At 46.3% G+C, this 144179-nt stretch overlaps 1 protein-coding gene and 1 long non-coding RNA gene across 3 annotated transcripts; both read left to right on the top strand.

Annotated features, from left to right (window-relative positions):
• The first annotated feature begins 46130 nt into the window (after nucleotides 1-46130).
• On the top strand, nucleotides 46131-66549 carry LOC144157993 (uncharacterized). Its single transcript, XR_013319928.1, has 4 exons — nucleotides 46131-46230; nucleotides 55693-55799; nucleotides 59368-59453; nucleotides 66270-66549. It is a non-coding gene; the product is annotated as an uncharacterized LOC144157993 (long non-coding RNA).
• A 5530-nt stretch (nucleotides 66550-72079) lies between these two features.
• Nucleotides 72080-143039, top strand: LOC144159595 (glycine receptor subunit alpha-2-like). 2 transcript variants are annotated; one of them, XM_077691182.1, is made up of 9 exons: nucleotides 72080-72390; nucleotides 109613-109791; nucleotides 110513-110598; nucleotides 119877-119944; nucleotides 135095-135321; nucleotides 136406-136488; nucleotides 137335-137469; nucleotides 138072-138421; nucleotides 140863-143039. In XM_077691182.1, the coding sequence occupies exons 2-9, from the start codon at nucleotides 109775-109777 to the stop codon at nucleotides 141007-141009; spliced, it is 1113 nt and encodes a 370-aa protein (XP_077547308.1). In that variant the 5' UTR covers nucleotides 72080-72390; nucleotides 109613-109774; the 3' UTR covers nucleotides 141010-143039. The 2 variants fall into 2 exon arrangements, with proteins under 2 accessions (XP_077547308.1, XP_077547307.1); XM_077691181.1 differs by having other exon boundaries at nucleotides 137335-137478.
• Nucleotides 143040-144179: the final 1140 nt, after the last annotated feature.

Here is a 144179-nt window from a genome sequence, read left to right as displayed (position 1 = left end):
AAATCCCGCCTTCTCGCACGCGCCACAGCATAGACACAGGAACCGCCCGCCCTCTCCGGCAAAAACCGTATCGGGTTTCTCCTGGCGAGAGGAAGGTCACCGCATACCACGGCAACGAGATGCTACAGAAGGGAGTGGTACAGGAATCAGCTAGACCTTGGGCAGCCCCGGTAATCCTGGTGAAGAAGAAGGATGGTTCCTTGTAATTCTGTGTTGACTACCGACGTCTGAACTCAATTACAAAGAAGGACGTGTACCCTCTTCCTCGCATAGACGATGTTATTGACTGTCTTCACTCCGCCTCCTACTTTTTGTCAGTTGACTTAAGATCCGGTTACTGGCAAATTCCGATGGCTTTTGTGACTCCTGACGGGCTATTTGAATTTCACGTCATGCCGTTTGGCCTTTGTAACGCCCCAGCTACATTTGAAAGGTTCCTGGATACAATTTTGCGCAGTTTAAAGTGGGAGATTTGTCTGTGCTACCTAGACGACGTAGTAATTTTTGGACGCTTTTTCGAAGAGCACAACACCCGCCTTGACATGGTCCTGAACTGCCTGGAAAAAGCCGGCCTGGTGCTAAATTTAAAAAAAATGCCGCTTCGGTGAGCGCCAGACCTTAGTGTTGGGGCATGTAGTCGACAAAGATGGCTTTACACCTGATCCACAACAGATTGAAGCCATGAGTCAGTTTAAGCAGCCAAAGTCTGTGCGCGACCTACGAGGTTTCCTGGGGCTATGCTCCTACTTTAGTCGGTTTATACCAAACTTTGCAAACCTCACTTCTCCTCTCTTCTGTGTTACGCAAAATTGTACGTTTTCACTGGACATCTGAGTGCGAAGGCTCTTTTTCTCATCTGAAATTTCTTCTCACGTCTGGGCCAATACTATGCCATTTCGACCCGGCTGCTCCTACAGAAATGCATACGCACGCCAGCGGCGTCGGAATTGGACCAGTCCTTGTGCAGAGACTTCACGGAACTGAAGTCTCTCCGGAACTGAAGTCTCCGAATTGCCTACGCCTGCCGCACGCTCAGCAAACCTGAAAGAAATTATACAGTGACTGAGCAAGAACGTTTGGCTGTTATCTTTTCTGTGCATAAGTTTCGCCCTTATATCTATGGACGGTCTTTCACAATTGTTACGGACCACCACTCCTTATGTGGGCCTGTTGGGCTTCGTGATCCATCTGGACGGCTCGCCCGCTGTTATTTCCGGAAGAGTTCGATTCCCGCTTCCGGAAAAAATGGCGGATTTTTCTCGACTTATGTTTTCGCTTATTTATCACTGTATCAAAGAAACATGAAAAACACACGTCATTCGGCACTAATAAATATTTCGAAAAAAGCCAAATAGCACTGGTAATAATGACTGCAACCTTATATATATATATATATATATATATATATATATATATATATATATATATATATATATATATATATATATATATATATGTGTATATATATATATATATAAATTAATTGATTGATTGATTGTGGGGTTTAACGCGCCGACGCAACGCAGGCGATGAGGCGCGCCGTAGTGGAGGGCTCCGGATTAATTTTGACCACCTGGGGATCTTTATCGTGAGCCGAAATCTCGTACACACGGGCGTTTTTGCTTTTCGCCTCCATCAGAAAAGCGGCCGCCGCGGCCGGAAATCGAACCCGCGACCTTGTGCTCAGCATATATATAAATACACACGCACACATATATATATATATATATATTTATATATATATACAGTCGAGTCCACTTATAACACTATTGAGGTGCCATGAAAATATCATTGTTATAACCGATTATTGTTATAAGCGGGTTATGCCGAAAAATAACAAAGAAAACGTGAGAAACAAGACCATTTAATCAGCGAAGAAATAGGGGAGGTTGGCACAGTGCACACATCGCTGCTGCTGCGGCGGCTTAGGCGCCCCGGTGCTTTTTCTACAGGCGGCGCACCCTCAGAATGGACTGCCCCACTGCCCGTAGAGGCGCCCATCCGGTCCTCCTCCACCTCCTCCGTGTCGCCGCGGCAGGCGAAAGCAGCGGTGGCATGCGAGCCTCTTCAGCGCGCACTCGCCGCGTGCGAGGCCAAGTGCGCTATCGCCTGGCCGCAGCGCGTGTGCTCTCATGCCCTTTTGCGTAATAGGCGGGGTTGGGGTGGCATTGTCGCAGCGTTTTTGCATTTTTGTTTCGTTCAGGGTTGGTTCCAGTGCCAACATTTAATTGTTATAACCGATATTGCATCATGACAGCATTGTTAGAAGCGGTTTATTTTGCCATAGAATACAATGAAAAGCTGACGGTGCCGCGGCTGTACATTGTTATTTCCGATAAATTGTTAAAACCGGTATTTTTATAAGTGGACTAGACCGTATATATATATACAGTCGAACACGGATATATCGAACTCCAAGGGGATGGCGAAATAGTTCGATATATAAAAAATTCTATATAAAAAATATGGGCTCTGAGACCTCACCTGTGGTGGACGATCATTTACCGATCTGCGCATTGAAGAATGACAACTAATTCCAAACTCACGACGCAACAGGGTGCTTTATTCGTGTGAAAAAAAAAATCGCTGATCTTGGCCACCTTCTTCGTCCAGGAAATAAAATTCAAGACGCTGGTCTCGATCTTCTCGAGACTATCCAGGTGCGACAGCCCAGTTCCTTCCATGTCGCCGCAACAACGGCGAATCAAGCTGAACGCAGCCGCCACTTCACTGGCGGAGTACGATGGCGCAGCCGCCTCCTCGTCCTGACGATCTGCGCCACTCAAGCTTATCAGCCTGGGTTACTGCGGCCTCAGCTACGATATTCTCGTCACCGACGCTCGAAACAACCTGAACATTGCTGTCAGCGTTCACTAAGTCGTCGGCAGACACTCCGTCGACTTTTTCTCCCGCCTCGACCCGCTGAATGGCTTTCAGCTTTGTCGCAAATTCCAGGTTCTTGCGCTTCTCTACGCTGGACGGAGTTGTAGCGGCCGTTGCTTCCGCGTCGGTTCACCCTCACCCAGTCACACGTGTCGTGAGACACGTACACGACGCCTGCACAACTCCAAAATTCCAGCCGTTCGCTGCGCCTTCGCACACCATGCACAAATAACACGCACGCAAAAGAAGAACAACGCGCACTCAACACAAGAACTTTGATGATAACGATTCCAAGGCGCTCTGAACGTTCTCCAAAAAGCGCTCGCGATGGTAACCTCCAAGAGAAACAGCAATCTACGGAAGGTGCGGGACAACCCTCGAAAGAGCAACAACAGCAAAATGCAAAAGGAGGAGGAGGCCGCCTGCGCATTCGTTCCTTCTCTTCCCTTTTCCGAGGCGACATCGGGGGAAGACAGACCCAGAGAGAGAGAAAAAATATTTTCGGCAAGCCTGGGAACGTAGCTAGCCGAAAAAAAGAGGTGTTCCTCATTTCGGAGAACGTGTGCAGTCGGAGCGCAGTCGGGGCATCCCTACCTCGCACTGTGACATTTTCCTGGCATTTTGGACTTCTGTCCCTGTCGGGTTCCGGCGAAGGCGCGATGTCGCCCGCTAAGCGACTGCCAAAGACCACCTTCGAGCTCACGTGGCGTTCGATATAGCCAATGACGGGAAAAATACCGTTGGATATAAACGTACGAATTTCTATTTTTTTACACGGAATTTTCGAGGGGATAATTTTTGTGTTCGATATAGACAATAATTCGGTATACCCGTGTTCGACTGTATATATATATATATATATATATATATATATATATATATATATATATATATATATATATATATATATATATATATATATATATATATATATATATATATATATATATATATATATAACACAGAAATAAGGATTGGCAGTCAAGAAGACCTCGGAAAGCAAAGGGGAGGTTGTGGTAGGCCATTGAAAAAAGATCAAGAATTTGGAAAGAAAGAAAGAAAGCGAAGAAAAAATGCCCGCCAGGTGGGATCCGAACCCACGACCTCCGGAATACCGGTCTGGTGCGATAACCACTACGCTACTGGCGGGGCGATTTTCTCCCCCGCTTTCTGGGGTATTTATGTTGAACCCTCTTAAGCTCCATAGGGAGCTTAAGAGGGTTCAACGCTGGTTGACCACTCTCGACATGTCGTAGACACTCGAGTCACGGCGCGGGGATTAAAAAGAAGGTCCCCTTCACCCCGAGAAGTCAGAGTGGCGCTGGCTACCACCCCCAAGCACAGGAACAAAATTACATTGACATAAATACCCCAGAAAGCGGGGGAGAAAATCGCCCCGCCAGTAGCGTAGTGGTTATCGCACCAGACCGGTATTCTGGAGGTCGTGGGTTCGGATCCCACCTGGCGGGCATTTTTTCTTCGCTTTCTTTCTTTCTTTCCAAATTCTTGATCTTTTTTCAATGGCCTACCACAACCTCCCCTTTCCTTTCCGAGGTCTTCTTGACTGCCAATCCTTATTTCTGTGTTATTTCTACGAGTCCCTCATTTCCTATTCTGATTCGCTATATATATGTATATATATATATATATATATATATATATATATATATATATATATATATATACCTATATATATATATATATATATATATATATATATAGATATAAGACAGAAATAAGCTTTGGCAGTCAAGAAGACCTCGGAAAGCAAAGGGGAGGATGTAGTAGCTCAAGATAAAGAATTTGGAAAATAAGAAAGTGGAGAAAAAATGCCCGCCAGGTGGGATCCGAACCCACGACCTCCATAATACCGGTCTGGTGCGATAACCACTACGCTACCGGCCGGGCTACTTTAGCCTCCACTTTCTGGGGTATTTATGTTCAGGTGTTTTTGTTTCCTGCGCTTGGGGGTCAAATCGAAAATACCCAGAGCAGGTGATCGATGACGCGATTACAAGAGCTAACCAGTGGAAACACACCGACATTCTCCGAAAAAAAGCTCCAAAACCCAATCAACAAACCTCGTTTGACCCATTCAGCCTCTTCTCCGAAACTTGCATCCATACAAAGGAAACATCACAATATCCTCGCTCAAAGTGAACGCCTAAAGAGAATATTCCCCAGCCGCCACGTGTTGTTTATAGACGCAGCAAAATTTGGGCGACGTTCTCACTAAATCCAGCATCAGCCGACCACAGACTACTGGTTGCATGCCCTGTAACAAACCACGGTGTAAGGTATGCCCACAAATGACTACCACACAGCGCGCTGCCAGCACAGCTTCAAACTATTATGTTAATATAAAAGGGAACTTTAACTGTGATTCCGCCAACGTAGTATACCTGCTCGAATGCACCCTCTGCGGCAAACAATACATCGGCCAGACTGGAACACCCTTCGTTTGAGGTTTAACAATCACCGCTCTCATGCAAAAACCTGCCCTTCTTTGCCTCTATGAAAGCATGTTAATACTCCTGGTCATTCTTTTGAACAACTAAAAGTCACAATTCTCGAATCTAGTTTTAAAACGCATCACGATCGCGAGGTTCGTGAGTCCTACCTTATCTATAAGTTTAAATCAGCGTCGTTTGGCATAAATGAAAGTTATGGGAAATTAACATGTCTTTCCTCCGATTAAAATTCCGGCTGCATTTCTCAGGCTAGTGTTATGCCTGTTCATTTCTTTCCCTCAATAACATTCTCCCATGAGTTGGCGAGCTCCCGTAGTTGGGTAAAGTTTCATGCTAGCACGACGTTTTTTAGCACAATTGCTTCACTGAACCAAATTTGACGAACAAGTCTGGACATTGTGTTCTGGGTAGAAGGCTGCAGTACCATTGTTAGCTTTGGTATTCTCACCTTGTAATTAATTGGTGAACGCGAGCGTGTGTGATTGCTTTCATGTCCTCTTTCTTTCTTTTTGTATTGTTGTTTTCTAATATTCGTTGCTGACCGCCTCGGCATTCCCTGGACTGGCACCACGCGCCGGCCAGATGAATACCACCTGCTGCCGCGTCATACGCGTGCACCTGCCTGTTTTCTTTCTTTTCATGACTTTTTTTTTGCATACCAATGTACACTCATTTCGTGTCGAAACTGCCTGTCCTACTGTTTTTGGGCGCGACCCTTGCCTCCCACCGACAGAAGCCACGTGTCTCTTGTTTCAATGACCTTACCCGGATTCTTAGAACGGGTGTGTATTGGCAGATGTTCGCCCTTTGTGTGCATATCTTCTTTGGAACTTCTTCGTTCCGCGCGACTAATCTTTTTGTCCATGTCAAACACGTGCGTGGGCATATCTTGTTTTGACCAGTCTTTCACCCCCGTTGCCACAGGGGAGGGGAAAATTACCTTGTTATTTATTTTTTATTTAATTATTTATTTTTTTCTCTGTGTCTGGTTCTTTTCTCTCTCTTTTTTCCTCATGTTCGTACGACGTGACTGTGTGTTCTTATTATCCTTTTTATAATTTCTTTTCCCGCTGTCTCTTCATTCTTTTGCTACCCACCAACCATGATCCATTTGTACAAACTCTCCCTCCTCTTACCTTGCCTTCGCCCTTGCTACATTTTCTGTATATATAGAACTCTGAAACGAAGTTATTTTGTACTTTGAAGAAAGGGAGTCCACTCCCTGAAACGTCAGTAAACTTATTTCTATTGTCTACGTCTTTCTCGTTTGTCTCTGTCTCTACTAACCTTATATGTATATATATATATATATATATATATATATATATATATATATATATATATATATATATATATATATATATATATATATATATATATATAGCGAATCAGAAAAGGAAATGAGGGGGGCTCGTTGAAAACTAGACAGATATAAGGGTTGGCCATCAAAAAGCCCTCGGAAAGCAAAGGGGAGGAGGTCATTGAAGCAGATAAAGAATTTGAAAAGACAGAAAGAAAGTGGAGGAAAAAAATGTCCGCCAGGTGGGATCCGAACCCACGACACCTGGTCGTCGGTTCGGAAGAAGCTACTGCACGCCATGATAGACATGGCACCGATCCAGTGACCTCGCATAAAAAACTCTGCTCTACGAATATTATGGTTCCAATCCAGGAGATATGGCAGGGTCAAGTTCATTCGGAGAAAGTTCTATTGTCATGAGACCACAGTATACACCGATTCCAGAGTGTACAAAAGCCCGAGGCCCCAATTGTGGTAATTGACTGCTCTCGCAATCATTGTGACTGCATGGCCCTCCAAAGCACAAGAACAAAGAAGTCGAAGTTGGAGCCATCCTGATGACCATCCGAATAGAGGAAGTATCAAATACAAGCGCAACATCATTACAAACTCTCAAATGACATTATACTGTTTTCTGCACGCAGAATACCTAAGCTCTTCCGTGCATTATTCCCATTACCAACAGAAAAAGTTAAAACGTCACCTGGACACCCCGTACCCAATGGTTTCGAAGAGAACCACGCACTGACCAAATCGCACATGAACTCACATACCGTGCTCTTTGGGACCATGACTACCACACTGCCCTCCTCAAAAAACGTTAAGAACGAATCATCAACCTATGCCTAGGAACGCGATATTTCTCCTTGCTACAACTAGGTCTCAACTCCGAAGAATCACGAACTCTGTGGACGAAAAACAAACACAAGTGCCTGAAAATCTATGCGCATTAAGGTGTTCTGTGGGAACATCAGACATTACCTTAAAACTGTACTAAATTAGGAGACACATCCACACTCTTGCACGCAACCTAACCATGTTTAAGAGTATGGTTAGTGGGGAACAAATGAAGAAAATAACATATTCCAGTTCTTCGAGACATGGGAGGCAGATTTGACCAGCTTGTTACCTCAAGATCAGCGCGAGCTGATTTAAAGAACAAGGTAAAGTCGATCGGGTCGATGCCCTCTTAGAAGGGGTAATTCCACGAACCATGTTTTGGGTTTGTTTATGTTTTGTTTTGCTGACCGACTGCGCCAGACTATGACATCTGTTTTATCCATAGTTCAAGTGAAGCGCATGTTCCATTCTTTATGCTGCACGTGTTATCTTCTTTGATAGTCTCGAGTGTTTCGAACTATACTCGGTCACAACTCAAGAACGGCACCACCTCATGTAGTGTATCACTCCGCCAAAACGCCGGACCCGTGACATCAGTGAGCGCGCGTTTTGAAAGGGGTTTGCTATGAATGCGTGATATCGTCTGACTTGTCTCACGCAGTTTGTTTGTCGTCTCTGGAGTCGTTTATAAGCGTATTAAGTCCTAAAAATCACAGGAATGGCTCACGCCATGTTCAAAATATTCCCAGTAACGCCCTACTTGCGCCGCGCGGAGAAACATCCGGCTACGGTGATAAGGCACAGCGGCAACTTCTGGTGCCGTTCTTAAGTTGTTACCGAGTATAACGTCACCTACCTACAATAATTTTCGTTGATCTACAGTGTTCTGGATGCAATTCGGCTGCTCGAGAAACCCTCGCGCCGAAATATAAAAAGCCCGCACAGCAGACGCCGCGGCATTGCACTCGTCGACGTTCGCTTGCGCACGTCACCTTTTTGACTGCTGCATCGCCGCCTGCGTATTCCTTGAGTTGTCAGGCGAGCACAAGTTCGCTCCAATAAGCTTGTTTTCTTTGAAGACAACTGTGTCGTCTTTGGCTTCGTCACAATATGAGATATAAAGACGTAAACACTAAAATCAGTCAGAAAGAACAAAATAAAAATCAGTCAAAGACAAAGAGGATGCCGGTTGGTGATTATGCGTGGTAGAAAATTAGGTGTAAAAATTTCACTTCTGATAAATATTTAAAAACGCGCTTCAGAGACAATGCGATCATAAGACAGGAAAAACGATGGGTGCACTGGGATGCGTCGTCTGTGGTGTTGGGCGAAGTGCTGGTGTAGTGCTGTGTTGAGTGGTTAGCATTGCAGTAGTACATGGATTACTGATAAACCCTCTCCACACCTGCTACACCGTTTTCTTGGAGATCCCATGGGCGAGTGGTACTCTTTTACACAGGTGCGGCCAATTGTTTTAAGGGACTCCGTGTTAGTGTCACCCTTGCCTCGGTTTTACACTCTAGTGGCTGCTACCAGAAATACAGCATTTACGTAGTACTTACGTTTTTTCTGGTGCATAATAGAAAGCGCGCACAGTGAGACCGAGGTATAAAGGAGTAGGTAAATTGAACCCCCAGAAATCATGTACATCCGGTGGTGGGAAAGCAATACCATACTGCGAAGACGAGACAAAAAAGCCAAGTGTACACATTAGAGCTAATGAAGAAACAGCAGAACGTGATTCGCACTTGCCGAATATTTCTTCCTGCCTGCATGAAGGCGGAGACCCTACAGTGTCAAGCCCATGTTTAAATTCGTCATGGGCTTCAGCCGGGCGAGTGACATTTTGGGGGTTTGATGTGAAAAAAAATGTATTTCAACCGGTGTGGCGTTCTCACGCTACCCACCACACTGAGTTGGAAGAGCGGAAGGATGTAGACTTTGCTGGTGGCCGTGCGTGCACTGTGGGGAGAGTTTAAATGTATGTAAAGCGATCATCGCAGAAGGCGACAGTGATAAGCCAGTTAAGTGGCCCTCATGCAGAGGCATTAAGAGGCAGTTTAGGGAGTGTGTTGAGGACAAGGGAGCGCCTAAAGGGTTCCTTTTATCTCCCCGCAACTTCACTCAATACATTGCAGTGATCTAGTATGCTATTATTTCTGTTCCCAGGTGGCTACAGCGGGGTTATTTCCTATTTCTCACACATTTATATCCCTCGTTGCATGCCAAGGTGACCAACTGCATGTTTTTTCTCTTAAATGTATTGCCTTCAGCCAACTGCGATCATTAAATTTTGCAGGATTAGTTTTACTTCAGCCTATAATCACCCATATCTCTCTGCAAGCGTGATAGCAAACAATGAGTGCTCCACTCTGCCCCATTTTGCTAGGCATCACTCCTCGTTGAACTTAACTTCCCTGATATTCCCCAAGAATTTTGCTCACATAAAACGCAGTAAAAGCTGTTTTTGTTAATTGTTTTACTTTCAGCGCCGCACACTTTTATCAGGTAGCCTACTTTGTTATGTCATTTGTTTCGTGAGATACATGACTTCAGCAGACTTTGGCGCGAAGTAGCAGAAGCGGAGTTTCGTCTGCTGGTTGAGCTAACTTCTAAAACAAACCACGTATGGGTATAGTTTCATATATTTAATATGTGCGAGAAGAAGAGCTCCGGATGTTTAAGGTGTCTGAAGCCCGATACAATCTATAGCGGGAAACGCCAGCAACCAAACATTGTGGTGGGTGTGACCTTTGCCCTCTATCTCGACCTTTCTCACTCGTCGTTGAGTAAATGATTTGGACCTTCAGCGTAAACGAGCCGTTATTTGAATATGCATCTTCAATGGATGAGTAGATCTATCATCATCATCATCATCATCACCAGCCTATCTACGCCCACTGCAGGGCAAAGGCCTCTCCCAGTATTCTGCAATTACCTCGGTCCTGTGCCAACCGTGACCAATTTATCCCCGCAAACTTCTTGATCTCATCTGCCCATCTAACTTTCTGCCGCCCCCTGCAGCGCTTGCCTTCTTTAGGGATCCACTGTGTTACCCTTAATGACCAGCGGGTATCTTGCCTTCGCATTACATGCCCTGCCCACGTCCATTTCTTCTTCTTAATTTCTACTAATATGTCTTTAACACCAGTTTGCTCCCTGACCCACTCCGCTCTCTTCTTGTCCCTTAATGTTACACCTAGCATTTTCCGCTCCATTGCCCGCTGAGTCGTTCTCAATTTAAGTTGAACCCTCTTAGTGAGCCTCCAAGTTTCTGCCCCGTAGGTGAGTACCGGTAAGATGCAGCTGTCATACACTTTCTTCTTCAGCGACAATGGTAGGCTGCTATTCATTATCTGGGAATGTCTGCCATATGCACCCCACCCCATTCTGATTCTTCTAATTATCTCTGCCTCATGGTTGGGATCTGGAGTCACAACTTGGCCTAAGTAGATATATTTGCTTACCACTTTCACTGCCTCGCCACCAATCTCAAATTGCTGTGTTGTCCCGAGGTTATTGTTCATTACTTTAGTTTTGTGCATATAATTTTCAGGCCCATGGTTCTACTCTGTTCGCCCAGTGCGGAAAGCATGCTTTGCAATTCGTCCCCCGAGTTACTTAGCAACGCAACGTCATCAGCAAATCTGAGGTTACTGAGGTATTCTCCATTAACCCTTACTCCCACCTGTTCCCAATCCAGCGTTCTGAATACTTCTTGTAAGCATGCTGTGAATAAAATTGGAGAGATTGCGTCTCCTTGTCTGACACCCTTCCTTATAGGTATTTTACTGCTCTCCCTATAGAGGATGATGGTAGCTGTAGACCCATTGTAGATATCCTCTAGTATTCTTACGTATTGCTCATCTACTCCCTGGTTCCGTAATGCCTGAATGACTGCTAGGGTTTCGATCGAGTCAAATGCTTTCTCATAATCTATGAAGGCTAAATATAGGGTTTCATTTACTCAGCGCACTTCTCTATCACCTGATTGATCGTCTGAATATGGTCCATTGTTGAATAACCTTTACGGAACCTTGCTTGTTCTTTAGGTTGACTGAAATCTAAGGTTGCAGAGATTCGGTTAGCGATTACCTTGGTAAATACCTTGTAGATGACTGACAGTAAGCTGATTGGCCTGTAATTTTTCAAGTCCATCATGTCGCCTTTCTTTTGGATTAGGATGATGTTCGCGTTCTTCCAAGATTCCGGTACCATTGCGGTCATTAGGCATTGCGTATACAGGTTTGCCAGTTTTTCAAGTACAATTTCTCCGCCATCCTTCAAGAGGTCTGCTGTTATCTGATCATCACCAGGTGCTTTGCCCCCGTTCATTTATTTCAAAGCCTTCCTTACTTCTTCGGTCGTTACTGGTGGGATGTCTATCTCCTGTGAACTACTACTCTGAAATAGGTAACTGTAGTGCGTCATAAAAATAAAGAATGGAACAAGCGCTTCACTTGGCACACAGATAACACAGACCGGCGCAGCCCGGCGCAGACCTCCTAACCGAGACAGAGACCGATCTGCTCGAAGGCCTAAAAGATCAAGGCGTGACAGCAGTAAGGCGCATCGTCATAAGGAGAGATAACAAAGAAATACCCACCAAACATCTAATTCTCACTTTCGACCGCTGCACACTGCCCGAGCATGTCAGCGCAGGTTTCATCCGTTGTTCTGTCCGGCCATACATCCCGAACCCGCGGCGCTGTTTCAAGTGCCAGAGGTTCGGGCATGGTACCAACTCCTGTCGTGGCAGAACAACATGTGCCAAATGTGGCCAGCATGATCATCTTTCCGACAACTGCACTGCAACCAACCTTACCTGCCCGAATTGCCAGGGTCCACATGCAGCATACTCTCGCGCTTGTGAAAAGTTTCAACTAGAGAAAAAAATCATTACCATAAAGGTAACAGAAAACATCACCTTCTCCGAGGCGCGAAAGAGGTTCGCCTCTTTTCCCCTGGAGAGGTACGCCGACGCAGCTCGCTGGGGGGCGGGGCGGCGTCTGGTTTCCACAGGGACCCAGTTCAGCGAGTCTGACCTGGTCGCTCCCTGGGTTGCCTCTGGCAGCCCAACCCGCCACCACGCCGCTTGCTGAGGCAGCAGTGGTTGTGGTGGCAACACCTTCCGTCGGGACCGGTGCTGCTCCCGCCTCTGTCTCCCCATCCGCCAGTGCGTTGGAGGGTACCGAGGTGATGGACACCACGGGACCCGCACCGGTTCCCACCGCCACCGCACCGCCTGTGCCACCTCTGGCGCCCCGGACGCCCTCGGCGGTGGCGGCTCAAACGAAGGGCTCCCGAGGGGGGGGCCAAATGCGGGGGGCCCGGTCCGTCGGGCACCCTTCGGACATCCGACGACGAGATGGATGTCGGGGCGTTCTTGCCGGCGGTGCACCGCAAGGAACGCGTCCTGACACCAAAGCCTCCCGACAAGCCAAAAAAGGCGAGAGTCACAGCCCCGAAAGACGACACATAAACACACACACTCCAGTAGCTCTCACACTAAATAATGGGAAGAGAAAACATAACTCAATGGAACTGTAGAGGCCTTCTTAAAAATCTTGACGATGTATACGAAATACTGCATGCTAATCAGCCAAGTGTAATGTGTGTTCAGGAAACACATTTGAATTCCAAGCACACAAATTTCTTGAATAGTTACATGGTCTTCAGAAAGGACAGGGATGGCTGCACACACTCTTCTGGTGGTGTGGCCATAATTGCCCGGAAATCCATAGCCTGCCACCCTGTCACTCTGAACACTGTCCTTGAGGCTGTAGCAATACGCACAATAATTTTTAATAGGTTGATAACGGTATGTTCCATATATATTCCTCCTGATCTTGCACTTTCGAGCTCTAACTTCGAGGCGCTGGTTGACCAGCTGCCCGAACCATACATTCTAACAGGCGACCTTAATGCTCACAATTCTCTTTGGGGCTCTTCTCGTACGGATGCCCGGGGTCGCCTGATAGAGAGGTTTCTTACATCCTCTGGAGCATGCCTTTTCAACAATAAACAGCCTACATATCATAACAAAGGACACAACACATACGCATGTCTTGACTTAGCTATTGGCTCCGCAGTTCTCTTTCCTCTTCTCGAGTGGGGTGTGGGAACTGACCCATATGGCAGTGACCACTTCCCCACCTCACTTACATATATAGGTAAAGGCCCAAGCAGTTCATCTTCCCATAATAGGTTCAATGAAGCTCGAGCTAACTGGAACACATTTACAGAGACATCGAAACTACACTACACAACTATAAGACACCTACGCGTAGAAGAAGCCGCACAACTCCTCACGGCACACATCCTCGACGCCGCCGAAAAGTCCATTCCCCACGCCTCTGGTGCCCCGCGCAACCAGCGGAGGCCGTGGTGGAATGAGGACTGTAGGCGGGCGCGAGAGGCCCAGAACAAGGCGTGGGGAAACCTCCTCTTGTTCAAACGGGCCAAGGCATTAGGAAAACGTGTGCGTCGTGAGGCAAAACGAGAGAGTTGGCGCACATTCGTAACATCAATAAACTCCTACACAGACACACGGAAAGTATGGACAAGATTACGCAAACTCAAGGGTCAACAAACACACAGCCTGCCTCTGGTCAGCACAACTGGGGACTCACTTGAAGACCAGGCTGACACCCTCTCACAACACTTCCAACACGTGTCCAGTTCAGCACACTACACAAACACTTTCATGAAACACAAACAAACGGCCGAAAAGAAGCCTATACTGAATAACAATAGGTCAACATCTTCTTATAACTCAGAGTTTTCACTGCATGAGCTGAGGGCTGCTTTGAGCACGTGTAAACCCTCAGCTCCAGGCTCAGACAACATCACATACACAATGATACAACACCTGCACGCAGACACTCTTCTAACACTCTTACACCTCTATAACAAGATATGGCTTTCGGGGCACATTCCAAACTCTTGGAAGGAGGCTATAGTTGTAGCTTTCCTGAAGGAGGGAAAGGACCCGTCGTCCCCCTCAAGTTACCGTCCTATTGCCCTGACGAGCTGCCTGTGCAAGCTCTTCGAGAAGATGGTAAATCGCAGGCTCGTGTACTTCCTTGAGTACAACGGTCTTCTCGAGAGCAGCCAGGCAGGCTTCAGGGTGGGGCGATCGACGAACGATCAACTGGTAGCTCTTGACTCGTACATCAAGGATGCCTTCGCGCATAAGCAGTATTGTTTAACTGTCTTTTTCGACCTTGAAAAGGCATACGACACCGCTTGGCGTTATGGGATCCTTAGGGACCTCAAGTCATTCAGTGTTTCGGGTAACATGTTGAACGCTCTTGTTAGTTACCTGTCAGACCGAACGTTTCGAGTAAGAGTCGGTGGTGCACTCTCAAAGATTCACGTGCAAGAAAATGGCGTGCCACAAGGTGGTGTGTTGAGCTGCACTCTCTTCATAGTAAAAATGAACTCTCTTGGTAAGGCACTGCCACCCACAATCTCTTATTCCATGTATGTAGATGACGTCCAGATATCCTATAAATCATGCAATATGTCTATCTGCGAACGTCAAGTCCAGCTTGGTGTAAAGAAACTTGCCGGCTGGGCAGACAAGAATGTTTTTAAATTGAATCCTGTAAAAAGCTCCTGCGTTGTGTTCTCCAGGAAGCGCGGGGTCCATCCGGACCCAGACATTCATCTTAATGGAGTGTCGCTTCCTGTGCACAAGGAGCACAAGTTCTTAGGTGTTGTGTTTGACCACAAACTCACATTCATTCCCCACATCAAGGAACTTAAAAATAAATGTCTCAAAACAATGAATATACTTAAGGTTCTCTCGCACCAATCGTATGGTTCTGACAAAGAACTCCTACTACGGCTCTATACTGCTTTGGTTGGGTCTCGTTTAGACTATGGCAGTGTGGTATATGGGTCGGCGACTAAAACAGCGTGGCGAATGCTTGACCCAGTGCTACACTTGGGGCTACGGCTTGCGTCGGGTGCTTTTCGTACTAGCCCTGTTGAGAGTCTGTATGCCGAGTGTAATACGTGGAGCCTTGAGAACCAACGGACGTACATGGACTTACTTTATGCTTTTAAAATTTCATCGCTGAATAACCATCCTTTTTATCCTGTCTTTAACGACACATCCACATCTGTACTTTTTGTAAATCGCCCATCCGTTCCTCTGCCCTTTTCACTTCGAGTGAGAGAGCGAGCCTCGGATCTGAGCGCTTCGTTTTTAGACGTGTACAGATCATCCTTTTCAGACATTTTACCTCCTTGGAAAGTTCGTCCTGTTTCCTCCGACCTTTCTTTTATGAAACTTGACAAAAATCGGGTACCGCTAGCTGCTATACTGCAGCACTTTCTGTCTCTGCAGTTTAAATACCCACTTGCAGAATTTTACTATGGTCTCCTGCGCTGCTCATGGTCCGAATTTCAGTGCAGCCAGAACCATGAGCGTCCACACGATAATTTTTTCACCAGAAGCTCATGGGATTTTGCTGATTGTACAACACATACATGAAAATCAAATTCCGAAGTCTATCATCTACACAGATTCCTTGAGTGTTGTTCGCGCACTGTCATCGCATACACCTCCCAAAAACCACATAGTTAATCTTGTATTTAACATTATCATGTCTGTGTATGCAAAGAAGCATCAGCTGCTCCTCTGCTGGGTTCCAAGACACGCTGGGATCGCTGGGAATGAGTTGACAGACGAGAGGGCAGCTGCTGCTGCACTCAGGAACACTGTAGACATAACAACCGTACCGTACACAGACCTCAAGCCACACATAAGACAACACCTGCGCAGAACATGGCAAACACACTGGGACGAACAGACAGACAACAAACTACATGTAATAAAGCCACACTTGGGACGGTACACAGCTGACTCACGCAACAGACACACGGAAGTTGCCTTGGGTAGGCTACGGATAGGGCACACGCATGCAACTCACTCGTATCTGCTGACGGGATCTCCTAGACCCCAGTGCAGCAGGTGCGGAGAGGCCCTATCCGTAGTACACATACTAATCACATGCAAGGCACTTCACACAACACGACACAAACACTTCAGAGAACTCTACAGACAACATATTCCCCTACATCCATCGTTTTTCCTAGGTGATGATGCCATTGTTTCCGTGAAACGTGTGTTTGAGTATTTGTCCGACGTCAAGTTTTTAAACCTCATTTCCTATCACGCATAATGAAATCTGGCCCTATACACCAGCCATGCTCATTGTCGTGTTGTGATTTTACTTTTGTTTTTGCTGATTTTAGTTAGTGTTTAAGGTTTCACCCCTATCATCGACTATTGTTTTGGCGCTCTTTGCCCCAGTTGGCCTTGCGCCATAAATATCCAACGATCATCTTCCCCACGCCAAGACGTCTCTTCACTGCTTTCAGGCTACCTCCGTTTTTCACAGCGCATTCGATCTTCTCCATATTATACTTCCGTATGTCAGCTGTCTTCCGCTTATTGATTAACTTCGAGAGCTCGGCTAGTTCTATTCTGTCAGCTGCGGTAGAGATTCTCATGGTTTGCTGTTTCCTGATTAGATCTTTCGTCTCCTGTGAAAGTTTACCAGTATCCTGTCTAGCCATAGTGCCCCCGACTTCTACTGCACACTCCGTGATAATGCGTGTAAGGTTGTCGCTGGCATCCTGTGTCGTAAGCAAGGCTTCCATGTTAAGGGCGGAATATCGGTTCTGCAGCGCGATCCTGAATTCTTCTACTTTACGTCTTACTGTTAGCTCATTTATTGGCTTCTTTCGTACTAGCTTGTTGCGGTCCCTCCTCAAATCTAGCCTAATTCGAGATCTTACCATACGGTGGTCACTACACCTTACCCTTCCGAGCACTTCCTCATCCTGCACAACGCCAGGATAATCGCATAATATGAAGTCTATTTCATTTTTGTGCTCCCCATTCGGGCTCCTCCAGGTCCACTTCCGACTCTCCCGTTTACAGAAGAAGGTATTCATTATGCGTAGATTATTCCGTTCTGCAAACTCAACTAGTAGGTCCCCCCTGCTATTTCTACAGCCCAGACCATAGTTCCCAACTGCCTTGTCTCCAGCCTGATTCTTGCCTACTTTAGCATTGAAGTCCCCCATAACTACGGTATACTGTGTTTTTACTTTAGCCATTGCCGATTCCACAGCTTCATAGAAGCGTTCCACTACTTGGTCGTCGTGGCTGGATGTGGGCGCGTAGCCCTGCACCACCTTGAGCTTGTACCTCTTATTGAGCCTAATTACAAGACCTGCGGCCCTTTCGTTAATGCTATAGCATTCGTCTATGTTGCCAGCTATGCTTTTATTGACTAGAAATCCCACTCCCAGTTCTCTTCTATCCTCTAGACCACAGTAACATAGGACGTGTCCATTTTTCAACACTGTAAAGGCTTCACCCGTCCTCCTAACCTCGCTAAGCCCTATTAAATCCCATTTAATGCCCTCTAATTCCTCGAACAACACCTCGAGTCTTGCTTCGCTAGATAAAGTTCGCGCGTTAAACGTTGCCAGGTTCCGATTCCATTGGCGGCCTGTCCGGGTCCAGGGATTCTGAGCACCCTCTGCTATGTCACAGGTCTGACCGCCGCCGTGGTCAGTTGCTTCGCAGCCGCTGGGGACTGAGGGCCGAGGGTTAATTGGCGTGTTCATGGGAGGTTGTGGCCGTTACTACATCAGGGTGGCCAATCCTGCTCTGGTGAGGGAGTACGTTGCCGGCAATGATCGCCGTGATCAGGCCGCACCCCAAGCCCCAATGTGCAATTCCAGAACTGCGTAGTTTGCTTTCTTTTTTTTTTAACGCGAGTGGCTTATTCTGTTTTCGGAGCTGGCTTTTAACTACTGGGCGAGGGCCAACGCGATTCTGCATGCTTCGCAGTTAACATTTCGACACGGCGGGGGCATTCCTCTCGCTAAAGAAAATGAAAAAATAGAAAGCATCCCGAGCAACATACCAGAGCTCTTTGCTTCCAACACGTAGCATTTCCTTCTCAAAACGACCCTGAGATCGGCAGGGGAAACTTCGAGAACGCGACTGGCTTATTCTGTTTTCGGAGCTGGCTTTTAACTACTGGGCGCGGGCCCACGCGGTTCTGCATGCTTCACAGTTAACATTTCGACACGGCGGGGGCCTCCCTTTCGCTAAAGAAAACGAAAAAATAGAAAGCAGCCCGCGCAACATACCAGAGCTCTTTGCTTCCAACACGTAGCATTTCCTTCTCAAAACGAGCCTGAGATCGGCAGGGGAAACTTCGAGAACGCGACTGGCTTATTCTGTTTTCGGAGCTGGCTTTTAACTACTGGGCGCGGGCCCACGCGGTTCTGCATGCTTCACAGTTAACATTTCGACACGGCGGGGGCCTCCCTTTTGCTAAAGAAAACGAAAAAATAGAAAGCAGCCCGCGCAACATACCAGAGCTCTTTGCTTCCAACACGTAGCATTTCCTTCTCAAAACGAGCCTGAGACCGGCAGGGGAAGCTTCGAGAACGCGACTGGCTTGTTCTGTTTTCGGAGCTGGCTTTTAACTACTGGGCGCGGGCCCACGCGGTTCTGCATGCTTCACAGTTAACATTTCGACACGGCGGGGGCCTCCCTTTCGCTAAAGAAAACGAAAAAATAGAAAGCAGTCCGCGCAACATACCAGAGCTCTTTGCTTCCAACACGTAGCATTTCCTTCTCAAAACGAGCCTGAGATCGGCAGGGGAAACTTCGAGAACGCGACTGGCTTATTCTGTTTTCGGAGCTGGCTTTTAACTACTGGGCGCGGGCCCACGCGGTTCTGCATGCTTCACAGTTAACATTTCGACACGGCGGGGGCCTCCCTTTCGCTAAAGAAAACGAAAAAATAGAAAGCAGCCCGCGCAACATACCAGAGCTCTTTGCTTCCAACACGTAGCATTTCCTTCTCAAAACGAGCCTGAGACCGGCAGGGGAAACTTCGAGAACGCGACTGGCTTATTCTGTTTTCAGAGCTGGCTTTTAACTACTGGGCGCGGGCCCACGCGGTTCTGCATGCTTCACAGTTAACATTTCGACACGGCGGGGGCCTCCCTTTCGCTAAAGAAAACGAAAAAATAGAAAGCAGCCCGCGCAACATACCAGAGCTCTTTGCTTCCAACACGTAGCATTTCCTTCTCAAAACGAGCCTGAGATCGGCAGGGAAACTTCGAGAACGCGACTGCCTTATTCTGTTTTCGGAGCTGGCTTTTAACTACTGGGCGCGGGCCCACGCGGTTCTGCATGCTTCACAGTTAACATTTCGACACGGCGGGGGCCTCCCTTTCGCTAAAGAAAACGAAAAAATAGAAAGCAGCCCGCGCAACATACCAGAGCTCTTTGCTTCCAACACGTAGCATTAATTGGCACCTCAATCTTGAAAGTTTCATTCGTTTGATATTTTTAGTACTTGTATTTTCAATAAGCAGCAATTTTGAGATCAGTAGTATCTAAATGAAATTTTTTGTTCATATAGATGTCGTTTTCTGGCTCCAGCACCTTCAAAGCGCAACTAAAATAAATATTTCGGACACCTATTATCTAAATTTTGTGTGACCTTTACGTTGAGTTCTAAACGGCTTCGCCTGGCGCCCACCTCCAAACATCGTAACTGGCCGTGATTTTTAGCCAGTTAATACGAACATCACTAATCTCTGCTACTTTTTTTATGGCGCGCAGAGCGGTTTGGGCAATGTTGATAAACCGTATTGTTTGAAATGCCGATAAAAAACTTATGATTTTAAAGCAGGAGTTCGCTGTTTATTAAGCGCTCTTTTTTTATGCTTCATCACAACCCTACCTATCAAAATGTACGTGGCACTACTTATATCGTGAGAGTAAGTGGAGCCACGGCTGCTCCGCCGATCAGTAGTCACGCTCGCTTACCGGAAAATTCACGTGCAAGCCTCGGTTTTTTTCTATTTGATTTTTGTACGCCAACAAATCCAAGGGCATCGGCATTTGGGGATTGAACGTCGACATCGCCGGAATGCACTGCTGCAAGAGAAAATGCCCAGAAGCGATCCGTGCGCCTGGCTATTTCCTAGCACAGAAGGTTAGTGGAGTCTCGAGGGTGTTCCGAGATGCTGATAGATGGTGGTAAAGAGGACTTCTGGAAACGGCGCCCTGGAGCAGGCTGGCCTTAGACAGCAGAGAAACAATCAACCGCGCAATGCAACCAGCTGCCACCAATGATGTTCATTGCCACTGTGCACAATAAAACGTTCTGGCGCCGACGTAACCTCGGGAAACAAAATGATTCCTCCTAACATAAATCGACGTTGGCCATAAACCATACGAGAACAAAGTGAGGCAAAAAAAAAAGACTGGCCCAAGCGGCCCCTTGGCGTCGCTCCTCAGTGGTACCTCTGTAATTTATACAAGGATGGGTTCTATGAAGTTATCTATACGCCTCAGTTATCCACAATTGAAGGCCAATGCTAAATCATCTTTTTATGACCTTTTACTCCCGTGCTAGCTTTGCCCAGCTTCGTGCCACTTGTAGTTTCTGGCAATGTATAAAAAAAACGAGTGCTGAAAATTGCAATTCTGCAGCACTTCTTTTTTTTGCGTGAGAAACACAAGGCTGCAGAATTTTTTAGCGACGCATCTAAAACAACCCTTACTCTGTCACGTGCTGTTCACGGACCCTATTTGAGGATCTCTAAGTCCCTAAACATGGAGAAAAGCATACTTACGCATGATGCTCGTGTAATTTCTCTGTTTTAGATCACATAGTCCTAGATGAAGTGCCCAAGCCTACCACTTTCACAGATCGAGGAGTGTTCTACATGCATTATCATTTAAGAACTGCTGTAAAAACCACGAATTTCATGAAGTATAAATATCGTATCCGTTAAATCTCGAGGTTGCCGTGTGCTGGGTTCCAGGAAACACTGGTATCGCCGCAAATGAGACCGTGGATAAGATTGCCGCTGCTGCTGCACTTACAAGTACACTGAGCATAGCAATGGTACCCTACACTGACCTCAAGCCACTCATCTGACTGCACATTAGCAACAGACGGCACGCACACGAGAAAACAGACAGACAACAAACTACACCCTACAAAGCCCCTCTTTAGGCCATACACCACTAATAGTCACACCAGACACACTCAACTTACCCTAGCTAGGCTACGTATAGGACACACCTGTGTAAAAGAGTCCCACTTGATCTCGGAATGTCGAAAATACCTGTGTAGCATGTGTGAACAGGGCCTATGCGTAATCCATGTACTACTTCAGTGCAAAGCACTCGACACAGCACTACACAAATACTTCACCCAACTCTACAGACGACACACCCCACTGCACGCATCGTCTTTCCAGTCTTACGATCCTGTTTCCAGTGAAGCGTGTTTTTATATATTTATTAAAAGGAAATTTTTTAGACCTAATTTTCTACCACGTGTAATGGTAAACTGGCATCCTCAGTGCCTTTGACTGATTCTTCTTTTGTTCTTGCTGACCGATTTCAGTGTTTACCTCTAAATCTTTCATATAAGACCACTACTTTGGTGATCGTTGGCCCAGGTGGCCGTGCGCCATTCACCTCGCAACCTGGAGTGTACATAAGTTTTGCCCAAGTGGACAAATGGCGCCGGCGGAGAAAACGCTGGTACATTTGCGCGAAACTTCAGCACATTCGCATTATTATGACCTAGTGTTTAGGACATGCTCTCCGCTAAATGCATTGAAATATTCTGCGGAAGTTGCAATCAGCTTACAAAAGCGAAAGTAAAGTACGCAACTATTACGTGGCATTTGCATCGGAAACTCGGTCTCATGCACTGTACACTAACAAAAACTAAAGCTACACTACAAACGATTTCCCTGCTAGCTCCTCCAGTGAGAATAAATTGGGGCACTGTTGTGGTCAGCCGAACCAATATTTTAAGGATTGGTTGATAAAAGCACACATCCAAGCACTGCACCGGCTAGGGCTTACCCGAAACATTGGTTCCGTCCTCGACCGCATTCCGGGCCGGGCCAGGATGGGTAGAGCATTTTTTTGTTTGAGAGCCTTAGCCGTGCTTGGTCTTCCTGTCAGCCCGCCCGATCGGCTTGGTCTTTGTAGTGCTGTGTTGGCGGTCGGCGAGCGGTTGTCTTCAGGCATTCGAGAAATCTGTTGACGCCTGGCCAGATCTGAAAATAACAACGCAACTTCAGAGCAGTTTTCTCCGGCGACTTTTTCCCACTTTATTAGCCTGCAACATGCTAGTTCTCAAGTTTTTAGCTTCAAATATATTGCTGGTCGCGCATATGCCAGCTTACGTGGTTAGAAGGCGAGAGCATCAGGCCGATTAAATTGGTAGATCGGGCATCAGGATCCGGCGGCAGGTGTGATGCTCACTGTCCAAGTCTGTTTAGTGTCGTGAGGTGGGAATTGAGGGGGATGGGCTTCTATAGCAGGTAAATGAGTGCTGGTGAATGGAGGCAGCTATCATTGGCTAATCGCCTTATGTGACTTTATCCCAAGACCACCGACAACACCATGCTGAGTTGTTACAAATTTGTTTTGAGGTAGCTTTGGAAATCAGCATTACACAAAAAGGTAGTAGGAGTAATGTATCGCTTCGAGAGGCAACGCAATTTTGCATTAAAGCATTGCAGTATAGCATGCCGTAGCTTCAAAGCGAGGGGGTGTGTGTGTGTAGGCGCTGCGTAGTTATCCGGTCAATGGCCGGTCACCACGCATTTCAATTGATTTTAATACCAACCTTCCCATGTGTTTTGATTTGTTAGGGGTCGCTTTATATTTCTGGCCATCCGGAGCATAAAACGCCTGGTTTCATTTTGAAACATGGTGCCCCCAGTCCTTTCCTTTCATAGATAACGAAGCTCCTGGCACTTATCTTAGCAACAGCTGTGCCCCACAAATATCATCTCTGTTGTCACTGCTATGCACAGCGAACACGGTGTTCCATTAAAAAGGATTGAACAGAAACAAGTAGTGAAAAAAACCGTTGATTTGTTGGGCGTTTTTTTTTTTTAAAGAAATGCTTATATGCCAGATCTATAACCCTTTTCACCTTCTGGCTGATATTATGCGACCATAACCTCCTTAAGCAACGTCATACCTGTAAAAGAGCTCCTTTGACACCGTTTTCTCTAAATTTGCCTGAAAAATTTGCGATTACGTCCTAATACTGTAGCTTGAAACAAAATAGAAACACGGGGTCTGAACAGATGAAGTCAGCTTGACCTACTTTGTTCATTCATCCCTCACAAAAATCTTCTGGAAATACAAAATGAAACGTGCGGCCCTTGTAAACACAACTTAATACAGAATGACTTCACGCTAGCGGGTACCAAACACCCTATCACCTTATTTGTAATTTAAACCAATCGTCTGCTAGCATTATGGGGATGACAACGGTGACGGCTGGTATTAAATACCTGAAAATATAATCGAAGTCTCAAAACATCGTTGACGGTTTTACTTGGAGGTTTCTTGGTCAATATTAGTTGCGTAACAAGCGTAATTTCCCTAAAAATGAAGTTTGAATCTTACAAAATTGGGGATTTTCTCGCAACAATAAAAAAACGTCTCCAAAGTGCAGCAATGCATATAATATTTTGGACGTGCTAGTCTCATCTCATTGGGCAAGCACTCAATATAGTGCCGTTGGGTCTTCAGTTGGGCACAATTTCACGCGCAACGCAGTGGCGCTTGAGACTCTTTTCGGGGTTTGGGACAGGCTAGGGCCGGACTCCGGCCCAATGTATAAGGTGGCGGACCGATTCTGGTACAGTTTTGTAGATTTGGATTATAGATGTGGATTTGGATTTGGATCGTAGATTTGTAGATTATAGTTTTGTAGATTCCTTCAAAGTGTGGTCCGAATCGAGCCGGGTAACTTCCCGTCCGTCGTCAACACATAGAGCCGTGCACTTCTCTAGTGCGCGCAATGGTCGGCTTTGAGGCCCAGGACCCACTCTTTTCTTCTAGGCTGAGATGGTTCTACAGTTTCTATTTTCTAGTATACGACGGGTGCTCACCAACATGGTACCCAAAGAGTTACATCTAGATAATTGCCTCTTTCGACGGTTGGAGTATTAGATCTTGCGGATTGCACTTACAAGAAGATGACTAGGACAGGAGGAGGGTTAAACATTATTACGAGCAACGTAATGTGGTGTGGGGCCCTCAGTCCAGGAGTTCATTAGAGACCCCTGCCGCAATGGCCCTTTCCACCAGTCTAAGCTGGGGATCGAAACCGGAGCTGGACAGCTCTTTGTCCCAGTGTTCACGGGAAGGGTGCGCGAGTTTCGAATTTTGGGGTTTTCCGAATACTCCCATACCTTGGGGTACAGGGTGCCCGGGGCAGCGCAAAATATGCACAGCGGGAAGTACTGCGTGGGATGGAGCAAGTGAAGTTTTGCCGGATGAGGGAACGTATTTGTAAGGAGGAGCCGGAAGCAGTGCTCCTGCCTTTTGGCTAGAGGTTCATGACCGGGGTATAGATCAATCTTTAGCACTTATACTACCCCGTTATGTCTTGATATGTAACCAAAAGACACGCAGTTTCTAACACCCTCGTGCCGCCTGGCGGGATAGATCTCGGGCGATGTCGTGGGCGGTCGTGTTGCCCTGGAGGATTGAGTAGGCTGGCGTCCCAACAATCGTCACTTTTCGTTCGCTTGGATTTTGCAACAGGCTGTCCTTACCCGTCTTGGAAATTATACGATGAAGGAAGTTTCGGCAAGCCTGTTGCGGGTCCGTAATAACGGTACCGGCATTTGTCAGGGAGACGGGCAGAGCAATGGCCGGTTCCTCCGCCTGGGTAGTCGTTGTTAAGGGCAAGTTTATGCTAGTGAGGTGTTTCACCGTTGCTGTAATCACGGCGGTTATGGCCCCCCTTCTGGCATATTCGGCGGCGTCTGTATAAACCCATGCTGTCTGGGTCCCTGTGTCGTTTGTCAGCAACGATGAGGTATGCGTTATATTATGAAGGGGCACAAGAATGCATTTTGAATTACCTAATTGTAAAAAACGTTTTTAGATGCAGAGCATCTGATTCACTCGCCTTGTCCCTCCGGCGTCGCCGTCGGCGTTGTCCGCCCCTCCCCCATTCTCCTCGCCGCGCCAGCTGCGCTCTCCGGCGCTCACCCCCTCTCCTCTCCGATAGCGAACACTCTCTCGCGAGGGGCATTGGATTGGATTCGATTGAATTGGCTTGAATTAGATTGGCTTGGCTTGGCTTGGCTTGGCTTGGCTTGGCTTGGCTTGGATTGGATTGGATTGGATTTGGATTGGATTGGATTAAAGTGGATTGTGTTGGATTGTGTTGCGTCATAGCCGTGGCAGACGCGCTGGGGCCGGCGCATGTGCAGTACTCTCTCTCTTTCGCGGTTTCCTCTCCTTCGGGCGCACTGCGCATATAACCGGTGTGCCGTTCTCCGGCGAAGCAACATCCACGCTTGGCTCAAACACCTAGAGTCCACGCCGCTTTACAAGTACGCCAACGTCGTCATCGACTGGGACCGGCTTACGCAGTCCCCTCAACGTTATGCGCGCTATAAAACGCGGTCCCTTCGCCGCTCCGCCTATGCGCGCATCTACACAGGGGTTCCCGCGAGAGGAGGTGGGACTTTTCTTTTCTCAGACCCCGATTTTCAAATCCTTTAACATTAAAATTACTTCAAAACCTAAAAAAAGATAATTTGTCACCAATATCTGGAGATAAATACTCTGCCAGCGTTTTTTTAATTTCCATATGTTGATGGGTAGTTCTTGTACTTATGTACAACTGATTAAAATAAGTTAACGCTTATTCATTACCATGTACCTGGATTATCAATCATGCTCAGCTATCGCCCAATAAAGAGCTTGGAAAGCATGACGAAAAAGAAAATTGACACCTGTGCAATGTCCCTGGGACAATGATTGCAGTCATCGGCCGTAATGCGAAGAAATGCGAAGAAATGCATAAGTGAGGTGGTCGTGCGACAATGTCTTATTGTTTTATTAGGGTATTGATCTAATTGAGAAGAGCGTTATGCGGCTATCGAAACAGGTGCGCTGTTAAAATGCGCGTGCCTATGCATCTATGAAAAGACAATAAGACAAAACACTCAGACGAAGCGGTAAACAAGGTGAAGACAATGTAGTCTTTGTCGTTGTGACTCTAGCAGTGCGGTTATTGTTGAATAGGATGCAGCGACAAATGTTCTTTGTGCAAGAGGAATGGTTTGATACAGAATATTGTGACTGAGAACCCACATGGCAGCCGCATGATCCAGTTTTTAGCAAACTATCCTTCCCTCCGCATTATTTTTAAGCAGATAGGGGATACACTCAAACTGCTTGAGTGTCAGCTTGATTTCCAATCGGGCTTTTCAACTACTACTACGATCATTGAATAATTCGTGACATTCTTTTTGCTCTGATTAATACAATTAAGGTGGATGCCATCTTCATACATTTTAGTAAAACCATTCGATGTGGTTTGCCACAAAAGCTACAAATCAGGCTCTGAAAAAACATTATTTTTTACAGAACCGTCCCTGCAACAGCTGAATATATAGTTTAGCGTCCCAATACATAACGTTTAGTTACGAAAAATTACAGTCTGCTACAGTTCCTTCCGGTGTACTGCAGAGTTTTGTTGTTTGGATAGTGTTCTTTATTATTTATGCCACGAGGTGACACAAGTAATTACGGGCAGACTGGAGAAACTGACGACTGTGTGCGTTATACCAGTGCACTAACGTACATTTCCCTGGAGTTTCTGAGAAATATTTGTTCGTCTCTTTATGGTTAGAGCACCTCCAGGTAAATCAGTAGTATTCACCAAAAACGTGTGTAAACAATCTTTACAAACAATAAGCAGCCGTAAAAAGTTTAGGTATAGTTAAAACCGGCACCACCTAAATCGAGTAAACACCTGCAAAGGGTTGACGAGTAAAAAGCACAAAATTACACAAAGGACAAGAAAGGGCAACAGGGGTAAGAGCAATTTCTAACTAACCATTATTCTTGAAAACGTTCATATATAGTCACGAAACCTGCGCACATCCGCAACAGATTACATTATCGAACCTATACTAACGTCCCTCGCGTGATCGAAGCGCGTGCTCTCAAGCACAGATAACAAGAGGCAGCCACCGACGCATGTGAGTCACGTGGTACGGCACCCCCCCCCCTAAAAAAGACACATAACTCTGTACAAAGACCAAAGAGAACACGGTGAGGTCGATTTGGAATTATTCGGAGGCAAAGTATGCAATTTTATTGGTTCATACACTCAAAGTCGGCGCGCTTGTGCAAGGGTGACCAAGAACAATCATTTCCGCTGCTTCAGTGTTCTCTTGGGGCGTTGGTTTTTGTGCTTTGCTATTATCACAGTCGCGTTAAAACAATCAGTGCATTTGAATTTCGTGCAATGTAACTAAGCAGCCTCGTGTACCTATTCCTCACGTTTCGTCGATGCTCGCGCAACCTACGTGGAACCATTGTGATGTTGGCCCTACGTATTTGTGACCACCTGAAAGAGGCATGACGTTCACCACATGTTCGGCGCACGCAACGAACTTGTTTTTGCGGTTGAAAGTGCTGTTCTTCTTCCGCTTTGGCAAGGGGTACGTTCCTTCGCAAAACTTTGAAAGCTTTTCGGGAGTGGAAACAAGCACGTTTACCTTGCTGCGTGCACCGATGTGCTCGAATCTAGGAGACAAGTGGTTCACGTTAGCCCCACCACGATTTGTTCTTTTTTCTGCATGTTTCTTCTTCGTCTTACCATCGGGTAGATTATTTCTGAACAAACGCCTCACGTCGCCTAGGAGCTTTTTCGCCACAGGAGAAAGAACTTCCGCGGGATGTTTTCGCGGCGTGTTTTCGCTTTATACTATGATCGCATTGGGAAGGCAAGAATTTTTGGGCGTTTTTCAGGCACACGTGTTGTCATCCTAGTTTTCAGTGATTTGAAGAATGCGAGAGGAATAGATTCATTTCTAGATGTTCGTATTCCCTGCAGAAATGCGTGGAGGAAACATTACGATAGAGGTCCAGGAACGTTAGCCCGCTGCATTCAGAAATTTCATTTCTGATTATCAGCGGCTTCAAACGCGATGAAAACACTTACAGCGTTTTGGACATTCATGTGGAAATAACCCATTAGCAAAATATGAACGTGGAAATTGTCCACATAGCGGAGGACGCGATTGGCCTCGGACCTTTCTTACAACGCCGGGACATTCCCGCTCTTAGCTGCCAAGAATAAGACACTGACTATGGGGGAAATGCATGACCCGATACACACTCGTTACATTTGAAGGAAGATGTCGCCATCTCATTCTCCATAGGTTGACTTTCGGTAAATTTACAAGAGTTCTAGAAAACGTTTTTACAGCCACACCAGTGCTGTTTTGGGAGGTCACTACTCGGAAGGAGTGAACGCTCCCTTCGATGCATTTAACAAGGTCGTTGTAAGGAAACGAATTGTAGATGTCCTTGATGTCAACGCAACGACCGCTTACAAAAGCTGCCCTCTATTTTTTCTCCCACTTACACAATCTGGCCTCGTGCAAAGGTTGCGCGCAATGGACGCGAAGCTGCGCCTAAACAGGACCAGAACAACCATCGCTAAAGCAGACGACAAATCCGAGTCGCGCCGATGCGCAAGCCGTTGGGAGCGCGCGGGAAACGCTGGGTAAATTCGCCGCGCCATCTACAGTGTACTCCATGAGTGAAAGCTGCCCTTCCCTCCACAGTCACGTTGTGAGTGTTTGTACCACACGCCACGAAGGAACCATTGGCTGGTAGAGGTCGAAAATTTTGCTTTGAAAAGTGAGCCCAATCATACTGGCCTACTCGCCTGTCGAACTTCCTGCGACCGATAAGAGAGATAACTTTTCCACCATGTGCTACTGAACGTGGTCTAAACAATTGTGGTAAACTACAGCAGACAAAGTAGTGGTCCGCACACTCAGGTTGTGCAGAAGCTAATTGCGACTCTAGGTGACCTATCGGATTTTATTGTGGTCAATGCGGGACGTTACCAGCTGTTCTCATAAAAATTACTCATTTGTTGGTTTTTGAAGTATTCCATGAACAGCTCAGATATAGGATCAAGTTAATGTGCTAATAAATTTATTGTAGGCGAAGAGTATTATTGTTAAACTCACCTAGCATGCATAAGCGTTCACATAGAGCAAAAGAGGACGCTGCTGCATCAAGGTCAGCAAGAAATAGCCGCCGCTTACAACATTGAGGTTGGCATACTGATAACAGCACCACTAGTTGGTCGGGCCGAATTATACGCAAGGGGATAACTTCTCGTTGTTTAAAACAAACATGGGCAGCTCTGATACAGTTCAGGCCACTTTGACAAATGCCGCAACAACCCCATATTTCCTCCCATTGCGGAGTGTACAAAGATCAGAATGCCGCAATGCAGTACCAAGAAAAAACATCTGATGAAACGCTGATCTCAGTTGAAATAAAGGCGCCAAAAAAAGAACAAAGAAAGGGCGTTAAAACACAGAACCAATACCAGACATTCCGGATGCTGCGTTTGTTGGCGTGGGCTAGCCGCCAAAAACAACAGTACCCTGCAGGACAAAACAACTGTACCCTACAACGGCCTTAAACAGCTGTAAAATACGCTTTGCCGTTACGTGGGTGCTCGAATTTTCATATAAATAAATGTACTAGTATTCATCTCCTTCAAGACGTTTGTTCAAGCGTTAATTAGTAGTAAAGTTATTTCCAACTAAAGCAGCGAATTTTTGGACACCCCGGTATCAGCCGGAGAAAAAAACGATGCCAACGCCATCAATTCTTGCGTGCCATAAACTATACGGTAACAAATATTTATAGCGCAGCTCCGCAATAGCACCCCTATAACTAAAAGAGTTTATTGCTGGAGGAAAGATACGCTCGTCTGATGCGTAGAATAGAAACGAGATCTTTTAGTCTTTTGGCATTCGTGCGTAGAAGTTGTAGATAAAAAACCGATTGGTTTTCCAACCCAAACTTTCCACATTTGTAGAAATAAACAAATTGCTTGCTATAAAACAAATGCTCCTATTTGATATTTTTACCAAAATATGTGGAGCCTGAGCTTGACGCAATAAAATATTAGTGAATATAGAGGAAGCCTCTATACCACTGAATGACCATACGAATGATCGTTCGCCCGCTCAGGCTTCAAGCGGGGAAAAAGACGACTCCCACTGGTATTATATCCATCCTGCCATAAGCCAAGCGAAAAGAAAACGCTGTGCGCATATCCACAACGGCGCCACTATAAATAAAAGAAATTATACCTTACCGTCAGCTATACGTTTCCGATACGCCAAATAAAACCGCGATTTTATTAAACCTGACCGGTGTGGTGAAATTACATAGCTGGAGAAGGAATCGTTATCCCAAAGCGTGATTTTCCCAAATTTATATAATTGTGGGGTTTTTTGCGAAGCAAACATGCACCTGTTTGAAAGCACAGTCAAAATTTGTGTAGCTTTCTAGCGTCAATAACAAATGTAAAATAAAAGCAAACAGCCTTACCCCAAAATGACCATACGAATACAAGTTCTGTTTCCAAGGTGTGAATCGGGAAAAAATGGTCGTCTGGTGCTAATTAGTGGGATGGGATATGCGGTCGATCCACACGTGACATACTATGTCACTGCGAGAGGCTCCGTCTCAGCAGTCATCATTATATCGCTCACGCTCTACGTTCAGGTGATCCTCTGATCATCATCAGTGCCAGTTTCCAATGATCATCATCAATGTCTGGTATCAATATCTCTAACTGAGTGGGAAAGGCCCACTTACCCGGACGGCCTCTTTCGGTGGAACTTATCTTGCATATGGCGCCATCTTTCGATGTGTCAGCAAAATGAACCCTTCTATAAACACCGCCAGAACAAATTACATAAGTAACCAGTTGTTCACGTGACCGATGATATTGGTTGTCCGCTCAAACCAGGCAGACTGTGCCTAAAAAAATTTGGCCGCGTATCTGCTCCTTTTGTTGCAAATGTCGTGATTTGAATTTACCGCGTTCCACTGCTACAGGCCGGGTTTCTCGTTGCCAGCGCTGCAGTACGGCGGAGACGCGCGTAAATGGAGGCGGCCGACTAGAAGGTTTCTAGAGCCGCGTGGCCGTGCTCCACGTGCGTTCCAAGCAGAAAGTGGAACCTAGCTAGTGGAACCTTTCGTTGCATGTTTCCGCGTGATTTTTTGTATGCTGCCAATAGGCGGCGGTTTTCTGTAGTGGATGTAGAATATCATTCGCTATCGAAAAACCAAGCAACCATGAATTTTTTAATAAAGGAACACTGCTAATATTTCTTGTGTACTAATTTCCTGTCTTATATTTGCGTGATGTCTTGTTCTTGTTCAACGAAGCTGACAAGTATGAACATGTAAACCGGGCTTAGACGTTTACATGTGGTTGAGTATATAAGACTATTGCCCAATGTCAATTTTACTTTGGCCGCGTGGCTGACTCGAGTCACAGACAGAGGGACAGACAGACAGACAGACAGACAGACAGACATAGACACACCAAAATTTGCTTTCTAATCACCGCTTTGCTTTTTAACCACCTTCCCAGCGTGGATTGGAGCCATTTTTTTTTCTGTTGTGAAATGTATCAGGTAGTGCTCTGCGAGCAAACTGTGACCTTCTGTTTGTCTGTTTTACTGTAGCTTTAGTGAGTTGATTGAAAAGTGCGCAGAACGGTTAGATGTCTTCAGTGAAGGGGGTACTACAAAAATGTCCCGTCATACTAATGCGAACCTGATACACTTTTCCGCGAACGTAACAATGTTTTCTCCGCGGGAGCCATTTTTCCAATTCTAAACAAAATGATTTCCAATCGGCCTTCAAGCATGCGCAATAGAAGCGCATAGATAACGTGAATTAATGGGTGGTTGTGTGAGTTACTTAGGCTACGCTAGAGAGCGGCGCCAAGGTGAGGCTCGTATGGAGCCAGTTTCAGCGCATTCTTTTCTCGTATTGTTTACGGTCGACACCAAGTTATGTTTCTGGGAATCGTCTTTTACCGGAGGTTACCTCGGTGCCACAAAGTTGTTTATGTGGGGTCTTGCAATGAAGAGCATTAGTGGCAGCTGGGAGCATTGCGCAGCACAATTGTTTCGCTGCTTTGTGTAGCGATTCTGCTCCAGGGCACCGCTTCTACACCTCGACTTCAGCGCGGTCCAGCTGCCCTCGTGTTGCCATCCGGCAAAACTCCTCAGATAACGAACATTCCCGCTTTGATCAGTGAATTCCCGTGATGTCGGCGTTCAATCCCCACGAGCCAATGCCCTTGGATTTGCTGAAGTACAAAGCCCAGATAGAAAAAAACAAAGGCCTGCACGTCAACTTTCCGGTAAGCGAATGTCACTACTTGCTGGCGCAGCAGCCGCGACCACAATAAATTTCTGGAGCTCATTAGTGGCACGATCGTTTTGTGAGGTACGAGTGTCACGAAGCAGAAAAAAGTTTATCACGCTTGGAGTTCATGCTTTTGAATGGGCATATCGTCAAACCAGCACTTCAGACATCACGACTAATCGACATTTATTAAAATTCGTTGACAATGGTTGCGCGAGTCAGAATCATGCAAGCACATTTTTTAGGGTCTGCGAGTTTGAAAATGCTTAAAATAAAAGTACCAAAACTGCATACCTAAAAAGAAAGCGGGCGATGTTTAGGTTTTAGACGTGTTTTATTCGAAAATCTACTCATACGCTTAAAACCCTTTAAGGGTCACGGAAGTGCATATACGTCCTCTGCAAAAACCTTCAAAATGGTCAATAACGGATATGTACGTCATCGTGTGGATGTTTAAAAAACCCGCCTTTTTCTCAAACTTCTCTTTCTTGGCATATGCTGCCACACTGAGGAAATACGTCACATTTTCTCCTTGAGCCGATGGCTCTTCTCTTTATTTTTTTATGATTTACTTCAGCGGCGTGCCGGCCATCGCTTGCGCATCCGGTAACAAGGGGGCGCGCTGAGTATCGCCCACCGGGCGCCCGGGCGCCTCTCGCTTATTGCGCCTGCCACAGACCAAGGGCGCCTGTGAAACTGATGATGCTTTTTTCTCGTTTTTTAGATGCAGAGCATCTGATTCACTCGCCTTGTCCCTCCGGCGTCGTCGTCGTTGTCGGCGTTGTCCGCCCCTCCCCCATTCTCCTCGCCGCGCCAGTTGCGCTCTCCGCCGCTCACCCCCTCTCCTCTCCGATAGCGAACACTCTCTCGCGAGGGGCATTGGATTGGCTTGGCTTGGCTTGGCTTGGCTTGGCTTGGCCTGGCCTGGCTTGGCTTGGCTTGGCTTGGCTTGGCTTGGCTTGGATTGGATTGGATTGGATTTGGATTGGATTGGATGAAAGTGGATTGTGTTGGATTGTGTTGCATCATAGCCGTGGCACGTTGCGTCATGGCCGCGGCAGACGTGCTGGGGCCGGCGCATGTGCAGTACTCTCTCTTCTGCGGTTTCCTCTCCTTCGGGTGCGCTGCGCATATAACCGGTGTTCCGTTCTCCGGCGAAGCAACATCCACGCTTGGCTCAAACACCTGGAGTCCACGCCGCTTTAGAAGTACGCCAACGTCGTCATCGACTGGGACCTGCTTACGCAGTCCCCTAAACGTTATGCGCGCTATAAAACGCGGTCCCTTCGCCGCTCCGCCTATGCGTCGCATCTACGCAGAGGTTCCCGCGAGGGGAGGTGAAAGTTGTTTTTTTGTATTTTATAGGAGCAGTGCGCCGTCTATCGCTCGCGCATCCGGCCGCGCGCCCGCCCGCAGCGGTTGGTTTCGGTATCCTCCCCCTGGCGCTTCCCGCTTTTTGCGATCACGAAATTGTTGTCCATCTGATTCGATTTTTTTTATTGAGATTTTTTTTGTGTTACTCATGAATAAATCACTTGTATGTAACAACACAAGCGATTTTTTTCACTTTATGGTCACGCTAAAGAAATTACAATTTTTTCTCGAAATAGATTCACCAGAATAATTTAAATCAGCAACAACAAAGATCGACCATGGGGGGTCGCGTTTGGCGAAAAAAAGCGACCCTCAAAGGTTAAGATACATGTCGCCAATAATAGGACGTAGAAGCTTAAGGTTGAAATCATGTTTTAAATCCAGAGCATTTCTTTAACTCACATGTAGCGTCCGCCGTCTGTCCGCAACAGCTCAGCGCGCAGGTGCGCCCTCTCCCCTACTCCTCCTCTCCCGCATCACGCTACCCTCCTCGCTCTCAACAACAGGTCCGCACCCCTCCCCCTACACTATATAAAAAAAATAATAGTTATCGGCGCCTGGTTTCGATCCCACGACCCCGTGGGCAGAACGCGAGGTATATGGTGCTCTTCCCACTGCGCCACAAAAGCGACACAGAATCAAAGGGTGCGAACGCGCCTCATATCCTTGACTCATTCAAACTACGGCAAGAAGCTGCTGATCCACGGCAGCAGTTGCATCGATCTCGTCTTCACCACTTGCTGCAACGCACGACCACTGCTTAAAGACCCCTTAACAGTACACTTTAGCGACCACGAAGCCGTCGTTCTCAGCGTCCAATACAACGACAACAGCAACAAATAAATAAATAACTACTTACAACAACCTACTCCTTGCCTTCACTTCTTGCGTCAAAAAAAAAGAAAAATTCGGCCCATCTCTCCACGAGGGGGGACTCGAGTCGCAAAATCACGAAAGTAATAATTAATATATGAAAGAAATAATAATAATTAATAGTAATAAGCAATAATAATTAACACATTCACTACCACCCCACTACCACCCCCTACGCGACGCATTTACTCGAGTCCCACCTCATGGGGAGATGGGCCCAATTTTTTAACGGCGGGCGACTGTGGTCGTCATCGCATGCTAAATAGCATGCGCACTAGGATGTTTGCTTGCCTACGTATCCCACTCTAGACGTCCGCACGATTAGACAACACGTGTAGCCCTGAGTGTTCTTGTTAACGGATATCTAAATACATGGAACGCTACTCATCATACCACCGTCAATTAAAGGAGCCGTGAATACAAAATGTAAGCTTGGTTCATTCGACTTATCGCCTCGTTATAATAACAGGCACATGCCTTTACCATAAACTTCACTAAAATAGCAGTATAATCAAGAAAAATGCGATTAACTATGCGACACCCTGGCTACTTTTTCGCACTTATCCTATGACGTTTTATGGGCAGTTGCGATTGGCTTAATCCAGCAGAATCCAAAGCACACTAGAGAGGTTACACAGGGACTCTAAGCTGGCATAGCAAAATATTGAACCTAAAATTTAGTGTACATCCTTTTTATAGCAGTAAGGATGTTAGGCTAACTAATGGAATTCCCAAACAAACATGTATACTAACAAGCACTAGTGCGTACAGCGCACTAGGCCGCCCGAAGGTGCAGAGCCGTTGCATGCGACAGTGTTGTCTAACACTACACTCGCTAACTGGCATAAGCGCACTCCCACCTAAGTGACACTTCCTGTGTAATTATGCACAATATTTTACGACATGATTACTATAGACGGTAACAATAAGCCAGGCACAAGTTAGGTGAGACAAAAGAAAACGTGTGCGGAAGCTGGTTCTTTAGCGATATCGCTACGCCCTCTATGAACGCAGATAGTTACCAGGCTGACAAAAAATGTTTTTTGTCGTGGATGGCAGCCTTAGTCCATTTACGCACTGATGTTGTGTATACGCGCCCTCGATATGTCATTGTCGACGTCACGAAACGCAGAATGTGGAGGGTGAAATGGAATTTGGCATTAGATTGTTTAATTTCGCAGTGAAAAAACAACGGTTGTGGACGGGCAAGTCCTGGGGGCACTATAAAACTCCAAATATTCCGTATATTGCAAACTTGCACTTTTCTACATGGCCCCCTTCAAAAACGTAATTCACACAGCAGGCGAAGCGCAGCTCCTGCAGCGTCACCCCAAAGTGTGTTGACGTAATTTATTATCACGGAACAAATTAACGTAATAATGTAGGCTTGCTGATGTGAGTGTAGGGGGTTGAAAGTAAAAACAGATTCCAAAAATAATGGTTAATCGCTTAAATGTGGATAAAATGGTCGGGCAGGGAAGGCAAGTTAGCTTGAACCGCAGCGACTCCGATCGATATTAGTTACGGTGGAGCGCTGGCCAGAGGAAATTGTTTATTTCTCGCTTGCAGAAAAAAAATGCTTGATTGTGATTAATTTACAATAAGCAAACACCGTAAAGACTAAGGTTCGTAGTTTTTTGCATTCGTGCATTTAAAATAAAAAAATAGCGTTGTTCTTCTCGCTTCCCCGCAATAAGCCTTAAACATAAGAGAGGAATGGAAGTTTAACTCCGGTGTCAACGATATGGCGCCTCCAGGAAAAACTTGATAGACTGTTGCAATGCTAAGACGGAGTGTAGTTAGAGGATAAATGATCCCTAAAGGCGCTCACTTGTCCTCAACATGCTCCCAGAACAAGTTTTCATAACTGGGAACAACCACCACATAACTAGCTTTCCATTGTTGTTTTCATCGACGCTCCGTTTACCTTGACAGTAAACGGTCGCTAGAGTGTAAGCTCGGCCGTAAATGCATTCTCGACCTTACTGTTCACTCTAGTGGGTAACGTGATAACGCCACAGCAATAAAAACTCCCACCTCCCCTCGCGCGAACCCCTGTGTAGATGCGACGCATAGGGGGTCACGTTGCAGCGTTGGACAGTGGAGGAACGGCGCTAGAACGATGGAGCGGAGCGGCGCAGGCACCGCGTTTTATAGCGCTCATAACGGTGAGGAGACGCGCCGGCGCCAGTGCGTCGGCCGCGGCTATGACGCAACACAATCCAACACAATCCACTTTAATCCAATCCAATCCAAATCCAATCCAATCCAATCCGATCCAAGCCAAGCCAAGCCAAGCCAAGCCAATCCAATCGAATCCAATCCATTGCCCCTCGCGAGAGAGGTTGCGTTCTAATTCGCGGACAGCTTGATAGACAGCCTACGAAGCAGTCTAACTAGACGTCTAAAGGAATAAAATTGCAACGGCGCTGCGGTCGCAAACGCAATACCAGCTCAGACGACAGCGTCGTAGCAGACATGTTGAGTTGCGCAAGCCGCAAGTTTCGTAACCAATATTACCGTTGCTATTACAAACGTTACGTAATTTAAAAGTTAAACAAAGTCATCTTCATTGCTAGTAAATTATGCTAAATATTTAAATAAAAGAACAAGTGCTTTTGTTTCAACATTAATACGCAAAAAGGTGGCACTGGCGTCACATTAGTTTAGACAGGAAGGTAGCCTGCATCGTGGCTGACTTCGATGCTGTGTCCTCGAAGCAGTCAACGAAGACTGCTTCATTCGAATTGGAACGGGGCTTAACATGGCGGACTGTCCGCGAAGACGGCAACGAAGCTGTCTAAACGGTAAATTGGAACGCACCCAGAGTGTTCGCTATCGGAGAGGAGAGGGGTTGAGCGGCGGATAGCGCAGCTGGCGCAGCTAGGAGAATGGGGGAGGGGTGGACGTCGACAACGACGCCGGATGCAGGGACAAGGCGAGTGAATGAGATGTCTTCGCATCTAAAAATCCCTTTCGTTCCCCACTGAATCACCAAAACATCAGGGACACTGCTTCAGATACAAATCTTTCGTTGACACAAAAAGCTGTCTGCTTGTAATTAGAAGACTTCATCTAGTGGAAAGCAGGTTGTGGTGTTTTTAATTAGCTTTGTTGTACGTGTTTGCAGTATGGTATAATCTACCCAGCACCACCTGGTGACGACAACTGGAAGACATTCGTAATTCCTTCTCCTCTATACATCGGTTTAACTATGCGCGGTTTCTTTTATGCTCCTGAAAAAAGGTAAGTGACACGTAAATACTACATTTCTACTGGCAACCAACCTACTCTAAAAGTGTAGACAAGAAAAAAATGTGTTCTTCCTGGCGTCTGCTGGGTGATGTAAAAAGGTATCTTAAACAACCGAGCACGCACATTACTTCGGAAATTAGGCTGAGAGGAAATATAAATATCGCCCATCGCGGTTGTACCAAGTGACCCATCCCTTGCATAATCGCGCAGTACGTCCAATTTCGGTCGTTCGGTCCACAAGCTATTCTGTCGCGGAAGACTAAACGAGGCCTAAAACAGAAAATGTCCTTCCGTTGTTCGCTACGCCGATTTCTCCATCTGCACGTGTAACTATTAAAGTCAAAACGTGCGTCATGGGCTGTTTGAATGCCTTGTTATTCATAACCAGCGGAAAGGAATTAGAACGTGCTTACTTTGTCGCCTCCTACATTGATGGGCAATTTGTTTTATACTTTATTCAAAATTTCGACCGCAATAAGCAGAACTACCCCGAAGAAGCACGACAGGACAAGCGCAACGTAAATCTCGGACACAACTATCATCACAAAAACTACTGGGTCTGTAGGACAACCTACGCAGCCAGAGCATTGCTTGCCCTAAAGGAGCCATGAAAACAAAACACAAGTTTGGTTCATTCAAGAGGTTGCCTCGTTAGAATCATACTGACACCACTTTTAACGTAAACTTCACTCAAATAAGCTATATAATGAGTAAAAAAAGGGAACGGCCATGCGACTCACTCGCTCATTTCCCGCAACAGAACCTGTGATGTCATTCCAGCCAGCTCGGCGATTCGCGGAGGCCGGAAAAAGCCAGAAAAAATTAGGCAGAACTTTTAAGCTTGCTGAACGAGCTATTTGCGCTTAAATTTAGGGAACATTCTTTTTATACCAGTAAGGATGGTGGGACAAACAGTGGAAGTTACGAAAGCACAATAAACATTGAAGTACGGATGCGTACTGCTGTAGGTACTGCGCACACTATGCTTGGTTTAGCTACGACACTGGCCGATTGCCGCAAGCAACGCTGTCTTACGTGACCGTATTGGTCGAGTGAGCATTATGTTTCACAAAACAATAATTTTCTCCCTGAACAAAAACAAGCCAGCTTCAAATACGGTAAAAAAACAAACCAGAGGCAGAAAACGGCTTGACATGGTATGGTGGCGCCATCTAGGTACACTAACGGTAAACCGTCGGTTCCTGTGATTTCACTACAGACCACGGAAACATATTATTTCGCGGGAAAGCAAAAATTTTAACTTTAATTGATTAATTTCTCAGTGAAGAAAACATCGTTTGCATCCAGACAAGCGCTGGGGACACTACAAAACACGAAATCTTTCGAATAAAACAAACTTGTATTTGGTCTCATGGCCCCTTTAAGAGAGTTCTTTTCAGAGACGTAGATGTACCGACACTACTTTCCTTTATTGTATATTTTTCTCCCCAATTTTCAGTTTACCGTAAGAAAAACAATATTTGTAATCACTTCAAATCATCTCAAGAGCCGTCATCGGATGAGAGAGTTTTTTTTTTTCAACCACTATTTCTTGACGGATACCCTGGTTGGGTACACGCCCATAAGAAAGGAATATCAACAACTTGATGCATGCGCTTTGATCTGGACAAGTGTGGACACAAACATTGACATGAGCAGTAACGAAAGGATACAACAGATGAGATGCCGCACGAGCAGTGGAACGTGGGAAAATTGAATTGGCTGTGAAAGAAGCGCGACGGCAGACGAGGAGCGTGATTGGTGGGCGGGGGAGAAAAGAGAGGCATTTACGGGGAGGGAAGGCAGAAGATTATGGTCTTCCGACAAAATTTGTAGCGAAGGCAGCAGATCCGCGGCCAAGATTTTTTAAATTGCTTTATTATTTTTATTTTTTTATTATTATTTATGTTTTATTTTAGCGCCTCGTTTGTGACCACCGCCACCGGACGCAGGGTTTTCGCGCAAAAGACTGTTCAATGATTTCGCTTCAGCACTAAGCTTCTACAAGTCCTTTTCATCACACTCACTTTATCAACTGATGCAGCACCAATATCTTAATAACGAATTGAAATAATATGCAGTGGGGATCTCCTTAAGGGGGATTCACACGGCGGACAAAATCACTGATTCGGACCGTGGAATGCGTACGATGTGATTCGACGTCAGCGATTCGTGACACTCGTGAACGGACCGCGGACGACGCGGGCTGGCTATTGGAGGCTTCATTCCCGTTCGCCATTCTGGCGGGGGGGTAGAGCAAAATACTGCGCTTTTTCGCGCACAAGGCTGGATAGTCCAGCAACCATGTTTCTCTGCTCGGAGGAGCGGGCGTATGGAGGTCGTGAGGGTTCGAGCTAGTTGGTACTCCATAGTGAAAGTTTAAAGGGACCTGTAACACTCTTTGAGCAGTGCAAGTAAACCTGCGCGACATTTAGATTACACCCCCAGGAATACCTGAGCCAAATATTACACGTGTACGTGAAGCGGTAACCGTGCAAATCGCTGTGAAAGACGCGGAAAAACCAGACGCCCTCCTTTCTATTTTCCTCATTATGCAGCTCTGGCATGGCCTAAGGGACGTCACTCGGGCCGTGCTGTTGACGTCACAGTTTAAATGATCAAAATGGCAAAAAAGATCTTTCCCCTTCGTGTTTCCGGTGCAATCCGCTGCCGTCGGTGGCGCTGTGCACTAAACTCATCTAGGCCGCAACCTCTGGCAACCTGCTTGGTGTTTGTGCCACTTTGTGTTTCGAAAAATGGCGTACTGCGAGTCTGCGCGAGCGCTTGAGAGCGTATGAGTTGCCCTGTTTCGAGCAAACGGAATTCCGTCGACGGCGCGTACTGTGGCTGTGAACGTTCCCGCGGGTGTGCCGTGAGTACACTGTACACCGTGAGTGCGCTTGCAATGAGCAGTGAAAAGGATAGGCGCAAACGGTGTTCCGTCGTTGGCTGTGGAGACAGCGATAGAGACCGGAGCAAGCATTTGGTGCCCCAAGAACCAGAGCCGCGGAAAATTTGGTTGCGGCTCATCGGACTAACGCCGTCGGATGCTCGAGGATACCGAAGCACCATCGCATGTCGTCGTCGGCATGGTGGGGTGACCCCGGGCGACTGCCGCCGGCTCTTTTCCTGTCTTTGTGGCGAGGAGTGTCCGCATACGGGTCGAAACCCATGTCTGCGTTCGCCGCTTCGAGCCGCGCTCGCAGAGCTGGGTCCATTGCACGACAAAACGCACAGTAGCGAAAGCAGGTATCCGAAAACACAACAGTCGGATAACCCACATGAAGGCAACTATGCCTGAATTGCCGCACCGCTCCTTCCGCACCGGAAACGAGTGACTCCGCGTTGCCGAGATAAAGAGCAAACCTGCCGGCCCATGACATATCGAAGGCTCCCAAAGAGAACGTCATGAGGCTCCCCCCTCTCCGGGAGAGAGCGCGCAGCCTTGGCGGCGTAGTCCACGCTGAGGTGAGAGGGAACGATTATGCGCGATTTTTCATCGCGCGTATCTACGGTGATACTGAACGGATGTTAATCCTTCTTGCGGGAGGAGATTCCTGAGACAATAGACTTTATTATCCAAACATGCATTCCAAATAGTCGGTTGTAAGTGTAGCAGGATCCCTTTAAAGCGCAACAAATTTAGACACAAGACGAATGACACAGGCATAGCGCCTGTCCCTGTGTCATTCGTCTTGTGTCTAAATTTGTTGCGCTTTAAATTTTCAGTATGGAGGTCGCCGCAACGTCTTCGTTTGTTGGCATTTTTGGGATACATGGTGCTTGTTTCGGCAAGGCCACACTGCTGCACGGGGCTTTCGCTCCAGGGGCATTTTACTTGTTAGAAAAAAAAACACGATTGGGTGAAACACTGATGGCAGCGTTCGTCAACCTCCTGCCCAGCGGTGCTACCAAAACCAGAAGTGACGCAGGCCCGCAACAACTTCAGTAGCTACGTCAGAAAGCCGAGAAATCGAGAAATGTATAAAAGCGCGTGAAGCGAGCAGTTCAAGAAACGCAGAACCAGCCAAAGCGAGCGCTACATCTGTCTGCATATATACGTTCTCACGCAGCACGTACACGTAATCTTGCGCGGCTCATAATTGCGGCCAACGCTACGGCCATCGCCGCGCTACGACGTTTACGGTCAGCGCCCATCTTTGCCGGCACCACGGCCCACGTGTCGAGAACAGCGTCACTCAATAAAGGCTTTTAGAGTATCGGCACTCTTTTCTCTCATTGTTATGTGCCGCCAGGATTTTCATTGGTCCGTCAGCACCTAGTGAGTTTTTCTTACATATGGGCGCAGCCATTTCCATTCTGGGCGCCTCTCCTCTCTATCGCTTTCTGCTGCGCAGACTCTAGAGCGGCCGGTCACACTCTGCCTGTAACAACCGTCGGTTGTTTCGTTGGGAGAGATGGCAACACTGCAAGCCAGAAACAAAATGGCCCCCAGGCGCTCCCGCGTGCACGAAATGGCGGTACTCTTAGCGTAGCTTATTTAGTGATGTTAGTCGAGAGTATGGTCCGTTCGTCCGCGCTGTCGTCTGCTCGCTTTATTCTTCATGTGAATGCTTCCTCGAGCCGGACCGTCTACTGACGTCACGTGACGTCACCGGTCCGGCTGCGGGAATTTCCGTCGTGTGAAACCCCCTTTAGCAACGGTATTGATCAGAAGCACCGAAGAGGTAGCAAATGTAATTGATAGGCTGTCGCTTTTTAAATCCTCACATTCATTTCGAGCTACCGAAATGTGCCTGCAACGTAGCACTAAATACGCTATTAAATTCTGCACTCTATTACACACCCTCGTTATTTGTACTGTTTCTGAAGAGGCGTACGCCCGTTTTCTAAAAATATTCTAATAAAGACTCCTTGGTTTCTATCCACCCTAACATTGATTTTTATTGATTTCAGCACCAAGGCCTCTGAATTTAGGGTGAAATCAAATCATAAAATTTTAGGAGACGTTTACGCTGGCGCAAAAGTAACAGAAGATACGCTGTATTTTGACTTCTCCGGAGCAGGTTTTTATACCGATTCTATTAAGGAAGATGCCAAAATGGATGTCCCAGGATACTACAGTGTTGCAATTCGCTTCAAAGACGGCGAATACCTGTCGGTAAGTGTGGAAAAAAAAGAAGTTTCTGGTTTCTGGCGCATACACAATGTAGGGAAATCAACACATGATATTTTCAATTTTACAAGATAGCCGGGGAATACTTTGATGTTATGCCTACTCTTCTTGGTCATTATGTTAACTTCAAACGAAAAAGTGACAGGCACATGCTATCGGATGTTTGACAATGGGGATTTTAGGCACACTCCTAATCGTTGTAGCACAGATTCCGAAAGTGATCTTTCTGCAGGCTTTCTACGTTTCGCGCAATTTTTCACTTGTCTGTTTCGTTATGAATGTCTCAGGTCTTTTTGGAGTATTGGGTCCGTGTGGGTCCGTGTGAGGGAGATTGGGGATTTCTCCGCTCCTAATCCGTCTGATCTCTGCGGTGGTAGCAACTGCCTGGCCGGGGCCTTGGCGGAAGCTGGGAGAGTTGGCGGAGATGCCATTTAACAGAAGGCATGTTCGTCCTCTTAAAAGATCAGCATAGCACCAGATGGTACCAACAGCTTAACACCGTGTATCGGAGCAGTGACAGCCGCTGCGTGGTGGCTCTCAAAAGCGTTACGCTAACGGCTGGCAGAAGAGGTTGACTGTCGTGCACAAGATTGTGGGCCGCTGGGGTTAGGACGTCTAAATTAATATGGTGTACCCGACCATCACATAGGTTTCCGGAGCGGTGCTCCATTCTCTTGTGGATACAAGCCCGGCCCTTTCCGTACGCACCCAGCTCGCCTACTGGTTCATTTCGAATTTTATTATTCTTTTCAGCAACTGCTAGAACCTGGTGGTTCGAATCAGTAGCGTGATGGGGAAAAAACGTAGTCATGAAGCGACAGGGCGTGGCTTCGAGCCCCACAAGTGCAAAAATGTTTGAAAGACCCGCGATTTTTTTTTACTGCAAAATGCTACCTTAGCTCAGTTCCACGCATTCATTTCGCAAATAGGAGTGCAGTGATTCGTTTCATCTTCGTTTAGGGGCGGGGAGCTGCTAATCATCTGCTTACTCATCATTGTTACGAAAGTACCCGGGCTTGTACCTATCTCGCTTGTACCGGAACGGAATATCGCATTTCCGGGATACTCCCGCATATGATATGTCCTTGAGCAAACGTGAGGAAAGGAACCAAAAGCGGAACAAGCCCGCTTTCGGTACGAAAGCTTAATTTTTTCTACATTTAAAGAAATGATAGTAAGAACACGCATGTTTGTGAGAATATAACGCATGAAATGAGAGAGCCCTCCAGGGCGGCAGACATTGTTCCTATAAAGAATTAGTTTTAATCGATAGCGAAATAAGAAAGGGTCTTGAATGTAACCCTTGTATTCCACCTCTTTTGCTCGACGAATGTATTCTGCTGGGTTATTTGGCTGATTAGTTATGCACACTATCTCAAGTTACCACGTGAATTTATCGACTGGCCGACAACCTGGGTAGTTGTATGTCTTTGTTGTATTGAGGGAGTCGGCCTCTGAGAGTGACACGGGAGGGGGAATTAGTTTAGCCAGTATATACCTTTAATCACGTCCTCTGAAGCACCAGCGAGAGAAGCTCGACCTCTTTACACCGACTTTAAATATTGTTATTGATTTGATTACGGGGTTATTTGAATATGCGCGAATCTAGACAAGAATGAGGCGTGCCGTAGGGGAGGTTTCCGGATTAATTTTGATCACTGGCGGATCTTTAAAGTGCGCCGATATCTTGAACTTACGGGCGTTTTGTCTTGCTTTTGCCTTCATGAAGAAAACAGCCGCCGCTGCCGGGGATTGAACCCGCGTCCTTGGGCTCAGCAGCACAACGCCTTATCCACTGAGCCACTACGGCGGGTAAATTGCATCACGGTATTATTGATCAAAATGATGTCATATAACTGATAGCAGTGCGCTTACTTTGAGTTGTTTCTGACACAGCGAAGGCATTTCAGCTTTCATTGACGTGGTGCGCAGAGAGTTGTCGCACGTAGCAAACCCGCGAAATAAAAAGAATTGTTGTTCTTCCTTTGTGGCGACATACGGCAGACGTCTGTTAAGCAGAACTACAAAGCATAGAGAAGAGCCGATCGCCATACAAAATTTATATTTATTTACAGCGCTTGTGGTACTTGAATGTTTTGTAAGGTGTTGCGTAGTTTTCTTTGCCTTGCAAATATTTATATAAAAATATATGATGTATACTATCGGCATAGTATTGCTTTATGAAAACACATGTACTGCTCACATCCTGTAGCGTACTGAGCGCGCAAATGCTACTTCAGCCTTTCCCCTTTCAATCGGATTCTTCTAACGTCGTGGTTCATTAAGGCAACCATTTCACCTATTTTAACTCCAAAGTTTGGAGTTGCCTTTTGTTCTTAAGGCAGTAGCTATACTCTACAATAAAATAATATTTATTTCTTCCTATTTCGTCTTATGCGCTCGCGTACAAGTGCCCAAACGTACGTACGTTCGTGCATAGGGGAATTTGCATGTGTGTCTGTAAGTGAAGAAAATCGGGACACACACAAATATCGTCTATTCCCTAATGTGTTTTCTTTAACATTTTAAGCAACTTAAACTTTATTGTTAACCTCAATATATGCCAAACACCTCTTGCACAGACTTTGGGGACGGCGCTGAAAATTTATTTTTCTGTCCGTCTGCATTCACTACAACAAAGAAACTAGAGCATATGTTTCTTTAAGTAATTCTACTCGACTGCTTCATTCGCAGATGCATTTGCTTGAAAAACAAATAAACTCCATCCTTCAACGAGATATGTTTGGTGAGTATTAACACACCGCATTGTTTTGCTTGATAACCTGTGTGAGACTACAAGATGTGACGCGTTTGGCACCAGTTATCTGCGGCCACAAATTACCCGTGACCCATCTCGTAACTAATTTGTGACGCGCCCTTGGGTCCCCTGAGGGTTACCAACGGCGGATTACCCACAAGGAAGCTATCCTAGGCCAATAGTGGGCCACCAGCCGAACATTAAGGTCAGTTACCTGCACGCGTTGCATCGATGTAACACTCTAGTGTTTACTACGGAAACGTGAACATCCAGGGCTTGCCACTTCAGGAGGGAGACCTCCCCCATCGGCCTCCAAACGCTCCTTTCCCGCGCCGCACGAGTCCGTTCTTTGCCTCTGAAATTCCTTATTCCATTCCTGCATCGAGCAATCGGTCTTCTCCTTATACTAGGCCGGTCTCTCGGTATCTACTCTGCAACGCTGGTAGTCCAACGGTTGTCATTTTGACGAACTACGTAGTCTAAGTCTATTTCTTTTCTCTGTTTGAACTATAACGTCTTCTACTCTAGTTGGTTGTGTGATCCAAGGAGCTCACTTCCACTCTCTTAACGTTACTTCTATCATTTTTCTTTCCATGCTCCGCTAAGAGGACCTAAGTTGTTTAGTAAGTTGCTTTCAATTTGCTTTCATGAACCTTCCTCAGTTGCTTTCAAGCTGTTCAGTAAGGCACCACGTTGCAGCTCCGTCTGAGATCACCGCAAGGATGCACTGGTTGTATATACTCCTTTTCAGTGATAGACGTAGCTTATCATTATTCTGGAATGTCTGCTGAATGTAACCAAGCCCCTACCTATTGTGTACCACATTTTTTTCTTGTGTTTAGGATCGACCCACACTACCTGACCGAGTACTTGTTCTAGCTTTCTGTTACCTATGCTGAGCAGCGCGTTTCGGCACGTTTAGTAATCATTATTTTAGTTTTCTGAATATTTATTTTCAGTCCCATGGCCTTGCTTTCCATATGTAGTGCATCAAGCACTTTTTGCAGGTGTCTTGCGGACTCACTTGCCAAGCCTATGTCGTCTTTAGACCTGAAATCGCTCAAGTATTCCCTGTTTATCAATACGTCCGTGTTTTTTTCTGTCAAGCTTCCTGAATACCCTCCCAGGCAAGGTGTCAACACCTTTGGCTAGATGGGCACCCTGTATCACCCTGTATCACCCAGAATCACCCTTACCGATCGGGATTCTGTCGCTTGGTTTCTAAAGAATTATCCTCCATTGTACATCCTTAATATCAGTCGTCTAGGGGTCTTATGTAGGAGTTTTCTATCCTTTGGTCTTTGAAAGCTTCAAGCAGTAAATCTTAATTTAAATCTAAAGCTACACCTAAATTGAAGATCGTAACTAAATCAGAAATGTTTAATGTGCTTGACGTAACAATTTTGATACCTTATACTAGGGGCCGTATTTATAATATACGCAAATAGAGTGTTCAATCTCTCGGTCTGCTGCCGCCTCCGACCACGAAGACGACGAGGCAGTAGTTAGGAAGAACCATGAAATTGAGAAGAATAAATGGGTGTGTGCAGGGCATGTAATTCGAAGGTAAGATAACCGTTGGTCATTAAGGTAACAGAGTGGAACCCTCGTGAAGGAAAGCGTGGCGGGGGAGGCAGGAGGTTAGATAGGCAGATGAGATCAAGAATTTTGCAGCGATGTCACAGTTAGCACAGGACAGAATAATTGGAGAACTATGGAAGAGGCCTTTGCCCGTCAGTGGGCATAGAAAGGCTGATGATGAGGATAATGATTGTTAACCGCGGCGTGGGGTGGCGTGGCGCATGTTCCTTGAGGCAATTGGCTGCCGATTCATAAACGAATTGTTTTTTTTGTTAATCGTCGCATTATTCCAGCGTAGTTTATAAGAAGGGGCATTAGACTGGTTTATACCAACTCAAGCAGTGTTTTTCGAGCGTGTCCAGTAGCTGGGGAAGCATCTCCGCTTATTCCTATGTCATTTTCCTTTACCTATTGCGTACTACGAGTGCGGCGTCTTTTAGTTTTTTGTGAGAAGGTTACGATGATAGAGCGTTACGGTGACTCTATAAGCATGCGGCATCAAGCCCATTCCTACGCTTACGAAATTTGCTCGTTGCACCTGCCGTCCTGCACTGATGCTCGCTTTTGTTGTACGTTCCTTTCTAGGTATACGTGCAAACTAGAAAGCACTTCTTCGTCATGTGTTCTTTTGATTTGCCGCACCAGGGTCGTAAAAAAATTACATCGCAGTGGCAACTGCTGCTAGTACAACACATTAACTGCCAATGGCAGGGACTTCGGTGGAAGCAGAAGTTGAAGGCAACATGACTGGAGACGTGCTGTTCGAGCCAGTGATTTCTTCAGCCTCATTTCAGGGTATGGTGTTCCCTCGAATCCTTCTGCGTTGCGTACACTTCCGAACGAACGTATTTGCGTTAACTTCAACAACCATCTCGTTATGTTGAACCGTGGCGACTGAGTCGGCCAAGCTTCAGTCATTTCAATGACGGCCGTTCCCCGGCTCCACTCACATGGGAAGCTTTGAACTTCGGGCGCAACATTATCCATGTGGCGTGGAGGAATTGAAAAGCCTTCATGACAAACGCCGTCACTGTATTGCCTTCTTCTCCGCTAAAATCTGACCTGCACCACGTGGGCTCCACATCAAATCGACACTGAAGGTCGTGGTTCGATGCCTCAACCACCATGGCGTTTTGCAACTACGGAACGTAGGGTTATTCAAGAGCACGTCGCTGATATGGTGGAGCCCACCATAGTCACTCCTCCAAACAATTCACGGACATCACCTGTAGTGCTCATAAAAAAAAGGAGTCGATTGGGTTTAGAGCGGATTATCGAATTTTAAATAGCACACCCCCTGTCTACTTGTGCCCTTTACCCAGTCTAGACACTTTAGACCGACTGAAAGGTGCCCAATACTTCTCCACGCTGGCCCTGCTTTCAGGCTACTAGCGGGTGCCCTTCGACCTGCACGATGACGGTAAAGCTATTTTTGACACGCCTGAATGTTCATATCAGTTTAACCACCTCCCCTTCGACCTCTCCAACGCGCCAGCAATCTCTCAGCGGCTACTGGGCACAATTTTAGGTCATCTATAGTTTAACATCTATCTCCCATCGTGATGATGCCATCAGGTATGCGGAAACGTCTGAAGAGCACATGCGACCACTCGAACTGGTTTTTCAAGCGTTGGTTACTGCTGGACTGCGGCGAATGTTTCTTTGGCTTTGATGACGTTCTTTACCTCGACCACTTGATTAACAAGGATGGAATACGACCAGACCCTGAAAAACGCCTGTGCTTTGTCGACATACGGGGCCCTCCTCTCGTTGAAGGAACTGCGGAGTTTTCTAGGATTTGAACCTTATTTCCAGCGCTATATTACGCAATTCGCCAGCAGGAGCGCGCCGCTCACCAATTTTCTTAAGAATACTGCGCGGCTTTCGCAGCAGAAGGAACAAGCCTCATTTGACGACGTTAAGTGTGCTCTTCTTCAGCCTCCCACACTTGCACAATTCAATGAGTCGGCGCCGGCTATTTTGCACACAGATGCAAGCCAACATAGACTCGGAGCCATTCTCTTAGAGGAGTAACATCCAGAGAACAAGGGCTAATTTTCTACGCAAGACGGGGACTTTCCGATGTTGAGAGGCCGGCACTTTTATGAGCTAGTATGTCTTGCGTTTGTCTGTGCTGTTGAGAAATCGCCACCATGCTCGGATGGCCGGCAGTTCACAACCATTATCGACACCTGTTTTCTGGTTTGGCTGCAGTCAGCGAAGCATTTGATTGAGAAACTAGCCTGGTGGTCACTGCAGCCCCGATATAAAGCTGTACAGGAAAGCACCGCAGCGGCGCCTGCCACCAGGATGCTGAATTTTTGTCTCGGTACCCTGTGTTTGCCACTTATATGGAAGACCTGTGCACAGAAAAATCAAAGGACAGCAAAGCAACTACATTTCCAAAACTTCTGGATTGAGAAGGCCTTGGACCATCACGCTGACGAAGACACCGACAATGTACCAGAGGGATGATGGCGTCCTGTCATATGGGTGACGGATGGTGTCGGGTTCACCCTACCTTCTGACTTGCGGTGCTTCCGACATCTATAAAGCTTGTTTTGTTACTATCGCAACACAATACGCATCACTCCCGCCGTTTGGGCTCCGTGAAGACCCACTTCCAAGTTACAGAACTATCCTTGTGGCCTAACATGCAATGGGACCTAAATGCACAGACAGCTGCATGTCAAACACCTTAATTCCAAAGCTGCATTCATGAGCTACCAAAGCTCTCATGCATAGCATTTTGACGTCAAATTCACCTTTTGAACTGGTCGGCTTCCACTACCTCAATCGGGTCCCGAAAACACAAGTGGGAAACCGCTACATATTTGTTGTGGTGGACTACTTCCCTAACTGGCTCGAGGACCTGGCGGTTACTGACAGGCCTTCATGACACGCCGTGAATACCATACAGCGTCAACTTCTGCTCCGACATGGGGCCGCCATTAGAATACCCACTGACCGTGGGAGCTGCTTTATGTCGCATGAGTTTGAGCGAGCATTCCGTGATTTCCGCATCAAACACCCGACTGGCTCAGTGAACCACCCCTACTACACCCGGTTTCGTTAAACGGGTTAACCGCACTTTCACTGACATTCTAGTTTTGTATGTCAAGCAATCTCACACGACGTCGGACCGGCTAACTCCGGACGCTACGATCGCCATGAACTCCGCTCGACATAACGTTCCACAGAAAACACCGTTCTTTCTTGTATACGGGCACACGCCATCACTTACTCTTGACGCTGAACTTTGCCTTTACAGGCTTCGGCCACCGATCACAGTGATGTGCCAGACCAACTCTCTCATGGGCGAGGCGATGGGCGAAGCAACCCAATGAAGCAACATTAGCAGAAACTCAACGCGAGACGCGGACAACTGGAGACTTAGTGTTGGTTCGTAACAAGCTTCGTTTCCGTGGTGGCGCCACATACCTTCTGCATGGCTTCAAGGCCCGTACCGTGTTGTGTTTCGGAAGGGCCCTGATACGTATCCGCTTGAAGACATTCACGCCAACAAGGCCCATGCAGTGGATCGTATTTTTCGAGCACGTGCCTAACATAAAGCTTCATGTCTTTTAACCTTCCCGTAAGTTGTGACGATAGGCGCCACGGTTCCACAGGTCTTCCCTTCGGGCTCCTCACGCCCCACGAGGTGGGGGAAAGTGTCGTGGATCAAGAAGACCACTAAAATAAGCTTGGTGAGGACAATCCATCTTGGGCGGTCAGCCTGGTAGACAGAGAGATAAACTGAGGAAAAGGAAGACGGAGTATGAATTATGAAACTTGCTTGTTCACACGTGTGGCTAAACCTTGTTAACACCTGCCCCTAACAACATATTGAGGCGGGGTCCGATCAGCTCGCCAAAAGGGGTGACATGGGCGCACAGAAGAACGAATACTCTATGTGGAGAAACTTGTTAAATGCAAGGTTTGTGGCTTCATGCTGACGGCTGAGCAGGTTTAAACCAGTGACTGTTTCCGAGAAATGCGCCGTGTAGCGTTGGGGGGGGGGGCGCTACAAAACAAGCAAAGCCAGTAGAACCCGGGAAACGCAATAGCGTGGGGGGTAAGCGTTGTTGCAGCAGCTGCTTCCGTGCCAACTAAGATCTTGCTCCAGCTGATGGCTGTGTATGCAAAGGCACGGATGGGATCAGGTCGCCAAAAGGGGTGAAGTGGGTACGCACAACAACGCAGGCTGCACCCGAGGCAGCTCGATGAAAAGAGAGTTCTCTTCCCGCTCACTCCTGAACCAGTCGAAACCAGTTACTGTGAGCGAGAAATTCGCTGCATAGCAGGGGCGACAACCAAATCAGCGAATCTGCAGGGTCTGGTGAACGCAAAAAACACGGCATGTTAGCATTGCTGAAGCAGGTACTCCCCACTGAAAGCTTGCTCCAAATGATGGCTGTGTATGTAGAGGCATGGGTTCACCACAAATGGGTAACCTGGGTGCGCCGAAGAAGGCAGGCTGAATCCGCGGCATTCTATGAAGACAGGATTCGTTCCTCCACCCTTACTGCTGAACCGGTCGAACCTAGTTACAGAGTGGGAGACACTCGTTGAGTAGATGGTGCAACGACCATATCAGCAAAGCCGGAAGCGCCTGGTGAACGCAAAAGCATGACATGTCAGTCATATTGCAGCAGCTACTCTCCACTGAAAGCTCCCTCCAGATGATGGCTGTGTTTGTAGAGACAGGAACCGATAACGGCGGCAAAGTTGGTGACATGGGTGCGCAGAACGCCGGCTGCACTCGAGGCATCTAAAAGAAGACAGGGGTCGTTTCTTCAAGCTGGCTGCTGAACCGGTGCAAACTAGTCGCTGTGTGCGAGATGTTTATTGCGTAGGAGGCGCGATGACCAAATCAGCAAAGCCAGTAGCGCCTGGTAACACATAAGCACGGCATGTTAGCCTTCCTCCACAGATAGTCCTCACTAAAACGTGCTCCAGATGAAGGCTCTGTTTGTAGAGGAGTAAGTCCGATAATGTCTGGAAATTCGTGACGTGGATGCGCGGAATAAAGCAGGATGCACCCAAGGCAGCTCGATCAAGGCATGGTTCCTCTCGTCTCACGGACTGGTGATCTGGTCGAAACTGGTTACTGTGAGCGAGAAATGTCCCAAGTAAGAGATACGACGACTAAAGCAGCAAAGCCAGCTGCGCTTTTTGAACGCAAGAGTAACACATGTAGCCCTTGTTGCAGCAGCTATTCCCCACTGAAAGCTTGCTCCAGGTGATGGCGGCGCATGTAGAGGCGCACTTCCAATCTGTTCAGCTAAAACGACAGCAGCAACCAAGGCATCACGATAAAGAGAGCGTTAGTCTCTTTATGCTGACTGCTGAGCCGGTCGAAACTATTTACTGTATGCGATATATTCGCCATGTAGCAGCGGGACGACCACATCACTAAAGCCAGCAGCACCTGGTGAACGCAAAAAGCACAGCATATTAGCCTTATTGCAGCAGCTACTGAAAGCTTGCTTAAGATGGTTGCTGCGTATGTAGAGAAGGGGTGCGATAAGGCCGGCAAAAGGGTCTGGGCCCTGAAGAACGCAGAGGGCACGCGGAGCATCTTGATAAAGAAAGGGTTCGTCGCTTGACGATGACTGCTGATCCGGCCAAAACCAGTCACTGTGTACGAGAAATTCCCCGTCTAGGATGGGGTCTCGAGCAAATTAGAAAACCCAACACCGCCTGGTGAACGCAGATGCACGACATGTTAGCCTTGTGGCAACATGGCAACAGATACTCCCAACTGAAAGCTGGCTCCAAATGATGGCTACATATGTAGAAGACCTGGTCTGATGAGGTCAGAAAAAGGGGTGATGGGGGTGCGCCGAACAATAACGACTGCACCCGAGGCATCTTCATCAAGATAGTGTTTGTCTCTTTATGTTGAATGCTGAACCGCTCGAAACCACTCACGGTTTCCGGGAAATGCGCCGTATAGCAGGGGGTGGGGCGAAAAAAAAATCACCAAAGCGAGCAGCAACTGATGAACGCAAATGAACGGCATGTTAGCCATAATTATAGCCTTGTTCCAGCAGATTCTCTCGAGCCCCATGGAAGCTTGCTCCAGATGATGGCTGTATATGTAAACAAGGGTCGGATCAGGTCGGCAAAGGGGTTGCGCGGGTGTGCAGATGGCAGACAGAACGTGGGCATCTCGATGAATAAATGGTTAGTGCATTATTGCTGACTGCTTAACCGGTCGAAAATATTTACTGCGTCCTACAAGTTCTCGATCCGCGCAGCAGCGAAACAGCGAAAAAATAAGCGAAGAAAACAGAGCCTTGGTAACGCAAACGAATTCCACGCCAGACGTTTTGGAGAAGCCACACCCCTACCCACTGAAAGAAAACTTGGCGCGTTCTTTACGCAAAGGCAAGAAAAGAAAATAATAACGTCGTTAAACCGATGAGTTTGCATCTCCTACCGGGCAAGAAATGCAATGCCAGACCTAGAAGCTCTGAAATTGATGTTTTCAAGCTTTGTATAAACGTATGTTTCCATATGGAAATACGCACTCTCCTCTTCAATTCCTATGGCCCTGAGGGTAAAATAATATACAGAAAAAACGTTCTGCTCTGAAGAGTGCCATGAGGAGTAATATCATGCGCGAAGCAGGTTTGGCAAGCAGAGTGACACATCTCCGAAAACGCCCTTGTCTTCAACGAAGCGCTCTAGAAACTCAGTTCAATTGAGGTGCGAGATATATCGACCCACGCCCTTGCTCCAACTGCAAAGACAAAACCTGTGGAAGAAGCTGTTTAGGAATGACTCCAGGCTTTATTCCCAAAAGCTGCTCTGAGAAGAAAACTCGGCCAAGTAGGCAGCTATAAGACCAGTCAAGCTTCTCTACGTTAAGGACATTTTGACGTAAATGGATGGGAATGAACAGTGGGCCTTCAAACACGTATGTCTGCACACCACACTTTCGACTGTGAGACCTGCATGAGGTTGAAGATTTTTAAGAAGTATTAAAGAAAAAAGTAGCAGCATATCAAATCGACGGCCGCCTTCCTCTCTTTTCCTTGCCTAACCCGTTTTAGCACAAATATACTGCAGGAAAGGCTCATCAAAAGCTTGTCTTGCATGTTTTGCCTTAAAATACACGAAAATGAAAGAGCGTCTCGGATTGACAACATTTTCCCCCCATTTATGCACAGAAATCCTAAGCAACAACCTAAGTTAGGTTCTGCATTTGAAAGCTTCGTATACAGCCCGGGAGTAAAAGTTAAATAAGTGATGCGGGGTACAACTTACGTGGAGCTGGTTCTCTGACAGCATGAAGACAGGGGTAAAGCTTAATTATGACTTCTGTGCAGTGAAAAATTAGGGGAGTGCATAAAACTTTACCTGAACCGATATCCTCTTCTGATTTGTTTTGTGCCATGCCAATCAAGAGAATATCTGTACGTCTCAGTAGCCTAACTGATAATTGTGCTAATGTTCCCCAGTGTTCGGGGGTGGCAGTTTTGCTGTGAAGCTGTCCCCTATGTAAAGTTATGTTTTCGATTTATATCATATTATATATAAAATTCTGGCCGATTTTCAATATCCTGGCTAGAAGCGACAGAAAATTAACTTCAATATTTTTGTTCAAGGTGAAAGTTTCTATGTTATTTTTTCACCTACTAAAACAGCCGTATTACCCAAAGTACTTAGGCACCTAAAATTGGGAAAAAGAAAACCCTCGGCCATATACGACTGTAACTACGATACCGTCCCGGGCATACCTTCTTAACAGGACCCCCGGTAGTGTTCGAACATCTTCAATACACAATCGGCAGCACGCGGCCTGTTCTCACCTTTTTTTTTGGAAATATTTATAAAGGTTATTTTAACCGGTACTTGCAGAGTCGCAGTGGGAAATGCAGATGAAAGGGAGCGTCCACTTCCTCCTGTCCCTTCACCTGAGTGACGAGATTGGAGGTTCCAACTCAAGTATTCCGAAGGAGAACTTCGTACGTGTTTCATAAGGGAGTTGACGTAACTATATTCGGGGTAGGCTTTGCACAGTTCGTGATCAGACCGATTGATTGACTGATTGATTGATTGATTGATTGATTGATTGATTGATTGATTGATTGATTGATTGATTGATTGATTGATTGATTGATTGATTGATTGATTGTCCTTATTAAGGAGGTTCGTACGTCAAGGACGTTAGGGGTTTCACTACTTGCGCATACTTCCAGAGCGAAAACGAAATTGCTACTTCATTGTTCCCACAGTTTGCGTTTAACGTCCGCATATGTGGTGCAATCAGCAACAAGTTAAACCTCCAGCAGAGGTACAAAATTACAACATCCAAGGAAATCCATGTTTTATTTTAATTAGAAGAAACTTCCCAGCGGAAACCTCTTTTTCAAATGGTGTAAGGTTGCCATTTGTAAAGGTAATCATGCATTGGCTCAATCCTGCGATTTTAAAAACGCCAAATTTAAAGCCAGGAGCTGTTTTTTTCCTAAATATTCGTCGAGCGAAACCAGCTTAGTGTCTCATTGAAACCAAATCTCTGGCATTCACTCAAACGTTGTGAGTGAACGCGCTCGGTTATTATTAAATGTTCCGAATAAATAACATAGCCTGTGTCATAAAGAAGGTAGAAGTACAGGTGAGTAAAAAGCAGGGTTCAAACGTCTAGCTGCAAAGACCAGGTACTTGACAGCTCTATTGAGGATGTGCGACTGGCACTGACTAATGAAAATGCCCAGTAGGCGATAGTGTAAAAAGAACAGTGAAGAAACTTGACACAAGCCGATAAGTGCCTCCGCAGTGAATTACTGAAAGGTGAAGAACCTGAGCAGCATATATAGAATAGTACGAATGGGCGTGAGAAAGACTACAAAACAAAGCAAATGTAACCACCTACGTGCTCATTGCAATTTAGGTAGTGCGCATTTGTTGCGGTGATCACACATGGTCAAAAGCATTAATACGGTATAGGAAAGAGCACAATTTTCCTTTGACAATGATATAGTGAACTTTGGTACAACGATAATAAATTCCGCCTTTTGGAGATGGGACTGAAGTGATCATACAAAGGGTCAAGGTAGCCTAACTATGTAATCGCGGTAATCATGAAATCACGTGTAGCTATAGAAAAACTGGCACATAAAAATAGTTCTGCTCATCTATTTCCCAAAACATCTGATCCTGCAGATTTGGGAGATGAAAGATAAAAGTAGAGATGAAAGAACGCTAGCTGCCTGGCTTGAAACAACTTAGCTGGCAGAAGCGGCGATATTTACAAAACCGGCCGCAGCTCCGAGAATATGAGAAGGCAGAGAGAAATCTGCTTTATCATCACTGAACATTTCAAAACAATTAACAGTATTTAGGCGGAGTTGTTCACAGGCGTTGAGGGTTCTTGGGGTGATTTTAAAAAAGGAAAAGTGGACTTGCGATGGCTTACTTGTGTGCCGGGACCTGCGCAAGAAATAACAAACAACACCGACGTCACTCGACAGTCGGCCACGACCGCAATCCAAGGCGCATCAAGAACCGGCCTAACCCGGTAGACGGCGGGCAGCAGGCAATACGCCGTCAATAAGCACGGCACGCAAGAGTTGCGCACCCGACTCCGGTTAGTTGGGAGGTGTACCAAGATTAGGCTGCAGGATGCCGAGGCCACGGCTACACCTCCATGCGACCTTTGCTTACCCTGCAAAATCAGCAACTTCACACCATCGTGGCATCCTTCAACCAATTATGTATGCCAAAAACCATTGTTCGGGAAGGTGTTGATCTCCTGGGGCCGCTCCCTAGATCTAAATAGGAAAATGAATTAGTTCGAGCGGCCACAGTCTGTACCGCCTATTATGATATTACCCGTGTACCTAAACTCGCCTGTTATACCGGCGTGGAAGATTTTATACTTTTGACCTCATTCTTCTGCAGGGCGCCCCAAGAAACTACTTACTGTTCAGGCGGCTATTCTTCCTAGGCGCTCGTTGACATTCTCCGGTTGTTCTCTACAAACATCAATCCGCAAACGTTTACCCTTCCAACATCAATGGCTTGTTCAAGTAGGCCCTGAGCACAGTGAGCGTGGCCGTGTTCTGCGAACGTAACTTTTGCGTACAGCCCAACAGTGCCAGATCATCTTCCTTTTAACGTGTAACTCGTAGGAACTTCAGATGCCTCTTAAGCAGTTTAGTATTTTTCTACTGCAGCTACCGTTAGTAATATGCGCACGATGATATATCGATGATCGCCCTGTCACGTCGAATAGCCCACACGCGTCTTAGTCCATCCGCAGCTGCCAGAAAGTCTTGATATGGTAAACAACGCCGCAATACAAATATTTTGTTCACGTTCCTTGGTGCTTTTATTCACGCCTACGCTAATTGCAGTTGGCGACGATTAGTCCAGTCTCCTAAACTTCTTCCCGGCAACACCGGCTTTTACCGAGTGCTGTGTGAGAGAGAACAGAGAGAGACAGAAAGCGTTAACGAGTTCTGAATAGGTTAGCCCCATAAACAGCGGGGCTTGCTATTTCAGATGAAGTGAATATAGTGAGGCAAACTATAAAATTGAAGCATGTAAAAATACGCGAAAATAAAAAGAGAGAACAAAATAAAAGAAAAAGTAGCGTAGAAGAAAAGTGCATCATGGACACCAAGGTTTCAGAACATCAAGCAGTTGTGGGTCAGTAAAAAATCCAAGAGCGCCTTTGTTCCTAGCGCGATTTTAGCGTTACACCCGCATGGTCCAAGGAAGTGAGCCAGTTGGAAACAGTTTCGTAGTAGCAGTTTCACAACGGCTCTTTTGTTGTTTCATGCTGAGTTACATGCTGCGGGCAGTAGCACAACTGATGGCGCATGTCCTCTCTCATAGAGCCCACCGAGCACCATGGCGATTCCACCTAACAGAAAAGTGCGTGTGAAGGCAACATTTAGGCGTAATCTTTCAAGTATACCTTCAGTAGCGCAGCTAGCTATGATTGTTTGCCTATTTCCTGCATAGTGGCGCATACAACCCACGGGGTAAAATATGCCGCAAGGGTGAGCTTGTTAAAGGCATTCAAAGTTGGTTCGTGGGAGGGTTCGCACATTAAAGGCAGGTACCTTCGGTAGAAAATGGTAGGCACACCGGGGACTGATTCGGAAGAACTCTTGAGCATGTAATGCCTGGGCTGACAGTCACCTGGCTTCGCAGGAGTGTTAAGTGGGGTCACGAATGTGGCTTCGCCAACACTCAGACCCGCAGCAGTCAGCTGCTCAGCCACTACCATACCTAAGACATGACGTTCGGCTAAAGCCGTATGTCTGCCCACTTCAACTGAACTGTAGAGAACGCCAAGCCACTGCCTCGTGTAAGCTTTATATTTTATTCGCTAGTGTTGAGGATTCACGACGACAAATATCAGGGATTTATTTGGAGAACTTAGGAAAACTGAGATTAATGCCTGGTTCCTGCTGCCTCAATTATCAACTGAAATGGCTAAAATAGTGCATCCCTCTTGTGTTTTGTCTTGGGTCATCGTACAAGAGTAATCTCTCGACAAATGGTTTTTTTTTCTTTTAGGGCTCATCTTACAACATTCCATTTCCCACTCTCGGCGTTGGCTCCTATTGCATCCTGGACTGCCTTGTGACAGATCCAAGCAAACAGTAAGCATTCGGTTTGCAATTTAAACGCGTTTGGTAAGATTGGTGGAATTATCAAAAGAGGTAAAGTAGAGGAAAAACGGGAAAATTTTTTCTTAAGGATAAAGCGTTGCAAAGTTCCCTTTCTGAAGAGTTTTTCAAACCAAAGTGGCAACTAAGGCGTGCAATAAACAGAATTTGCACAGCTTATCAAGTCCGCCTGATATTTCCGTTTGTCTTCGGTGGGGTGTGTCGATGGTCTAAAAGGTGGAAGAAAAAGATTTGCCCGTACGGTTAACAAACGTTTTCCTTACGGTTCAAACGATGTCTATGTAATGCTGAAGATGTAAATGGAAGTGCAGGCGCAAATGGCAATGCGAGACAAAAAGCATTGGCTCTTTTTTCGTATGAAGTTCTACGTACAAAGAAACATTAAACTCCGCAAATGTGTGCATAGGAACGTGGGTAGCAGTAGTGTAACCCATTGTTTGTATTGCTTTGTTCTAAATCGACAGTGTGGCTTATGGTTTTCGCGCTCCTGCACTGCAGAGCAGATGTTGAAGGAGTTCTAGTGCGCAATCTTCGTAATTTCTCTTACAGCGAAATAGAATTCGTTTGCACTCTTTCACGGGTAGTTTTTCATTTGACCTGGACTTTTTACCAGATGCGCGGCCATTCGTTCGTCAGGTTGTGGCCTTCGAACTCTTCATTCACTGATGTGCGTTAAGGGGGAAAGCCATAAATGGCTCCGTGAACCAAAAAATCTGTGCCTAAGTGACCCGAAAAGCAATGCGGCTTCTACCCAGGCAAACTAGATTGCACTGACATGGTTGTAACTTCTGTATTGGCGCACTGCGAGCACAATTGAACATCGTGAATTGAACACCGCTCCACACTGAAGCATCGCAGAAAAAGTTAAGAGTGATGCAACAAGGCCCGTTGCTGGAGTTCTGCTGTTCTGCTGTTTAGTATGCAGGGTCTGGTTCCACCTTTCCGCCATGTCCTCTATGACGGCAAAGCGGCTTTGTCGTTCCGCTAAAACTTGGCCATTTCAAGGAGCACCGTATGGTTGGGAAGCCTGAGGGCATGGTATATGAGTCACGAGTTCTTTGGGCCCTTCAATCGTATTTCTCATTATTTTCTTTCGTGTGCTTGTCTTCCGGACTCAGGGTACTGCAAGTTATGAGCTCAAGCTGCGAGTTGAGGTTAACATAAGTATCACTGGCCAGCTCCTGCGCAGCTGCAATGCTCGTGTTATCAGATTGTCTATAGCTCCAGAGACCTTGACCTCTGGCTGTGTTGCACTTCCCCTCGATAATCTTTTGTGCCATTTTCTGTGGTCGCCAATCGCAGGGCGCGAACAAAGATTTTGATTTCCGCAGAGCTGAGCGTTAAAATACTGATCCGTCATACTTGCTAATGGCAATGTGCGAACGCGCACACGAGGACCCATAAGAAGCCACAGTGAAGTCTGGAAGTTAGATTTTTATGGTTGAGGGGGTCTTTTCGGGAGGTCCCCTTTTTCAGCTTTTGGAGACATCTTTGATTAAAACAAGTCAAGGGATACGACACGGGAAAAACAGACCAGGTTGGGTGCTGATAAGGACCAGTGGACTAGAACCAGCGCCCATCCTTGTCCGTTTTTCTTGTGTCGCGTTTTTTGTGCTGTTTCTCGTTCCTCGCTGACATTGCGGCTATCGGGTCACGGGGTCTCACAAGCGGCCCTATGCGTGGCATCCCCGAGTCACGTTTGAGCTGGTCGAATTCCTGGGAACTGGTTTTCGCTATTAGGCGGGCTATTGACTCGCGTTGTACATGATAATAGCTTGTGGTTCGCTACTTGCTTGCCCTACTACGGAATAGGGGACAGACCTACTACCACTGCTTGCGTCAGAAGATCTTCGTGTACTAGAAGCCTCAGTACTACTAGAGTCTTTTGCCGCTGTTCAGCTCTATCTTTTCTCGGACTGTTTATATGCTCGCGTAACGGGAGAGTTCGTCTATGGCTGTTTGCGGGGCCGGCCAGCCAAGACCCGCAGAGCAGCTCTACTAAAAATCCTTTAAAACTTCTCCGATAGGGCTTTCATCAGGCGATAACACCAGGTGTCATGAGCGCGCGTGGTGTGGGCATGACGGTCAACATGATTTTAGACTATCACCGACGTAGCTTCTCCGAATCTCCTTGCTATCATTTCATAAAGCAAAGCACCTTTCTCGAGGCAGCAACAAGTTCTCTTAAAATTTGGTCGAACTCTTGGTTCTCCGGTGGGTGTACCGAAAATTCTTATCAATCTAACGTCTGATCATTTTACTTGTTTGAATTGAGTTTAAGTTGAGTTCTGGGGCTTTTCTTAATGGCAGAAAGTCCCCTTTTGCAGTGTGGTCACAGCTAGTTCCGTCTTTATTAGGAAGAACTTGAGTCCAAATAGTTAAGTCATGTGAGTATAAATTGAAGTGACTGCCTGCAATCTTGGATACTTTGTGTGGCCCCGCGATTACCTACGTTGAACTGCAGGGGTGCAAAAAACATGCACTGTAGGATCCTAACGCAGGTTGTAAAGATCGTTGATTCCGAAGGCCCCCAAACGAATGTCAAATTTTTTATTGTCGAGGAAGCTTTTTAGGACGTGTGCTTGGCGAGCTACGGATTCAAATGATTTTTGAGGTGTAGAGCTGCGCAAATCGGCGAGTATGCACTATTCTCATGTCAAGAACGGTAAATATGAGTGCAGTAATCTAAACGGTACCAAGCCTGGTTTGGATGAAATAAGACGTTACCTCTTTCAGGCAGTGAGTCAACCTGTTCCCGCATATCTTTTTTTTGAAGTTTCCATACATGGGTTGAAGGAAACCTAATGTACATTATTTGTCTTGGTAGGGGGCACTTGCCACTGTTATTTGGGCTACTACTGTGCTTTTTGTTGAAGCGACAGATCCACACTTACACAGATTGCATAGGCGGAGCCAAGGGAGTTTATGCCTTAAATTTAGGTCGCGGAGCATTGCCCAGTTGGCCCCGTCCTTACATGGGACACTCGGGATCCACACCTTGTCTAGTGTGGTGTACAGTTCGACGAGAGTGAACTCTAAAAAACAGATTTTCAAACTTGCTAACTCCCCTAGCGTGCTACATCTAGTTATTACACATTGGGCGATAGAAGTTGTACAGGTTGTGAAAAAATATCAGTGGAGCTCTTCCTTTTCAAACTATTCTTGAGAGATCCCCTGAGTAATACGCACTGTGTCGACAATGCCACTCATTTATTATTTGTCACTGAGTGCCTCAAATATGCTTCAGAGTATACAAATCCCCTGCCCTTTAAGAATAAAGCGCGTTGCCTCCCTCAGCGTTACCGAGGTGTTTTCTAATTTCAGCAGTTTTGTCTCTTTCGTGCCGGCGGCTTTCGAATGTATTGGCCTGTTGGAGCATGTTCTCTTGGCAATCGGTGCATTGGGAGGCACCTACTGAGATGGTAACCAGTTGTGGATTTCACTAAGACTCAATAATAGTTTCCCCCATTTCACCGGGAGCTCTTCAGATCCATTACACGAATTGTTACCAATGATTTAAGTTAATTCACTGCGCGTGTACACTAATATTGTACCCTGGAAGTTACGGAGTTTTCGATATATTTACCGCTTCGTTAATGGTATTGTTTTGAAAGTGTGGCCACCGCACTTAAATGCAAAAGATTCTTTGTAAAGACTTGCATCAGTCAAAGATTCTTGTTTAAAGCGGCTGAAGGCACAGCGACAGTTTGATAATTTCATGGTAGGAAACGCAGAACGTCGCGTTGGACTATCTTACAAGTAAAATTATAAAATTTTCACACAGTCAAAGCTGATGCGACAAACGTTTATTGGAGCGAACTTCCTCTTCGCCAAAACTCAAAGAAAAGACAAGCGGCGTAGAAGTAGTCAACAAACTGACGTTGGCAGACTGGCGTTCGGGAACGGAATGCCCCAGCATTCAATCCCTGCTAGCATTTATCTGTCTCCGCAACTATTTTTATGATCATTAAATCAGATCGAAAACAATGGCGATCAACGTAGAACGTTCTGGTGGAGTTAGGACAGGCCATTACTGTCTCCCTAGAAAATAAGTTAGCGTTCGGAACATACAAGAAAAGGGAAAGAGACATGTGCTTTGCTTCAAACGCATATAACAAAGACGTGCCTGCCCGGGCGAAAAAACAAAGCACATAAGTAAGCAAACAGTGCACGATTCGCGACATTATATACCCAAAATGCAAGGTCATGTGTGTCATAATTTACTACACTTTCAGGGCTATACTCTACATTCAGCAGTCTGCAGATAAAACCGGCGCCGTTAATTACAACCTCACGCAAGTGGCACAGGAACGGATAATCACATTTTACATACGGAGCTCAGGCAAGTCCTGGTTCGTGGTATCAAGTTTCGACGCCACGCCGAAGCGCATTGACAGAAACGCCAGCAAGGAATATACGAACCGAATCCACACTTCAGTTTCGGATAACTTGCAGATCGTTCGCAAATACTCGGTAAGTGTATTGCACGGGACGGTTCTATACAGTCGGCCCCATGATCAGCGAAATCGTTTTGGTTGTGCAGCTTTAGCATATTCTGTAGACACTTAGATTGGCGTCCAGACAGCACTATTGCGCAATAACAAAACAATCTCTCAACGTGTTGCTCCTGTTGGTGGGAACAGGGCAGATTGATGAGAATTCGCTCGCCAAAAAAGGTCGTAGCCATTCCTAGTTGTAGTCACTGGTTTGCTGTTCGTTCTGCTCTGAAAAGTCCGCGGAAACGCGCTTGCACCATTTTGGGCACGCACAGAATTCGACATATATTACCCGTATAAAGTAATTTTCTCGGCCGAGTTCGGGACCTTCTTGTTCCCTCGAAAGGAACATTTATGCTGTTGATTTTCTGCAAACTTTGGGCTACGAATGGCAGCCGGTGTATTTTTTGCCACGAAGCCTTTACAGAGAACCTCTGTGCGAACACGGTTAAAAAAATTACACCATCTTCCCACGTCAGGAGATTCAAAGCATCTCGAGTTTGCACGGCTTTGCATCTCCTCAGGGTTCCCACGTGGGAAGATGTTGTATTTTTTGCTTTTCGCCTGGATCAAAAAAGCGGCCGCCGCGGCCGAGAATCGAACCCGCGACCTCGTGCTCAGCAGCGCAACGCTTTAGCCACTGAGCCACCGCGGCGGGTCACTGCCAGAATCGTTGGCGTCCATTGTCTGCTCATCGGACGGCGCAGACCGAAGCAGCAACTGAAGGGAGCAGCGGCGCGGACCTGGTTTATTTGAAGTGGCGAGGAGGAGGGTAGATGAGGAGTAGCGCGCACAGCTGTTGGGGAGAGGAGAGAGTGACGTTATCACAGCTGGCGTGGAGAGGAGAGGTGCGGACGGACGCCGGAAGGACAAGAGATGCTTTGCATCTAAAAACATTTTCAACAGTGAATATCGCACCGAATACCATGTATTCCCCGTACTCGTCTCCGTGGTCATTTGAGCGTGTAGAACTGTGTAGAAAAATTACAATTTCTCTCTAAGCATTGCTCACTTAGTGAATATTTTTGCCGTAGGTAATTACCGAAGAGGCCAAGCTCGTTTCAAATGTATGCGTGTAATGTGCAGTGATTAAAGGTAATTTGGCTTGGCCCTACTTGCCGATTTTATACCACTTCAGCATCAACCACATACATTCACTAGCTTCTGTGGATTTCCCGTGGGTTGCAGTGCACTCGACATGAGCAGTTAGCAAATCTGCGATTGTATCCAGTCTGACCTCCCGACTAGGAACACTAGCTATTACGGCCGTATCACCGCCACCTTTTAGACTTCGTTGCTGAAAACAACTTGTTCCAGAACATTTAGCCTTATCCATTACCACCATACTATGCTGCAGCGCAAAGTTTCGAAAACAAAATCATATCTTCAGTACCGACAGGCTCCAAGATTTTTAATTTCGCAATGTTCTCGCAGGAGGGTGCGCACACTTATTCCAGTAGTTATGATGCTTGCCGTACGCACTAGACCACCCAAAACTCCGACAAAACATCTGTAGTGTGGTACCCACATGCGCCAGTACGGGCAGCACGGGAATATTGGGCTACTTTAACGGAACTTCTAATTTTCGAAATTGATCAACCTCGCGCTACAAACGGCTAGCTTCGCGGTTCGCTCACTTGGTAGAGAGATTGCCCTAGATAGGCGGTGGTGGTGGTTTGGAATCCTCGACTAGGGGCAATTTTTCTTTAACTGCGAAGTTTCTCAGAAAGCTGTACAGTTTTGTTTTGAAGCCGTACGCGCGCATGTGAGGTGGATGTCACAATTTCCTTCGCAAAAGTATACTTGGTGGCACTTACGTGCTAGTCCCATATCATCTAGCGCATAAACATTTTCTTAGCTCCATGTGGCGTGAATTAACTCAAAAATATAAACAAATGATTCTAGCTGATGTCCTTTATCGACTTAACCTAATTACTTAGAGGCGTGAACAATAAAAAGCAAAATGTAAAAATTGACATCACTTATGAAGCCTCTTTTCAAGTTACTCGCGCAGATTGCTAACAGGACCGGTTTCGTTACACGAAAACATTTATTAGAATAAACTTCTCAACAACTGCAAATAAATTACAATAAGCACGGACTGTTTCCTTCGAGAAAATTGAAATCAGTAAAGGTCCAAGCATAGCGGGATTGAAAAGAAAGCATTCGGTGTTAACAAAGGCAGCGAACTAAAAAATCGTATTAAATCTACTGCGACGCTGTAAGCACTCAGTGTGAACGCATAAGTGTTACTTATTTATTCTTTCCTTCTCTTTTCTCTGCGTATTTTCAGGAACAAGGAGCGGAACGATATGACTGATATGACAAGATATGACTGATATGACTTAAAGATATGACAGGGGCGGAAAGATATGGATAAAGAGATAAGATTGTTTGTGGAATGCACCGAAGTGAACGACTGTGGTCCTCCCGGTCAATGGGACCTCTTTGGGCCATGGGGAGTAGGAGTGGACAATTATACAGGGTGGTCAAAGTTAAGTCGACAAGTATTTTTTAAATTGGACGCTTAGGTGTATGGGAAGACCACCGCTACAATGTTATTATGCGCCAAGGGGGACACGCAACGAGGTGGTAACTATTGATGCCGGTGGCTTAATTAACAAAGCTTGATTTTTTAACTTTTTAGCGGCTGCAGTAAGCAGGCGTGTTTGTATTGAAAAGTTGGATTCAATCGTGTTTCCACGCATTTCCATTTGACAGAATTCTTCGAGCGCATTCGTGCTCCGAGATATCGAACTGGGAAGTTTAATTGCCGTTCGCATGATTACGCATGCAAGACAGTGAAGACCGGCGCAAAGCTCCTCCCTTTCGTGACGCGCCTGCTGTCTACGGCGTTTAGTTCGACAACGGGGTGGAGGCACAAGCAAAAGTGATAACTTGCACCCTTTTAGCCTCGGCCGGCGTTATCGCAATCTGCAGTACTCGGAACCGCTATCGAAATTGAACAAAGGGGAGGAGATTTGCGCTGGTCGTCACTGTCTAGCATTCGTAATCATAAGAACGGAAATTAAACTTCGCAGTTCGATATCTCGATGTACGGATGCGCTGGAAGAATTCTGCTAAGAGGAACTGCGTGGAAACACGGTTGCCTCTAACTTCTCAATTCAAACATACCTTCTTACTGCAGCCATTAAAAATTAACAATAATTTTTAGTTAATTAAGCCACCGACATCAATATTGAGCACCCCATTCTGTGTCTCCGTGGGCGAATAACCTTACGGTAAACGAGGGGTTCACGTAAAATTAAAGTCTAATTTAAAAAAAACCTGTCGACATAACTTTTATCAGCCTGTATATCGGCAATAAACAAACCTCAAACAAAACGTTGTTGACTTAGAATGGAAAAGCCTGATAAATTGGTGGCTGCCGCCCACGGCTGCGTTGAAACGTTTATCATACTCCACAGAGGGGCCATGTCTATGGTGGTCCCTGACGACGGCGCCGCACTGCCTTCACATCAGCAACACGTCTGCTGAGCGCTGGTAGCAACAGCGCTGTCCGAAATAAATTCGGCAATTTGCCTATCTGACATTCAATTTTCTCCACAGGAAAGTACGCGCTTTTCAGAAGTTTAAATTAGGCGCCCCACTAATGTCTAAAAACATGCCGGCAGCGATTAGTGAGTTCTATTGGAGAAAAAAAAAGTGTTGTGGGGCGGCTGTGCCAGCTGTACCATGCAACTGTTGGTGGTGCATGACCATCCATTTTCTAAACGACTGTCAATAAAGTCAGACAACTTGTGCGCAGGGAAAATAGAATCCAGCAAAGTTCGCGCACTAGACGAATTGGCCTTGTTTGGGTTTAGCTATATTCGAGATTTGCTATATTCAATTATAACGGCAGTGGCCCCACTTCTTTGTCGTAGGCTGGGGAAAGAAACAGCTGGTTGGTAAAGACAGCGACGTTTTATTCTAGCGTCGCCACGCCAATCATCGCGCAGGCTGTAGTGCGCCGCGCAAATGGCCGCTGAAGAGCGCTCGGCTTTGCGCAATGACAGCGGGGACAGACCCATCGCACGTGGCGAGGAGGGTGCGTGACTCGTCAACGATGCGTCGGAGGTGAAGAGGATGCTTATGCGAGGCTTTTGGCGTCAGGAGTTACAGGTGCGACTCCAGACAAGGCAACTGAATGAATTTCGCAGCGGGAAGAATGTCCTAACCTGAGTCACTCAAGCGGCTTAGCTACAGTTGGAGCTAGAGCTTTCAGCTTATTGTTTTAACACGGAAGCGTTTTATGCCGGGGTCCACCAAAATCTGACTGACGTCATATCCGTCACGGAAATGACATCAGCAGAAAAACTTTGATTGACGTGGCTGCGCCGGGATTTCAACCAAGAACTGTGTCGCAGCAACGGGAGGTACTAAACGCGCCTGACATTCCCCCCTTTAGATTGGTGGTGCCGTCTAGGAGAGGCGAAGCGAAGTAGTGCATCATGATTCTCATGAGTGTCGACAGTTGGCGCCTCGATGCCAGAGGTGTGTTACGTCTCTCACACACCCTTGCACTCCGCGCGTGAACTGCAACGACATATTCTTGTAACAATGGTGGACGTGCATTTTCCCATGTTCCCACCAAATTGTCGTGACTGATGTGAGGGGTAATGAGCTTGAGAGGTTGCAAATTTTATCTCGCGTGAAAGAGAAAAGCCTCAAATGAGATGACTCCGAATAATCAACAACGCGTGGCCGAAACGTTTTCGCGTGCACCGGTAACCATTACTTATTTTGTCTGTTCATTCCTATTCGGCTTTAGCTCCGTCAAAAGATAACTGTGCGGCTTCGTGTTTCTTCCCAAAAATACCGGTTCGGTTCCCGTCTTCGGTTCGGTTTGCTTCCGGTTCGATACTTCGATATATAGATAAGAATCACACGAAAGAATTCTGCGGTCAAGCAACATTTATGTTTTTTTACATTTATCTGCCCCCCTAGTAATAAAAACGAGTTGCACAAAATATTATCCACGAGCGTAGCCGAATATCGCCGATTGCGTGGAACAACTGAACGCCAGATGGAGGGCGCTTTTTCCATGCATATATTGCTGCAACAAAACTGTTAGACCACCTCTGCCAGTGTGTAAACAACCAATACAATGCGATGCCTGCGTCATGCGTACTGGCTGTAAGCTAAGACTTTGAGACGATCCAGCGATAATTGTAGGAAATTATGCTTCACTGCACCAGACATATAACGGCAAGTATTCTCGCCCGATCTCGCCCATGGGAAGTGGCTTCCCTCCACGCTCAGAACGTTTCTCCCATTTTCGTTCCACGATGCTACCACGCATTGCAATTTCACGGCACCGGTTACCGAAAATAGGAGAACAAACAAAGCAGGACAGAGTTTTCGTAAGCAAGTAAGCGCTGAATGCAGGCAGGCTGGGCTGCATAATAATAATAGTAATAATAATGCACTACAGCTGCTCAGCAGGTCATGAATTTATTAGTAAAAGGAAGCAATAGTGCAAGCAAAAAAACAGGAATCAGAACATTAGGAAATGTGTAGCGGCGTTCCGCTACGATCATGTGGGAGCACTGATGTTGGCGCACAGGCGATGCGGCCCTTTCCAACCGTTTTAGCTATGCACGCAAACCGAGATCAATGCTTCGGCTGCGCCCTCTAATGGAAGATACGTGTTTCGCCTACACCAGTCACAGCCGTGGACAGGAACCGCATTTCCTTTAGGATTCCCATGAGGCGACACTTCGATAACAGATGTCGAGAGGAGACACGCGTAGGCCTCCTCACTTGCGTTTTCACCTCGGAATCTCTTCTCCAAAATCTAGTTTCCTGTGTGGCGTCCCGACTGCAAACAATTCATGTTCAATGCGGCGTGCACGAGATAAGCACCGATGCGCCAGAAGAGTTTCATAAAAGATTCAACCAAAAACTTGCATGGAGAGAGGGGATAATGAATACGCGCTCATAGAATTGTGCAACGGCACCACCGCCCGCCACCTTGCCGCCAACAATCTGTTCAGATTTCCTTAATGCATATTCTACATATGACGCAATTAGGTATTCTTTATAAACCTACTTGTACATGTACACATTTTTAGAACGGTATATCTCACCATAGTTCTGGGGTATATTTAATAAGGCCATGCAACCACTAAACCCGGTACGTATGAACGTAATGACGGGGGCAAAAGCTGTTATAAATAATACGAAAGCACACAAAATTATCATCTGTTGAAAACCTTGCTCACATAGATTGTGGGGCGTTACCATTTATTTAAACTATCTTTTGACCAGTGTTTCACGCTCTTTATGTTTGCGTCCGCATCGAAGTTAGCTGGTCTTTACTAGTGGCCCCATGGCAGTGAAACATAAACTTGAACACTGATGTTCATGGTTTCTAATTTATGCTTTGGCTTAACTTTGTTACCCAAATATTTGTGTATTTTTCACTAAAACTCCGCTTAAGCTCAGCCTAATGAGCACGTAAACCGACTGGTACAAAGTGAGTGATAGAAAAGTGTATGGATGCAAATTTAAATGCTTTTATACTTAAAGGGTAAACAAATTCACAATTCATGTGCGAAATTGTTCTGTTGGTGAGGAACACATTGTGCAAAACGCCGATTAAGAACGGAAAAGGGTTTCAAGGCTTTTCTCACTTGCAGCACAACACATGAATGTGAAGGACATTTTTCATACATTCGCATGGAGAATACCTGCTTGGGTCCTAAAAAAGAATAACGGATGATTAGTCGGACATAGTTTGACCAAGAGCAAGAGCTGACGATGTATGGTCGGGGCCAAGCAGTTTTTCTTATAGGAAAGCCTTTCATCTGTTGCGTCTTCCTCTTTCCGATTTTAAAATAAAAAATACGAAGTTTGGGACGTCTTGACAGCACATATAGAAAAGCCGTTCAATATTTTAGCAAAAACACAAAAGGATACGGCAGAAAAATTGTCTATCTTAGTCATCTAGAATCATTGTTTCATAACTAAAATTATATAAAGGTTGAAGAGCTGAATTTTTTTAAAGATTTGAAATGAAGGTAGAACATCTTTAACTCAAAAAGCACGTTCAATCTTACAGTTGTAGTTTTACAACGTTATTGAATGAAAAACTGTCAGTCGATGTCATTGCAATGACACTCATATCAAGGCATGGTTCCATTTTACCTACCACTTCGGAATTCTTAACCATTTAGTGCTTATCGACTAAAAAGCGCTAACCGAATCGCATACCCAATAAAAGTCATATGCTTACAATTCGATCAACACATTAGACCACGCACAATTTGATTCAACCAACTTAAATCGTCTACCCAATTCTGCTCGAAATTGAGCCGCCATATTGGAGCAATTGGGTTCTATTGCAAATGTAGTGGTATGGCTGAATTGAAATGGGAAAATTTGGAAACAACTGGTTAATGGAATATTCGTATTGACAGCCCAAATTGAAATTCAGCAGTCCAAATCGAGCAGTTGTCCTTAGAATTGGGAGATGCAATAGGGCTACTAAATTCCAAAAGAGCACACTGTAACTGAAATTCGTCAAACAGCAAGCTAAAATCGACAAGTTGCACTCCAAATTGGAAAAATTGTATTTTCATTTGTTGCTTTCACTTGGATAGAGTGCGCTTAGAATTTCGCAAATTTCCATCGCTGTCACGCCTGCAACACTATTCAAACAACGTTGGTTAGTGTGCGCCTCTTCCAGAAGAGGACCATAATCTTCCGATCGATTCTACTGGCACTTGAAGACCCACCAAAAACAGAGCAGGCTTGACCTACCCGGGTTCAAGAAAAGCATTTCCGGCTCACTCATCCTACTAGAATGTAAGAGCTGCAGTGTAGCTGCCTTTTGTGGTGCATTAGCATGACCTCCTACAACGGATTATGTAAGAGTGGCATTAAGAATAAAAGATTGAGCAAGCAAACCGCACACCCGGAGTTTCAGTTTTTGTAACCACGGCCGGGTTAGAGTGGAGGCGCGCGCGCTCTGTTGATCCCGGCCGGGTTGTAGTAGGTTCCCTTACTTCGCCGACGGTAGGTGGCGACACCTTTCCACCCGTGTTCGGGAGCGTTTGCCGCTCAGCGAAACAGCGCTCCTCTCCCGTTTGGGGGAAACATGCTGCGTTGCTTTCTCTCGAGAGCGACTGGCAAGGGCGGAGGCTTGGGGATGAAATCGGGTATGACTAGACTGCGTTCCTCCACGCCCTAGCTCCCACGCGAGAGCGCCCTACGCCTCAGAGTGTACTGACCGCTGCTCGTGACCGATGCCGCAATCGGGCGCTCCAGACGGCGCGCTAAGGAATCTTCAAGGTGACGGCAAGCTCGCTTGACAACTCGCCTTCGTGAGACTTCGAAGACTGCTCCGGATAGCGGGGCCTGGAGACAACAGCGACAGAAAGGCAGAAGCGTAAAGCATTGAAGTCACGGTGAGGTTACTGTACTCATTTATCGTTTTTCTGTGGCTGGTTCGGCTTGCTCGAGGTGAAAAAAAAGGAAGTTAGGTGTGCATGACATTAAAACCAGTTGTGTTTCGTAGAAAAAGCAATTTTGAAGGAAATAACTCTTTTATTGAGAAATGAGACGTTGGCAGCTGCTTAAGTCTGAACAGATAGTAAGTTAGTCGAGTGTTACAAAGCTGGCAAAAATAATAAATGATGTAAACCCTGTTTAGACAGCTTTAAAGCACTCATACGAAGGTACAGCGTGATGGTACTTCTCGAATAAGTCCTCTGTAGTTTTGAACGGAATGAAATCGAAGCTTTGAGCAGCGCTAACTTCTAACATTGCGGCAGTGATACCGTACATGTAAAACCAATAGGAATATTGCGTGTATTCTTGAGTCACTCATTTGCACTTCAGGGTCGCTGTTTAGTAATATTCTTTCATGCGCGCCCTTCTCAAAGATAATGTGGCTGTCTTTACCTTAGCGGCTTTCGTAAAGTGGCGCGCTCACGTTGTGTGCCTTAAGTATACTGCCATTTCACTGAGGTGTTGTTTTATTTCTAGTAAGAGTCTTAATGTGTGAATCATTTTGTAATTCTTGGTATAGAAATATATGAATGCGAAACTTGGCTGCTTCCAGCAAGTTTATTGTTCCCCTTCTCTTACGCCTAATCGAAAACTTTCACCGACAAAAATTGAGCCTAGACAATGAATGTACAAATACAAATCTCTCGTCAGAAATAAAAAAGCAAACAGAAAGGCAGCACAAAAACTTTCGGGTCCTTGTTTACTCGTTCATGAACGAAAAGATAAACACGAAAAAATTCCGCATTATACACAAGTAGTGTAAAAGCAACTGCTACCCCAGCGTTTTACGAAATCGAGCAGTCCGTTCTTGAGCGCGCTATCAGTAATCTCTGATTACCGCCAATAGCTCGTACAGACCTTCGTAATAGTTGTATTAAATGCACCCGATGAACGCATGTGATGTACTCTCTTCCTGAACATTTATTCGCACAGTTCTCAAGATTTAAAACAAAAGTGTAAAAATCTTAGACGTACCCTTTCATCAAGCGGAACGACCAAGGGCACAGTTGCAGTTTAGGTCTGCAGGCTGCATGAACAGGACATAGTTTGTTTTGAGCAAGTTTTCGAGCCGTTTGGCATGTCGTTTAAATTATGGCGCCGGTTCAACTTATCTGAGCACCGCGAAATTCTAGAAACGCACTCATTTGCTATTTGCGAGTGTAGCTGTGCGCTTTCCGCTCGAAAGAGGGGCAATCACGCTGATGTCGGCTAATATAATGGTCCTCTTTTATTTTGTACCTACATATATATGCAATGAGAATACATAAGTCGACAAGCGGCTCCTCGACACCACTTTGGAGCTACTAGAACGCAGTGCGAATAGAATGGCGAAAGAAAAAAAATAATCTTGTTTGAATAAACTGACCGCCATGGTTGTATTGAACATGGCGTTACCTCTTTGAAAGGCAAGTAATACAGTAGTTTTGGAAGGAAGGTTCAGGGGACCGTTTTTACGAAGGGTGTATTTACTATCGGAGGCTAGTATTTAGGGCTCGTGCACTGCAGCACAGTTCTCAGGATTCTTCCTTAACTGAAAAGAGGTACGCCTATTATTTTATAGTTTTTCTTTATCTGAATTGTTATTCATCCAAGCGGGTACACGAGTTCATAACTTCTTTACCCAGAGTAACGTTTTTAGGCATATAGAAAAAAGTACAGTTCAATCCCTCCGCCCCTATCTGTATTAAAACACAATGCAATAGGTCCCATTTTGTAAATGGTTTACCTATTTTGCACATTTTTTGGAACCTATCATTATTTTTGGCATCTTTTTTTTCTTTTTGCATCTTTTCTCGCCACACCTGTAATCTAAATATGTAATCTTCAAGATACGCTATTTTAGAAGACAAATCTCTAATCAATGTCCACAATATGGAAGCATGCAGAATTTATATCCTCCACAGGGTAATGCATGCTTATGAACAAAATTAAAGCAGGAGCATTGAAGAGCATGAACGGCCCTATTTCGATGAGCTACCCCTGCGTATTTGTAGTTATTGAACAACGTTGATGAATTATTTTCTAATGTGTTCTTTGGCATTTATTCCATGAATTGGGCCCCAGTTTCAGTGTCGGGTTCATTGAGTTCACTGATTTGTTCCGGGTAGATGCGAAAGGAAGTATTTGGAGAATATGGTTAAGGGTGTTGCGCGCCTACTTGCAGTGTTCTGATTCGTTGCGCAAGTAACACCTTCGTTACAATTCCCTCAACACAGCTAGGCCACTACTCTGCATAAATGAAACAAACACTTTCTAGCTTCTATTCAGCTTCCTTAAACGAAATGCAACGATCAGAAAGGACAAAATCAACGTCTCCGCGCATGAAAAAAGTGTAATTATTGGAATTGGCACCGTTTTTAACATTCACTCAAATATATAAGAGTGACATCACAATTTTGAAAGAAATGTAGCATCAAAGCTTTTTTGATTTTTTTTAATCTGCCCAACATAAGAATTCCATAGTGAATTGACGACAAAATTGAATTCTAGGGGCGCGACAGTAGCGTAAATATCAAATGTACTGTGCATACACTCGGTAATGTAATTCTTCCCAATAGCGTGGCCTAAATGTACCGACCACGATAGGGGCGGCGGGAGTGTGGGGTTTGCAAACACAGGAAATTCAGCATTCCTGCAATATGTCACGACGTCTTGTTGAATTTTCTGGCAGCTTCACATTGTGCCCCGCATTTTTAAGAGCTTTTCGCTGGAGCGCTGTTTGTAATGATGTACACACTCAAAATAAATATTACACACAGGTCCAGATGGGTTGTTTGTTTTGATCGTAGATTTAAACCACTTCTTTAGAGACTTCAGGGTTGCGAGCTTATGTTTATTTTCATGCCATAGTCATTAGTGCATACTACCTTACAAGGGCAGCGGTTCTAACAAAACAATAGACCATTCCTTATGTCCTCTGACCTGACATATATGTGCATTCGTTTGTAAATTGCTGAGCATCCTCTCGTCGTCCATGTTTTTCCGTTGTCATCGGTGCTTAACACAGTTTTAATATTGGAATGAGGCAAGGACACGTTACGAGTATAAATGCCGCCACCTAACAATACTTTTTTATTTGTGACGTAACAACAGCGCTGGCTGGAATTTCCCGCTTGCCTCGTCGAGTCAGTCCACATCGCCTGCCTTCCTACGAAGTCAAAGTCAAATGTTTTTTGTAAACAGAAGGCTTCCGTACATGGCTAAAGTACAGAGAAAGAGACCCCAAAGCTGTGAGATTTGTATGCTTCCCAGGCAGAACTCCACAGCGTTCGCGCAATACAGGGGCTCTGTGTTTTCCTCAAACCTTTTCGCTCCTGTAATCTAATTTATAGGAAGGGCGCTAGCACTTGCGACATTTTCGCACACCCCGCTGCATTGCAGTGGCAGTGGCAAACGCGAGGGATCAATAAGACAACGCAAGGCCGGGAGCTCCAGACAAGATAACCCCTGGAGAAATCAGGCCTGGCTGGCATACGCCCAAAGAATCCCCGAGACGTACCCGGTCAAGACTGGCCTTTTGTGGCTTTTAGTCATTCTTTTCCCTCATCTGACGTCCAACGCTCTCTTCCGAGTTCTTTTTGGTTGAGCTGGCCGGCTCTGAGTCACTTTGCCACCAGGTTATGCATTTACCTTATGCAGCTTCTCGCAGTCACTGCTATCTGCATCAGAGCAAACTTCCGATCATATTTAGCTCAAAGCAGCGAAAGCCCAAACACAGCTTGGGTATAGACAGGACCGTTAAACAAGGCCTAAAACTAAAGTGAAAATGGCTTGCATATGCAGAGACTCATTTAGCAAGTCTTTTCCATCATTTATTCAAACGATCTCCTGTCAATTTAACAACGCTAATGTTGATAAAAAGTGAATTTTTGTGTTTTGTTACGGCGAACCATCTGTGAAAAATTGTGTGAAGAACAAATTGGAAAACACTTTTGTGTACAAATGCATATCTATTCCCTAATGAAATGTTTTTCCTTGTGCATGCGATTGTTTAAATTTTTCAAGAGTTATTTTAGTACCCGTCTTCAGTATCCGTCTGCGTACTCGACCCATCTACATGTGCCGTCATGGCCAATCTGTTTGAAGGGTATACGGTATTCAGCCAATGTTCGCAAACTTTAGGCGGGTCGCTTTAATTCCCAGGTGGTCGCTGTTCCTTGTATGCTGTAATCGGTGATATTAGGACCAGGCGAAAATTTGTGCAGGCGTCGCAAGTAAACATAGCAATACTCAGAACATCCATCTACTTTTAGGCGCCAAGCATGCGCAATTAAAATAAGAGTGTGCGCGTGTCCGTGAATTGAAACTAAATTTAATTAAATGTATCTGTCACTTTGAACTACGTGTATGCCGACACTTTTGTTTTAAAGATAGTTCACCTTAAAATACGCCACGTTTCTCCTTGCTTTTGTGCAAGTGCCATCGAAGACGAATGTCGATGAAAACGAATGTCTTCGAAGACGAATGCTCCCCTCTCTTCCCTTCGCACCTCTAGGGCTCTCCAACCTGCTCCTCGGATTGAAATCCAGAGCTTAGTCGCTCCCTTTGGCCTTCCCTGCATTTATTTGTCGGGTGGCGACATCCTAAGGCCTGCGCTGTATACGGGTTTTGTTTGGTTACAAATTTCGTCGTGTTGGCCACACTGCTTTCGTTTACCTATTAGAACAACATGGTTCACAGGACGCGCTACCATGTACGGACGGGCAATGAGTTGGGTTGTCGATACATTCCCTACCTACTTTGGCCCCTCCACGACTTTAAATACACTATCACAGCTGGGTCTCGTATCAATCAGGTGTGTAATATTGGCATTGTACGTATATGTTTTGCTTCAATCCCGTATGTTTTGAAGATTGCTACTAAAACCAGCCGCTAGCGCATAATAAAACCTCCAACTCTACACAGGCCTAGCGCAACTCGTTTACTGAGGGGTTACGGCCGTATCAAATTGCCTGCGCTTTGGCAATGTAGGGTTGTGTGATCACATGGCCTAAAAGAATCTCTATGTTTTTTTCTTGCCGATAAACACATTCACATCACCCGGGGCCCTGGGGAACACAAATGCTAGTGCATGCAGTGTTGTAATATCAGTTGTGTTTGACGTGTGGTAGTAATTGAATGCCTTGCCGGGAAACGAAATTATTGACCTCCCAGTACTTTTTAGGGTAGCATTTCAGCTGGCGTACCCGTAAATTTTCCCGCCATTTTTTGGCCGGGCTACCATGGTTGCCAGACCAGGAAGGCCCTCCCCGCTAAAAGAGCGGCTGCAGGTGGTCGCCAGTTTATGTTCGCATATTTATGTTCACTCTGGTTACAAACCCCTGCGCGCTCGCTCCGCGGGCTCTGGCTCGGGCCCGGGTGCGGATCTCTCAGTCCGCTCTGGTTGCAAACCCTTGCTCGCTCGCGCCGTGGCTCCTCGCAACCGCCACGGCTGTGGCTCTGGCCCGGGTTCGTTCTTTTTTTTTTTTTTCGCTTCGTCCCTAGAGGAAGTACTACAAACGTATGGGGCCCGTAAAGGCCGCGAGAAAAGACCGTAAAGGCCGCGGGAAATTGCGGGAAAATTGGGTGAGATTGCGGGAAAACCCAGGCCAGAGCAGGAGCCGCGGAGCGAGCGAGCAGGAGTTTGCAACCAGAGCGGACTATCCGCGGCCTTTACGGGCCCCAATACGTTTGTAGTACCTCCCCTGGGGACAAAGCGAAAAAAAAAACGAACCTGGGCCCGAGCCAGAGCCCGCGGCGCGAGCGCGCAGGGGTTTGTAACGAGAGCGACTGACAGATCCGCCAGCCCAAAAGCTACCCTTTTTAGGAAGTGTCGACAGCTGGCAAAAACAAGAATTTTTATAATGCTCTCCCTATATATTGCTCTATCTTTAAAGTGTGGCTATTTAACATCCGTATTTGTACTTCCACCTTTCAACCGGGTAAATGTGTTGCATTTACGCAGCCTGTAATCACACCGACATGGCTAATCTGGCTTAATGCAATCGACAAAGTACATTAGAACCATTACTTAAGCTATACTGAAATCTAAACCGGGGTCAATGGCAATACAAAAGGCGGAGCTTGATGTCCCCGCGTTCGGAAATTAACTGTTTTTTTTTTTGCAGGACAGAAAGAATTATGAAACACTGTGCCATCTGTTCAGAAAACGTCAGGCTCATACAACTTGTACAACATGGAAGGTTCATTTAAGATAGATCTTTGTGCCATGAAGTGCGGATTTTAGACAGCGACATCAGCCTTAAACTAAGAGTAGTGCTGTGTTGGTGCAGTCGCCGACCATTTACGTCCAAACTGAATAGACGCAGCGTAAAGCAAATGGCCCGTCTGCTAATGATAAGAATTCCTGGTGTGCTTTCTCATTGTGTCTTCAATAGAGCGTTCAATGAACGAACCGCTCTAAAAGAATCTTGTTGAATGAACGAGTGGCCCACATGCATTCTTCAGTCAGAACATTTCCCTCTCGTCCTCATTGGCTTCCCTCAGAGCTCAATTGTGCGTTTTGTTCCTGGAGTTCGAAATTATCAAGCCACGTGTAGCGCCGGATAATACAGGCTGGAAATCATTCAATGTAACGTTTTCTCGCTTGAAAAATCTGAACTGCACGCAAAGCATATTCCCTGAAACGTTTCACCGGTCATTGTGCCGCACAACCTCTGTCTTGTGTTTAGGCCGTGCTCAAAGGGGTTGGTCTGATTGAACCACCATTGCGTTATCGACCATGGTGGAATGTAAACGAGCGCTTTCTCGTTTTTTGCTCAGTGCGTTTGTACCAGCATGTCAAAGACGAAATGAGGCCAATCATGGTGGTGTTTCATCCCGCATGCAATTGCAACTAAGCCATCGCCGCCTGCTCCCCGCGAACCTCGGTGTTCACCGAAAGAAATGAACGAAAGAGGGTTGGCCAGCCTACTCGTATTTTTGCAGGGATTGCAGAAGGCAAATTCAGGGAAGGCGCTGTTGAATCATGGGACACCGGAACCATGGTGGTAAAATTGAACTTGAGGGGAGACGAAAAACCAAAAGAAAGACAAATCCATATCACGTTTTTGCCCTGCCGTATAGCAAACAAAAGAACGAATAACCTGTCTATATTCTCTGCTTGGACGGGCATTTACCTAGTTTGGTGCGTGTACACCAAACGCTAGATGAGAAAACATCCACCCATTTGGCAACATGTGACAGCGTTCTGATCCAGACAACACCGATGACGGCACCCAATCTTTCAAACTAAAGGCATTGCGAAGGTTCTGGAAGAGTTTCCGCTTGACAATGAACGAAAAGCGGGGTGCATAATTTTTATCGCGGAGGCGGAAGAGAGTAATTACTGGGCTGAGAGAAGGCGCATAAAAGGCCCTAAGTATGCTGCGCAAATGCAAAGTATGCTGGTCAGGTTTCAATTCACAACGCACCAAACAGTGATGCATAATTTCTGTCAAGCAGGCGGAAACGAGCAGGTACTGCGCTAACTCAGGCCACGAAAAGGCCTCTTATGAACCCTTTAAGTATGCTCCGCGACACTGATTACAGACTCCGATAGCGATTACACGCGTTACAATAAAATTTGGCTGGACCTAGCTTCGAAACGTTTGTGTCTAGTTTCGAATGACGAAAAATAAAGATGTGAGGTTGTTTACCAGTGCGCGCTAGGCAGAACGAGGGAGGTCCAGGGCGTTATCAGTCTCCCACACCGTTCGACTTCCCCCCCACCCGCCCCTCACCAGCCGCGCGAGGCGCGTTTAACATGCCGGCCTACTTACCCCAAAGCTACTCGCTCAATGTTCGTCGCCCCTTCAATTGCGAGCTTAATTACAATACCGGTAATGCGACGCAAACAGCGACGCTTGCTACGGCGTCTTGTTTTTGATGACGTGCATTAAGGGAGTTTGGTTCCTCCCCAACGACTGTTGATTTAAACAAACGCCCCCGTTTTGTACCATTTGGTCGCGATCGGATTGATGTAACTTAAAATTTGTATTTTCCCGCTAAATTTATCTCTGCGCCGTTACGCGCACCACAGTGAATACCGACGGTGTAATTTGGACGACTACGATGAGTTTAACACGTACACGACATTTTTATTTTCGAATCCACGAGGCAAATAACATGAAATACTGGGAGCCGAACCGGCGACATCGTGGTCCACACGTCAAGGTCTTAGCTACTGAGCCTCCTGAACAAGTGAAACATGTACAGGCGAAAGAGCACGATTCCTAACGAGAAGATAATTACTACGAAACACTGTCGTCGAGCTTTACGCAGCTCTGAATATAGCTTCCATTTCTGCTTTTGTTAAAAACTGGCGATGCCCAGTAACTGTTCCAGATAAAAAGTCAATTCCCGCTTTACGTCTACAAATTGTGCAAGGGTATTTCCGAATTAAGCAATCACTGCGCGCCTCCGCCATTTGCCGATTGCATCCATAAAACAACCTGTGATCAAAGAGTGTAAACTTGTAGTGAAAAGTAGTTCAATGCCCGCACATGCCAATAAATGCAGAACAGTGCAGCTAAGGGCTTATGAAATATAGCGACTGTTATTTCTGATCGAAGGTTTAAAACTTGCGCTTGCTTAGTTATCACAAACACAAGACCTGAATTAGGTGTTTTGTAAACCCTATTTTGTCTTTTTTACACACAAGCCCGCTGTTGGCCAGTAAATCACGGCGTCAATTCGTAACAGAGTGTTTCAGCGAGATGATTAGGCTTCTCGTCTTTTGCCAATGTGTCGACGTAGGCAATATCACAGCTTCACCTGACCGCCTGACAGGATAGCACCACCTGACAGGACTGACCATCTCTCTTCTCGGATGACAAATGTATGTGGCTCCACTAAGTTATTTTTAAATCTAGATATGCTCCAGAAGGAATACTTAATCAGCATTGACTGGAGAGCCACCATTCACCGTGCGTAATTTATTGTTCGACAATCGATCAATGTTTGTCGGTGGAACACTCGTTGAATTTTGAATAGAGAACTCGTCATTGGGAGCCCCGGGCCGCAATACCAGATTCAGGTCACGCAAACGTTCTATCATGGACTCTCTTCAACTAGTATACGCACCGTTTGTCATCCTTTTGTTGGCGCTCTGGTCCCACCCCGATCGGTTTGACGGCGAAAGAAAAGGTCCGGACTGTTCTTCCTTGGGGTCATCGGTTTGATAATGGTTTATGCATTCTTACCCTCTATTCCATATGACAGCTTACAAAACACTAACCGTTTATACCACAGCACGGGAGTCTCTGTTTGATGTTGTGTCATACGTCTTCGAACGGTTTACGTGACCTTTTTTTAGCGTTGCCACAAGCATTGTTATCTTCTAAACACTGCGCCTACTTTGCGCATTCGGTTACGAGTTTCCTTTATGCAATTAAGATAGCGTTTTTTTTTGTCTTGGTCACTTTGTTTTTTTTTTGTTTAATTTTCTCTTGCCGTATATGCACGCATTTAAACGCAAAGTATTCTTGGTTATCATATTCCAGCTTTTTTTTCTTGGTTTTCCGTTGTTTTTTTTCTTTTCCTACCTCGAAACTAAAGATCTCTTTCCCCATACCATGTTTGGCTTCAGAAATCACCTGTCTACTCAAGATGTGCTCATCCAACTAAAAGAGAAAATTATCGACAACCTTAGCAAGACTTTCCCTATGCACCATCCTCACCCTAGACGTCCAGCGCGCATTTGACAACGTGACGCACGACGCCATATTCCAGAGGCTCCTTCACACGCAATGCGGTCCTCTAACCTTTTACAACCTGCGCGCCTTTCTTACTGACCGAACTGCAACTATCTGCCTTGGCCCATACAAATCCCCTACTTTCAACACACCAGCCAAGGGACTCCCCAAGAGTCGGTCACCTCCCCCTTGCTATTCAATCTCGCCCTCTCTGAACTACCTAAACAACTTTCAACCATACCGGATCTACGCCACGCCTTTTACGCGGACGATATGACACTTTGGATAAACAAAGGCTCGCCAGGATACCAACAAGATGCCTTACAAAAAGCTATTGACCTCACCTCCCAGTATTTTGCACCTCGTGGTTTAACTTGTGCTCCCCAAAAGTCCACTCTCTTGGTCCTCCGCGCCAGAACGCGTGGTCGACCCCCGAGCACCACACCAGATCCTCAAGTTACTATCAAAGATGCACGTGCCGAAAGTGAAAACCCTGCGAATTATCGGCGTGCCTATCAGGCGCATTGGTCTGGAGCAGCACTCCTCCCTCAAATGCAGGGCACAATATCGCAACTTATTCATCTCATCCTGCGACTCTGCACACACCCACATGGCCTGAGGGAACAGGACACTTGCCGGCTCGTCCGCGCCCTACTTTTCAGCCACCTCACATACGGCACCCCCTACGTCTGTCTCAAACCTCAAGAACAGAGCAAGCTGGATGCACTCTTTCGCCAGGCTTACAAGATCGCTCTAGGCCTTCCAGCATTCGCCGCCAAGCAGAAATTGCTTCAATTGTGGCTGCATAACACCCTCTCTGAACTCCTCGAAGCACAACAAACAAGTCAACTGGCACGCCTGTACCTCAATCCTACCGGCCGAACTGTCCTCAGGGCACTAGGCCGCCCCACGCCGAACCCTCATAACGAGCTTCACCCCCTCCCTCCCCACATCCGGACCAATATCAAGGTGGCACCAATTTCACGTCATATGCACCCCCTATACAACTCCGGCCGACGAAAAGCCAGAGTGCAGGACCTTCAACGGAAGTACTCCTCAGCGCCGGATGCTCGCTATAGCGACGTCGCCCAAACCCCATTTCACCCCCGCTCGACCCTAGCAGACACGGACAACGAGGGCACCGTTCTACACGCCGCTACCTTTCTTCATCTCTCTTCAACCGCTTCTGTAGCTACTGCCAGTGCCTTCGCAGCGGCCTGCCACACACCCACCACCTACCTTACCATAATCACAAATTCTCAACAACACTGCCGACATTACTTCCAGGGAAGAGTAGCACCGGTGGCGCTCAAGTTCCTGAAAGCCACTCCAGACCAACCTACAATAACCATCGTATGGACCCAGGCACACGCATCACTCCCTGGATATGAAGCAGCACATGCTGCGGCCCGCGAGCTTCACTGCCGGGCGTTCCCTACAGGGCCAGGCGGCTCGGACTCTACGACGGCCACTATCCATCGTCTTCAACCCTGCTTCACCGACATCTTATCACACTACCGCCACGCTCGCCGAAGGTATCCTCCGCCCCACCCTACCCTGTCCGTCGAAGAATCACGAATCTGGCGCAGACTACAAACTGGCTCATACTATAACTCCACCATCCTCTCCCACATCTCCCCCTCACGCTTCAAGGACAACTGCCCGGACTGTCAAGTTCCAGCCACCACTGCCCACCTCGTCTTCCGGTGCCCTCAACACCTTCTTCCTCTCCCTTCCCCTACCCCCGAGCAGCGGGAATGCGCGTTGACCACCTGGGACCTGCAGGAGAAGCTCAGACTGATCCAGCGAGCCAGGCGAGCAGCGGCAGCGCGCGGACCCCTGAACTGAGGAGGCCACCCATCGTTGTTTTTTTTCTCAATAAACGTTTTGCCTGATCCTCCCCCTCGTTCTTTTAATATAGATACGTGTGGTAGGGAGGGGTGTATAGCTCTCAAAAATTGTCGAAATCATCCGATAATCTGATGTGGCCATGATTTTCTTGTTTTCAAAATTTTAAGAGACCTCAGAGCAATTGAATAACTGAACTGTTAAGTCTTAGCTTGTTTTCTAAACGTAAAGTTCTTCACGTTTGGATCATTTGTCACCGTAGGCATTTTTAGATGTCTCAAAAAGCGCCAGTTAGCATGAGGCGGCGAACCAAAAAGACAATTTCGACCGCACGTATTGTCAAAATATAATACGCTAAGGACAATTTCTGCCGAGTATAGACGCCGCAGTTTTTGTTTTCGCTTCTAACTGTGCGTGATCATGATCGAATACATCCCCGCATTCAGAACAGTTAATGTCATGTTGAAGCACCTGCAATCTTCGGAACTGCCCGCTTTCTATTCCTTTCCATTTTCTCTTTATTTATCAGAAGCGTGCCTAGGTCAGATAAGTGCAACCGTACCAGAAGCACGGCTGCACTTATCTGGTGTAAGCCAGATGCTTTTACTCTAACTCAGGTATCTCAGATTTGCTAATCGTCTATTAAAGAAATGCAAGAAGCTCATACTAACGCGTAAGAGTTGAAAGTAGAGAAGCCGTACGCAACCTTCACGACCATCCCGATGGTTCAAGTCCACGATTGCAGCCGATTTGCTTCTTCTTCGCTGCCGCAACAACCTTTACTCCATCTTTCTTGCTATAAGTGTGAACTTCCTTCATTTTTTACGGAAGGGATATTCATTGAACACCAATTTTGAGGGGCGTATGCCATCGTGGGTGTTCACGCTCCGAGAAAGTATTACCCCTTTAACGGTGAACGGTGGAGTCTTTCTCGTTCCGAGCAAGTGTTGCCACGACTACGGCGAACGGTGGAGCTTTTTTTGGCCAATCTTGCCGAGTCTCCATTAGTGGGTATGCTTGGCTTGGCAAACCTGCGCCGGAGACAGTGGTTGCCACGAGGCACATGCACGCACGAACATTCGGCATTTTCTTCGTTTTTTAACTGCCGGGTAATCGCCTCAATCTCGGCCAATTTCCAGTAGGGATTATGCTTGAATTGACAAAGGTTCGCCGGGGACGCTGGGTGGTCGCTGCGAGGTACGCGCTCACGTCTGCGCGCTCACGTGCGCTCGAAATTTTCTTGGTATTTTTAATTTCGACATGCAAAATAACAATGTGCTTAATTGCTTCGCAGTTACCTGTGTCAACTTTAAATGGATCCACCATGTGGTATTATCGTGCCCCCCATTTTAAGAAATAGATACGTCACAATGCTCAATAAAGTCTGCTAGAAGCTTGCCTGGTTGTATCTGTCCAAAGTCTACCAAATAAAACCAGACATTCCGCGCGATTACAAATGTGTCTCAGAAATACAGCCACTGAACTAACATTTAATTGTTTTATTCATCCTACTTTGCTAGATCGACAGTGTGCAAAACAGATTGTCATTGAGCAGTGATGACCGGCTCTATGTCAAATAGTACCGCTGCTGACAAGTCATTTCCAAGTAGTGCGACGCCTAAACATACGCGCAAATACTTCCTGTTTTAGTTTCCATCTAGAATGTTTAAAAACAACCCACAACATATACGTGAAGACAGCAGAGGTAGCACTGCGAACATTTCTCGGCGTAGTTCAAGGAGCTGATTCGGCGAACCGCATGGCAAACTGGCCCTTCCTTTATCGTCGCAAATTGGACTCACTTGTAAGTCAAAGATTTGCTTCAACTTGATCATAAGAGAAAATCACATGCGTATTATACTTTCACACAACACACTTACCCTAACTTCGAAAACGCGCCATTTCTTCAGCACTTCCTGGGATTTAGCTACTAAATCTTTATCTGTCAATGATCTTTTTCATGATCAACAATATATATGAGACAAATCAAGGTACCGCAGCAGCAGTGGAGTGTGTATCCTGTTCCCGAACCAAAAATGATCCGGATACGTCCAAGGCGATGCAAGTTATCTGAAGACATTCATCTTTGGGGTGTCTTGCCGATCATCGGGTGAAGAACGCCCCAATTTTTATCAGTAGTTGGTCGGAAAAAGTACACACTGATAATATGTAAATATATTTTTAAGTCATCTTTGAAATCTTGAATTTGCATGCCTTTTCGCAAGGTTCCACATAATCCTCGCTCAATTAGGAAGAAAATATCATTAATGCACCACCTAAGATATCAATCTGTAAATTACATCAAATCAAACCGTGTATTTTCCTTTCCTTTACGGCACAACCTCAAAAAGCCACTGTTAAGCGGGTTAAAGAGAGGGCTGCGCCGGTTTCTGACTACAGCAAACATCATGACCGTATGCTATAACATTAGATTACACGTCTTTTGGCACAACCACGAAAAACAGAACCAGAATACTGCCAAATAGAAGGAAGACATACAAAATCAAATCACAGCGATATAAAATCAAATTACCATCCTTACGTCAAAAGATATATTCGTCTAACGATCATGTCACTCAAGACCAATGTCAGAAAAGACCTTATGTGTTAAAAAAGACCACTGTCAAAAACACAAAATCAAGTGACCATCCTTGGCGAAAGCAAAACGGAAATCGTAATAAATGTGCAATTGTTACAATATTGGCAAAAAACTACATACAATGCCTTCTCAACCATAATTTTCCTAAATCAATCCAGTTAAACCGATCTTTCGTCAGGCTTTTTTTATTTCTCTCCTTAATTTCTCCTGAATTTCTCTCCTTTTTCTTTTCTTAATTCTCTCCTCTAATCATCTCCTTAAACTTTCTAAAAGTATGACTGCACAACCATCAGCCCATTTTCTTCCATTTCTATTCTACTTCGCGTAATTTTTTCTTCTGTGCAAAACGGCATTTATGGCTAATACCGTCAGACTGTTTTTTTCGTTATCAAAACGTGCAGCACATGCTTGTTAGGTAGTTAATAATGAAGTCCTACTCTAATAAGAAAGTGTAATTTGTCTCTAATTAAGGGCCCAAATGTCTCATCGATTTTAATGTACTGTTCGCTTCGCTGAGAACTTTGCAGAGAACAGAGACGTTTATACTACTTTTTTTTAGCGCACAATTTCAAAAGCCCCGAAATCCTTTTTTTTCTGCTTAGGTTAAAGCGAATACGCAGCCGGTAGGTATTTTTGTGTGACATATACGCCCCTCACTTCACTTGTCCGCCCTAACTAAGAACTACTTGCCTTCTGATGAATACTCAGTAGAAGAAGTACTAAGTTAAAACTACTTTACTTCTTACGGACTTCCAAAGTAGGGTTGTGTTCAGCTGGCTTTCCTGAAAGACAGCAAAAAGCCTGGCGTCAATTCTGCGAAATTTAAGTTATACTCTTCATTTCCACTGTTCTTTTCATTGTCTGCTCTTTTAGTGATGGAACGACAGCTTTCAGCAAATTGGTTCTTTCCGCGCGGAATTCACTTGTTCGCTGTGATGCTTGGCTTCGATTGCCGACTAAGTATGCCGACGAGCCGGAACCAACAACACAGTAGCAAAGCCTGCTTGTTCGGAATGCGTTCTGGACGGAAGCGCTTTCGTTTCGTTTTTGTTTTACTTCAAAAAAGAAGGGTTAAGTTCGCGCCCTAAGCCCTGATCTGATTATTTTGCAAAGCAGGCCCTCTTTAGCGCCATTCCAGCTGCCTCTTCAAATAGAATTTGTTTTCTTTTCATTTGTTGCAAGTGGCACGAATGGAATCAGTGCGTTTTTTTGCTGTTATTTTTGTTCTACTTACTCCAAGGATTTCTGAGTTCCTGGAAAAATATTGGTTGCGTGCACGGGCGCTCACATTTGTGTCAGCGTGCAGGAGAACTCATCACAGGCCTTTGAAAGAACCATAAACATCCTACAATTTCTTTGCAGGGGAAAAGCGCGAATAACTTTCTCCTCTAGGAATAACACGCGACTCTAGTGGGCAGATTACGGGGTTCCGCTTGGTTCCAAGCGCGCGAAGACTGCATAGAATTCCTGTTTCTTAAGAGATAACAAACTGAGGCTTCAGACAACAACTTTCACGATGAACAAAGAGGTTACATCTTTCGCTAAAACCGACACTACAAAAGCGGTTTTGGAGGAAGTAACATCGAATCTCTTAAGCAGCCGTTACAAGGCGGTGAATGAAGAAGTCGCATTTTGGTTCAAAATGGCGCTGAAGCAGACGCCCTGACATTGTATGTGCCATTCAATGGTATTGTGTCAATAAAAAATGAATTGAGCTCACACTAACCCTTAAGACTTGAATGTAGCGAAGCTCTAAACAGCCTTTTAGACAATTTAAGACAATCATGAAGTCCACGATTACAGCCGATTTGGTTCTTCTTCGCTGCCGCAATGACCTTTAGTCAATCATTGTTGCTGTAGATGTGAGCTTTTCAATTTTTGGAAGTGATAATCATTGAACAACCCCGTGGAGGGGCGACGCCATGACGTGTCTTTCTCGTTCCAAGCAAGTGTTGCCGCGAGTGCGGCGAACACTGGAGTCTTTTCCGTTCCTAGTAAGTGGTAGCACGATCACAGCGGACGCCGGATTTTTTGCCCACTCTTGGCCAATCTCCCGAAGTGGTTTTGCTTGGATTGATGAACGTGCGCCGGGTACTCGGGTGAAGGGGTTACTGCGAGGCAGCGCACACACGAGCGCAAGACATTTTTCTGGCGTTTTAAGTGACGGATTGCCGCCGCGTGGCCCGCGCTCACGTGCGTGGGCTCGGCAATTTTTTTGTATTTTAACGGCGCACACGGAAAATTACGATTGGGCGAACTTCGACAGAACGCAGCCCACGTCGCCTACTTCTTTCTTATCTGTAAAATTGCCGCACTCCAAAAATGTTCTCAACACATCCAGTCTGAAACTCAACTCACTTTGCCGCCGTTCCTACGGCATTAAAACTACGTTTCGCTGCTAAAAAACTGATATCTTCACCGGCTTACGATCGCTACTACTACCAAAACTTCAACAGAAATTTCACACAACTTAGGTATGGCAGAAACCAATTTCTTAAAAGAACTACACGTTCCGTTATAGATCTTCATGTATAGCGTTACGGCCAGTAGTAGTTACGTTTTACCCATTTTTCCTGTGTTATTTATATGCAGCGCCGTCACCCGAGTTCCTCTAGTACATTGAAGGCGAATGAAAATGTTTTATCTTCAGGCGTAACGCCGAAACCGCAGTTACGTTTTACAAGGCGTGACGGAAATTTGGTTCCGCCTCAGAACTTGACTTTGATTTTTTAAGATATGCGCTTTCCTATGTTGGTGCCTCTGAATGAAAAATAGATAAGAGATAGAAAATACAAGATCATATCAGGCGTATCCGTGCACGAAATCGGGAAAAAGAGTTCCCTGTTTTCTGCCTGTATTGCTTTGCTCCAAAGAGAACATTTTCAGCCTTTAAAACCACACCCTTTGATCTATACGACCTGAATACATTAGGAAGAAAACAAGAAGAGGTTTAAAAAAAAGACAGACTCTGGAACTTGGCTACGGGAGAAATGTGGCTCACGCAGGACGGATGAAGTGAATTCGTGACGCAAATACTTCGACGAAATGTCTGAGGTGCGGTCGGGCGAAAAGAGCAGGCATTTTAGTCTTTTGTTTAATACTTTCTTCCGCTAGATATTCCGGGAATTGCGTTTAGGTACATCGCGTCGGCGACGCCTTTTACAGGAAGACGATGTTTCGTCCTATATTTGAGGTAGAGAGCATAGTTATGCTGCAGGGCGATGTAGTTTGCCAAGGATCTTCGTTTCTTGTTTTTTATTGTCATAATTTATGTTACAAGAAACACTGGGCATCGTAATATGCGTTCTTTCGGAAGAATAGTGTATTTATCAACATCTACGCATTTCCAATCTACGCCAACATATTTGCCATCTCATTTAAACCACGTAAAAAGCCTAAGATTAAAGGAGAACTGACACCAAATTTTGACGCATAAAAATAATATAATTGGCTTCTGTAGTTTATACAGATGTCTCAAAACTTTTTGCAGCCATTTAAGGCCGGAATAACATCGAAAATTCATTTTAATTGTCCCGGCCGCGAGCTACCACAAATCGGCAGCACTAGCGAAATCGCCATCGGCGTGGCGACACATTGTCCGGCGTGTCTGTCGGGTTCAGGGTGACGTCATATAGTTGTTTTCGGAACCGGAAACGATAGCCTGTGCTGCTGTTGTCAGTGGTCTTCGTTTCGGCAGGAGGCGTGGGTGTACCTTGGTGTACCTCTGTGAACAACGCTGGTAAACTTTCGCACTTTGTCTGTTCGACGTCTTTGCTCTTCCGTTCGTGGCCGGCGTATGGTGTGCCTTTCCACTGGCAAGCTCGCGGCATGCGAAGTACTTCTCAGGGGAAGCAACTCCGAGCAAATCGACGACGACGTCAAGATGCAATATTTTCCACGTGATGACGTGCAGACCGATACGTGGACTGAGTTCACGCGCGGCGGCTGCCTCAGGAACTGTTGGCCAAGCCAGCGAACAGAATTTGGCTCGTTGCACTTCTCGGCTGCTACCTCCAGAGCCCGACCTTGACGGAGGAGCAGCCGTAAAAGCGGAGCTTAAAGACCAACTGCAACGACATTTTCGGCTGCGTAAATGCACTATTTTCCGGTAGTATAACCTTAAAAGTTGCTACCTGCAGAATTTCGAGGCCCAAATGTGCTTCGCTGCATCGTAAACGAAGATCAAGAACGCTCTTTTCAAACCGAAACTGGAAAAAAAGGGCGGCCATTACGGACGGCCGGAAGTGACGTTACACTCAGGAATCGAGTGGGCGCAGCCGCCGGATTTCCCACAGCCTCCTGTGAGAAGACGGCGCGCATTCGATGTGTTTCGGGTCGTCTGTTGCTTCAGACATTTAAAACATGCGCGAAAAGGGGTTGGAAAGTTCGTGCAACCATTATTACTTCGTTGTGAGCTGTTGAGACGCGCCTGTAGTCGTTCGGTAAAACGAAAACACAGGCATCGCGAGACGTCGTGGCGAAGCTGGGTGCACAAAAGGCAGTGGTTTAGCTCTAGATGGGCGCCGGAACAGCTAATATGCCCTTGCCGATCGAACCATCCTGTGTTTGTGAGAGAAAAGAAAAAAATAGCTACCGTGGGAGGGAAGTGTAGAAACATGCCGGCTAGGGTTTAGGTTTCAGCGCATGTTGTGAAAGTTCAAATCCAGAATTTTATTATTTTTGTTTATGAGGCAGTTTTGTCCCTGTTAGCGGGGTGCCCGCGCCAAATCTTTAGATAATGATGCCATGCAGCGACGAAAGCACTGCAGTGTCTTCACTCGTGAAACAGTGACCTTCCCCGAGGCTCAGTACTGCGAAATGTGGCCTTGTTTTTTGTTTTTCTAACTGGCGAGAGAAATGTTGCCAACAGCGGCTAGTATTTATTTGTATTTTGACGAAGTAGTTCGAGCTGAACCTATTCCGTGTAGTGCGCCGCGTGCTGTACTCGTCCGCGGCCCGACCGGCGCGATGAAGTGACAACAGCGTATCACCTCGCGTCGGCGCAGAGCTCTTCGATGCCGTCGGCGTACTCGCGCTCTCGAAAAGTAGACCGGCCGATCGCGCAGTGGGCCGCACAGCTAGCTGCCGTACTCGTTCACGCCCGACCGGCCGCGACAATAGCGTATCGTCTCGCGCCGGCCGATCTGCTTGTAGAGACGCCCGGCCGCGAGTTTGCAGCGCGCTGCACAGCCGCCGTAGTCGTTCGCGCGCCGACGCACCGAGCGGCCGCGACAACAGCGTATCGTCTTGCGTCGGCCGTTCTACGTATTGCGCACTCGTACAGATGCCCGGTCGCGAGCTTGCAGTGCGCCGCACAGCTGCCGTAGTCGTTCGACCGCCGCCGCACCGACCAGTCGCGCCAACAGCGTATCGCCTCACGCAGGCCGTCGACCGAGAGCCTGCTGCCGCCGGCGCGACCACGAAATCGGTCGCTGTGCTACTGCCGTATTTGCTCTTTGTGTATCGGCAACTCAGAGTTTCTTCAGCTTCTCGCATTACGGAAACCAATTATTCATGCAAGAGGCACGAATTACACTGCTCACTCGCGTGAGACAGCACGTAAAAGGGCTACAGAGGAGAGGGGACGGCCGCATGGGAGTCCTGACTTGCACGTCACATCCGCAAGTTCGCCGCAGTGGCTACTAGTTGCGGCGACACTCCGCTAGGTGCTGCGTCGGCTGAAGTCGGGTGTTTTTGAACGGTTTTAATAAAAAAACTGCGCGTTTGTGGAGTTTAAAATTGGGTCAGATGGGACTTTAGAGGTGCATACCACACATTGAAGCACTATTTAGGGCAGGTGAATTCTCGTTGTAGTTGGCCTTTAAGCGAATCGGCAGCTTTAGAATAGTGGAAGCCGGCGTTGGGGTCCCCAAGACGTTAGAGGAAACCAAATGCAATGCGCTCGCGCGCGGCCTGTTTCAGAAGAGGGGCGTCCCCAACAGCCCCGCAACGCTTGCGTTGCTCAACACAGCTTGGGTGTTGAGAACTTTAGGCTTAGCATCGTGGCGAATATTTGATCACCGCTATCTCTACAACTGCGAATGACCATTCCTTACACAACTTTTTACCAAACTATTACCCCTTTTTCTCATGTGGAACTTTATTTTGGCGATAATTGCCGTTTGAGCAATCGGTGAACAAAACATCTGACGTGGCCTGCTTTGATTCTACCGCGCAGGTAGCGCCATCTTTCGGCCGCTCGCCACACCGCGGTGCCGGCAGTGCCGGGTCGGGCCCTCCAACCTCCGCTGTCGGTCAGCGTAGGCATACCATCGCGTAAAATATGTGGTCACAGCTTTTAAATTCAGTGCTAATAAGAATCCCTAGCGCAATTTTTCACCACACTAACATATACTTTCTCGTATGTGGAACTTCTTTTCCGCGGGCGGATTGACTGGAAGAGTGGCAACAATTAAGCTGTTGCTATCACTGTCTGCGCCGGTTGGAGCCACAGCGATATTAAAAAAACGGACGACGGCAAAGACGTCGCCGGCCAAATTGCCTCATCTGTGCCAAATTAAGTTGTTCTCTCTGTCTGTCTGTCTGTCTGTCTGTCTGTCTGTCTGTCTGTCTGTCTGTCTGTCTGCCGGGTGACAGCAACTCATCCGAGTCTGGCGATTCAGACGACATGTCGACTGCGCGGCCGAGTGCGGATCATGCAGACGATGCGGCAAGCGTCCCTGACGGGACGGAAACCGTGACGTCACATTCTCCGCCCTGCATTTGAACGGCAATTTGGCGCACGACAACCGAATTTGAAACTGATTGGAATGAATGCGTTGGAATAAATAAATACGCTGGCAGTTTGCTGCTTTTGGTTCGATTTTTCTAATTACTGGACCAATAGGTATTCTTTACGGCATAAAAACCGAAAGCGAGAAATTTGATGTCAGTACTCTTTTAAGGTAAGGATAATAATATATAGATACGGTGGTGTCGACTCATCAAAAAAGGTTCCATGGCGAGTCACGTCTCCCAAACCTATGTTGTGGTAAGCCTAAAAGAACATGTCGCTGCAAAGTTGCCCCAAATTCGTACCCACGTACGGACGAAACCTGGGCGCGACATACCATTCTCTAAACGATTTTGAAGCGGTCCTTTCTGAATGGCGCGAGGCTTAAATACACACTTTGCCAGGCTGCAGACTGCGTCTAAAGCGATCTAAACCCACTGAACCACTATTATTTAGGAAAAATTAGTTGATATCCTGGTTCACAGAAATAATAAACAAAGCATTCTTTGAATTAAAAAAACACACATGCACGATTGCGGGGACCTATAGACCTAGGCTGTCTAAACAGAAAGAAAATTCTTCACCTCAAATGCGCGAAGCTGGATCGGCGAAGCAGGGGGGCGCAAAAATGTCACTAGTGATTTAAGCAAAATAGTAGATTACGCTGTAACGTGTACGAAACGGAATGACGCAAATTTGTTTGGTTGTTTGTCTACTGGAATATAATGTCATTTGGAAAAGGAGGATGATAACTAAAATAGTAGGCAAACACAAGAAATTCAAGCGTTCCTCCTTTACATTTGCTCAATGTATTAGAAAGTGCTACTAATATCATTCGCGCGACTGATGGCACATGCCCGAAAGGATGATGGGACAAGGCTGCCAGATTTAGTTCTGGGTTTTTAGCCTAAGGGCCGTAGACAATAAAATTTCAGCTCTTGCGACGTTAAAAGTTGCCTCTTTTGTATGCCAGCACAGGCCATACACCAAGGCGGGAAGTCGCCAAGCGGGATCTGAATTAGAGCCGTTGTCGATTGGCCTAGTTCGTATTCCATTGTTCTGAATAGTGCAGCGCAAGGAATAGACAGGGATTGTTAAAGGGCGTGCCATAAGTTGATACAATCATTGATGCAAGCTTTCATTGTATATCTGGAGTGATACCTTATCTTTGAACGAACGCATGCTTGCGAGCTGTGTTTTCCGTCTATTTAATTTCTTGTAATAGATATTTTCCCACTTGCTCATCAGCGCTAGTTTGTCCCTTCTTCCGTCCTCATCTCTGGGATATTTTGGAAGTGTCAACTAAGAAGGTATATACTCCCGTCCCTCTAGAGTCCCTTCATATAGCTCAATCAGTTCCAAGGGGGAGCTAAAAACAGGGAATCAACGTTCCTCCACCCTCATTTTACGCCGCCAGCATCGCGACAGCTTCTTTAGTATAGGTAATGTCAGCGGTTTGATAATGAGGTCAAATCACGCATCGCTGCTAATGTGTACATCCGGCCGCCGCACACAAGCGTCCACAGCATTGCACTTTTCCTGTCGTCGGCACTGTTTTTTGCTACACGAGCCACTTAAGTTTTGGTATAAAAATGCAGTACTGTTTTTCTTTTTGTTGTTGGGACACAAATATCGGCCAGTGAACAAGTACGCTGGCCGCAAAATTTACATGAAGATGATCAACGGGAGTAAAACTTGACGACGAGGCGCCTCATGTTAAATTACGTCTTCAGTAAGCGCACGTTCATGAGCCGGAACAAATGGCACAAAGCAGTACTGTTCGTACACCCTTCCCATGCGTTTGGAATGCACAAACGGCAGTGTTGCTAAAAAAGAGGCGTACACAATACAGCCATCTAAGGAACATTCGTTTTTTTTGCAATCTCTTTTTTTAAGCGGGGAGCTAAGCCCTGCGAAAAAGCATGCCACTCACAAAGCCAAAAAAACAAATAATCAAAGCTATTCTGCCGGGGGAGAAGCCATATAATCTTGAAAGAAAAAAAATCATGGGGGCCGTGGGATTTCCTGGCCGTCAGAAGAGCAAGCACCAGATTGCCGACAGACTCAACGAACTGACGGTCGTAACGGCCGCGTTCATCCCCAGAGCGAGACCTTCCGCTCTGCCTCGTAGCGTGCCTAAGTGGGCATTACATCCACCGGTGCCATATAAAGGATTCCTGAAACGGCAGGCTTAGCGTTGGTATATTTTACTACCTTTCCTGATCTACTAGGTTTCATTTCTTATCCCTTGTTTAGTCATGAAGAAGAAAGAAGCACATGTCTTAGACTGGATGGGTCATAAATACGAGCTGTGTGCAAGCAGCTTACAACGTGGTGGCTTAGAGAAACGTTAGTATTTTTTAAATTCATCTCATCGGCGATTTGGGAAAATTTTATCAAAAACATCTGCTTCCCTACCCTCGTGAAGAAATTCATTGTGCTTGCTTTTACTCTATGGGGAAAGAGATTTATGCGTAGAGAAGTTTTAATCACCATTATCACACCTTTTGTTTAGGCATCTGGCCTCTGAACAGGGAAGTTATATAAATCGGGATGTTCTATATGCCTGCAGTAAATGTAATTGTTGCTCTGCGCATTTCAGAGGTGACTGTCTAAATTTAACTACGATAAATTTAACTACGAAAAGAGTAAATAACTGAAAAAGATAATTTCGAGAGCTAAAAGAAAAGCAGTTCTTTTTCGGTACATATTGGTGTCAAACATTGGTTTTCACCTACGTTCACACTGCCTAGTCTCCATGGTAGATGTGCTTCCCACGGATTGTGTGGCTCAATATCAGACACCAAAAAGCGCCAAAGTTCAGAAAGCAAACTTTTTTATGATTTCATCACTTTTTTTTAACCCTAACTGGCTTCTCTCTCCTATTCTTTTCAGCAAGACCTCGGACTTACACAGAAACTGAACGTATTTCTTATGTTTAGGAGCACCAACTTTAGTAGAAAAAGAAGAAAGAACACGGAGTGCGATTTTAAATCCAAAAACAATTAGTAGGCAACCTGGAAGCATTCGTCGGCATTATCAAAAGAGTCGCAATCGTTGTGATCCAACTTTGAAAGTACGTGAGAGGAAGCGCGCCATCGGCAAAGACAGACTTTACGCACTCAAAGATGGGCATGGTAACCTTACGCACAACATGGACGATATAATAAATGCAGCATAACGATTTTACCTCAGACTGTACGCCAGCGACGTAAGATAGGGGAAAATTACTGAGTGCAAACTTAAGTTGCGATGCACCACTAGTCACTAAAGAGGAAGTACGAAAAGCTATGAAGGACATAATAAGAGGAAAAGCCGCAGCCGACAATGTCATAAACGTAGATTTCTTGAAGGAGGGAGGAGATATAGCACTAGAAAAAGTTTCTGCGGTATTTCCCCAATGCTTAAGTGCTCAAAATGTGGGCATAGCCTGGAGAAACAGCAACGTTATTCTGATTCATTAAAAGGGAGATACCAAGGAACTTAAAAATTACAGACCGATCAGTCTAGTCTCAGTTGTTTACAAGCTGTTTACCGAACCTATAGTTAACCGCATTGGAGACAGCCTTTATTCCCAACAACACAGGAAGCGGGCTGGCTTAAGGAAGGGGGACGCAACCATGAATCACATTTATGTTTTCAATCAAATTAAGGAAAAATCCACATAATGCACTCAACCCTTTACATGGCATTTACAGAGTCTGAGAAAGTGTTTTACTCAGTGCACACCGCCGCCCTGTTGGAAGCATTAAAGGACCAGGGAATAAAAGATACATTCACAAGACTTCTAGACCACTTATATAAGGGATGTACGGGCAAGATAACACTTCATCAGCAAAGCGATAAACTCCCCATACAAAAAGGGAGTAAGACAGGGAGACCCTATTTCGTCAAAACTATTCCGAGCAAGTCTGGAGGAGGTATTAAGAAAGCTTGAGTGGGAGAAGACTTTTTTAAGAATAAACGTAGACTACTTTAGGTATTTCAGATTTTCAGATGGCGTAGTATTCCTGTGTGAGAAGTCCGAACACCATCAAAAAATGGTCGGTGAACTATAATAAAAAAGATGGCTGCGGGGTTAAAAATGTATCCGAATAAACCTACAGTAATCAGGGATAGGCGTGCCGTAAGCGCCATCTTTAGTTTAAGAGAAGAATAGCTAGCACAAGTACCACAATATAATTAGTTCGGACGAATGATTAGTACTGAATCCAACCCCGGGAGAGTAATGCGGCGCAGAATACGTGCCGTATAGATGCTGGGGAGCGAGCGCTCGACAAGCACTCTGAAATAATGAAATGTAATCGATCTCTCTCACGCCAAACAAAAATATATAACCAGTGCATACTGACAGCACACGTGCTTTATAGATGAGGGAAAAAACTCTAGTAGATGATATATTATTTCAAGTAAAGAAAAAGAAATGTACTTGGGCTGCCAATATGGTGATACAAACAGGAAATAGGTGAATATTTAGGGTAATAGGGTAGATGCCAAGAAATGAGTCAAGAAGAAGGGGAAGGCGAATAACACGATGAAGGGGGGAAATACGAAAATTCACTACCCAACAGTGGACTCGAGCGGCGCAAGACCGGAGCTGTTGAAAGTCCATGGGCCTTCGGCCTGCAGTGCGTCTGAGTAGGCTGTTGATGATGGGGATACTTATGAATATTCATGAAAGCCGTGTTAAGCCCTCGCACAATCCACGTCTTATCTGGGTAAAATTAGCCTGACGCAGTGGTTTTTGTGTCTTTCATGAATCGAAGTATTGGAGTCAATTTGTTACTTTTCGAAAACAAGACAGGATAGCAACATGACGGTAACGCAACAAAATAATGGTATTTGTCTGGCCGTATCACTGGGCTCTGAAATAGATGCTGCTACTCGCCACCGAGAACATTAAGGAAGCCTACGCTAGATTATTGCCCTCCCGATAGACTTGGTGTGCGAGAACTCTTGAACGATTACACCTGAACGTAGGCTGCTCTTAAGAGTTCACTTACTTTACAGTATGTTTTTCCTAACTATTTATTACCGGTTTCTAAACAGACGCACCGCGTCTGCTCTACCGTTACTACCCTTTTCTTGACGTACATCACAGAGCGCTGGCCGGCAGCTTCAGAGTTTTATCCTCATATGATTTAACAGGAGTGCTATACATAGTACTACGTTGTCACTGGCCAGATGTGCTTGCTGACTCCCAAAGAGGGCCACATATACACTTCAATGAGTGACTGCAAATGAGCTATCTTAGCCAAAGCACAGTAGTCTTGTTACGCGCGGTTCAAGCAGCAAGCAGTGCGGCAGGAATACCTATTTTTCGGCAATCGTTACTATTTGGAAAATATTTCATACTTTTAGGAAACGTCAACTGCGAATGACAGGCAAAGACAAAACAAAAACAGGTGGCAGATGTGAATGACTACATTCTACGACGGGGAATACGCACGTTGGGCGAGCCAGAAGTTCCCGAAGAAGGACGCTATTTTTTTGTGCACAGAAGCTACGTAGTCAAGCGCGCTGATTGGAGAATCAACGTGTTGAAGCAGGTCTTCCGGGACTGCGCTGGACATTCTATCTGTTCTACAAACATCATGCAAAATGAGGTGGAGAATAGGCTTTATTATTTATTTTTGAGCAGTCCTTCGTGCAATCGGGAGTTCGATATAGTCCTCGCCAAGAGCCGGCTGCACTTGCCTAGTGAGCGGGCGCGTATGCAAGAGCACGATACATACAAGAACGTCGTATATTTATTTCTAACACTGTTACGGGACAGAGCCCTCGAACAACCGACAGGTATGAGCTTTAGCTAGCGAAGATTAGGCCCACAAAAATGCCAAGGAAACCATGAGAGACGCCGAGAAGTATTCGAACGAAACGGACTCTGCTTTTACTACGGACACATAGCTTGCGGGGCAGGAGAACCTATCCACGCAAAGACTAAGTACCGGGCGATCAATATGCATTCAAGGGGCCCTGCAACACTGTTTTCTATATTTAAATTCTAAATTCTTCCCCAACGTAGTCAGCGAACACATGCAGTACTTATCAAATATGGTCACGGAATACTTATGCCACAATTACTGCTCTGTACCCAAAAGATCGTCGCAGCCAACAAACTTGCTCAAGAAAAATTTTTCCTTTCCTGATCTTGGCGTTCTTCGATCTCTGAAATTACATCGTTACAGTGATATAGTGGCTATTGGCGGGTTTTCTTTGCGTTGCAGCAATAAACGCCATCGATAGCCTTTAAAAACACAAAAGCAAAGCGTTTACAGTCGGAGAATCTGCTGCGACGATCAAATGATGCAGTGCCGCTCCGTGCTGGTGATATTTACCGCTTTTCCAATGCTTCTAGACGCGAACGCAGGAGTGAAAGCGCTTATCGGAAGTGCTGCAGAGTCCCTTAAAGAACATCGACGGTCTCTGCTGAACTTATGTTGTGCCGCTCCAAGAAGTGCCGCGAAAATGTTCATCAAAGCTTCAGTTCCTCTCTAAAACTCCACATTTTCTTGGCGATATTGGTTGAATGATCACAGTGACTACCCTATCTGCTTAGAGACAGCGACATACGTCTTGGGGCGACAAAGTCTAATAAACTGGGCTAAAAAACCAGGGAGAGAGAGAGAAAAAACTTTATTTGTCATCTTTGCTAAGCGTAACCACCCGAGAGGGAGTTTCCCGGTAGGCGCTTCGTCAGACGACTGCCAGGAACCCGTAGTCCTAGGTGGCGCTTTCCGCCAGCTGGTCGACCGCAACTTGTAATTTGGGGATAGCGCTGAGCTGCGCGGTGTTCCACTACCCGCAATTTCTGATGTGAAATCCAGGGTTGAAACACAGTCCGAACCATGTGTTTGAATGAAGCATCTGATAGCCCGCACCATTTGCTCATGTCCTGGTATCGTTCTGGGTACTTTCGATGGGCTAGGGTGGGGTGGGGGAAAGTGCATACCTGAAGCCTACGCCACGATACTAACAGTCAACTTGCAAGGAATCTGTGAGCTGTCGGAAGTTTTAGACGGCTTAGCCTATAGGGCTGTTTAATTTCCAGATATGTCCAGAGCCCATCCCTTCCCCCCGTGTCAGGCGGCACCTCTTCAGACTCGATGTCATCCTGGTTTCAGAATACTCGGGCTGCCTCGTGGGCCACTTCGTTTCCCGAGAGGGACGAGGGCACTGGCGTTCAAATTAGATGGACTTGTCTTGCTGTTAGATCAGAGCGGGTCCATAGTATACGTGCCGCTTCTGTACAAACCCTCCCTGTTGCGTAGTTGCGCTGGGCGGTCTTGGAATCCGATACGATGGTGCTTGTCCGTGTACCCGTTATGGTGAGTGGATTGGCCACTTCTCCCTTGTTTGGGCGGGAGGTACTGACTGAACACGAGGATATCGCATTACCTTGCTGGTCAACCACCACTGCTGTTACCGCGCTTCTGGCAGGGCAGCTCGCCGTGTCTACGTAGCAGACCTCTGAGTTAGTGTGGTGCTGTTTCTGTAGCCCCATGACCCTTGCTTGTCTGCGCTCTTGGTGATGTGGTGGATCCATGAAAGAATTTCGTTTAATTAGGTCAACCCCACCAACTGAACATCAACACACCCTCAGACGTTTGCACAATCGGACATACCTGCGTAGATGGAAGGATGATAGTTGTAGCTTAGACAAAGCCTACACAAGCTGGTGTAACAGTTGTGGTGACTCAAAAACCTAAGGGTTGGTATGCGCAGTAGGATGACAAGATTCGATTCCCAGCATTGCGGCTGTTTTTCCCGTGGAGACGTAACACACAACACCCGGCAGTCGAGATTTAGGGGCTCTTTTAGGCATCGAAGGTGGTAAACAAGAAACCACCAGGATACCAATTTCCAGTGTTACCGGTGCAGACAAGCGTGCTGCCATTTACAGCGTTTCTTGCCGGTTGTAAATCTACTGTTTTAATCTGCAACTATCCCATGATCAGTCCCTTCGGGACCAAGTTTATACGGGCAGAGTGGCAGGGTGTATACCGGTAAGCAGCGATGACAAGTGCTAAAAGTAATTCGGACATAACCTCTTGAAAAAAAAACTAGGTAAACTAAAATACCGGCTAAGCGCAGTTACAAAAACGGACAAAACAGTACTTAATTTAAATAATCTTTTTAATCAGAAACGGGAAAAGGCTACTAGGAAGACCATGACCTTAATTTTTTTTCTGCCCATACCGCAGTTATCACTTGTGTGTTTACTACCCTAAAATCTCTGTGAAAATACAAAAATACTATGAGCTATTAGCTCAACAACTCTCACCGTTGGAACTATGGCGTCCTTCCATTGAAAAAAAAGTAACTGACGGAGCTGTCCGGCAGTCGCCCCTGTAATGCAACCTATCAAATATTCCTTTTTTAGCCCAGGTTGTCCATCTTCAGTTTCGTACTCGAAGTGGTTTTTAACAGGTACTTTTGTAACAAACCAAATAATTTATGATCGAAGGATAATAGGGCGGTCGATGGAAACGATGTTCTATGCCCAATTTTCAGAGCGGCGGTTCTCTGCGCTTTCAAAAGAAATGAATGCTGCTGGTGCGACCCTTTTATGATGTCTCTTTAGGACGGCATCTCTTCAAACGCTGATATTTCTTTTGGTGCGTTGCCCCTTTGTGAAGTGGGCTTTCATCTTTCTTGTTCAAGCCGGAAGTAAAAAATGGGTTTGAACCAGGAGTCTTTGTAGTACGGAAAGAAGCCATAAATTTTTGGGAACATTTTTGTTGCGGGTTACTGGGTGAGATAAAAAATTCACCACACGCCATATTGGTGCTAAATTATCTAACGCAAAACAAAATTTCGCTGAGGTCATCGGTTATGTCATGCGTTTTTTCTCTCTGATTCAGAACCACCCATTTTTTAGTTTCTTTTTGTATTGCATAGTTTGCTCTTTTCCCTCCGACATTGCTGTTTTATATACGGAAAAGTAAAAATACTCCCGTCGTTATTTTTTGCGGTATTTAAAGTAAGTAAAAAGCAATGACACCACTCTGACGTTCCTACTTATTTCGCCATAAACATGCTCCTAAAGAAGCGTTTGCATTGCATGCAGTGGATTTAGGACGGTTGTAGTGGTGAGTGTGATGATAATGGCGGCGTTGTTTTATTGTGTACGATAAGGATTATGAGGGGGACGACGACCACGACCATGACGGGGACGAGCACAGCAGCAAGAAACTCATTCAAATAAGCATAAGCGGGTTGCAAAGTTTGTGGTTAGCTGGCGCATACTATTTTAGCGCCTACAGTGTTGGAATTGTGGTTCTTTCAAACTTCGTATCATCCCCGCGTTTACAGGATGAGTGTAAATACGAATCAGTGTAATGTATCGTTTCTGGTAGAAAACAACACTTCGTATTGACGGCTCTGAACCTAAAAGCTGTCCGACCGAACTGCCATTTTCGACCATGAGCCGAAACCTAGTATAAGTTGTTTTGCTGCAAAAATGTAGGGTGTTCAAATTAGAACACTCTGGGGTGAAATAACAACTGCTCTTAAACTTTTCTGAAGGTCCGCAGGTCTGCAACTCATATTGCCAACATAAGGCAAACGAATATCAACGCGGTTCCCTTTTAAATCTCTGCCACAGGAATAGTTATAGTCACTTGCGTGGGGTGAAACCACCGCACCAGGCTTAACTTGCCTGAGAATTACGAAAATTGCACAAAAATGGAGAAACCAAGGAAGGAAGACAAACAATGCGCATTTTACAACTATTTATTTGCAGGGAAACAAGGTTCCCTAAATACGCTTCCACATGGCATAAAAACATAAAAACAGATAGTAAAATCGATGACAACACAACAATACTCAGGCCCACCTACATATTGCCAACAGGAGGAAAACGAAAGTTAACGCGGTTCCCTTTTAAATATCTGCCACAGGAATGGTTATAGTCACTTTCGTGGGGTGAAACCACCGCACCAGGCTTAACTTGCCTGGTAATTACGAAAATTGCGCTGAATGGACAAACGGAGGAAGGAAGACAAACAATGCGCATTGCAAAACTATTTATTTGAAAGCAAACAAGTTGCCTTAAATAGGCTTCTACATGACATAAAAACATAAAAGCAGATAGTAAAATTGATGACAACACCACAATACTCAGGTCCGCCTACCGCTTGCTGTCGAAAAAACGAAAAACAAAAAACCCAAATAAAAAGTGGCGAGTTCCGCATTGCTTGTCTTCCTTCCTCTGTTTGTCCATGCAGTGCAATTTTCGTAATTCATAATGCACCAACTTGCCCAACAGCACATTTTGGCTGAGAAACCTTTAATGCAGTTGTCCTAAACCTTCAGCATCACCAGTACTCCGATCACAGAAGTGGTAAGGGACCTCGCGATAAAATATGGTCGTCGACGTCATGACTTCGAACACTTTGCATTTGAAACTAGCCCAAACAGATATGCAATGAGAATTATTTTTTTATGGTGCATGTATTAATTTAAGAAATGCCAAACAATCTGCTCTTGCAGGTGTCGCCCAAACACCTATTACATTCCCGACTTTTGTGTCTGGCTTTTTAACATTCCTAGCGTGCTGGGCATAAAGCTGACTCTAAAACGCCGGTTTAGCGAAGTGTAAAGTGCGTGCCAAGCAGCCTTGTTTAAAGACGATAGCCTTTTTGGGTTACTTAAGTGCAGAACTTTTGGTCTGTCGGTTTGTGTGCTTGTCTGTCTGTGACTACATTCAGCCATCCGGCCAAAGGGAAACAGAAGCTGCGCAATAGTCTTATACACCCACACCCAAATGTAAATGTCGAAGTCCGGTCTATATCTTCACACTAGTCAACACTGTTGACGAAGAACAAGACATTACGCAAAACTAAGCCGGAAAATCAATACATATGCGGTATTTAGAGCATTCCTTCATTGACAAAATAAAGGATGCTTGGTTTTTGCGATAGCAAATGAAATACTACATCGCCTGTAGAAAACCGTCGCCTGCTGTTGCCATCGCTACTATAGCCCCTGGAAGCATTTGAGAAATCAAGCGGTAAACGCAAGGACAGATAAATACTACGTTCCGCTTGGCACGCTCGTGGAGTAGAACAACGTGGTTCTATAGAAGTTGTAGTAGGGTGCCTCGATTTGCGCGCATCTCCACTGTTCGGAAGCGCTGGCATCGAGGCAACCCATTTGGAGCAGTGGAACGTGGTAAAGTCAAATTGACTTGAGTAACTTTGAGCAAATTGACTAGAGCAATCTTGGACGTAATGAGACGGGAGAGGAAGAGCATGAGAAGTGAGCGTGAAACAGAAGGGAGGCATTTACTTGGCAAGGGCGGCTGTCGGCTGTCTTTCGTCGACATTTGCAACCAGAGGAGCATACACGCGACCATTTTTTTAGTTGGGGAAGAGGTCTGGCAACCAAACATTATTGAGATGGCGAGTTTTGGGGGCACCACGCCGACCCCCTGAAATACCCTCGAGGACCCGTGGGGGTCCGTGGGCCATGAGTTTAGAGCCACGGCTCTAATAAATGTGGGAAGGTGCAGGTTAAGCCTCCTCTGTCATTGTAAGGCATTGGTAGACTCATCGGTGTACCAGGGATTTTCGTGAGCAGCAACCCAGCAAGATGGAAAATTGGGGCATCAGCCATGTTCCATGGTATGTAATAACGTATGCAGTGCAATCGAGTCTCAGTAAACCGTATTAAAACGTTTTACTTGTTCAGCGTCAACAGGTTTGGCTTAGTAAGAAAGCACTAGTAGCATGCCTCAGCAGATTTTATGGATCTAAGATCTGGCGAATCTTGTGAGGGCTCCTATACCGACCTTGCTCATACATTTCGGCACACTAGAGAGAAGGGGCAACCCTGGTGTATGCAATGGCCCGTTGTAAGGTCTGACACCGCGCTCTAAGGTCTAACACTTTCACTTGTTACCGGCACCTCGACGTATGATGGGTGTAGCGTTGCTTTATATGTCTTGAAGCTCAGCTTGAATGTGTGCCAACGAATACGTAAACATATATCGTTATGCATAACGTTGTTCTTTCATTTTGAACGTCATCCGCCGGTTACGGAGTAACTGAAACAATTCTCATTTTTTTCATTGTGTGTAGTCGTTGTTATTCGCGTTGTAGGTGCTGGTTGACGTTGAGTGAACTCAAAAGGGAAACGTGATTCCTAAGATGCGGCGCTGTGGTATTATCCTGACAGGTGCGGCTTTCATCGTAGCTAAGAAATAGGAACCCACAGAGTTTGCATGCATCCACGATAAGACATCTGGCAGTGCTTAATCAGAAGGAATCTGTGCAGCTGGAGCACGGGTTGATGCAACCGCTTCTAGTTGCTGAGGTCCTGTCCAAAGCAGCCAACGAATCAATCAATTACCTCCACCGTTTACGCTCAGTGCATTGAGCACAAGGGATCTGTTGGTACTCATTCTTCTGAGCGCATAGAGGTGGCACTTCCCGGTTCATTATTCGCCATCTTGCAAACACAAGGCCTACGTTGTGAGACTGCGAATTTTCATAGGTTTACTTCCACCCTCCTGCTAGAATTGAAAACACCACCGTGTTCGTCATTCCAGACGAACTAGACGTCCCCATGCTTCTGCCCACATGTTTGGCTTCAGCACTGACAAAGCAATCCAAAGCGGGTGCATTCCGCCATATTTGTACTCAAAGAAAGGCTGAAATATAGCTCTTTCAGTTGCAGCCACCCTCTCTACGGGACTGCGCACTACGTTTCGCATGTTATCATAGCCTTTCTTGTGCCATTGCAAAAAAAAAAAGCGTGAAAGAAGTCTCGCACTACCGCAGCGAGGGAACCAACTGCGAGTCAACTGCGACCTTTGCGTATCGCAAAACAAGTTTCTTTGTGTCCTTGATTTCCACCATTTGCGTGCGTGGAAGTTTCCGTTGTGTTGGAAATCAGAAAATACAGTCACGGAAGGCCCCTGCATATGAGTAACCTAAAGCATGTTTACTCCCTGGTGTGCCTTTATTGCTGCAGCACGCTATTCTATTCCAGAACACTCCAAAACTTAAGTATATCAGAACGCATTTCCACGACGCCCTCCCCCATTCTTCAGCCGCATAAAATCATACCAACAGCCAGCTCAATGAATACAGATTCCACAGTCCGTTGGCAAACTCTCGCCACGTAGGCCCACGGATTGATATTCAGATTCGTCTGAGGCACTGTCACCCCGCTGGATGCAGGGAGCTGGTACAAACGTGTTTTAGGTCTCCCCGTGCAAAACTTTTAAGCGCTGAAATGCAAGTGGAGAACTAGACTAATGCATCCAAACACAGTTTAAAGCTGTTGATTTTGTTGGCACAAAATAACGAAGAAACTTTTTTCGTAATATTTAATCATAAAAAGCGTCCATTGAGGGCTACATGCAAAATAATCTATGTCGCATTCCCATCTCTAAAAACCGAAAGATCTCTGCCGTCAAAAAAATTGCGTTCATGCTGTTCACTTGCTATGATTTTGGTACAATATTTCTCAACTAGTACCTCAACAACCATTTAATAAATAATGTATTCTGTTATCCTGAACGTACCATGATTATCCATTGCTTTTACACTTCAGAAGACTCTGTCGTGCACGCATGGTGCACAACATTACCTTAATATGTTTCATCTTGCATCAAGATGGTGAATATGCACAATACTACACATCGCTGCCACATAACGCAGCAGTTTTCACTTTATTAAAACAATAACCATTTTTATTACAGTAACATATCTATGTTGAGTGAGGTAGCGGAAAGCTAAAAGCCGATCTTGTTATGGCTATATTCTTCCTTTTTACAGTATCTTAAAGGAGCCATGAAGAGAAAATGCAAGTTGGTTTTATTCGAAAGATTTCGTGTTTTACAGTGCCCCCAGAGCTTGTCCGGATACAAACGGTGCTTTATTCACTGAGAAATTAAACAATTTAGGTTAAAATGTTGATTTTCCCGCTCAATCGTGCGTTTTCGTGGCATCACAGGAACCGTCACGCATGCGCCGTACAGGGTAGAGACACGTAACGCTGGCGCCGCCATGTTCGGTTGCTCGCTCGCCGCCGAAGCAAGTCATCGTGTCAAAACCGCGCTAAAATTATCGCCGCAACGCGGTTCATTGAAGAAGTTTGACTCATACTGTCTGTTTCGCGTTGCTAGGTCTCGTGGGAAAAGAAAAGAATAACGCGTTGAGCCCGTTGGCCCAATTGCGGCGGCACGGGACCGTTCAAAGGTTGTCTCCACCCTGTACAGCGGTGTTGGTTTGTTTCCGCGTTTCTTTACGTTCCGTAACCTAGATGGCGCCACCATACCGTGGCAAGCGTTTGGTTTGTTTTTGCCCGCATTTAAACCTGGCTTGTTTTTGTTCTGGGAGAAAATATTCGTTCCCTGAAACAGTGCTCGCTCGACAAATGGGGTCACGTAAGACACCGTTGCTTGCGTCAATCGGCCAGTGTCGTCTGAGACAACCCCAAGCCCCATAGTGCTGTGCAGCTAAACCAAGCATGCTGTGCGCAGTACGAACAGCAGAACGCATCAGTACTTCTATGTTTACATGTGCTTTCGTAACTTCCACTGTTTGTCCCATCATTCTTATTGCTTTGTAAAGAATGTGCCCTAAATTTAAGGCCAAATCGCTCGTTCGTCTAGTTTGTAAGCTCTACCTAATTTGCGTCTGCTTCTGCCAGCCTCCGCCAATCGCAGAGCTTAGCTCATGTGACATCACAGGTTCTGTTGCGGGAAATGAGCTGGTGGGTTCCTAATGGGTCCCGTTTTTCCTAATTATGTAGCTTATTTGAGCGAAGTTTACGTTAAAAGTGGTGTCAGTATGATTCTAACGAGACAATCTTTTGAATGAACCAAACTTGTGTTTTCTCTTCATGGCTCCTTTAAAGGTTTTTTAAGTGCTTTTTTACACACACAGACACACATATATATAATATATATATATGTATATATAGGTAGTTAGAAGAGGTTACTGGCGACTGGATGTGAAATACGTAGAAGATCACAATGGAAACATAACAGTATTTAATGACTCGACGTTTCGGACGGGGAGCGTCCTTTATCAAGAGTAATATCTTACAGAATGGAGGTGGTTTATATACAGTTCAAGCACTTGAGGTTACGGGGGCGGTGACATATGGTTAAGATTGGAAGCGAGGAGGAAGAGAGAGAGGCGCATTGAAACATAAGAGAGGAAGCCAGCAATAAAGAAGCATAAACTAGAAAAGCAGAAATTAGTGAGAGAGGGTGATGGAAAAAGGGAGTGTAAGGGATAATTAAATTGAGAGAGAAAACGGCAGCGGTGGGGACAGGCAAACTAAAAGCTTACACGACAGAAAGAAGCTGAGAAGCGATAGGGGACACATAATTGCGTGGTAAGCAGGGGCGGCGAGTTGTAAACGCCCGCGGTCAGTTTCGGCAGTCTACAACGCCAAAGGATGCATAGGGGCATGGTTATGCTCTTTTTTCTTTTTTGAAAAGGCGTGGGTTCTGTCCCCACTCTCGGCGAGTGTTTTTTCTTGCTTTCTTTCGAACGTAACGTTACAAATATTAACTTCACTAACCCTAGTAAAATAAACAGAAAAACTTAGCCTAACCATACCTATATGCCTCAATTGCAGTTGTCGACTGCCGAGCAATGTTCCGTATATATATATATATATATATATATATATATATATATATATATATATATATATATATATATATATATATATATATATATGTGTGTGTGTGTGTGTGTGTGTGTGTGTGTGTGTTGATTGCGAGAAGGGCTGGCTTAGGTTGCCGTAAAAAGTAGTAAAAAATGGGTATAGCTTCTAACAACACTGTTGATTTGTCGACGTTTCGGTCGGATATATATATATTGGTCGGGTTTCTTCTTCAGTGGGCCAGTTCAGCGCGTAGAGCATTGTGGGAGAGACGATAGCGTTTGTCCAGTTTCTTAGAATATTTAATACTTAACAGCTCCGAAAGGAGGACTTTTCTTCTTCGGGGAAAGAACGGTCCTCCTCTCAAAAAAAAAAAATATATATATATATATATAAACTTGCGCCCTCTCAACGTCAAAAGAAGATTGCCTAAGCATCCTATATTTCAACAAAGCGGTTCCTGTTTAGTTTATGGCGCCGGCTTCTTTATTTATTTTAGTTTTTTTAAGCAACTTCACCGTCTATTTTCTAGAAAAACCTTATTTCTGTTTCGACACCCGTGCACAAAGGCACGGCACCGAACAAAGTACATTGAATCACGTGGACGTTCTGTGCCTCCTTTTCCAACGCAGATGCGGTCTTTCTGTGTTGACGCCCCGTGATAAGTGTGGCTTGAAGCTTGGCAAGGCAAGCGGCTTGCAGGCGAACGTGCTGCCAGGAGCACCCCAGTCGCTTTCGCAATCCTGGAACAACCGCTGCCGTTGCGCAATGCCGTCCTTCTGCTCCTGCTGGCAATGGTTCTCTGCGTACGGTAAGACAGCAAAGGCCACCAGTTGCGAAAGATGGTTTGACGCCACGAGATTTACAGCTGCAGAGGGCAACAATAAAGTATTGTTTTATGACAATAATAAGACATACAAATGGGTGCATTACGTCACCTTTTTTACGCAGTGAGGAAACGGCCTTAGCCTGAAATCGATATTCAGGTTTTGGTTGAATCGTGAAGTTTTTTTGGAAGCAGACCGCTCTCATTCTAGACAATCAACTGTGATATTGGGTTGTTGCGAAATTGGTTTACGGTTGCACCTAGATGTTTAGAAGTGGCGATTTCCCACTAATACAGGGTGCTGAAAGCCTGTAACGGCTATCCACAACTCAATGAATCAAATAGAAGTCTAAGCTGGTATGCCATATTTCGTGGGTTTAGGACGTGATAGGTTTTACAATGCACGCAAAGGAGAATGATAATGTTTTTATTTCTATTTACTATATGCCAGCTAACAGATATCCCCCTGTGAATGCGCAGCAGACCTACTCTGATACCACAAAATTTGTTTTTTCCTGTCAATGTATCACGCTTTGAGATCGCCTATTTCTTCTTTTGTTTTGTAGAGGTGGAGGCCCTGTTTCTTCTCCCTTGGATATTTTTTACCATAATTGTTGAATAATATATGAAACCGGGGCGAAACAATGGCAATACGTGTAAATAGCAATATCTGCGATGTATTTATTCCGTTTGAAACTATTAACAGGAACTGTTGGTGTAACCTGACGCTACAAGACATCCTGCCGGACGACCCTAGCCAGTATGACCGGTCCTCTCCGCCTAAGATAGAAGGTATGTCGGTCTGCAGAGTGCGCTACAGACACCTTCTTCCAAATTGAATCTAACGTGGAACGCACAGGCAGGTCTACGTTGCAGTTGTTAAAAGAACAATAAATGAAACATGCAACGTCGCTCTGGCCCATGTCTTTTTGGAGCAGCAATCAGAACCATCCACTAATCAAGTGAGTTTTATTATAGGTTAGACAAAGAAGAGTGTGACATTAACCAGACTTGCTACACAATAGAACTTATTTCTAGTGTTGGGTGGTGCAGAAAGCAGCTTTGCCGTTTGAACTCGTCACATTCAAAAGCAAACACTACACAAACAATCAGTAAGAACTGACCCTTCATATTCCCCCTGTTTATGTGTTTAATTGATTCACGTTTTCGGTATCCAATTTGTAGGGGTTGCGATGGGGGGGGGGGGGGGGGGACACGGGTAATCTCACAGTAGAAGCTATGCTTCTGCATTGAACTGCCCTCTGTTTTTACCGCTGTTGTAGCGCTGGCAGAAATTAAAATCTGCTCGTAACAGCTGCTATTTGTTTAACGTTGTATACTCGCCGCTGTTTTTTTTTCTCTGCCAGTATTGTAATGTCTAATAATTTACCGCCACAGGTCTGAAGTTTACTTTTCGTGTATATCTGTGTGAGGAGGGAAGGAAAACCCCCTCTGCAGGTTCTTGAGTAGGGTGTGTTCGGTGGCGAGTGGGGCTAGCCACAGCCGCCAGTTAATCAGACGAGGGCGCTTTGTGAGGTTACGAAGACAACATGTATTTTAGAACAGAGCACGATGCAGAGAGACTACCAGAGAGCTAACAAAAACCCAAAAGGAATAACTAGTCTACAAATGCGACATCGAGAAATCAAAAACGCTAACTAATGTACAGAAAAGCCTATAAATCTAAACACCAGAAAAGAGCAACAGAAAAGTTCATAAACAGTTCACCGTGACGTGGCGTAGTACTCGGGCGTCGGGGCGTCGCGTTGCGTTGCGCTGAGGGTCGCGTCGGGAAGTCTCGCGTGCTGGGCCGTTGACGGTGCAGCTCCGTCGCTGCTCCTCCAAGAACGGTACTTGCGGGAGCGGTCGTGGCCGGAACGGTCGTGGCCACGTCACGGAAGGCCGCGGGCAGTCGACACCCGGGAGCCGCCGGTAGACGATGATCTCCCGGCCGTGGTCGTTCAGGACCGGGGCACGACGCAGCGCGTGTGCCTGCCACGGGCCAGGACACTGGGGATTAGGACGCTGGTCAGGGGAGGCCTTGGCGTCAGGTAGATCCCTCCGAGCTTGGGTCCCCGAGACCCGATCAGCTCTCGATCTGCGCCTGGACGCCGCTCTCCTCGAACCGTCCTCTCGGAACTCCTCCACTCGAATGGCCGTCCTTCCTCGTTCCCGTCTGGCCTCGTCACCCCTCCGTCGTGGCCGGCTCTCATAGGGCCCTCGCGTTCACCGTCATCGGCTCGTGTGACCTGCCACTTCGTCTTTTTCGGCCATGCCGAAACGAGGACAATCCCTTCACGGGCATGTGTCCGCGACGTCGTCGTCGTCGTCGTCCCCGCCGACTGAGCGCTTCACCTTACATGTGTTCCCCCTTTAGAAAGTTTTTTTCTTCCGTGAAAAAAAACTGCACAAGAAGGTGAAGAATCACTGCTGGGTGGTTGGACGGGGTAGACGTAGTTGGCATCACGGTGAACACCATCCCGCACACGGTGAACACAATCACTTACATTCTGTGACTGTCACACACACTCGCGCACTACAAGTCTCCCGTGAGTCACAACACTTCACGATTCGCAGTGTCATGCCACCACTAGGTACAAAAAAACGTCGTCAAGAACACTTGGCTTGAACCCAACAACACCAACCACTGCACCATTACCCTATTACCTCAATTATCTTAATTATCGGTTGGCGGCAACAGGCGACTAATGTAATCCGCTCCTACGTTCTCGGACCCCTTCATATACTCTACTCCGAATGAATATTCTTGTAGAGTTAGACTCCACCGGAGAACTCGACTGTTAAGGTGTTTGGCGCTAGCGAGGTACTTCAAGGGCTGATGGTCAGTCTGGACCACAAATGTTGTTCCGTACAAAAAGATGTAAAATTTCTCCACGGCCCAAACTAGTGCCAAGCATTCCCGTTCGATGGCTGAGTGCCGGGTTTCACGAGGCAGGAGTTGTCGGCTGGCGCTTTCGGTGCACGCCACGTCCAGGGCCTCCGGCGGTAGCCGGGTGCGCAGGCGGCGTCCCCTCCAGCGACAGCGTCTGCCTTCGAGAACGCGCCTTGTCTCCTCGCTGCAAACGAGTGAATTTCAGTGAGCGTTTGCTGTTGGGACGACGACCCGTCTTCGGGCGTTCTCCAAGAAGTGGCTGGAGCCCGCCTGCCGGGCCGGGCGTTCCTCCAGTTCCGTGCTCGGGGCGCACATTTGGCTTCCACGTTGGAAGTGGAACTCGCGCTTTTGTCGACCTCCTGAGCAGTGGCCGAGCCGTCCCTGTAGCGGATGGGGCCCCGTCTGGGTCTAGAGGTCGCATTACCTTGTAGATTGTTGGGGCGGCGACCAGGAGGCTTGCAGCAGGCAACGTCGCTGCGAGTTTTCTCGGGTGACAGGCCCCATCTTTCGGCTGTCTGTTGCGGGGGCTTCCCAGCCGGCGGGACTTTAACCGGGCAGGATCCGTAGCGGCGGACCGAAGCCTCCTTGCTCGTCCTTTGGTGCGACTCATGGTCCGTTGCGCGTCGTCGGTTGCCCTTTGATGACTTTGGCGATATGTGACCAATGATATCGACCGCTACTCGTTCAAACGGTGAATCAATGAGCGGAATGCACCGAAGTGGTGCCTTCGGGACTCTTCCTTTTGGAAACGTCCGCTGGCAAGCGTGGCACGAACGGATGTACCGCTGCGCGTGCGCTTGCACCCCGGGCCAATAAAAGGCTTCTAACAGGCGCCCAACGGTCTTCTTGATTCCCAGGTGTCCCGACATTGGACTCTCGTGTGCCAAGCTCAGTATTTCGGAACGAAACTTCTTCGGGACTACGACCTGTTGAAATACGTTGTCTCTTGACATTTCGTATTGCCTCCACAGAAGTCCGTTTTTGACAAAAAACGTGTGAACTCCCGCTCGCTTGCCGGTTACGGGTGTTCCAACCCTGTCCCAACATATCCGTAGAGTCGGGTCTTTTTCTTGTTCCCGCCGAAGCTCCTGCGGGGTTACTTGGATGACGTTCAAGGCCGCTGTGGGGCTCCTTCTGCGTGTTGTAGGTCCTTTCGTCCCCATGACGACTTCGGTGGAGGGTGCGGCAGTCACGTCACCACTTGTCTCTGTGGCCCATAATAAGCTGCCCTTTTCCCTCCACGCGGGATCCGGATCTGAGGCATCGCGTGCCCCTGGAATATTTCCCACAATTACATCATATATTGGGGTCTGCATACACCTTGCGGTAGCCTTTCCGGAGAAATAAGGCGTTAATACTTCCACAACTGCCTCTTCGACCTCGACGCTCTCCCCATTTGCTAGAAGCAACGTAGCTTTTGTCCCTGTCATCGCCGAATCGGTAACCAGGGACCTACGGACCACCAGTGTATTGCTTCCGGTGTCCCGCAACACAGAAACCTTCTTCCCGAAGAGTTCCCCTTCGAGCACTGGAAGACGAGGCCGCGTGGAGTTCCTTTGTACCGCGCGGGCAACCCTCATTTCTTGCCCCCTCTCTGGACAGGAATGATCACAAAGAGGACTCCCATCCCTGTCCTTCGAAGAAACGCATTGGCGTTCTGTCGGTGACATACAGCAAGATGCCGTCTCCTTGCTATTGGCTCGTTTAGGGCAAGACTTGACGTTATGACCAACTTGACGGCAATCCGAGCAGTACGGTTGCTTTGGCCTCGACCGACAATCTGAGGCTTGGTGACCCAGCTTGTCACACAAAAAGCACCGAGGGGTTCTGGCTGGGTTCGTCATATTCCTCGCCTCCTTTGACAACCCAGCGTCCTGCGCTCCCTTAAAGCGCAGCAGGTTGATTTGATGCTGGGCCTCGAGGAAGTGATCGGCGGCCTGCGTCATTTCCGAGAGTTTCGTGCAGTCCCTTTCCCGTAGGAAAACTGCTAACGTGCTGTGGCAGTTGGTCAGGAATTGCTCCGAGACAATTAACTCTCGTACTCCGTCATAGGTTTTAGGAGTACCTCCCATCTCCACCCAGCGGTCGAAGAAACTCTCTAGTCTCGTCGCATATTGCTTCGCCGTCTCACTGTCTTGCGGCTTGCTCTGCCGGAACCTTTCCCTGTAGCCTTCAGCCGTGAAACGGAAACGTTGCAGTAGCGCCAGTTTAGTCTTGTCATAATCGACGGACTCGTCAGGAGACAGCCGTCCGAAGACCTTCAAAGCTTCTCCAGCTAGACACAAACTGAGCGCTGTGGCCCATTTCTCTTTCGGCCAACGCTGTCCGTTCGCCACTTGTTCAAAGCGCTTCAGATAAGCGTCCAAATCATCACGAGCTTCATTGAAGACGGGAATGAAGTTGTGCGGATTGACATTAAAGACAGGGCTGTCCGCAGAATGCGCGTCACCAGCAGTATCCCCAGAGCCTCTACTCTCCCCAATTTCTGCCAACCTGAGTCTTAGCTGGAGGTTCTTTTCTTCCTGCTCGAGTCGCACTCGTGCAGCTTCGCGCTCCTGACGGCTAGCCTCTCGCTCTGCCGCCCTCTCATCTCGCGCTTTCGCTAGAGCATCGTCAACCCACGCACGCAACTTCGCCTCACGCAACCCAAGACGCTCCCCGGTGGCAACTAAGTCCTGCACATTCATCGTACACCGATGCAGGGATAACTGTCGCACCGTAACCTCTCAATGCGCAAACGCCCTCGTCCTGCCGTGGACGCCAATTTTGTGAGGAGGGAAGGAAAACCCCCTCTGCAGGTTCTTGAGTAGGGTGTGTTCGGTGGCGAGTGGGGCTAGCCACAGCCGCCAGTTAATCAGACGAGGGCGCTTTGTGAGGTTACGAAGACAACATGTATTTTAGAACAGAGCACGATGCAGAGAGACTACCAGAGAGCTAACAAAAACCCAAAAGGAATAACTAGTCTACAAATGCGACATCGAGAAATCAAAAACGCTAACTAATGTACAGAAAAGCCTATAAATCTAAACACCAGAAAAGAGCAACAGAAAAGTTCATAAACAGTTCACCGTGACGTGGCGTACAGTGAAACCTCGATATATCGAACAGCGCGGTGCCCGCGAAATAGTTCGATATAACCAGAATTCGATATATATAATGACGTAGAAAACGCGTCATAAACTGGTACAAATCAATAAATGAACGAGTTGTGCAGTAAATACTCACTTGGTACTTCAAAGTATTTATTCTTTTGGCTTAAAGTACTGCCGCAGGGTAGCCTGGCGTGTTATACACGACTTCCTCAACGTAGTCCAAACGTTCCACAAGCGACATGCCGGTGCCTTTTATAGCGCTGCAGTAGCGGTGCGGTAGGGCCACAACCGCTGAAACCTCGGTCGAAGTGGGGAGCGGGGCACTATCAGCGCTTGCGGGTACAACCTCAGCAGCGCCTTCGTTTGTGCGCTCAGTAGTAACCTCCGCTAGGATCTCCACACCCGTCAACTCCGCCGTCGTACCGGTGCTGTCGTCACCGCCAACTAAGTCATCAATGCACATGCTTCGTGGCTCAGCCCCAACAAAGCGCTTCAGCTGGCCCAGGTTTCTTCAAGCTCGCATTCTTCCTTCGCACCGTCTAATTCAGCTTCGGTGCAACCGATGCGCAGCAGTCGGGAACGCCCATCGCGCCACCGCTATCCTCGTGGGTACTGCGGAATAGCCCGCCGCCTGTCAACAGAGCGCGAGCGGCCTGGGCAGTCTGGGGTGGCGGAGTTCGATATACCCATTTCATGTCCGTCCCAGTTCGAAATAAAAAATTAAAAATGCATGTGATTTCCCGCGGGATATAGAAAGTGTTCGATATAGGCAATAATTCGATATACCCGTGTTCGATATATCGAGGTTTGACTGTAGTACTCGGGCGTCGGGGCGTCGCGTTGCGTTGCGCTGAGGGTCGCGTCGGGAAGTCTCGCGTGCTGGGCCGTTGACGGTGCAGCTCCGTCGCTGCTCCTCCAAGAACGGTACTTGCGGGAGCGGTCGTGGCCGGAACGGTCGTGGCCACGTCACGGAAGGCCGCGGGCAGTCGACACCCGGGAGCCGCCGGTAGACGATGATCTCCCGGCCGTGGTCGTTCAGGACCGGGGCACGACGCAGCGCGTGTGCCTGCCACGGGCCAGGACACTGGGGATTAGGACGCTGGTCAGGGGAGGCCTTGGCGTCAGGTAGATCCCTCCGAGCTTGGGTCCCCGAGACCCGATCAGCTCTCGATCTGCGCCTGGACGCCGCTCTCCTCGAACCGTCCTCTCGGAACTCCTCCACTCGAATGGCCGTCCTTCCTCGTTCCCGTCTGGCCTCGTCACCCCTCCGTCGTGGCCGGCTCTCATAGGGCCCTCGCGTTCACCGTCATCGGCTCGTGTGACCTGCCACTTCGTCTTTTTCGGCCATGCCGAAACGAGGACAATCCCTTCACGGGCATGTGTCCGCGACGTCGTCGTCGTCGTCGTCCCCGCCGACTGAGCGCTTCACCTTACAATCTGCTAAACCTTACAGTTTAGGGAAGAACATTTTTCTCACATTTGCACTGAGTGATACGTCTTTTTTCTGCTTTTGAATCGTTTCTGCTTTCTTTGTATTGACTGCCGATGCATCATTTTAGGCATACTTAGGTAAAAAAAAACTTTTCAATTGCCTGCTTTAGAATAAAAAAAAGCAATATCCCTGGAGTTATCGCACCAGTTTTCATTTGTAATATCATCCTTATCGGAACTGCACGTTTTTTATCTCCCTCTTTTCCTCCATTCATTCGGTTCTGTCGGCTTACTTCTTTATTCTTATCTTGAATGTATATTTTCTTCACTGCTGCTCGCGTATTTCAAGGTCAACCTTGTATGTTTTTCATATTCGGTGCCTACACTTCTCCTGTAGAGGTACTTCTCCGACTACTACGAAGTTCACTAAACACCAGACTACCCTACGGCTTTTAATTCGATATTATTGCTTGAGCATTTAGGCTTCTTCGGAATATTCCCTTTTGTAGTCTGCTTCGTTCGCAGTGTACCAGGTTGTTCCTTGAGTAGAAATCCTTGGGCCAATTGTCACTGTTCTTTGTACTTTCAATACGCATTTTGGGCTATGTTAGGCTCACGTCGTGTTGCCCACAGAAAAGCAGGAAATATTTTGAAATTGTGTACTAACCTTATAAGATCAATGGGTGCGAAAACGATAGCCCTGTGTACTGTGGGCTTCGCAGGAAACAATAAAGTCACCATTATTTTTATAGTAACGGACACACCTCCGGCCTTTACATAGCGTACTGAAGACGAATATAAAGGAGCTAAACATACCCCGAAATGTCTAATAAAATTACTTCTGCAGTTGCTGTCCTTCAACATTTACAAGTTCTTTTTAGGCTAACCATACAATAAAAATACATTAGTTAATCTCGCATCCACAGTTACGAGAAAATTTTCAAATAAAATTTCCCGACAATGTTGTTAGTTTCATTTATCAACTTAACCAAGCTCGGTAACAACTGCAGCGAATTTTTTGCCGTTTTTTCTTGCCTACTCCTTATGATGTACACACTCCATGGTTAAATTTTTAAAGCGAAGCTTCCTGTCTCACTGATAGCGTATACCGCGTCAAAAACTCACAGCTGGAAAGCCAACTTTCTTTGACAATGATAATGATAAAGCTGTCAGTGAATGAGAAAACGCTTCCCGGGGTCGGAATCGAACTTTGGTCCCTCGCGTTATGAAGCCCACGTCTCCCCGATTATGCCATTTCAGAATCTTTTTTATTGCCTGCTTGGACACACCCCAACTGGTTTACAACAAAATTTATGAAAAGAAACGCACCTGTGGTAGCTTTGCCACCGACTCGTTTACATTAAAATTTCTTCAAACAAACTAGCTCCTCAACTACTGGCAACCACTCAGGCGATTCTGCCTTAGCGCGATGCTCATCTCGCGTATGCACAATACTTTCAATAAAATTATACGATAGACGTCGGGCAGCTATATCTGCAAGATTAATGGCCATTCTTGCTTTGCATACGTGATAGAGGCTTACAACCATCAGCATGTCATATGGTACAACCCCTTCATTTCGTACTTGCCGGAAACGGGTTACAAGGGGGTTATTACAAGTTCCGTTCCTTTTTTAGCGTTCTTTGTAGGATACTCAATAAAACATAGTGAGCCAGCAATCAATGAATTTAGGGCCAATAATTCATAGTTCTTTGCGTGGCCTACAGTTCGGGGTCAATGGCACAAACAGGGCCTTCTCTGATAATCAACTTTAAACAAGCAGAGTATTTACTTAAAGCTTAAAAAAAACGCTTCAATGCTGGTTTTATGGCAATCTTTACTTTTTATTTATTTATTCACAATTCCTTACAGGCTCCTAGGAGCATTGAGTAAGGGGGGGTAAATACAAAACTATGTGCAAGAGCATTAAAGCAACATAGTACATAAATCGCTATGTGCATTAATACAGGTGATGCAAGCATACAAACACGTGGTAATACGCACAGAAAGAAAACAAAGATTTCAACAATTTCAAAATATGACAATGGCGCCCAACCAGAAAAGTGAACAACCAAGTAAAAAGCAAACAAAATAAAAAAAAACAAAAAAAAAACAAGGCACAAAATGAACAAGATTGTAAATGTACTGTTGTACGTCATTAACATGAAAAATGTCGAGACACATGTTCCCGAAATCTAGTACTGTCAGTTATGGAAGCAATGGTATCTGGAAGGTCATACCATTTTAAAAACTCCGGTTCAAGACCACTGAGAATACTCACCATTTCGACATGCACCCAACAGTTTGGGTTTAGAGAGGAGCGCATCGACGTGGAAAATTAGACAGAAAAACATACACCTCTCGGTTTAATGAGGACGATAGTTGAACGTGAAACTATGTCCGTGCGAAATCCAATAGCGAAAGTTCGATGTCAAAGCCTCTGCGATACATTGTCTAATATGCCTAAAAGCCAAAGTTTGGACTGTATGCGAGTCAAAGTCCAAACTCACATGACAACTAAAAAATGCGCCACGATAAATCTCCGTGTTCAACCATCGTCGTTGTTAGAAGAAGGGGTGCCTGAAATGTTTGAGAAATTAGGGCACGAACATAACCAGTACTAAATGCATCTTTATGAATGTTTCGCTGCACAGGCCGTCCAACAGTGGTGCTCTTTCATGTGACCGTCATGAGCCTGGATTCAATTGACGAGGAATCAATGGTGAGTGCGATACCCCAATCACAAAGAAGTTGCAAGCGTGTAATCGCATTCTTCATAAATTTGGTGTTTCCTTGTGCAACCAAGTCCCACACAGTTCTTAAATCGATTATTATTGCATCTAAGCGCCACCAGTTTTGGCTAGTAGCGATGTATTTATTCATGTAGTATCTCCCACAATACAGAAGGCTCGCCAAGCTCGCTGTTGTAGGATAAAGTACCGCAGGTGATCTAACCCTTGTTGTTTTAGTTGCTGTTTTTACCATGTTTACTTCAGTGCAGAAAAATACATAACTGAAGAATACCTTGCAATAGGCACTGTTCGCTGTGCACAAAAGAATTCAACGCCGTTATACAAGTTGTGTAACACGTGAAATCTGCAGCTCCTATGCATTTGCAGGGAAGTGATCCCAGGATTACGGTTATTGCTGTGGATGGGTGCCTAAGTGTGTTGGAATACAAGAACGAGCAGGAATGATAGAAAAGGGTGGTCTATTTTACTACGAAGGAATGCAGTGAGAGATAACTGCGGGGCATCGTTCCACTAACCTCCCATTCCCTATACGATTATTCCTTGGCGATTATCACACATCGTCGTACCGCACCATGCCTACTTTTATGTGTAGTCATCCGCTGATGTTCCATACCAAGGCAAAAAATCTGAATTCCGCTCATTTCGCAACACGAATTTATGTGCTCGCCCAACCGCATTCGAGTATGCACGGTAAAACCACCACAGAACATATTGTGTCCTGTTGCGGGGCTGCTCCTTGAGTCCCTGGGCGAAGGTATTATCGAAATCTCAAAGTGTTGTACAATAGCTGCTCTATCTACAAAAGCCCGCTTTTCCAAGCAGAATTCATACATGGGGGTATAAGGGCTTGCGCAAAGCATTTTATATGCAAAGCAGAAGCGTAGCAGTAAGCGTGATCACCTAAACAAAAGGCGAAATAATGGCGCCTAGTTTCAAGAACGGTCAATAACGTCTAACTCGGCATCGGGCTAATGGTACTTTTAAAAAAAGCTTTTTTCTTGTGCTACTAGTGTCAAATATCGAAAATGTTAGGGAAGATATTTCAATGCAGCACTTAAACTTGGAATGCATCCAAAAGAGGAGAATAGCAAAATCTCTCTTTGAGTTAAGAAATAAATCCATCGTCCTTATTTTACGGATATTTCTAACATTATTTCCTGTTCTGCGTCTGGTCGTGTTCGATATTGCCGAATTCACTGGGTGGTATTTCTTTCAGAGTAGCGATTCAACGCGCTGTCAATATATTGACCTACAAATTCAGTGATATCAGTTCGGCGGTAATATCGAGTTCTCACAAAATCGATACAAGAAGTCTAGCAAGCCAGCATATACTACCACAAAAGGAAAGAAGCAAAAATGGGACTCGAAGTATTTATCGACGAGCAGCTCTCGTCGAATCGAAGGTTCAGAACGCAGCTAGCAAGCATTCCATGTAACGGTTGGTTTCTTTTATCGGTTCCTTTTAAAACAAACAGCACTCAAACATTTGTAGATATGAAAATGCATCACCATTAATCTAAAACGTTCGATAATGCCAAGGTGGCGGTTCCCGGTCTCTGGCTAAGGCTTATACGCCATTTGAAGAGCGGTGCCATGAAGCAATAAATGTAATTTTTCCTGCAATACTTGCAAATCAATCATGTTAAAAATGAAAAATGGTCGCACTCTTGTAAATTTAGCGGGAAAGTTGTGACTTTATTAAAATTATAAGGCAATCCCTTCTATCGCCCGCGGAAATATCTCTACCAAGTGGACCAATACCGTGTCCAAGGCTCCCTAATTTTCAGCTGTATGCAGCATTACCACTTCCCAACTGCGTAGCAACTTCCACCGCTCGTGGAGCGGAGCAGTGTAAATGATTTTGCTCTAAGATGCATATTGGTTCTTCTGAGGAAATTCTCCCACACAGGTCTTCCCTTCTGCCTACGTCTTCAAGAAAGTCTAAATCTTCTCTCATTTTTTATCCAACCCCACACACCCGCCTCTGTGACTGCGGTGGTCATTTTGCCGGGCCTGCAAATACTACTTCCCTCGCGACGCCTTTCCCAGTCCCCTCGTGACTCGGAAAGGGGTCGGCTGGCGAGTGCGGGCTCTTCTATTGCTGACACGCTCCTCGTTTATTGACTTTCCAGCCCGGACATGTCGAGCTGGAACCCGCAGTCTGCCCTTCCCGTAGGAGCGGCAGGCTAGTCCGGAGCAGTGGTGTGCCCTAGCGGGTGGCAACGGGTTTATCGATCTATAATGCTTACGCCAAGCAAGCATAGCGTAAGAGCATGAACAGATCGAGGAAAAGAAGCGGATGGCGAACGAGGAAAGGGTGCGCTTTGTTGTTCATCTTTGCGATTTCCTGCTTTTTGTCGTCGTTGCAGCAGCTTTCAACGGTACAGCTTTGAAATGCCGTATGGCAATGAAAAGTTACGTCAAAAACGATTCAGTTATTCGGCAGTGAGGATATATTCTTAGACACACCTAGTTTTTTATTCAGCAAACTCCTAACCGAATCTTGGGTGTAGGACGTTATGTGTCTCTGTGAGGATGTGATCACAAAATTTGAATTGGGTTTTCTTTGTCAAGCGGCGCCGCTTCTGTTTCGATTGAAACGGAGCTGTCTTCATCAGGAATGCTTGGACACTGCAGTGAACGAACACCCCCGATAACGACAGTTCCACAGCCAAAAGTGTTGGAAGAATTTAAAATAAATGAGATAACGGTTACGTTTATATCTATATATCTGCATGGGAAATTAGGGGCTCTTTGCAGGGGCAGAATGCGGTAGGTCATTGAAACAGATCAAAAATTTTAAAAGACCGAAAGTGGAGAAAAAATGCCCGCCGGCTGGGATCCGAACCCACGACTTCCAGAATACGCGTCTGGTGCGATGACCACTACGCTTCTGGCGGGGCTGTTTCCCCTCCGCTTTCTCGGGTATTTATGTTAAGGTATTTTATTTCCTGCATCTGGGGGTGGTAGCCAGCGCCACTCGCACTACCCGCGGTGAAGGCGACCTTCTTTTTAACCCCCGGGCCGGGACTCAAGTGTCTAAATCATGTCGAGAGTGGGTGACCAGGGTTGAAACCTCTTAAGGTAGCTATGGCACCAAGACTGCGAGAACAGAGGCCCTCGCTACGCATGTAGCGAATCAGAATTGCAAATGAGGGGCTCGTGGAATTAAGACAGATATAAGGGTTGGCAGTCAAGAAAACCTCGGAAAGCAAAGGGGAGAACGTGGTATGTCATGCAAACACATAAAGAATTCAAAAAAGCGCCCATATATATATATATATATATATATATATATATATATATATATATATATATATATTGAACCGTGGTTCATTGGACCACTAACGAGCAGTTAGAGCTGCGGAGAAGCCGAGGTTCTTCGTGCTCAGCAAGCTAAGTCCGACGCGATACTCGATCGGCCCGTGCCCAAGCGATGCTTCTGCCTCCTCGTCGTCGGGCGTGCACCAAGCCGAATATCCCCAACGGGGAATTGTCCTTGCATGGTTGCCTGTGACAATTACATCAATCGCGTCCATAATAAACGCTACAATATTCGCCCCCGGTGGAAAACGAGCCATCCTGGCGACTCAAGGTGCCGAGGAGACCACAGGATCGTAATACTCTTTCAGCCGGTTGGCGTGAACTATCTCGCGACCACGGTGTCGATGGTCGGGTGCGGGCGCAACCGGTTCGATGAGGTAATTCACTGCTGAAGTTTGCTTGACGACTCTGTAGGGTCCATGATATTTTGCAACAAGCTTCGGTGAGAGACCGGGTGTAGGGCATGGGACCCAAAGCCAGACAAGTGAATCAGGCTATAGGTGGGAGCCGCGGTGGAAGCGTCGAGATTATGCTTCGGGTGTTGCTGGTGTTCAGATGTGAGCGAGCGGGCGAGCTGACGGCACTCTTCGGCATGCTTGACTATTTCCGAAATGGGTGCGAACTCGGTCTGATCTGGGCGATACGGCAAAATTGTGTCAAGAGTGCATGGCGGCTCCCGTCCGTAGAGCAGGAAAAAAGGTGAGAATCCCGTCGTCGTCTGCGTGGCCGTGTTGTAGGCGTACGTGACAAAGGGAAGTATCACGTCCCAGTCCGAATGGTCCGACGCCACGTACATCGAAAGCATATCACTCAAGGTGCGGTTAAATCGTTCTGTGAGACCATTCGTCTGCGGGTGGTAAGACGACGTAGTTCGGTGAACAATTCGACATTCCCGCAGGAGGGCTTCGATGACTTCCGACAGGAAGACGCGACCTCGGTCACTGAGCAGCTCTCGAGAGGCACCATGGCGAAGTATGAAGCGGTGTAACAGGAAGGACGCGACGTCACGTGCCGTGGCAGTTGCTAGAGCAGCGGTTTCTGCATAGCGCGTAAGGTGATCCACTGCCACAATGACCCAACGGTTGCCAGCAGCTGTGCACGGAAGGGGACCGTAAAGGCCTATCCCAATGCGATCGAACGGTCTTTCTGGGCACGGCAATGGCTGCAGCGGGCCCGCCGCGGGAGTAGGAGGGCATTTGCGCCGCTGACAGTTGATGCATGACCGGATGTACTTGCGGACGAACGTGTACATTCCCCGCCAGTAATACCGTAGGCGAAGCCGCTCATACGTTTTTAACACACCGGCGTGAGCGCAGCTGGGGTCAGCGTGGAAGGATGCGCATATGCCCGTGCGCAAATGGCGAGGTATTACCAGTAACCATTTGCGACCTCCTGATTGGTAGTTGCGCCTGAACAGCATTTCGTCGCGGACTGCAAAGTGGGCAGCTTGGCGGCGCAGCGCACGCGATTCTTGAGCAGAGGGCACGCCAGAGAGAAAGTCAATAAGCGAAGCAATCCAGGGGTCCTTGCGCTGCTCGGCTGGCATGTCCGTGATGTCGAGGGACGACAGGCCGGCATCAACAGAAACGGAACACGAGTCTTCCGCCGGTAGGGGGGAGCGGGACAGAGCGTCAGCGTCTGAATGCTTCCGGCCGGAACGGTACAGCACACGGATGTCATGCTCTTGAAGTCGCAGAGCCCAGCGACCAAGGCGGCCAGACGGGTCTTTGAGCGACGACAACCAACACAATGCGTGGTGGTCCGTCACAACGTCAAAAGGACGACCGTACAAATATGGTCGAAATTTTGCAAGCGCCCATACGTTGGCCAAGCACTCCTTTTCCGTGACGGAATAATTTAACTCAGCTTTTGTGAGCGTACGACTGGCATAAGCGACGACATAATCGTCAAAACCAGCTTTTCGTTGGGCAAGCACTGCACCAATTCCGACGCCGCTGGCATCCGTGTGGATTTCTGTTGGCACGGTCGGGTCAAAGTGTCGCAGAATAGGCGGGGAATTAAGGAGTCGCCGTAACTTTGCGAACGCTTCATCGCAATCCCTCGACCAAGCGCCAATACCACTTTCCTTGCCGAGAAGCGCCGTCAAGGGCGCAATTATGGCGGCAAAGTTGCGAATAAAGCGGCGGAAATACGAACATAGTCCAATAAAGCTCCGTAGAGCCTTCATGGTGGTCGGTTTAGGGAACTCGGCGACCGCGCGAAGTTTGGTGGCGTCGGGAAGAATTCCCTCCTTCGACACAACGTGGCCCAGTATAGTCAACTTTCGCGCCGCAAAGTGGCATTTCTTCATGTTGAGCTGCAATCTGGCTTTGGCAAGGCAAGTCAAAACCTGCTCCAGGCGCCTCAAATGAGTGTCGAAGTCGGGAGAAAAAACGACTATGTCATCGAGATAACATAGACACGTTTTTCACTTCAGGCCGCGCAAAATGGTGTCCATCATCCTCTCGAACGTGGCAGGAGCGTTGCACAGGCCAAACGGCATGACGTTAAATTCATACAGGCCGTCAGGAGTGATGAACGCCGTTTTCGCGCGATCGGCCTCCGCCATGGGTACCTGCCAATATCCAGACCGCAGATCAAGGGAAGAAAAAAACTCGGCGCCTTGTAAACTGTCAAGGGCATCGTCAATCCGTGGTAAAGGATAGACATCCTTCCGGGTTATGCTGTTCAGACGGCGATAATATACGCAAAAGCGGATGGAACCGTCCTTTTTCGTTACAAGCACCACGGGAGACGCCCAGGGACTGTTGGAGGGCCGAATTACTCCCCGCTTGAGCATATCATTCACTTCTTCGTCAATAGTGCTGCGCTCCTTCGGCGACACACGGTACGGTCGTTGGCGCAGTGGTGCATGCGATCCGGTGTCGATGGAGTGAGCAACTGCAGATGTTCGGCCCAGTGGTGCCTTTGCGCCGTCAAAAGAAGAGCGGAACCGATATAGCAGAGCGAGGAGCCTCACTTGTTGGTCTGATCTGAGGGTAGGATCGATCGAAGCGCCAATGTCCGGAGGCGACAGGTCTGGTGCTGACGGGGCAGGACTCAGACCAGCCACTGGAACCCATGACGAAAAGTCGTCTGGTACGGCGGTGACAAGCTGTGGCTCAACAACTTCGACGCAGCCAAGGACCTCACCGTGCAGGAGACGAAGGGGCTCCAAGGATTCGTTGTTGACTACTATGGCGCTCGTGCCAGCATGAACTGTCAGTAGGGCGAATGGCAGGGACAGCGATTTTCGGTGGACAAATAAGGGCGACGGCGTAAAAACAACAAGTGCGTCGGGAATGGAAGAGCAGCAGAGCGGTACGAGAGCAGCCGAGCGTGGAGGAATGTCCGCGTCGTTGGCCACGGTGAGCTTTGCAGGGGCAGTAGACTGAAGGTCGGCGTAAGGCGCGTCCAACGGAGAATCAAATTCTACTTGCGCACGCGCACAGTCGATTATTGCGCGATTGCGAGATAAAAAGTCCCAGCCTAAAATGACGTCATGGGAGCAGGATGGCAGCACGAGGAACTCGACGGGGTACACGACGTCCTGGATTGTGACACGCGCCGTGCAGGCTGTCAAAGGTTTTACACGTTGCGCAGTTGCGGTACATAACGAAAATTGCGGCAGTGGCGTCGTAACTTTTCTAAGCGAGCGGCCAATATCGGCGGTAATGACGGAAACGGCTGCGCCTGTGTCGACTAGTGCGACTCTACGTACACCCTCAACAGATACGTCGATTACATTTGTAGGCCTTTTACAGTTCGAAAGTCGCGAAGCTCTTGCCTCCGGAACTGCGGCGGCTAGTTTTCCTGTTCAGTTGGGCTTGAACGACGTCGCATAGGCGATAGTGAGCGGCGACGTGGGGAGCTTGAACGGCGGCTATCGGCGTCACGACGGCTGAAATCGTTGTAACCGGAGGCAGGTAACGGCGACCTGGGTGGCACGTCGGTCATTAGCTGCGAAGACCCGTGTGGAGAGCCAAAAGTGTGGCTAACGTCATCATTCATCGCGGACACGCGGCGGCGGCAGTAACGGGCCACATGGCCTGGAAGTCGGCAGGCGAAACAGATGGGGCGATTATCAGCCGTGCGCTACGGATTCCCCGGTGGCGGATTCCTGTGTACCGCAGAGCGTGGCGGGGTTCGCGGCATGGCCCGAAAAGACGTCCCAGCTGGCTGTACCGGTCTCCCCATGGCTTCGGCATACGTGAGGGGCGCATAATACAGAGTGGGTGGTAGTGCCTCAGCCACCTGTTCCTTGATCATGTGGCGAAGCGCTGGAAGCGTTGGCGAGACAACGGAAGGAGTCACTTCGGTAGGCTGCGGAGGCACTCCGTATCGAGGAGATGGGCCAGCAACAGACGGTGGCACCATTGATCCAGGCTCCAGGGTAAGAAGTGACACTTGCCGAGCGACTTCTTCGCGAACAAACTGTTGAAGCTGCCGCATCAAGGATGCGTCGGCCCCCGCCTCCGTCAAGCTCGACAGCGGCTCTCCCTGGACAGAAGAGCTCCGGGTAAGCGCCCTCTGTCTGCGGAGTTCTTCGTAGCTTCGGCAGTGGGTGATAATGTCAGCAACGGTTCGCAGATCTTTCGCTAACAGCATCTGGAAAGCATCATCATCGATTCCTTTCATCAGGTGCTTAATTTTCTCTGCTTCCGCCATAGCTAAATCAACACGGTTGCAAAGGTCCACAACATCCTCGATATAACTGGTGAAGGTCTCTCCAGGACGCTGTGCTCGTGTGCGGAGACGCTGCTCAGCAAGAAGCTTCCGCACGGCGGGACGGCCGAAGACCTCGACAATGCGGTTCTTGAATTCAGCCCAGGTATCCATGGTGGCTGCGTTGTTGTGGAACCACTTCTTCGCTAGGTGGTCCAAATGAAACTCAACGTCATTAAGCTTCATGCGATCGTCCCATCTGTTGTGCGTGCTCACTCGCTCGTACTGCGACAGCCACTCCTCCACGTCGTTGTCATCCGTTCCATCGAAGTTAGGGGGGTCTCGCTGCCGAAGCACACCCGAACACATGATGGGCTGCGGTGAGGAAGGTGCCATGTCCCGGTCGGTGTTCAGCTGCATCACGGGCTGTAGCCGTCTGCTCCGTAACTCCAGGATGTGGTATTGGAGTCTTGCGATGCGAAGGTAGAGTCACGCTGGGAACGAACCCGCACACTCCACCAAACTGAAGCGTGGTTTATTGGCCCACTAACGAGCAGTTAGAGCTGCGGAGAAGCCGAGGTTCTTCGTGCTCAGCAAGCTATGTCCGACGCGATACTCGATCGGCCCGTGCCCAAGCGATGCTTCTGCCTCCTCGTCGTCGGGCGTGCACCAAGCCGAATATCCCCGACGGGGAATTGTCCTTGCATGCTTGCCTGTGACAATTACATCAATCGCGTCCATAATCAACGCTACAATATATATATATATATATATATATATATATATATATATATATATATAGATTGGAAATGAGGGGCTCGTTAGGAAATACAGAAAGAAATGCTGGCAGTCTACAACGCCAAAGAAGGCATAGGGGAATGGTTAGAATATTTTTTACCGTTAGTGCCGTTACATTATTATTTTTTATTAATTACGTGAGAAAGAAAGAAAGAAAAACACGCGCCCATAGTGGGGACCGAACCCACGCCTTTCGATTAGATCTCGAATGCCTTACCAATTCGGCTATCTGGGCTTTTTTTTTCTTTATTGCACATTGAACAAACAGTCCATACAATGTCTACAATGCTGTTCTAAAACGTATCAGTGTCGGTTTAAAACCCGCTCACCGAACTTCGGTTGGCGAAAACTATTATAAACATCGAAGGAAGACAATTCCTCCAAAATGGGTAGCCACGTAAGCTCCGGGCACTGCATATTAATTACTTCCTTCAGCATACTGACAATCTGAGCAAAGTACTTGCTGACAGTCTTCGCGTCAGCATCAGAGTGGCGCACCGCCATACGACTCAGCCAGATGGCGTGTAGGCCCAAAAGCATTATCAGGTCATACGGCACACTGTCATGTTTGTCTACGGGGATGAAACGGATTCCATGTGGTGTCACAGGCAAGTATTTTTTCAGGGTACGCTGAAGAACGTCCCAAAAAAAAGACGGCATCCCAGCAGTCTAGGAAAACGTGGTCTATTTTTTCGGGTTTTTTACACAAAAGACAAATTGTTGTCCATGGCACAAACAACCCTTTTTCAGCCATCCAAGTTTTGACTAGAAGAGTTCCCGAATGAAGCTTAAAAAAGAATGTTTTCATACATGCTGGGACTGCCATCTTTTTGACGCGACACAGTACATCTTGCCCTGGCCCAATGCGGTACATAGTTCTGTACAGCGGTACTGGAAAAAGAACATCTCTAAGATCCTCTGACAGACGTTTTCTTGAAACACTTGAAAGGTATTCAAGGGAAAACCTTACACAGAGGAATCTTAAAGATTCAACGGTTTCCTTCAGGTAACCTTTCAATGTGTAACGATTATCAACACTGGAAACAACAAACTGCGGGAGTGAACCCACCAAGACACTTTGTAGAAATGTGCGCAGAAAGGCATCACTCGCATCGCGAAGAAACATAAATCTGCTAACAAGTTGTCGCAAAAACAGGTGTGATAAGACCACCCCTCCCGTTCGAACTTTACGAAAGAGATTCGTACGGCTGGTTCTTTCCCATTGAGAACCCCAGATGAATACAGCAAAAATACGGTGCATTTTCTGCACATTTACTTGCGAACAGTGTATTACTTGCATCACATACCATAGCTTTGCCAGGAAGAACATGTTGCAGACAGTGGCACGAGCGGACATCGATAGGTTGCGGCCTCCCCACCTCGTTGCTTTTTCACGGATTCTTACTACTTCTTCCTGCCAATGCTTGCTACTATGTTCTCCTTCATTTTCTGGGGTATTTATATTTACTACAACTGTATCTGACGCTTGAGGGTGGTAGCCAGCGCCACTCAGACTACACGGGGAGAAGTGGACCTTCTTTTCAACCCCCGGGGCGTGACGCGAATGTCTACAGCCTGTCATAAGCGGGTAACTGGCGGCAAACCCTCTTATGCTACCTTGGCATCAAGGCTGCCAGAACCGAGGCCCTCGCTAAGCTTTCGCACGATAATATGGATTGGAAATGAGGGGCTCGTTAGGAAATACGGAAAGAAATGCCGGCAGTCTACAACGCCAAAGAAGGCATAGGGGAATGGTTAGAATATTTTTTACCGTTAGTGACGTTACATTATTATTTTTTATTACTTACGTGAGAAAGAAACAAAGAAAAACACGCGCCCAGAGTGGGGACCGAACCCACGCCTTTCGATTAGATCTCGAATGCCTTACCAAGTGAAGGAGAACACAGTCGCCCAGATAGCCGAATTGGTAAGGCATTCGAGATCTAATCGAAAGGCGTGGGTTCGGTCCCCACTCTGGGCGCGTGTTTTTCTTTCTTTCTTTCTCACGTAATTAATAAAAAATAATAATGTAACGTCCCTAATGGTAAAAAATATTCTAACCATTGCCCTATGCCTTCTTTGGCGTTGTAGACTGCCGGCATTTCTTTCTGTGTATATATATATATATATATACAACGAGTTCAACATGCGTATGTTGTGCTATATTTTTAACCACCAGAGGATTCCATCAAAAACGAACCTATTGCAACTATTCCAATCGGCCACCCGTACCGTACTTAACATGTATTTGCATGGCAGGTCTCGAAACTTCAAATGCTCTGCGCTACGTGCCACTGGTGTGCTTCAAGCTGCAGGAGATGACCTCGTTGCCTCGTCGCGAGACTCCTAATGGGATTAGTGCCCATTCACTTTATGTTCCGCGGTTGAAGGAAAGCCGTGCTTAGCGAATATGTAGCAACTCAAGACGGAATGTTACCCAATTGTGAACTTGCAGTCTATAGCAGTGGAGAAAGACTGCAGCTTTCTCTGGAATAGAAATGAGTTTTACTATGTATAGTATTGAAACTCGACGGCGGTACTTGGATACTTTAGCGAACGCAAAAACCCGGCTGGCGTACGCAAAAAAGCGTCCACAAAATACCTTGCTTTCCTCATGCACCCGATTCCCTTTGACTGTGGTACATTTCGTAGTACGGGAATAAAAAATAAATCACAAAAACGCTGGGCTTAAGAAGTCTCGCTTTTTAACCTTCAGAATCTCTGGAAGCAGCGTCAGAGCAGAATTGACACTAAATATGCCGCAAGAATGCAGCTGTCATGACTGCGATTTTTGTGGTCGCAGGATAATTGTCGACGTTGACAAAAGACTCTTCGACGAGCTTCACAAAGAAACCCTTTTTAACGTTCTATCCTTTTAGGACTCCCCTGTGTCATTTTTTGCGCGGATGCAACAAAGCACAAAACACGCAGTTGCGGACGAAACAGCTCACTACACACTATTTAAAGCGATCCTTTTCTTGCCTCACTGATGGTGCCGATGTCCAAGCAAAATGCACTGCAGGAAAGCCAACTTAACGAATTCAGTGGGACAGAACGATGACAATGATAAGCGAAGTTTTCTATGCCTTATTGATGGTGTTGTTCGGCTTACTCGTGCTGTCATCGTTACGCCCAACACCCACTGGAGGAACGCCAACTTTACAAATTGAGTGTCACAAAACCTTGGTGATGATGTTAAGTGAAGGCACATCGAGCGCCTCAAGAAAAAAAAGGTTCTTTCCGTAGACAGACTCGAACCTAAGCCTCTCGCGTTTTGACGCGGATACCTATTTTATTGGGCCTTTCCGACAGGGTAGAATATTACTGAATTTTGTACTTTATCTTTGACTCAATTTGCGTGGGAGAAATAATCGCGTTTTAACCATCTTTGTCTCTTTGAAAGGGGGTTTTATGTTTTTGGTGGCCCTTTAATTTCTGTAGTCTAAATGTTTTAAGTTAGTTAACAATTCAGTTTAGAAAAGAGCGAATCTGGCGCTATTTTATTCCTCATCTATGCCTTAGAAAACCACCAATATTTTATTTCCGTCGATGTTGTGATGATACGTTGATGACACCAAATACCGCTCGGGTGCTTCGGTGTGTTTTGTATGGATCTGAAAAAATGCAAGAAACACTTTCAATTGAAAAAGTAGAGCCGAACAAATCTACATAATTTATGTCCGCAAGAAAAACAGTCGGAAAGTTTTATGTTTAGGTTCTTTTCGTCGCAGATAAAGTTGCGAAAATGTAGAGGGATTTGCCTGCGGGTAAAGGGGTAATCTCAAAATCTGCTGCGGAACGGTGTGATTTTAATATTTCTTTGTTTCTTAGGTTGGCTGGTTGTTGTGGCTGTGGGCCGACGCAGTTTTTCAGGCACCCCTCCAGGGCGCTGCTTAAAAAAGTACGACTGCGTAACTCAAATTGAACTGTTGCTTAATTAGGCACATGTTACAGAAATTGCGGCACATTTGGTGCAAAAAAAGAAAAATGAGTTCATCAAGGTTTTTAAATAAATTGGCTATAAAAACTGAAATTCATTTATCGTCTCGCACTACTTTCCCTAAGAGGCTTCCATGCGAACTAAGGAAACGTGCCATGCATCTTCTCTTCTGCTAATACAAAATACCATTCTTTTGAAATCAATACGATCACGTTGAGCGGTTTGAAGTAATTTGCGTGCATTCAATGTTTAATGCAGCAGAGTTTTGGATACATATTGTTTTAGTGGTGGTTAGAAAAATTACACCCAAATCGTTTGAATGATGGGGAAGTTTTAATGATATCGTTCTATTTCAGAAACATTGCTACATTGTAGGACAGGAACGGTTAAAACACTAGCGTTTAACGTGTAATGCATGCTCACACTACTTTAAACTTTAGCAATAAGGTACTTCCCTCTGCCTATATTCTTAACGCATTAGTTTGATACGTGCTTCGTCTTCAATGATCACCTTGGCGGAATTTGTTGTGTTTTGTGAGTAAACCTAAATGAGCCGCCACCATAAAACTGAAGATGCACTGCCTCGGCTGCGGGAGTACAGACAAGCTAATTCAAAGCCTCACTTTCCATAACACACTCCCCTACAGGACCTTATTCCTACCTGGGTACAGCTTCTAGCATTCCAATTTCTCTTCAAAAATAACCCAATACCATTGCTCTCGTCGTGCTACCCCTGCCTTACAGAGACTGATGCCACACTTCTAGGGTCAGTTATATGCAGCTCATTGTGTCTCGCCGAACTCACTCCAAGTAGAAAGTGAACCCAAGAAAGTGCGTGGGGGGCGCCAAATGCTTGTGCCACGATTCATCAATAAACTCCCTGCGCTGCATTGGCATTCATGGTATGCCCCCCCCCCCCCCCCCCCCCCGCTCCCCCCGATCGATTTGATAGGTCGGAGAAACGAACTACGCTTTCTTAGTGCGTTTAATGGCATTCTAAAGCGGACACAGAAAACATGGATGAGATGAAGCTGGCGGGGTCTCAAAAGTAGCATATGCATCTTCTAAAAGCCGCTACAAAAGGATGTCGCCTTCCTAGCCAATAAAGATGAACACTACATAGAATTCTTGAACATCGTTTCCCCATCAATGGAAGGAGTTTTGTCATGTTTTGCCCCAAAAGGAAACTTGGTAAAATAAAGTTGTGGTCCTTGTTTTAAAATTCATAAACTACATATAAAGCATGTTAAGACCCATTGGCTGCCCGGAATTGTAAGCCACGACCATACGTTTCTCTGTGCCTCTGATCCTCTAAGCATTGCATGTTTCTGCCTTAGGCCAAGAGTAGGTGCGACGAAAAGCTGTTCGACGAAATAAGGCAGATCTTTTTGTGAATAACTGGCTGCAAGGCTTCCTTTCGCGAAACCTTTGGACATAAATGTGTTGTGACCCACATCCAAGGAGTCTTCGGGTACCAGTTTGTGGAGAAGCGTGCTTAAGACAACAGGATAGCGAGTCGAGGAGTAGCACCAATATGGCAGATCACACTGACGATGATAGAGTGTGAACGACGATGTCCATTGCGAATGGCGCCGGTGGTGCCATTCACACCGCCGGCGCCATAGAGCTTCATACTAATATACGCTAGAGGGAAATCTGGCGCCACTGTCTAAGGGAGCCGCGCTTCAGCAAGCGTTTCGTCATGTACCGGGCAGGAACGTTCCACTTGTCCTTGGCATGGTTCCCGATCAGGCTGGAAAGTTGCCTCTGGCTGCGAAAAAGCAACAATAATACTGCAGAGGGTTAATCAACTTTGTTTTGTTACTCTAAAATTACAGCTCCAGACAGATTTATTTGTCAGGGATTATCTAGAAGCTCCATGCAAGATGAACATGAAAACGATGTTACCCGTTTTTGTTGATTTTGGCTTGAAGACAAAAAACAACCCATGCGCCTAACCAAGCCAAGTAGACGAGGAACGTCGCTAGCTGCAATGGCGCCGCCCATGGCAGCCCGGGAATACAGCACCAGATATCTCTCTAGTACATACTAGTATGAAACTCTATGGCCGGCGCCAAGTAACTAAGTGGCACATACTCCAAGTAAGTGGCACATAGCCTCCGGCACACAGCTGCTCGGGTATATACACAGGAATAATCATGTCTTCGTTGCCCTCAGTGTCGAGAGAGAGAGAGAGAAATGACCTTTATAAATTCGTCCTGCGAGAAAGGTGCGGGTCAGGCCACGCAGGGCTTCGCCGCACCTCGTCTAACTACCTGCGCTAGGTAGAGGGCGGAGCCCGAGGCGTCGTGCCCGGCCGGCCGCGCGGGTTACAAAATTGCTGATGAAATTATGATTGCATTACCATGCCCTAATTTCGTTCCACTTGCAGACGTATGCAGCGGACATCTTCTTTTCGCAATCGTGGAAAGATCACCGGCTCCGCCTGCCAGAGAATATGACGGCCGACTACAGGGTGCTGCAGACAGACTGGCTAGAGCGCGTTTGGCGACCCGACTGTGTCTTTAAAAACGCTAAGCAAGTCACTTTCCAAACCATGACCGTGCCCAATCACTACATTTGGCTGTACAGGGACAAGACCATCCTGTACATGGTGAAGTGAGTTTGTTCATTCTTATACGGTGATCCAGGTTACGTCACTTTGGCAGCATTTCAAGCACATATTTGTGCCGCAAGCTCACCACAAACAATTGAAGAGTAAAGTTTGCTGTAGATTTTCTCCTCTATAACAAGTGATACCTATGACGCACCAATTTTAATTTATTTGTGATACGTGCCGGGTATACGCATTTTACAGGTATTTTCGGGGTTTTAAGTCCCAGTTGCAAAGTGTAGAGTGAGTAACGAATACTCCTCTACGCATAATTTCATCGGTGCACAATTAACGCAAGCAACACAGATATAGCTCCAATAAGGAGCGACCGCTCCTAAAGTTACGAAGAAAAATGGACTTGGGCTGGTCAAGTAGTTAGGGAAAACGACGAGCACACTGGACCGCAAGGGCACCAGAGGGGATAACGACGAAAGACGGGTCTAGAAAAAGTAGAAGGCCAATAACTCGATAAACGAATTAAACAGGGAAATTCGGAGGTAAAGAATGGGCTCGGGTGGAGGACATGAGCGGCTGGAGGTCCATACGAGAGATCTCCGTCGTGCAGTGGACCTATTAGGCCGTTGATTATTATAATATAATGATGGAATGCGCTTGCAATAAAATTAAAACAACTGTGATGCTTGATTGATTGATTGATTGATTGATTGATTGTACGGTTTAAGGCACCGACGCAGGCGATGAGGCTCGCCGTAGTGGAGGGCTCCGGATATTTTTTGACCACCTGGGGATCTTTAACGTGCTCCGAAATCTCGCACACATGGGCGTTTTTGCTTTTCGTGTCCATCAGAGAAGCGGTCGCCGCTGCCGGGAGAAAAGTGATGCTAAGTACAATTTTTTGTTAGCGAACTTTCTGAAAAAGCACGGCAATTTTGGGTCTGAGCCCCCCGCACAGCTAAACCCTCTTTTTTTGCAAATTTTGCGCATGCAATACCACTGGTTATTAATAAACAAATAAAATTGCGTTCATGCAAAAAGTTCCTGATATAAATGAGAGACCCTTTTGTATTCACCACTTTATTTTCCCTGTCCTCAGTTACACTTCAAAGCTTTATGTGTGTTTTTTTGTAGGCTCACTCTGACGCTGTCCTGTGCTATGAACTTTGCTTCGTACCCTCATGACACACAGACCTGCTCCATGCAAATGGAGAGCCGTAAGTTCAACGTTTATATTTTTCACCAAAGATTTCCAATGTTGTTTAATTAAAATTTGTGTAAAAGTTCTGTAATAAAGCGCATAGTTTACGAGTTTCATTCGTTCTGAGGAACCATAGAACTATTAGAATCCCACCAAAAAGTTGTGCCTTTTCAATTATCTCTTTTGCCAGATAGCTCATATTATAGGACCCTTTTCGGGCTCACCTAAATAAACCAAAAATAAAGATGTTCTAGATCTTTGTCATTTGGTTGTATATTACCTGTAATCTACATGTGTTCCGAGTTAAAAGGAAGTAGTGTAGCCTGTTTTTATTGGGAAATTTGGATTTTCTCAGTCATGTCCCCCCTATATAATAAATTGTTGGAAATATAATATATGCATTCTTATATTCTTATGTGCATTCTAAAAGTCGACTCTTCGTCGCGGAGTTAAAGAGTTCCGGGAAAAACTAGGTAAAACAAGCCACACACGAGGAGAGGAAAGCAAGGACAGTGACTGTGACTGTCCAGTGGCTGTCCTTGTCTTTCCTGTCCTCTTGTGTAGCGTGTTTTCACTGGGTTTTCCCTGAACATCATGAACCAACCGGCCCAGACTTCCACTTTACTTCTCTGAAGAGTTACTTTACATACAGTAAAATTCTCCAGAGAAACATGTGGGCACGAATTGCTCCTGCTCACTGAAAATTATGTTCTCAAATTTTCCTGAAAGAAAAAAAAAGCAAGTCAGCAGACACCGCTTTTAACACAAAATTTATAAATCGACGATCTGTGTTAGGTTTGCTTTAAGTTGCTGCCTAATTAAATTTGGCTGCAAGATCTCCCATATTTGTTCTTTCTGGTAGTTTCCCACACAACGGACGACTTGGTGTTCGAGTGGAATGACCAGGACCCGCCGGTGGTGCACACAGACTTTGAGCTCCCTCAACTCGACCTGGAAAAAACAGATCCCCAGGACTGCACGGAGTCATATTCGACTGGTAACCCTGGTGACTGCAAACGAACCTTCGTTTTGCATGACGTTTAGAAATGGCATTGTTCTGGTGGAAATAGGATAGATACCGAACTTGCCCGATTCTAACGCGCAGTTTTTTCCGGAAAAATAGGTCAAAAAATCGCATGCGCGTTAAATTCGGATACGAAACCGAAACTGCCGAAACCGCGGAAATTTCGTCCCACCCATCGCCATCGCCATCTCAAGATGGCGGCGAAACTTATAAAAACTTATAAAAACTCACACCTTTGTGCACTTGAAACACTCACTCACTAGCACGTGTTACGGTATGTCTGAAGGGGGTCATTAAATGTGATCCCACAAATATTTTAAATACATATGGTTTTTGTAGCAGTTCCTAAAACTCACTAAGCGCACCGTTAAAGCGTACCCCACCAATAACACAACGCTTTTCCATACGTATGACCCAATTAGATACAGACAGTTCGTTATACCTTTTCATGCCGAGAGAAAAGCACACTTAAGTATTCTACCATTTTCTAACAGAGAATTAGTTCGTTATAGTTTCCAGCTTTTCGGGTAATTGCTAATTCATTTTTTTCCTTTCTCTATTTCTCCTCACCACAGGCAACTTTACTTGCCTCCAACTGACCTTCAGGCTCAAACGGCGGCTGGGTTACTACATGTTCCACACGTACATTCCAACCTGCCTGATCGTGATCATGTCCTGGATATCCTTCTGGATAAAGCCCGAGGCCGTGCCGGCAAGAGTAACCCTCGGGGTAACCAGCCTCCTCACGCTGTGCACACAGCACGCGAAGAGCCAGGCGGACCTGCCTCCCGTGTCATACATCAAGGCCATCGACATCTTCATGTCAACCTGCACAGTGTTCGTGTTCGCATCTCTCATGGAATATGCGGTGGTCAACATCATCCTTGAAGATGGCTGCCAGCTCGATTACTTGCGTGCTCAAGTTGTAAGTTCTACTCTAAAATCTACGATAACGCTGTGGTACTTCGATCGACGGAAACGCGTGACATCAATATAAAACATAGCCCAAGCCTCTTGCGGCCTTCAAGCTTCGGTAACAGTTTCAGACAAATATTCTCATTAAAGTAAATATGAGCAGTCAAGCTATTGTGTGTACGGTCACATAAAGATAGCACAAATGTTCGACCTTCTGCCACAAAGGCTGCACTCAACAGTAATTTTTACCTGAAAAATTACAACTTTTGAAAACATTCGCTAAACATGAACGACTGTTGCACGCATGAGCTTCGTGCCGCTGCAAAACTTATGGGTTCACAACATCCTATCATGGCTCCCATACTCCCACACAAACCATACTGGTGGCTTGTAAGGGCTGTTCGCTGAATGTGTGCCAGCTTCTGGATATTATATGCATCGCTGAAGCAGACAACACAGAACGTCGCGGTTACCCCACGTCGCGGAAACACTAATGAAAGATACTAGATACAGCCCACAAACCGCTGAGGATGACGGTTCATTCAGGTGACGTACACGGGGTTTTGACTGTGGTCGCAACCTGAGTAGCATTTCTAAACATTGACATCACGCCTCCTTTCGGTCAGTCAGATTACCCTAAGCGCCATTTCTTACACCTGCACCCCATGGTATGCCTGCTCAGGCAGTTTTGGGGAGGTTTTGGAGCTGGCATTATCCGCACTGGCGTCGCCTAAGCAGACCCTGGAATATTGCCCGTAACCGCTTACAGTCTTTCCTTCGTGCCTGAAAGCACTGCGAAAGCTTTAGTTATCACCTGCACTCATCAACCCTGCGTCGAACAGATATACCTTACAGTTGATGGCTTCTGTTGGCGTATCTTAGGGTGCGTTTATGGCTGCAACTGAAAGGATGTCCCCAATAGCCTTGACAACGCCCGAGTGACGTCAATACAGCTGGAAATTAATTCTCAGACCGAAAGAGAAAGAGAGTGGGTTAGAGATATGGTTGGGGGTTAAGGAAGGGAGGTAGGGCGGGAGAACTTTTTATTCTGGACTGGAGACGCCAGATCTGCTAGCGCCAGTGCTTCTTATCCAAGACTGGTGATTACAATGCAGTGAGGCGGATGTGAGAGATCGGGAAGACGACAGTAAGAGAAAAGAAAATTAAGTAAATAAGGACACTCAATGATATGCATGAATGAAAACTGAATAATGCGGCGTAAAAAAATTGAGCAAACCGTACCGAGGAAGCACAGAACGTCCAACAACAAAAAGGAGAAAAGAAACGCAGATGACGACGAAAACGCGTAGAGTGAAAAAACCATGCACCTCTTCGTCAAACGACGACGACGGTCGAATGTGAATCCGTGTAGTGATGGATTCCTTGGTTGTCGTCTGAGTTTGGACTTTGACTCGCATACGCTTTGTACTTTTGCTCATTGAGCTCTTCTTTGACTCGCAGCAGTTCTGACTTTTAGTAGCAGCCGCTTTGACTTTGACCGTTTGACATTCGATTTCGCACAAAGAAAGGTTCGGGCTCAAATTTCGTCGCAGTTATACAGAGGGGTGCCTGACTTTTCTGTCTAACTTTGCACTTCCATGCGCCTTTCAAATCAAAAACTGCTCCGGCGGTGTCGGAATGGCGGAATTTCATAGACGTCGGCTGATACGCACGGGACCGAGGTTCGATTCCGAACGGGGAGCGTTTTATTTTCTCCACTTCGCCCACGATCATCATCATCGCCAGAGAAAGTTGGCTTTCTTTCAGCGCGTCTTGGGGTGCACACCGACGCCATCAGTGAAACATACAAAGCTTAACATTGAAATCTTTTCTAGAACTTTACACGTTATCTAGCGGGAGTAGAGCTGTAATATCTTTCTGGGATTCTCTGTGATGCCCATTCTACGCACTGAGTGTTCTTGTTTCTGCGTTGAGAAAGCAATTCAGGTTCAGAAAAAGTAATAGCAGAGTCCTTCAATGCCTTTCTGGTCATGAAACGTCGCCGTCACGCTATGGGAGAGCTTCGTACGCTGCCGCGCCGCGGCGCTGGTGTTGATCGGAGGGCAGCCGGGGGCGTGGTCAGAGCGCGTTTGGCCGGGAACGGACCACGGAGTTAGATAAAACAGACGCTCGCACCGTTATCAGCAGTGCGCTCTCACTTTACCTGTCATGGGCCACTCAAATGGGCTTATCATTTTGTGAGTGGCGAAAAAATTTGGTGCGAACGGGTGTGCTGCTACTGCGTTTCTGCCTGCCGGTCTGGCTACAGAGCAGTGGATGCCCTCCGATCTGCGGTTGCGCCCCTCGGGTAGCCTTTGTCCCCGTACGAAACTTGGCCGGGAGTTTCATGACCAGAGAAGCATTGAAGGACCCTGGTTATAGAAAGTGTTTCATGGTCCGTAGGTTCCGTTACGCACAATCGCTTTTGATGTTTAATCCGACTATTCGCAGGCCCCCGGAAGTCCGTCCCAGATGAGCCGAAGGGATCAAGGGCGCCTAAAAGCGCTGCTCATCGACAAGGTGTCCCGAATCGTTTTCCCCACAAGCTTTGTCTTTCTGAACGCTTTTTACTGGATCTTCTACGTGCTCTGTGCGTGACCACTACTTCTGGTGAGCACGCTGAACCGCAAAGATCGCCGATGTGACATGGCAACACGACTCCACGTGATGGGAACCGAAGGACGCAAGAGACAAGAGGACACTTGGGCTTCTGCACTATGCGACAAGTTTGTTGTGCGGATTCACTTCCCCTTTTGACTGTATCTCACGTTTGTCTTCGAAATTTTGCACTTTTATGGCGTGCTGCAACACCCCAGCTGCAAGACGCAGCTTACTGGAAGAGTACGGGATATTTTTGACCACCGGGTGATCTTTAACTGGCGTCCAAATCTGAACACACTCCTGTTTTCAAACGTGCTCTTCAGCCGCGTTTCTTCTGAGAAAAAGTTTTAGGGCACGTGTTGACGTGAAGTAGCAGTGAACGCCAAAGTTAGAATGAAATTCTCTGTACACTCAAATAATATTATAAGGGATTATAAATGATCACTAAATACTCCCCGAACTTCATTTTGTGGGTCCGTTCTTCTTATGTCAGAGTTTATTGAAGGCTCGACAAGAGAAAACAATTCCTGTTTCTCCCACAACATCGTTTGACAAAACTCAGGACATTGAGCTTCAACACAAAGTTCTGCATTCGCGGTAGCTAATTCTTACAGTTTATCTGCAACGACGCCTAATAGGAGCACATGGGAGACATTGGAATTTTTTTATAACAAAGTGACCCATTAGGAAGTCTTCAAAACACAGTAAATCATAAAAACCTTTTTTAAAAAAGATTTCCTGTAGCATTGTTTGCAAAACGTAACACGGCCAGAGGAGCGTGCAAAAGGTTAAAACAGCAAAGCCTCATTTAAATGCAGAAGAAGCTGCGATCCGATCACATTCTAAAGTGCGCTGCAAAATAGGTAATTGACAAAATAATGTAACCAGGTTCCCTCATAAAGACGGATATCAAAATTCGAGTAGACAACAAATCAAGCGCTGAAAACGGTCAGAAATGCGTTTTTTTGGCCCCGCATAGATTTGGGACCAGAGTAAAGTGATTTCTGGAAATTGGAACACTTTCGGAGAACTAACATTGTGCGCTAGAGGACAACAGCTCGCATGAACACTGCATTCAATGCCGCGGCCTTCCTTTTTACTGTCTGTTTTCGCTTGGAAGGAAAATGTCTCAAAATCGGTGTCGCTCTTGAGAACAAAGTGGATCAAAATACTAATAACTTAAACTCATGTTCAATCCTGTTACTGTGTGCAACGCAAAGCTCGTAGCACATCATTCCGCGATCGTTTCCAGTAGCACGACAACATTCAATGACGTATTCATGGTTTGCTTTGTGCCACAGTTAATGGGCATTTCTGTGCTTTGCTCTTTCAAGCATAACATTTCATGATCAGGTTCTCGCTCCTCATAAGCGTGAAAACACTTTTGGCACGCCTGCCTGGATTAAATGGTATCTATGATGTAATTTTTTGCACCTGCTTGATCAACTAATCTAATGTCGCATTACGCAGCTAGAGCTCTGGATGGTGCAAGTGTATTCTGACGCAAATTGTTTCATGTGTTAAGCCCTTCGCACTTTCACATGCAGTTGGGCTCAGTGCTTCGATATTTCATTCGAAGCCGTGAGGCTTATTACGTCGATAAAGCTGCGCAACATGCTCAGTTATTATGCTTAACTTAACTCACTATGTTAAAAAGCTTGAAGCATATCATATTCTGCAATGTAATCCTGAATCTGTAGTTTATCTTTAAGATTTTTAAAGTGACGAGTCTGTTCACTTCTAGATACGTAGGCATTCAAAGGCATTCGCCAGGACTTTGCAGGAACTATGGGCATTCTTTTTCCCTAGGTCAACGTTCATTCTTGCAAATGAGGAAGGAATGCCACGCTCTTTACGCCACTTTCGAGACGCTAGTTTGTGTGCCTCGTTTTTATTGTATTGTCGAAACGTACGCACACATACCATCTATCACCTAGATCTCTATTTTGTCGAAGAGTTCAAAACTTTTAAAGTGTTTATTCAACAATAAATATAAAAACTGAAACTCCCGTTTTCGTTTCAATTATTACATTCTACATCCATAACACATTTTGTAAACGCAGGAGTATCTCCGAACGATCATTCAGAAAATAAAATCTCTCTATGTCGATGTTCAGCAACACCAACTGCCCAAACATATATCTTTAACTGGCCCACCAGCTGCGCACGCTACAACCTGAACGAGTAGGCTGGTGTGTACACAAAAAGAAACAACGGAATAGCGCTACTTATTACGCACCTTTAATCTAAACTCAGTAGCTCTGAGTGGCTAGGAAGAGGCAGTTGTACTTGAAAATGCCACACGTTGAAAATTCTCCGTAAAAATACTACCATTCCCTCAGCCATCCGCATCTACAGGTAACGCACTAAAAGACACTCCGACAAAAGCCACTTACACCGAGTGATCACGATTCCAACCAACCTCCCCCTACAAGTTCACAAGAAATTTTTATTTACAAATACAATGCAGTTGCATCCTTTTTTCATTTTCTCCAATATGCTCCAGCCATCAACGAGGCCGCTAAAATATTTCCTTGAGAGGTCGGGTGCCCATTTATGCTGATTTCTCAACACGTCCCAAACAATTTGTTCATTGTTGTTCCCCTTTGGGCTAGAGCCCTACAGATGAAACGCCGATGTGTTTTAAAGATCGCGTACTTAGCAAGTATAGAAGTATGGCAATGTCGCTTAGAACAACTTAGTGCCGTGAAGCACTGCAAAAGCGACACGAAACAGTTAAACCATAGATAATCTATTAAGCAATGCAGATTTATTACTGCACTTCTGGTCCCCGGTATAACAGTGCCCTCACCTAGGCCTGAAGTACGAAATATAACAAGTACAAAAAAATAAAATAAGACGATTTGAATCTGCTGTGATACAACAAAATATCCGGGGAAAGTAACTTATCTCAAGAAAAATTGGTCTAAATTTTTTTCGTATCTCTTCATTTCCCTACATAACGCATAAAAAGGCTCTCCCACTGGAGTACAAACATACAGTTCAAAATAACAAAGGAAATATCACAATTGAAGGGCGCGCTTCGAAGTACTTGGACGTCGGAATAAGGCACGGCGATGACCTTCGTAAATATTTTGAGACATTTTTGTTTTCTTTTTCTCTTGTCGAAACCTGCCTGTATGGTTTGTGGGTAAAATCACAGATTT

This window comes from Haemaphysalis longicornis, unplaced genomic scaffold, assembly GCF_048455015.1.
Source record: "Haemaphysalis longicornis isolate Haplotype H1 unplaced genomic scaffold, Haemaphysalis longicornis Haplotype H1 scaffold_10, whole genome shotgun sequence".
Lineage (NCBI taxonomy): Eukaryota > Metazoa > Arthropoda > Arachnida > Ixodida > Ixodidae > Haemaphysalis > Haemaphysalis longicornis.
Note: the sequence above shows the minus strand (reverse complement) of the source record. Positions and strands in the feature narration are given on the sequence as shown.

Bases quoted from the DNA above. Each gene is read 5' to 3' on its own strand.
- LOC144159595 (XM_077691181.1), top strand. The intron at 135,322-136,405 runs GTGAGTTTGTTC...GTTTTTTTGTAG, and splicing joins ACCATCCTGTACATGGTGAA to GCTCACTCTGACGCTGTCCT. The intron at 136,489-137,334 runs GTAAGTTCAACG...TCTTTCTGGTAG, and splicing joins CTCCATGCAAATGGAGAGCC to TTTCCCACACAACGGACGAC.